At 38.2% G+C, this 144,179-nt stretch overlaps 9 protein-coding genes and 1 pseudogene across 11 annotated transcripts in view; 5 read left to right on the top strand and 5 right to left on the bottom strand.

Annotated features, from left to right (window-relative positions):
- The window catches only part of LOC149844388 (uncharacterized), a 19,638-nt gene extending 17,438 nt beyond the window's left edge, over positions 1–2,200 (bottom strand). The window contains exons 1-2 of the mRNA XM_089997196.1: positions 2,032–2,200; positions 1,767–1,864 (exon numbers count right to left, since the gene is read on the bottom strand). Coding sequence (XP_089853322.1) covers positions 1,767–1,864; positions 2,032–2,088 — 155 coding nt within the window. The 5' untranslated portion in view covers positions 2,089–2,200. The remainder of the gene's footprint in view (positions 1–1,766; positions 1,865–2,031) is intronic.
- Positions 2,201–15,941: 13,741 nt separating this feature from the next.
- LOC149844387 (uncharacterized) lies at positions 15,942–19,537 on the top strand. Its single transcript, XM_089994406.1, has 2 exons — positions 15,942–16,077; positions 16,920–19,537. The coding sequence occupies exon 2, from the start codon at positions 16,920–16,922 to the stop codon at positions 19,203–19,205; it is 2,286 nt and encodes a 761-aa protein (XP_089850532.1). The 5' UTR covers positions 15,942–16,077; the 3' UTR covers positions 19,206–19,537.
- A 21,839-nt stretch (positions 19,538–41,376) lies between these two features.
- On the bottom strand, positions 41,377–42,405 carry LOC149844386 (putative dolichyl-diphosphooligosaccharide--protein glycosyltransferase subunit 3B). The gene has a single exon (XM_089997139.1). The coding sequence runs from the start codon at positions 42,403–42,405 to the stop codon at positions 41,377–41,379; it is 1,029 nt and encodes a 342-aa protein (XP_089853265.1).
- Positions 42,406–52,111: 9,706 nt separating this feature from the next.
- LOC149844385 (putative xyloglucan endotransglucosylase/hydrolase protein 8) lies at positions 52,112–55,843 on the top strand. Its single transcript, XM_089994402.1, has 4 exons — positions 52,112–52,322; positions 52,502–52,602; positions 53,052–53,248; positions 55,168–55,843. Exons 1-4 carry the CDS (start codon positions 52,112–52,114, stop codon positions 55,562–55,564), a joined length of 906 nt encoding a protein of 301 aa, XP_089850528.1. The 3' UTR covers positions 55,565–55,843.
- Positions 55,844–56,699: 856 nt separating this feature from the next.
- LOC149844384 (nuclear transport factor 2A-like) lies at positions 56,700–57,572 on the top strand (annotated as a pseudogene).
- A 5,392-nt stretch (positions 57,573–62,964) lies between these two features.
- LOC149844383 (uncharacterized) lies at positions 62,965–65,612 on the bottom strand. Its single transcript, XM_089997195.1, has 3 exons — positions 65,509–65,612; positions 64,222–65,161; positions 62,965–63,212 (listed from the first exon to the last, which is right to left on the bottom strand). The coding sequence occupies exons 2-3, from the start codon at positions 65,073–65,075 to the stop codon at positions 63,056–63,058; spliced, it is 1,011 nt and encodes a 336-aa protein (XP_089853321.1). The 5' UTR covers positions 65,076–65,161; positions 65,509–65,612; the 3' UTR covers positions 62,965–63,055.
- A 13,247-nt stretch (positions 65,613–78,859) lies between these two features.
- On the top strand, positions 78,860–81,998 carry LOC149844382 (CRIB domain-containing protein RIC6-like). The gene is made up of 4 exons (XM_089997138.1): positions 78,860–78,917; positions 79,017–79,114; positions 79,708–79,795; positions 81,799–81,998. The coding sequence occupies exons 1-4, from the start codon at positions 78,860–78,862 to the stop codon at positions 81,996–81,998; spliced, it is 444 nt and encodes a 147-aa protein (XP_089853264.1).
- Positions 81,999–89,290: 7,292 nt separating this feature from the next.
- LOC149844381 (GPN-loop GTPase QQT2-like) lies at positions 89,291–95,842 on the top strand. The gene is made up of 7 exons (XM_089994370.1): positions 89,291–89,427; positions 93,627–93,692; positions 93,867–94,002; positions 94,140–94,366; positions 94,474–94,764; positions 95,100–95,305; positions 95,391–95,842. The coding sequence occupies exons 2-7, from the start codon at positions 93,663–93,665 to the stop codon at positions 95,653–95,655; spliced, it is 1,155 nt and encodes a 384-aa protein (XP_089850496.1). The 5' UTR covers positions 89,291–89,427; positions 93,627–93,662; the 3' UTR covers positions 95,656–95,842.
- A 1,026-nt stretch (positions 95,843–96,868) lies between these two features.
- Positions 96,869–124,787, bottom strand: LOC149844380 (rab GTPase-activating protein 22-like). 3 transcript variants are annotated; one of them, XM_089994391.1, is made up of 12 exons: positions 124,263–124,398; positions 124,042–124,150; positions 121,276–121,374; positions 120,291–120,394; positions 110,014–110,354; positions 108,688–108,810; positions 108,432–108,520; positions 106,344–106,449; positions 105,721–105,818; positions 97,629–97,880; positions 97,409–97,492; positions 97,151–97,329 (listed from the first exon to the last, which is right to left on the bottom strand). In XM_089994391.1, exons 2-12 carry the CDS (start codon positions 124,108–124,110, stop codon positions 97,300–97,302), a joined length of 1,395 nt encoding a protein of 464 aa, XP_089850517.1. In that variant the 5' UTR covers positions 124,111–124,150; positions 124,263–124,398; the 3' UTR covers positions 97,151–97,299. The 3 variants fall into 3 exon arrangements, with proteins under 3 accessions (XP_089850511.1, XP_089850517.1, XP_089850504.1); XM_089994385.1 differs by lacking the exon at positions 124,042–124,150 and having other exon boundaries at positions 96,869–97,329; positions 124,263–124,787; XM_089994378.1 differs by lacking the exons at positions 124,042–124,150; positions 124,263–124,398 and adding an exon at positions 123,804–124,010.
- Positions 124,788–131,607: 6,820 nt separating this feature from the next.
- Positions 131,608–135,599, bottom strand: LOC149844379 (small ribosomal subunit protein uS15). Its single transcript, XM_089994367.1, has 5 exons — positions 135,457–135,599; positions 135,314–135,386; positions 134,473–134,611; positions 133,893–134,079; positions 131,608–131,895 (listed from the first exon to the last, which is right to left on the bottom strand). Exons 1-5 carry the CDS (start codon positions 135,477–135,479, stop codon positions 131,862–131,864), a joined length of 456 nt encoding a protein of 151 aa, XP_089850493.1. The 5' UTR covers positions 135,480–135,599; the 3' UTR covers positions 131,608–131,861.
- Between the last annotated feature and the right edge of the window lie 8,580 nt (positions 135,600–144,179).

Here is a 144,179-nt window from a genome sequence, read left to right as displayed (position 1 = left end):
AATCCCAAATAGATAAACATTTAGCAATTTATATACTACACTATGAAAGGAGGAAAAAAAAAAAGTTCCACTCATGGTATAAGAGAAAAGCCAAACACCATGAAAGAATCCTATTGAATAGTTGAAATTCAAATAATAACATGGTGGGCAGACAAATTTGGCAAGATATTTAAAAAATAATGTCATGATAAATTAGAATCTCATATCTTTAATTTTCTCAAGCCCAAAATAGCAGTAAGGCGGTAAGACCATAAACAGTTGCTGGCCTAGCAAATGCACCAGAGTCCCTTTTAGTTCAACCAGTTATACCACAGAAAACTGGCATGTTTAAGCATTTGGAGACTCACAACCATCACCACCGGCGCTACTGGCTATGGTGAGACCAAAACTGAGAATGTATTACACAAAAAAACTTGAAACTCCTATGCTGTACACCTATGTGATCAAACTGAGACCAAAACTTAGGATTCTTTTGGCGATGCTTTGTGTTCAGATATTCAATCATGTTGTATGAAACAGGATTAAAGTTCCAACCAAATCAGGAGCTCTCTCCTATGCTGTACACCTATGTACTATTACAACAAGCTAAAATATTGTTAACCCAAAAAAATACTGAACCATGCAAACTTGATATTGCAACTGCATTAAAGATTTGTATATCAAAAATAATCACAACATACTCAAAACATAAAAAATTTCAATATATCATGATTTAGTGAGCGTTAGTGCATTTTTTATAAAACTTATATACTGATATTTTTAGACAAAAAACATCTCAATACATAATGTTAAAATTTTTTATGACAGGTTTTGCAGGAATCTTCCCTCGAAGAAAAGGAGAAACAAAAAGATTACAAGAAAATCTGTATCCGAAAGTTAAAAAAGAAGAGAAAAGCCTAATTTCTATCCAACATTCCTCATTCCTTTTCCGCTTTCATTCATTTCCCTGTTTCTTTCCTTTTAGTCTTAGCATTTAGTTATCATGCATTCATCCCGATAACACCTTCCTCTTTTCTGAAGCCACTGATATATTCCTCATCTTTATATCATCATAATTTCGCCAACATTATCTAGGGCGACCGCAATAGGGCTAGGCCCCACTAAGTTAATTACTTGGAAGGGGAAAATTCTTCACCAATTAAAGTTCAAAACACTAATGGTACTTCTACAGGATGTACCATTTTCTCCTATACAGTTTCTTTAAATAGAACATGCAAAGAAATCAAACAGAATAGGTTGGTCCTACACCGAAAATTCCATGACCACTTTGGGCCCACTCAAAGCGTCCATCATTGCCTGGATCAAGCTACCCCAAAGCAACAACTATAGCTCCAAATTCTGCATACATAAAGTGCCAAAGAATTACAAAAGTACAAAAAACAACCCCATACCCTCGAGCTTCAAAGGCGCGACGATCACGGTCACGATCACAATTCCATCTTAAACTTCGACAATGCACCCATTTATCCAGATAAACAGTCTACATTAGGCCCTATTTCCCAGTTTTCTTCACTTTACTGAGAAAAATGATTGGATTGATGATTCGAGCAGTTGAATGATAGGACTACGAAAAGATTGATCTGCCAAAACTTAGGATTTACCAGTCGAAATTGGGACGCTTCAAATAAAAAACCCTAATCTAAACAAATAAGAAAGAACCAAAGCCCCATTCTAACAAGAAATCAAATTCCATGCAAATTTGAGTTGAAATCGAAAAAGAGAGTCAAAATAAGAGAGAAAAAAAGGGAGGATTTGAACGAACGCACATCTGATCGAGTTGCTTGTTGACCTCCTCCGTCTCTTCGAGATCCGTAAGAAGCTGCCGCACGATCGCTCCGTATGTGAGGGTGAACAACTCCGCGTTCTTCCGCCATCCCGAACCGAAAAAAACGCAAAAAACAAACAAGAAAAAAAGAGAAAGAAAACAACGCAGCGTTCAAGAACTTTTTTGATACATAGATTTCAAAAGAAGCTAAAAATTTTCGTCCGCCAAATCGAAAGAACGAATGAAAACCGGAAAGATTGAATTACCACGCGTTCGACGCTCGCGAACACAGCGTCCCCCGATCGAGAAACGAGCTTGGCCATGGAAGATCACGGTAAATTTTCGCGGGAGCTCCCGATCGGGAGTAACTTGCTTCTGCGAAGCTAGTTCTCGTTCGTGTTCCTGTTTGGTCTCGATCTGGCTCCTTCCTGGACTAGAGAAGAGTAAAAGAAGCGGAGAGGCTGCCAAAGGTTCGGATCTGATCTGGATTCAATTGGGTAAAGAGCTGATCCAGTTGAGGTGCCACTTTCAAGTTCGGGTCTCGGTTTGATGGTAAGGAACCGGACCAAGGTTATCTTACTGATGTTTTTGGGAGCGCAGATCAGGCGATCTGTCAAATCATGTTTGGGAGTCCGTGGGAGGAAGAGTTGGGATTTAACCGGAGACAGTTATATGACTTGACATTGAATATGGGCAATTGGCTCACGTTTTAGGAGAAGAAGTTGGAGGGAGGCAAGATTTTCAGTTGGGAATTAGCCAACTCCAACTCCTCCAAAATACCTATTTAGGAGTTATTTGCAACTCCTTGAATCAAAAGGATTTTGGTGGGTTTCTAAATTTTTGATGGTTCAAAATTTTTACCCATTTATGTCAGAAAATCCTATATTGTTATATTTTACCTCAGATTTATTTCAATAAATTCTATATTTTTATATACATATTATTTACATGTATATACACAATATATATGCCTACATAGTATATGGTAAACATTGGATAGTAACCAAGGTAAGAAACGAATAAGTAGAAATCACTCTTTTCTTCAAATTTTTTTTAAATTTTTTGTAGATCAACGTTACGGATGTGATCTACATGGTTTTAGTAGAAAACTTGTTTTGAAACATGTTATTATGATAAGTAACTAGGTTTTTAAAGGGGGTCCAAAAATCAACAGCCCACAATGTGCCAAAATTAGTTTAATTCAAAAGATCACATGTTTACATCAGAAAAATATGATTTAAGGCTTAATCCTTAGCAAACAAACCATGCTAAACACATCTATGTGGTTAAATTGAGTTAATACAACTTGCACCAATAATTTCTAGCTCATTAGTTTCTTACCTTCATTAGTAGCAAATATTTTATTCATAATATATATGTGTGTGTGTTTATTTATATACATAATATATAAGCCTACGTGGTATATACTTTATAAGCCCTAGCCTGACCCAAATAACATAGTACGGGTTCCCAAACATGGTGAGAAATCAGTAGTAGTTGCAAGCCTGAGTCAACAACTCCTCTCAAATCCATTTATCTTGAATTCCAATAATTCTACTTCCCCTGACTTCTTGCAACTCCTTCCAACACAGGTTCTCAAACAGAGTCTTAAGAAAGTGATTTAACATCTTCAACGTCCATTGCTTCATCCTACAAGGACCTCATGGTCCTTGTGTACATTGTGGATGATTGGATGCCATATCACTTTTTTGTCACTTATTTGCTCTCAGATTTATTTTGGTGGGGATGCAAGGTCGTGGTGAAGTCAAGTCATGCTTCACCTGACACCACACCTCTTTTTTTGAATTATGGGTCCACCTATGGATCAGATCTTACTTAGATTTTATAGTAGAGTCCCCAGATCCATCTATGAACCTGAAAACCTGTGGTACCATACCTAGGGGTGTCAATGGGTCGCGTTTGACCCATACCCAATCCATACGAAACCCTATGGAGTCAGGGCTTGGTGATAAATAAAAGGTTCAAGTAGACCTGAAGGGTCCGATTTATTTATAGAGCCTGGTATGGTTTGTGAATTTTCATACCAGACCTGAGCCCGACCCAAGTTTTGACTAAGATTCACAATTTTTCAATGTAAAAAAGGATACAAAATATAAATTTACCAGCTCTGGATCATGTAATCCTTATAGGATTCAGGTATGGTTTATCTTATAATGGGTTCAATTGGATATGAATCCAGACTCAATACCAGCATCTCAAATCAAGTATGGGCTTGGTTTCACCTGGATCTGAACCAAACCCAACCTGTTGACATCTCTAATCATACCCGTTATCTACCCCACCCAGTCCTTTAGGTACCAGCCAACAAGGTGCAATATCAAAGGAGGTGTGATCTAGTACTTGGGGATGCCTGTTGGATCAAGGCATCTCACACTAAGGGTGTCAATTAGTGGGGTTTGACTCAGACTCATCCGTACCAAACCCCATATGGTTGGGTTTGGTGATAAAGAAAAAGGTCCAACTATAAATTATGTTTGTAAAATCCTAAATTGTTGGATATTATCGCTAAATTTTTTATCATTTTTAAAGAGTTATTTTATTAATTAAATATTATATAATAAGAGTTTGACTTGATTTAGAAGTTGCGGCTTGTGATAAGCCCAACTAGGATTCCATGAGCATTGAAATCCTTCTAAGTAGTCTTGCGCAATTGAGTCAAGAGACAAACTCAAGGGATGCTCCATTCGATTTTTTCCTAAACCAAGGGTAGACACAAAAACTGTAAGCTAAGTTCAATCTTTGGTGGTATCTTGAAGAAAAAGTAAATTGGTTTCGGTCTTGTGCTTCCTTTTTTCCTGTTTTCAAGGTGTGTTGTGAAGCTCAGTCCGATGAAAAGTACTTCTCATTATCTCTACTAAATTTATTTTACACAAGCATGTTAGATGTCAATGTGTCCTTTTGAATCTTGTCAATATAGATAGTCAGATTCAGCATGTTACGTAGAAAACAAAAATAAAAAATAGCCACATACAAAAGAACAAAGATCGATGTGATTCAGCTTATGTCCACAACTGCACTGAGCCTTCATCTTTATTGATTGATATACAAGTACAAGAGTCAGATTGCTACTTTAAATAGAACGAGTCTTTGAGTTTTACAAAGAGTCTCCTAGTGTTGTTGAATAGAATAGAAAGTCTAAGATAAAATTAGAGAACTACCCTAAAAAATCACCTCAAAGACTAATGCCTCCAAACCCTAAAAAATCACCCCAAAGACTAGGAAGCAGATCAGGTCATGCTGAACATGAGCGTTTTTGCTAATGCGGACATCGTGGTTGTGATACGCAGTTTTCTAAGACGAAGTGATAAGTGGTTGTGATATGCAGTTTTCTTAACAATGGTATGAGTTTAGGAAAATTATATAACATCATTTGCCTTATATCAATAATGACATCATACTTATCGAGATAAAAGGAATGCTAAGAGCAAAACGCAACAATGCAACCCTTGCATAAAAACAATAAACCCTAAATTAAATAATCAATACATTCAATATATTGACAGCACAAAACCCTTAAAATTTTCTAAATCTATTATAAGGCCGATGGTATAGCAAGTAGGTGGGTGCCGTGATGCAAATCGACTCTCTTCTTCCCTTTTCCTCAATTGTGACTTGGCGGTACGGTCCCTTCAATGCCCTCAAGTTCTCTTTTATTTTCCCTTTTCTATTAATGATTTTAGATAGAAGAGGAGGAAATCAATAGAGGGCCATTTTATATTAGTATGTTCTTATATTTCAATTGGTAATTCTTATGTAATATGTTACAATGACTGCCACCACCAAACAATGAAACCAGGTATGTAACATATTACAACGACAGTCACCACCAAACAATGATGGTTTCAACTGTACAAGAGACAATTTCCTATGTAATTGGAGATGAGTTTTTTTGTTTATGGGATGAGAAATTGGTGTCTTACAAACCAGTTTTGTACCAGTACCTGGTAGTGGTACGCCTGAAAATGGGAAATGAAAGGCTAGAAAGAGTTTCTAATGCAACTATTTATTATGAGATTCATCTACATTGTGATAAACCTCATTGTCATTCTCATGTACATCATGAATGACATTATTGTCATTTTCATGGACATCATGAATGTCATTATTGTCATCATCATGCACATCATTATCAAGATCATCATCAATACCATACTAATTAGCTTGATAAAAAAGAATACTCATATTTTTTCTTAGACTCAACCTTATCAATTCTATTTTTTAAAAGAAAATAGCATTTCTTAAAACATCCTTTTTAATATCATATCTATATCTTTTTTGGTTTTCGACATATCTCAAAAACACACAAGAAATAGCTTTTGCGAAAAGTTTATCATTTTTATTGGTAAGAAAAAATATTTGCAACCAAAGACTTAAACTTTTGTAATCAAGAGAAACTTTAAACAATCACTACAACAAAAAGGATCTATAGTGGCAGTCAAAATTGCCGCTATAGACTTGCGTAAATGCCACCAAAATCAAGAACGACACTTCAACGCTAGCACTGTAGGTCCTGTTGTTGTTGGTATTGGTGGCAGTTATCCAACCTATAGTGGCAAATATAATTGTTGTTGTAACGACCTAAAGCAGCATTAACTAATTGTTGTTAATCTACAGTGGCACTTCAAAACTGCCACTACAGATCCACCTTTATGGGTTCAATGAAAACTACAGAGGGAATTCCAATTGCTACTAATGCCAATTGTGACACTTTCAACTCCCGTTGTAGTTACGAACAACAACACTTATAAACTGCCATTGTTGTCCACAACAATAGCAGTTGTAAATTGCCACTAATAACCTATTTGAGCCTCACCCGACAAACAATGGCAAGGGAAACTATCACTATTTCCAACCTATACATTTTTCTTAAAATAATGTACTGTAGTAAATATAATGAATGGAAAAAAATGCAAAAACATAACACGAACTACAAACATCACATTGACTTACAAGTTTTAACAGTAACATGCAAAAACATAACATAAACTACAAACATCACATTAACAACTTACAAGTTTTAACAGTAACATTTCCACCTTGACATTTATGATTCTTTATACAAAGTTCATGACAAGACTCCATAACATGAGCTACACCAGCAAAAAATATAGAAATACAACAAAGTATTTCAAGTCACTAGTAGCTGAGTCCAAGCCCACAAGTCAGGTCCTCCTGTTTGTTGCATCTCTCAATCTTACAGTTGTAACCAAAGGAGGGTAAGTCTAAAACTTAGTAAGATTTAATTTACAAATGTAAGACACGATCATTACAACTGTAGTAAGCTCTAAGCTCTTAGTTTGAGTTTAGTTTTTTTAACTAAACACGCATGTTATTTATATATTATATCTCTCTTTATCATTTATCTTTTCACATTCCTAAAATAGGCATTCTCAACGTCGTACTCTACACTAATCGACTATTCTAGAAATAGGCTCCTAGGGCATAGCAACCCATGTAAACAACTCTAAATTTTATAGTGTTGGCCAAACATATAAATCACTCACAATAACATAGTTTAAACTGACTCAAACTATGCACTTCCCATCATTGCAACTTTGCTCATCGGTTGCAAGTCAGAGAGTTCAAAATGCTTGTCGGTAGCTAGCCGAACAGCCCAAGAGGCTATACCTGCTCCCAAGGTGTCTGAGGAGCTATACATACCTCTAAGGTTTGTGGTTTATGCAACTTTCTGCATGTGTCTAATAGGCATTGTTTTTAACCCATAAGGGTTACCTAGGAATTCCTCAAAAAGTTTAGGCACAAATGATGTATTCTTAATTCTAACAAAACCCTAGACCATGTCTTTTCTAGTAAAGTTCTTTATCAATCTATGTGTTGTTACTCTAGGTGCATTATTCATTTTATTTCATGTGTTAGTGTAATATACAATATCAAATGTATCTTCACTAACTAATATTGTTCAACATGTAATCACAAATACACACCTTAGTTATAGGAATAACAATCCATCACAAAAATATATTTTCAATCAAATATATCACGACACTTACAATACCTCTCACAAGGTATAAGCGTGACATTCTCAAAATAACTTATTTTTTGAAAGCCCTGCAAGTCTACTTTCTAGCAGTCTCGTTTACTTTTCACAATATATTACATGTATCCAACAATTTCCTTATTTCTACAACAAGCACAAACATGATACAAGTCATATCATATGTTAACATTTATATGACATGATCAAATATTGAAACTAACATATAATATGTGTCGCAATCCTTATATATCATATTGAAGATACAAAAAATATAGATTCCCAAGCATGCAATTAAATCTCAACCTAAAGAACAACCTTGGTTTTTCTGCAAACCCTGATCTAAAATGAGAAGAAATCCCAATAATTCCTAAGATATCATTAAAGTCTTTGCTTGTGTAAAATTATAAAAATACCCCTAAGCCTCTTTGCCAAACAACCTCTTAAGTTTTTCATCTCGCCCTATACCAATGTATCCCTCTCAAAAAGATAAGTTCAGGAGTCCAAAAATCACCTGAATCTGATATTGGGGTGAAGAGTTGTGCTCGATTTATTAATTGGACATAACAAAGTCACAAAGGTTTTTTTTATCTCTCATACGGGTTTGGATCTAGATGTCAGGATTCATGGGTGATTTCGTTGACCTTTTTTATCTGATTTTCAAATTTTGCATCACACTACAAAAAATATGTGGATTAGGGATGACCTAAATTCATCGCTAATCCGACGCTAATTCGTCGCTAAACTATTTAGCGACGGATTAGCGTCGAATTAGTGATGAAAAACTTTCATCGAGAATTTTTCGACACTAAGTAGTGCCAGAAATTATCCGCCACTAAGTCCGTCGCTAATTTGTGAAGGATTAGCGACAGATATGATCCATCGCGAGTCCTTCGCTATTTTAAATTAGCGATGGATAATATCCGTCGCTAATCTGTCGTTAAATTTTAAAAAAAAATTAAAAAAATTTGCTCGCTGTCGGCACGTTCTCCGACAAGGAGCAATTTTTTTTGCACAAAACTGGTGTGTTCCGGCAGGCTGCGACTCCGCGCGGATCCAGGGGGAGCTCCTCTTCAAGTTCCAGGTCTGCCACAAGAACCAGCCGAAGAGCTTCACGGCGGGTGCGCTAAGCTTCAGCTGCGACTCCGCGCGGATCTTCGCGAGCTGCAGGGGGAGGAGCAACGAGTACAACATCTTTGCGACTTCGGCATGCTCTTCGCGACTCCGGCAGGCTCTTCGCGACTCTGCGCGGATCTTCGCAACTCCGGCAGGCTCCAGTGGCTCCTCAACAGCAGCCTCCTCTTCGTCGCCACTCTCTTCGACTCCGACAGGCTCCAGTGGCTCCCCAACAGTAGCCTCCTCTTCGTTGCCCCCTTGACGTCTCGACTCCGGTGAAGCCACGGCGGCTCCATCTGCGACTTCTCCATAAGTGGGGATCGACTCTTTGTGCGCGTCGTTAGCGGGGCTTATGGCGTCCTGAGAAGCACCTCAAGTGGGGATGGTTTAAATCGAACGGGAGAGGAAAACAAAGGGAGGAAAAATTTCGCGCCTCAGGTGGGACGAAAATTAGCAATGGAATTAGCGAGAATATTTTTACGTCCCTAATTCGTCGCTAAGTAGCGACGGATTAGGGACGGAAAAATTTCCTCGCTAATTCCGTCGCTAATTAGCATTTTTTGTAGTGTTTTTGGCGAAGAAAAAATGTTGTCGCTAATCCCTCGCTAATTAGCGTCGGCTTTAGCAACAGAGATATTTCCGTCGTTAATTTTGCAAATATTTCAAACGTTAGCGACAAAATAGTTTTCGCTCTCTAATCCGTCCCAACTTGGCCATGGAAAAAATCCGTCGCAAATTTCCGTCGCTAAGTAGCATTTTTCTTGTAGTGTGAGATCTGACCAAAATCTGAATCCTATATATCCAACCAAAAACAAGTATATATTTAATTTGTTTGTTCTTTTTTGCCAACTAGACGAGGTTAGCCTACTGGTAAGGAGTAGTTTCTTTCTTTTGAGAGTTTGGTTGTTTAAATCCAAACCCCATCCGCTTATACATTTTTCTTTTTGATGATCCAGGAATTCATTTAGCCTAACTCAAACCCAGTGGGACCTTCTTGGTTCAGTTACTGATTTTCCAACTCAATTCTAGATCCAAATCTACTTTAATGTAGATCCAAACCAGACAGAGATCTAGTCTCTGATTTGCATACTGGATCCAGATCTGATACAACAAATCCAAACCCAATTCATTTTGGGTTTAGTTCAAAGTGGAACCAACACTCGAGTTTGGGTTTGGGTCTGAACTGGACCCAAACTTGATATGATCTAGTTTGGTCCTATTGGATTCAAACTTGATATGGATCTGGGTTTGGTCCAATTGGATCCAAACTTGATCATTTTGGGTTTGGTCAAAATGGAACCAAACCCAGACCCGGTCCAACAATGATTGTCTCGGTTTTCTTTATATATACATATATATCTAAAATAATATATATATATATATTATATATTTTCTTAATAGAATTTTATTTTATTTATTTTCCTAAACCCTTGACTGAATCAGTCTAGGTCACACTCGAACCAAGTCAGTCTGGTCCAGACTGATCGGACTTGATTTGAGTTACATCCAAACCGAGCAGGTTGGTTGACTCGGTCTGGTTCAGCCCCAAACTGAGCTGGTTCCACAAGTTAACTTGTGACTCCCTCTCTCTCGTTGATAGGGTTGCCACCGATAACCATGAGGCATGGCCTTCCTCGTGCCTCCCATTCTTATTAGCGGAGGTGCTGCTGGCAATGACAGTTGTCAACGGTGGAGACAGAGGGATGCCCTCTGTCTCCCACCTCCCTTCTCTTCCTTGTTAAGGGCGGTAAGGACAGATGACCACCCTCTGTCCCCCACCCCTTTCCTTTCCTCTTCACCCTTGCGGTAGGGCAGCCCTACCCCTCTCCACTTTTGGCCGAGCTCAGTCTGGGTTAGCCCAGACCGAGTCGGTCAAATTGTTGTCCCAACGGTTGAGACTCTCTGCCTTGTCGTTTCTGGATCAAAAGAAGAAGAAGAAGTATAAAGAAAAGAAAATAGAAGAAGAAAAGGCAATTTACCCGAAGTCAGCACAAGAGATCTCTCTCTCTCTCACACACACTCTTTCTCTCACGAAAGAATAGACGAGAAGAGAGATGACTCGTGGGGTTTTTATGGAAGCAGATCAGGTCATGCTGAACATGTGCGTTTTTTTCTCATGCTGACATCATGGCCATCTGATTTGCATTTTAAAAAGCTCAAAAGTCAACAAAACCTAGTGGCATTCATCTAAAATGCAAACAGACGGCCACGATGTCGGCATGAGCGAAAACGCTCATGCTCAACATGACCTGATCTGCTTCCGGTTTTTATAGGGACCCATGAGGGTCTCTTCTTCATAATGAGGGGCCTCCCCTCTCTCCCCACTTCTTCATACGTTGGAGAAGAAGAGGGAGGGACTCCCCATTTATCCTCTTAAATGAGGGGACCCTTTCCCTCTTCCCACGTATGAAGACATGAGAATGGGAAGAGACTCTCAAGGTTTTACAATGAAAGAGAGAGATTTCACATGGCCTTCAATGTTATCAACTTGAAAAGGATAAATACACAAAATAAGCATATTATAGTCACTGAAGCAGGAAGAACACACAATTTGCATGCATTGCATGAAACTTAATGATTTATAAACTATGATTTTAAGAGAAAATTTCAAACAAGCAGTCCTGAACAAAGGAAAGGCCACTTATGAGGTTTTGATCAAGGAAAAAATCTTGCTTCTGAGTGAGTCAAATGCACTGAAAACCCTGAATGAACCTGAGAAAAACACATCAGGAAAAAAATAAAAATTGTGTAATTTGCGCAGCAATGGAGGACAACCAGTAGGTTCACTGTACATAAAACATTAATATGAACTTTCACTTGAATTTCTTGCTTGAAATCGCCTCCTATCCCCTCAGGGTTTAATCTGTTAAAAGAAAATAAATTAGAACACAGAGACCATGGCACAAATAGATAAACATAATTTATTGACAGATGAAAAATAAAACCAGGAACCATGTTCAACAAAAATGAGTATACTGGACAAGATAATGATGGTCAGGAGCATGTACTCGAGATGGCTATTGTTATAGATTGACCTTGCGAAATAAAAAAAATATGAAAACTACACTATGGTGATGTAAAAAAACCAATCTTTTCATGTGTGAGAAAACAATAACATATGACAGGTATAAACGGGTGTCTTTAACTGATGAGCTTGGGTATCGATAACCCTACCCAGGGTTTACCTTGGAGAGGGGTGGGGCCCCATTAAGTGACCCAGACGAGGATCCCTTGTCATAAAAAAAAGTTACCTATTCATCATGACCGGATATATGATTATATGTAATATGAGTCAAATTTAGTTGGTTCTAGATTCAGGGGTAACTAAAATATGTTTACCAACCAAATATGTTTACTGGTATGATACAAGATTTTCATAAGTTTTTTTTTTTTTATCTTTTTTTCAAACATTTCACAGTACAGATACGATCTAGGTTTTATAGAAAGAGACTCTTGAATCATCCAATTACGATGTATCAAAAGGATCTTTTAAGGGTTGAAAATCAATGACTTAGAATTTTCATAAATATTGAAGCATAAAAAATCACATTTCTTGATCCGATTACGATGATCCAATGGTCAATTCCTAGCAAATAGACCACGCCGAATGCATCTGCAGGTTAGATTTTCCAAAAAAACTATGAAAATCTAGATTCATACCAGCAAACACATTTGGTTGGTAAACATATTCCAGTTTCTCCTAAATTCAGTTGGAAAATATGAACTGAGTCTGACTAGATTAAGTAATCTACAAATCTTATTAAACAAACTCTGTTCAGTTATATATGCAAGCCAACTTTTGTTGACACGTCGATACAACACACATGCACTCACACGCATCTGCACGCCAGCACACACACGGAGGTACACATGTAACACATGAACCAAGAATATTGGACTGAACAATACAATTCCTAATGATTTGGTTATGACATTTAGGAGGTATATATATATATATATATGCTGATCTTGCTCTTTTATGGAGGTATTGTTTCACATCATCCATGGGGTACATACCACTTGACCCAATAATGTTATTTCAATTATTGACATAATGCTGCTTTGGTGGGGAACTTCGCCATAGAAAAATTATTGGCCAATCGCACCATTCAGACTTGAAAGTCCATTATTTGGCTTCAGTTGGGAAATTGGTATAACTCAATCTTGCCTAATCCGGCTCAAGGGCCTGTTTGGAATCTCGGCGCTGGGATGGGCGTTTACGCATTTGGTGGTCCTGGGGTAAAAATCTTGGTCAAACTACTTGGTTTGGAATCTCAACGCTGGGATGAACGTTTATGCATTTGGGATGGGAAGTGAGGCCCTTTCACCCTTGTATTTACGCGAAATCATGGATTTGGCAGCTGCTGCTTCTTCAAATGCAGAAACTCCATAAACATCTATCTCAGCTAGGGCCCTTAGGGAGCGTTTGCTTGTCACAGAAAATACAAGTTTTCTGTAGAAATCCCTAGAAAAACGTGTATTTTCTGTGCCAACAAGCAAACACAAAAAACGATATCCTCATCCTCACTCACGAGGATCTCGTTTCTGTGAAATGCCCAAAATTCACGGTATCGTTTCCTGTCCACCCCTCATCAGAAAATGATTCTGTGCATACCGTTTCCTTTCACCATTGAGTAGCCCACCCTTGGCGATGCCTCTCTCGCCCAACCCTTCCTCCTTTTTGCACTTCTCTTTCACCTTCCCTCCTTCCTCCCCTCTCCTCTTTCAAAAAGTCTTCTTTCTTTCCCCTCTTGCCCTCCACCCTCCCTCTTTCGTCTTCTCTCGTTGCAAAATTTGGCCCTCTTTTATTTTCTTCTTTACTCCCTGATTTTTCTCTTTGACCTCTCTACTGTCAAAGTGTAACTCCCTTAAAACATCAAATAAGAAAGATTCGATAGAGTGTTCTTCTGCTGCAAGGATTTTAAAAGAAAAAAATGGTGATGTCCCTTTTGAAAATTTGTCAACTATATTGCTTTTATTGCTTTTTAACTCACATTTTAAACCCATTTTGACTTGCTCATCCTCTGTTGAGATGGTTAATAGCTTGATAAAGTTCAGCCAAACAGGAACAGCCACGGTGGTTGAGTGAATTGTTGCATTTATCTTGATGCACGTTACAGATAAATGCTCGAGGAGGCATTCTGAAATGGTTTCTGTTGGTTTTGAAAATATTTTTTTGTGAAGATGGTAGTCAATGCACACCAGTCGATGCATTTTTTGCGGAAAACAGCCATTTTCTGTGACACAGAAACGTGGCTCTTGGAGTACAACTCTGGCTTTCTCTTGGGTTTAAATTTATGTATGTTTGGTTTGCTGGGGCCAAATTTGACTCCAAATTAAATTTGTTTTGGAGTCTTATAAATAAGAATCATAAGCGCCCCCCTTGTGGTTCTCATCCTCTGGTAGATGAGAAAGAGACTCATTAGCAAAGGCAAAGGCCAACTCGAGTTGTTTTCTCACCACTCATTTTCTGATGTTTGGTAGCCAATGCCAATGAAATTCATTCTTCCATTTGCATGACAGTGAATCTCATAAGATGTCACCAAACATGCGAATTTACAAGAAAGTAGGAACTTAACAGCTTCAAAGATTTTAATTAAGTATAATTAGTACTCTTATAAATGATAAGTTGAGCTGCAGGCTTGCTTTTCTCCTTTAGTGTTTGTTTTTTGGATGTAGTATTTACAAGGAATCTCCAAAATTACTTAGACATAATCCCAGCGAATTGGATACGAGGATTCTCTTATTTGTCAACCAAACCCAAACTCATTCTAAAAAAAAGAAATTAGCAATTCTCTTATCTTTGTGAAATAATTAGAAAATAACGATTTGAAGTAAATTGACATGTGAATTCCCTTCTTATTTTTATGATTTTTTTTTGCTAGACCAATCATTTTGAAAAGCAAAGATTTAACAAATTTTTTTGTCAAACAATCCTAAACAAGTTCCAAACCCAGAAGGTCAAAGCTAGGTGCACTCACTGATGAGCAGAGGAAATCTCAAGGGTTTTACCAACAAGAGGTCTGCTACGGCCGGTGATTAGGGGCATTTTTTTCCTTAGCCTTGTAAAAAAAAAAGGAAAATTCCAAAAAAACAAGTGTTTAAAAGAAAATGGTGGATGCAGATTGCATCCTCCTTTCATGATTTCACATTTTCACTCCAATCCAAACAATCAAATTGTAAGAATTATATCAATTCCCCACTTTTTACCCAACAAGAATTCATCTGAATCGCGGCACAAATGGAATCATGTGAAAAGAGTAACAAAGAAAAAAATATTAGGGCTCGGTGAGGGGCCTCGATTTCTCTCTCTTTTATATTTAGTGAGAGGAGAGGGGCCTCAATTTCCCAAGTAAACTGATTGCACCTGTGGAATAAACTAAGGACAACCTAACTATTACATGTTATTCAATTAATCTAATCGGTCCAAAGGGGTTTGGGGTAGTGGGATGGGACCTAGGCGGTCTAGGTTCAAAGCGTGCGGGCATCACTCGAGTAAGCCCACGGAGTTCTAAGCTGCCAGGACAACGGCAACCGTAAGTCCAAGAAACAAAGTCAGCACAACCAGGTCTTTGATTCAAGGGGCGGTTTCTCCGTATAAATATAGAAAAAGAAAAACAATTATTCTAATCAAGGTATTGACATCTATCAATAGATCCTTTGAATTTAGAAATGAGATCATCATCTACGGAATTTTGAAACATTGCCACTTATCTCATCCTGTGCGGTGGGTCCCCATGAAACCCATTAAACACGTCTGTTGGGTCCGTCTGATACCAAGCTTGGGCGCGTTGACCACCCTACCTTCAAGCAAGAAGGGAGAACCCACCTGACCTTCCAAGAAAGAGAGAGGGAGAAGACGTAGCTAGAAGGGAAACGAATCTTCACGAGTCGGTGGTGGGTTACCAAAGTTGATAGTTTTCAGAGACTAAAGCGATTGCGTATGGAGCGCGGATTCTAGGTCATTCAAGACACGTGTCCATTTGTAATTGGGAAAGCTATCGTGGCGGTCCCGTAATTGGTAATGGAAGACGGAAGAGGTTGGGCGACCGCTCCATTATTAATAGCGCCTCTGCCCTCCCTTCCCCTCTCATCCTCTGAACCTTTTCTTCTTTCTGTTCCTCTTTCTCTTTCAAGAAGGCTTTCTGTGCTCTTTCTCATTTTCTCTCTTCTTATCAAGGTAAGAGTCCTCTCTTTCTCTCTCCTTCCTCTTTTTCCATTTTTTCCTCTCTCTCTCTCTCTCTCTCTTTTTGCCTGTTTTTAAGAAAATAAGCGTTGAATATTTTATTTATTTTTCTGATCTTGCCGAGGGGTCAGTCGTTCCTCTGTTGTTCTCATCTGATCTTTCAAGATTGATTTTTTATCATCTGATCTTTCGATTATTTAGCAGATCATTGCCTTTTCGCATTCGATCTGGTTTTTGCTTCGTTTGCGTCGGTTAATATTTTGATATTTGCTGTTTTTCTTTGTTTTCCTATGCTTTCGATCTGATATTTAGTGGTAGATGTGAGATCTGGTTTATCTTGCTTTTCGATTTGGAAGATCTGCTCCTTCTGGACATCGATCTGGCTGATTTGTTGTCTTTTTTTTTTTTTTTACAAATATTTGATGATCTGTTCTTATAACCATTACTTTATTTATCTCTTGGATACTATCGATTAGAGATAGGTAAAGGTTGATCGGATGCCTGTTTTTGTCACATCATCGTTTTTTTTTTAAAACAAAATTTCCCTTTTCCTGGTAAATCGCTGGTTGTTATCTTCTCCCTTTTGATTTGGTTTATGCAGTACTTTGCAAGTTATTTTGTGATTTTCATCATAGTATTTTTTTCCTTTTTTGGATTATATGTATTGTTTTCGTATAAATTACAGTTTTTTATCCGATATGGTAATCCTATTACTTGGTTTTCGATTTTGACCTCTATATTTATTCTCGTTTTTGTTTGATTTTTTTCCCTTTTCCAAGAGTTATGGATCTAGATTGGAGGACTTATATATTTTGCTGCTTTTGTTATGATTGCAGATGCAGATCTTCGTAAAAACACTCACCGGAAAGACCATCACTCTCGAGGTCGAGAGTTCCGACACGATCGACAATGTTAAGGCCAAAATCCAGGATAAGGAGGGAATCCCTCCGGACCAGCAGAGGCTGATCTTCGCTGGGAAGCAGCTGGAGGACGGGCGCACCCTGGCCGACTACAACATCCAGAAAGAGTCGACCCTCCACCTTGTGCTCCGCCTAAGGGGAGGCATGCAGATCTTCGTCAAGACCCTGACGGGGAAGACCATCACTTTGGAGGTTGAGAGCTCCGACACCATCGACAACGTCAAGGCTAAGATTCAGGACAAGGAGGGCATCCCCCCAGACCAGCAACGTCTGATTTTCGCTGGAAAGCAGCTGGAGGATGGCCGGACCTTGGCCGACTACAACATCCAGAAGGAATCGACGCTTCACCTCGTCCTCCGTCTGAGAGGGGGGATGCAGATCTTCGTCAAGACCCTGACGGGGAAGACCATCACTTTGGAGGTTGAGAGCTCCGACACCATCGACAACGTCAAGGCTAAGATTCAGGACAAGGAGGGCATCCCCCCAGACCAGCAACGCCTGATTTTCGCTGGAAAGCAGCTGGAGGATGGCCGGACCTTGGCCGACTACAACATTCAGAAAGAGTCGACGCTTCACCTTGTGCTCCGCCTAAGGGGAGGCATGCAGATCTTCGTCAAGACCCTAACCGGGAAGACGATCACCCTTGAGGTGGAGAGCTCCGACACCATCGACAACGTCAAGGCTAAGATTCAGGACAAGGAGGGCATCCCTCCAGACCAGCAGCGTCTGATTTTCGCCGGAAAGCAGCTGGAGGATGGCCGGACCTTGGCCGACTACAACATTCAGAAGGAATCGACGCTTCACCTCGTCCTCCGTCTGAGAGGGGGGATGCAGATCTTCGTCAAGACCTTAACCGGGAAGACGATCACCCTCGAGGTTGAGAGCTCCGACACCATCGACAACGTCAAGGCTAAGATTCAGGACAAGGAGGGCATCCCGCCAGACCAGCAACGTCTGATTTTCGCTGGAAAGCAGCTGGAGGATGGCCGGACCTTGGCCGACTACAACATTCAGAAGGAATCGACGCTTCACCTCGTCCTCCGTCTGAGAGGGGGGATGCAGATCTTCGTCAAGACCCTAACCGGGAAGACGATCACCCTCGAGGTGGAGAGCTCCGACACCATCGACAACGTCAAGGCTAAGATTCAGGACAAGGAGGGCATCCCCCCAGACCAGCAGCGTCTGATTTTCGCCGGAAAGCAGCTGGAGGATGGCCGGACCTTGGCCGACTACAACATTCAGAAGGAATCGACGCTTCACCTCGTCCTCCGTCTGAGAGGGGGGATGCAGATCTTCGTCAAGACCTTAACCGGGAAGACGATCACCCTCGAGGTGGAGAGCTCCGACACCATTGACAACGTCAAGGCCAAGATCCAGGACAAGGAGGGGATCCCACCGGACCAGCAGAGGCTTATCTTCGCCGGGAAACAGCTTGAGGACGGCCGCACCCTTGCCGATTACAACATTCAAAAGGAGTCGACCCTCCACCTCGTTCTCCGTCTCAGGGGAGGCATGCAGATTTTCGTCAAGACCCTCACTGGCAAGACGATTACTCTGGAGGTGGAGAGCTCTGACACCATCGACAATGTGAAGGCGAAGATTCAGGACAAGGAGGGCATTCCCCCGGACCAGCAGCGTCTGATCTTTGCAGGGAAGCAGCTGGAGGACGGCAGGACATTGGCCGATTACAACATTCAAAAGGAATCGACCCTGCACCTCGTCCTCCGTCTCAGGGGAGGGATGCAAATCTTCGTCAAGACCCTCACAGGGAAGACGATCACCCTAGAGGTGGAGAGCTCGGACACCATTGATAATGTGAAGGCGAAGATTCAGGACAAGGAGGGCATTCCCCCGGACCAGCAGCGTCTGATTTTTGCAGGGAAACAGCTGGAGGACGGGCGTACCCTCGCCGATTACAACATTCAGAAGGAGTCCACACTCCATCTGGTGCTCCGTCTGCGTGGTGGTATGCAGATCTTCGTTAAGACCCTTACCGGGAAAACCATCACCTTGGAGGTTGAGAGCTCGGATACGATTGACAATGTGAAGGCGAAGATCCAAGACAAGGAGGGGATCCCACCGGACCAGCAGCGTCTCATCTTCGCTGGTAAACAGCTCGAGGATGGTCGCACCCTGGCTGACTATAACATCCAGAAGGAATCCACCCTCCACCTTGTCCTTCGTCTCCGCGGTGGTCTGTGAATCGTCTTCACTGGTCCGGTGTCTCTGCGTCGTCATGAAAGCTGTGTTTGCTTTCGGTCTTAGTTTTCTTCTTTAGTGATATGTTCTGGGAATGATGGGCGGTGGTTCATTGTGGCCACCCTTGGGTGGGATGGTTGCAATGGGCATTACGTCTACAAAAACTAAGCTTTTATCTTTATGTATCTTTCCTTTATCATGTGGTGTTTCTTTTCTGTTATTTTGGTGCTGTGCTCCTTTTTATGCCTTATGTGATTGTGTCTTTATCCTTGAATCATTGAATGGAAAAGTGATTCTCAATCTAAATAATTATCCCAAAGAGAGTTCTCATCAAATCACTCATTTTTTTTCTTTCAGAATTCATATTATTTTTTATTTGTTCGTGGAATTGAGGTGAGAGTTCTTGTTCTTTTGTATTAAGGTAAGCCAAAAAAAAAGTTATACTAATTAAAATGTAAACTTAGTTAATTTTTATCTATTTTTTATTAAATTTTACATAATTCAATCTAATTTGATTCCAATTAGTCAAAAGAAAATATATATTATAACAAATACAGATCTGATATATATATATATATATATATGTATATATATATATATGTATAATGTTAATCTAACATTAAGCTAACTGAGTTTAATATTATCAAAATAACTAAAATACTCTTGAAACAATGTTATTTTTTAAAATTCCTGATTATTTTTTTGGGCATTGCAAGTCTTTTGACTTCAAAAAAGTAACTTTAATAAGTTATCAAAGTTATCTTTTTTACTTTAATAAGTGATGTCATTATTTGAGGTGTTTTAGTTATTTTCACATTTAGTTTAAATATGATGTTTTTATAAGGTTTCAAAAATCGAAAGACTATAATTTTCATAAATCTTTGATTCAAACATTTTTCTTATTCAAAATTCATGATAAATGATAAGTGTTGATTTCTCGTAAATCAATCATGCTAAATGCATGTAGTTGAAATGTTGAAATTTGAAAAAAACACTCAACATGTTCTCTTTGTATACACACTCGGGATGCCCGATCATTTGATAAGGTGTTCGTCGCTCTTAGTGTTTTAGCCGTTGCTAAAATGACATTTGACGCAATGAGTCTATCTGATATCATTTTGTAACGCCTCGATCTGGGATCTCGAGAGTTCGAATTTGGTTGGTATTACTTTTCAGAGGAAAAGTGTATAGAGTTCACACATATAAAACATGACTACATTTTTTTTCATTATCTTTTAATAACTCACTTTCTTTATGTAGTTCAGCATTTATAATAAAAAAAGAGTAATAATTACATAAATGTTCAATGGCAAGAAAGTAAAAACTATCAAGTGCTTTGTCAAAGAAGTAGTCGATTAAGTCTTGTACGTACTAATGTGCCTGAAACCTACAATTATAATTAAATAAGAAGGGGTGAGTATACAACCCAGTAAGAAATAATTATAAGTAAATAACATTTAAACTTACAACTGTAGTGGATTCTAAACCCCTAGTTTGAGTTTAGTTTTTGACACACCACATAAGTTTGCATGTTTTAATTATCTCACATTAACTCTCTTAAATACTTTGTCACATTCAACTAATCCTAGGTCGGCTATATCGGTCATAATCGTCTATGGGCATAGCTACCCACGTAGAACACCTCAATTCTATATATTGGCCAGACAATGAACCATACACTCTCAATGATCTCCGGACCACCAGTCACTGCAGTAAAACAAAAAAATGAGATCTTGTCGGTAGCTAGGCGAGAGGTCAGACTTAATCCCAATCTCAATCCCGGTATGGTTCATGCTAATCCTAATCATGATGGTTCTCAACCATCCATGGTTGTCTAGAGTTCTCAAAAACTGTGTTAGTGTAACCCTAAGCCATATGCTAAATTCAACACATAGACCCACATTCACAAACTCGTGTTTCACTCATTCTCTCATGAGTGATATCATGAAATGATCCCGATAGATCTCATTCTTTAATCTCAGGATGATATTAAGACTCACATTTATCTCATAATAAGCACACAACGATGTAGGGTCTTCACATCGTTAAATCACCGGTGGTCAACTCTCCATGGGGACTGCACCAAAGCCGCGAACCAGGTAGCACTTACCACATGTTGTCACTTTTGGGATTTAAGATGTTATGCATATTAATTTCAATACATTCATTCATACAATATGAATAGAATAAATTGAGACTCGAGTCTAAACACAATCTCATCACAATGCATGTCATAAACAGTTTATCACATAAATATGTTATCACAAATAATCTTTCTAACATTCATGACATACAATAAATAATATGTATTCTACAATTAACATGGTTATGCAATCATCTCATAATATCATGCATGATCAATTTATACATATCATCTTTATACTTAAAACTATCATGCTAATCATGTTAATTCACAATAATAATATGCAACATAAAAATATTTATCCACATCTGAAATTACTTATAATATTCTTTAGCTTGAGTGCAAATACTGTGTTCTAGTTGCAATCGAGTCTTAAGATGATTTGACTGTAGGATCTGGACATTACATAAGCATATTCATATTAGCGCACAAAATCTCTTATATTCTAACATAATTACTAAAATACTTCTCTTCAATTGACTCGTGAGACCTCAATTTTTTCTTTGATTTCACTAAATCAGTAGATAGACAAATTTCTCTCTGCGATACGAGTCCAATGCACCAAACCTTACTCGATTCTGAGTTCGGAGTGCGAAGTTATGTCCATTTTATCAAAATAGATCTCAAGTACACTTAAAGGTAATTTGGTCATTTTGGATTTATTCTTAAAATTTAAAAATAATTCTAACCTGATTGAGGTCCAATGCTGATCTGCATCCAAAGCTGTCTGATTGAATCTCGATCCATAACTCATCTAAATCCAGAACTGTTTGACTGAATTCAGGCCCAGTTCTGATATGGATCTAGAACTGATCCAATCAGATCCAATTCTAATATGAATTTAGAACTGATTCGAACTAGATCCAGTTCTATTCGACATCCAGAATAGTTGATCTGGATCTAGACTCAGATATATTTGGATCCGGTTCTAATTGGATCTATCCAGGTTAACTGAATTCAGAATTGGTCTAATCCAGATCAAACTAGATCTGAATTGAGAAATGAAACCCAGTCTGACCGAACCAGTTCGATCTGACCCAGTTTGATCCAAATCGGTTTGGTTCAGACTCGATCTGAACCGACTCAACCAAAGTCGGTTTGGTCTGAACCGGTTCGACCAATATATATATATATATATATATATATATATATATATATATATATATATATATATTTTTTAAGAACCCTGTGGTTCGATCTGGGTGCGACACGGTTCGGTCTGGGTGACACCCCGGCTGAACCGACCCCTTTTTTTTAAAGGTTGGCTCGGTCTGGGCGTGACCCAGACCGATAGGTTCAGTCTATGTCGCGTCCAGACCGACCCGATCCCCTACTAAAAACTTAAAAGCGAAAGGGGCAGAGCCCCTTTCGTTTTTACAAATGCAGAGGGTCGATCGTTGTCGGCCCTCTCCCTCCTTCCTCCCTGTGGTTGAGGGACTGGCCGTCGGCATCGACCACCGCCCCTCCTCTCTCTCTTTCTCTCATAAACCTCTATTTTTTTTTGTTTTTTCGTTTAAGAAAAGTTCGTCGACAGCCATGGTTGTCAGCCCCTCCTTTGCCAAGAATGAAAAGGAGAAAACGAAGACGAAGAAGAAGAAAAAAGAAGAAATGGAGGCTTACCTCGTCGCCGATGCCAGAATCCGGTAAGTGTCCTACAATTTTTTTTCTTCTTCTCTCCCTCATTGTCTGCTGCTTCCTCTCTCTCTCACTCTCGATGCAGGGTGGGGGAAGAGGGCCTGCGTGAGGGTTTTTATAGCCCTCACGCAGGGCGAGGGGGTTGAGGATAAACCTCACTCCCCCCCGCATATTTTGGGGGTGAGGTTTATCTTCAGTCCTTTTCCGTTTATCGAAGGTGGCTCCCTCAAATGGGAAAACGTCTTTCTTTTTTTTTAACGGTCATCCACTCCGATGAAATCATAGGAGGGGGTTTACACTAGTACACTCATCTTTGGATAAAACATGTTTTTATAAGTAAGAAAAAATTGATGCATTTATAGCCATTGCTTTGGATCACTAAAAAAACCTATATACATATAGGATTCTAGCGATCCAAAGGTCAGTTCTCATTAAACAAAACATGTAGATTACATGTGTGGTGTTAGATAGATGTTAGATGTGAGAAAAAACACTAAAACATACAAAGAACTTTAGCAAATTTTAACTCATATATATAGAGAAAACTGAAACATATTAGGCCTTCTTTTATGGTTATGTCCGGTTTGACCCATGGTTTGAAGTGTTTTATGATAGATTTGAACAGTTAGATGTGTTTAACATGCTCGATATCGATTTAGTAAAAATCAACTCTTGGGTCACGTTTTTTGATGAACAAATGTATTTTTATGAGCCAAAAAAAAATTGATGTCTTCATAGCCATTGATTTTGGATCACCTTAAAAACAATATATTCTGGTGATTTAAAAGTCGGTTCCCACTAAACAAAATCTATAGATGACATCTATGCTTACAATTTTCATAAATCTTTGATGAGTCAAACATTTTTTTATCCAAAAATCATGATCCAAGTGTTGATTTTTACTAAATCAATAACGTTAAACACATCTATGTGGTTAGAATTTGAAAAAACACAGAAAATCCAATTACATGTTTCATTTAGCATTGTGCCCATTTGGCATGTTCTCTCTATACACACACCCGACGATTAAGTGTAACAGTGGATGCCCAATAGTCAAACAAGGCATCAGCCTCTCTTAGTGTGTTCAAATTTATGCCAAAATCAAGCAAAAAATTGCATTTACCAGACTGTTGCTAAAACGACATTTGACGCAAAAAAATATTTTTACTCGCTGATCCACGCGGGATCATAGGTAGAGAGAAAGAGAGGTTTATATTTGGTAGAATCATTTGTACCTCTTTCAATGCCAGTTCTTTTGACACAATTATGTGTTCAACATGTTCTATTAATAGGAATTGACTTTTGGATCATGTTTTTTTTGACGGAAATATACATTTTTATAAGAAAAAATTAATGCCTTTATAGCCAGTATTTTTTGGATTGCCGGAAAAACCTATATACATAACACCCAAAAGCCGACTCTCATTAAACAAAACATGCAGATTACATCTGTGGTGTTAGATTGATGTTAGATGTGAAAAAAAACATGAAACAAAGGTGTTCTATCCCATTTGCTAAGTGGTTTGCACATACAAAGGCCTTTAGCAAATGTTAACTTATATATATATATATATATATATATATATATATATATATATATATATATATATATATATATAGAGAGAGAGAGAGAGAGAGAGAACCAAACATATTAGGCCCTATTTTCTCATTTTGCCCCGTTATGCCCTATGGTTTGAAGTGTTTTATGTTAGATCTGAACCGTTAGATATGTTTAACATGCTAGATTTAGTGAGAATAGACTCTTGGATCATGTTTTTCGATGAAAAATGTATTTTTATGAGCTAGGAAAAAATGATGTCTTCATAGCCATTGATTTTTTATCACCGTTGAAACCTGTATACATGTTAGATTTCGGTGATTCAAAAGTTGGTTCTCACTAAACAAAATCTATAGATCACATCTATGATGTTAGATGTGAGAAAAAATACCAAAAACTATGATTTTTGAAGGGGCATGGGCAAAACAAGCACATTACTCATATATATATATATATATATATATATATATATATATATATATATATATATATATATATATATATATATATATATATAAATATAAGAACCAAACTATTAAGCCCCATTTCTCATTCTGCCTCGTTCTACCCCATATATTCTAAGTGTTTTATGATAGATCTGAATTATTAGATGTGTTTAGCATGCTCGTTTTAGTGGGAATCTACTCTTGGATTATGTTTTTTCGACAAAAAACATGTTTTTATGAGCCAGGAAAAACTATTACCTTCGTAGCCATTGATTTTGGATCACCGAAAAAGCTTGTATCTATGCCTGATTTCGGCGATTTAAAAGTCAGTTCCCACTAAAAAAAACATGTATTTACAGTGTTAGATGAGAAAAAATACTTAAAACTATAATTTTTGAAGGAGCCTAACAGGCCTAAAAAAAAAAAAAGGGCCTAAGGAACACTACTGTATATACACAAAAATGTGTAGGTGCATGATCACTTTCGAAAATGACCAGAACGAACTTGTGCGGAGCGTCTATTGCACGTGTGATGAACGCTCCGCACAAGGTTCCGCCAAATATCGCCTTTAACGACGAGGTCTCAGTGCATAAACCTTTCTGCGATGGACGCTCAACAAAAGTTCATTTTGGTCATGTTAGAAAGTTATCATGTACCTATATATATATATATATATATATAATGTGTGTGTGTCACAAAATTTTTTGTGAGCCCCTATGAGGCCATGCGAACCAACTTAAATAGCTTAACGATTCTATGACATGCACATCACCCCATGTGTGATTGATGAAACAATTACAGGAGTGGGCAATGAACCAGGAGGCCCAGTGGCTAAGCCAAACCAACCCACCATAGGCCAGGATTGGGTCAAAGTTTTAGGCCTTGACCCATTAGCTAATGGGCCGAAACCCTTGAGTTTCGATTGGCCCATGGGCTACCGGGCCGACCTGATGGGCATGAACTACTTAATTAATTTGTTATTAGTTGGTTATAAAGTAAATTGATAACTATTACTATTTACATAATTAGTTGCATTAGTTATATGAAAAATAAAAAAGTAATTAGATGGGTTCATTTTCTTTATTTAATTCATTGCTTTTGGTATTACAAGAATTAATTTATTAACTTCATTGGAAAATAACCTACAAATGGGTTTGGGTTGGGTTGGAACCAATAGACTGGGTTATGGGCTAGTCCTCAAACCTGAGTCCATTAAAAGTCGGGACAAAACTCGACTCATTAATAAATGGGTTGAGCCATCTTCAGGTTGGGTTGCACTTAAAACCCGATGGGTCACTCTTAAATGGGCTTTGGGCTGACCCGGTGCCCACCCCTACGTGCAGCTGCTTAGATGAATATTCGGTCCTACACACCACCTCATGTGCAATGACCTAAATCAAACCACGTGTTTGTGCACCAACCCATGAACAACACTTCAATGTTCTTCACAAAAGTGTGAAAGCAGTTATTGTTCGAGTTTTGAAGAGCTAGCGAGATGCTCATGCCCTTTCGAACCAACAATCAAATATAACAACAATGTGGAGGCACCAAGGTTGTAATACGTTCTTTGAGTGATTTGCTTAGGAGGCATGCATGTACTTCACATTCAGTTGATAGCTACATGTCTTAGTGGGCAACGCTACATTGGTGCAAACATTCACTTGCTTGGCCCTGTTTTACCATACATGGTTTTGATCACCTAATGTGATTCTATGAAGAATTAGCCCTAATCCACATTCACCCTCGTGTGCACCAAACGTTATGCGTGTAATGCTCTTATGTCGAGTCGAAAAGTACTTTAACCAAATCTACAAATGCATCATTTGATCTATTGGCCTAACATAACAAAGAACAATACACTACACACCAACGCATTAGCGTCGATACCATTGCCTATCACATGTCATGCTACCACCACATGTAATTAATGGTCCAATGCATACCGCTTGTTACTACTCAATGAGTACTTGCCACATTCTAACCCTTCACATTCTTAACCTATATATATTTGGATCTAGCTTTATGACATACGTTCTAGAGTTGGGTTTGGATCTTGCATGATAGACCCATATCCTAGCCATCTTTACCTCTCAAGAGTAAGTCTGTCAATGGGTTGGACAAACCCTGAGCCTGAGCCCGGAGGGTCAGGACTGGGTACAACTTTATGGTTCCAGTACCAGATCCGTGTCCCACTAAACCTAATATAAAACAAAACTAATTGATATTTCAGAACATACATATATTTCAAACCCAATAAAATATCTATATCTATTATTTTATTAAAATATTTGTGGATCTTAAATGGAAATAAACTCATATTTGGGTTCACATATCTGTGTTACCAATGCAATCTATCCCATTCGTTTTGAACCCAAGCCTGTTTGAATCAGAACCGGCTCGTGATCAAGATTGACCTGACCATGGAGAGAGAGAGAGAGAGAGGTGGCGGTGGAGGAGAACAGAAGAGGTGGAAGTGGAGGAGGTAGAGGAAGATTATAAAGGTGGTGGTAGAGGATGAGACGGTGGAAGAGAGAGAAGAAGTGATGAGGTGAAGGAGGCGGTAGAGGTGGAGAAAGGAGGAGAGAGAGAGAGAGAGAGAGAGAGAGAGAGAGAGAGAGAGAGAGAGACGAACTATAACCAAACATTGCGAAAAACAGGTTCAACCAACATTGAACCTGCCGAAAATACAAAAAAGGCCCAAGGCAAGCCTAGAAGCCCAGAAAAGAAAGCAAGATACAAATACAGATGATCGACGAGTGTCACTCTGGTTCAGGAGGTGTCGATGGGTGCTGATTGTGCTGAAGCTCAGGAATGCTAATGCGCAGAATGGCGTACACGTCTGCCAATATCAGGTTCACTAGTTTATTGAAAACCGCTGGAATATAATGAAAAATGGCATTGTTGCGGGTCATTCAAACTGCCCACCAGGACGAGAGAAGCCAAGTTCACCAAATAATCCACCATTTGTTGCACTGACGTACTGGTTGAGGAGCCCAGAACAAGTCGTTGGCGAAGGATTTCTGATGTACGCTGACCATAGGCTTATTCCAGGTAACCTTAAAGATGTTTTAAAATACAGTGTACTCTCAAAAAAGGTGAAACACAGTTTGTTCGGCCGCCTCACACAACACACATTTACTCAGAAGCTGAAATCTGATGGTTTTGAGGAAGTTGTCAGTCTACACCCGATCGTGAAGGATGAGCCATGCCAAGAAACGAGATTTAGGAGTCTGTTCCTTGCCTCAGATAAGGCTTGTCGAGAACCGGTCTACCCCCAAAGGAAGGAGAGAGAGGTATCATTCTTTTGCGCAGAAAGAGTTGTTAGGAGCAAAGGCGCGTCCTAAGAACTGAGACTGTGAGTCAACAATGCCATTATTTGAAAGAACCGCAGACCAAGCTTGGATCCATGAGCGATGAAGCTTTGACACTGCTTAATGATTCACACAAGTAGCCCCAACTAACGATTCCACACCCCCGTATTTAGCAAGAAGAACGCTTGCGCATGGGGACCCATGTTGGTGCGCAAGCCAGCTCTGCTTCACGACGAGAATCATACTCCTTAATCTGGGGTCCTTGATTCTCAAACCCCCTTTATAAAGAGGAAGCCTTAGGGTTTCCCACCCTATCAGGTGGTGCTTGTTGTTTGGACCACTTTCAGACCACAGGAAGTTCACCAAGACTCGAGATATCATCTTATTAACCCCCACAGACATCAGAAACATTGATATAACAAATTCTGGCATGGCGTTTAGGAAGTGCTTGATAAGAGTCAGTCTACTCGCGATGGAAATGTAGGAAGCTTGCCAGGCCAAAATTTTATTCTGAACCCTTTGAAGAGTCGTGCTCCAGGCTGCTTTTGTGACCCTGCTTAGCTGAAGCGACAGACCTAGATAAGAAAAGGAGTTGTCCGTTACCGTGCATCCAAAAATTTGCTGGCCCATGGATAACATTGATTGAGGGAAATTTACCAAGGACAAACAACACTTATCGTAGTTCATAGATAAACCTGACATCGACAGGAAAAAAAGGACAAGCTTGAATCATAACATTTGTTGGATTGAAGCCCTTCCAAAGATAATCATATTGTTGGCGTAGGTCTGGATATGACACAGGAACTCTGATATACCGAGTGACTCAATTAGACCACACTTCACTGCCCTCTTAACCAAAACCACAAGGCCCTCAGAGACTACGTTGAAGAGTAAAGGAGACAGAAGACAACCTTGCCGAAGACCACAATCAAGTTTGAACTGCTTGCCCCTTACCCCATTGATCAGAATTTGTGACTGGACATTGGTAACCAGCTCCTTCACCCAGCTCGAGAAACATCTGTCGAAGCCCAAATTCGTCAACGTGTTGAAAAGAAATGACCAATGAACTGAGTCGTATGCTTTATGGAAGTCAAGCTTAAGAGTGAAAAAGCCCCCCCCCCCGATCTTGAGTGAATGCAACACTTCTGTGGCCAAAATGAAAGAATGTTGAAGCCTTCTATTAGGGATGAAGGCAAACTGAGTGTCTGAAAAAATTCTAGGAGCGACTGACTGCATTCTATTTGCCAAAACTTTTGCGATAATGTGGTATAAACCTCCTAACACAGAAATAGGGCAAAACTGCGAGATGTTCGATGTGGCAACCTCCTTAGGAATAAGAGACACAATGACAATGTGAGAATGAATCGGCAATCGATCGTTGCGATGAAACTTATTCCTGGATTTTGGCAAACTTGCCCGGTTTTTAACTTGTTTGGATGATTAAAAACTTTCAAGTTATTGGCCATTGAAAATTAAAAACCAAAATTTAATGCTAGCCATTTTTCAGCCAGGGCAAAAAATCGCCAGAATATCAAATACTAAAACAAATGAAATAGAAAATAGGCTAATTTTCGACTGCCCATTGGTGGGTAAATGACTGGGATGGTGTCAACTGCATAGAACAACACAATCACAACCATTTCCCCCTAGTGGGTGCCTAGAAAATGGCCGACATATCTTGATGTAAACTAGCAAAGCTCTTGTACCAATGGATGTAAATCAAAAGGGCTCAATTTTTGAAAAAAAACTATGCTAGGCTACTTTTATGCTACGAAATCTAGAAAAGCAAGAAAATATAAAAAAATCAAGAAAACTGTTGAAAATTGTAGGAAATTGAAATACTAAAAATACTAAATTTGCTCTCAAATAAACTCTGAATTCTACATGAGGCTCTAATCTTTTTATAGATAAAGTCGCACAAATCCCAATCCAAGCAAACTACCTAATTTGATAAACTTCTAAAAAGATAGAAGTTATCTTAATTAATATTTGAATTAGGTACAAGGATCCAATATCCATTATAAAATGAGCTAAATATGAAAAATGATTCAAATGATAAGAATATCCAAAAACATTAAAATGGATTCAAACATATCTTTATAAACTCAGGTCTTCTGCATCGCTCCTATATCATTCTTCCTAGGTTGGAGAAGACTTTCCCTCAAGTCTGGATCCTGCTTGTGCTTTCCTCAATCTTGTTCCACTTTGTAGGTTATGAGCCTATAATATAAAACTGGATATCAATGCAGATCTACAAACTGAGTAGCCTGAACTGTTCTGGTATGCGTATGGAAGTCTAAAATATTCTTTCTGAACCAACCAAAGTCATCCGGATCATGATTCAAATTTGGGTCAAATGGATCTGGTGTAAGCTTGATCCAACGTGAAGAAGTACAAGAGCAAATGAATTGAATTTCTTGCTCTTTCAACCCACACTCCATGCATTGGTTCAAATCCTGAATCTTGACCAAAAAAATCAAAGGAATCAGGTCAATTGAAGAACAAATTGAAGTATTAAGGCCTAAACTAAAGTGTTTGGTTCCTGACCCATCCAGAATATGGTATGAATTGGCTTTAAAATAGTAAATGGAAGCTTAAATTAGGACTAGACTCGTGAGACTAGAGTCTAGAGGCCTAGAACCATCCCACACTGGTGAGACAGATAGAGGGACCGATTTAATCCAGAACTGATTCCTCATCGTATCCTCGTGGAGGGGGTTCCCACCCATGCTAGGGCAAGAGACCCCCACCCCACCCCAAACCCTTGACATCGACTATGCCAGAGCAAGGGAGGGGCTTCCGACGGGCCACCTTGTTAGTTAGAGCGCACCAATGGCAGGTGGCCAATGGTGTTCCTATCGACGGTGGGCTTGCTATGGCCTGGTACAACCCGACAGTGGAGAAGGAAACCTCCACTGCCACCATCTCTATTTTCATGTCAGTGTTACCTCCAACAAGTAAGAGAGGCACTTGTAGGCTGGATCTAGCTAAAGAGATGGTTGCCAGGATCCCATCGACATCAAGTCTGCTACTAGAGTTCCGCTGCCCTTCAATGGTGGGAATGGTAATCCCCTCTACCATCATGTCTTCTATGTTGGCGTCTACGAAGACAAGAAGAAGAGGAGGTGAAGGTCATGGGGCACCCTCCAATGGTGCGAGGTCTGGCTGGTCGGATCCGTTAGTTGGTAGTCTGGCCTGAGTAGCAAGGATAGCAGGAGGCAGTGAGGGACATGGGCAAACCAAGGAAGTGGGAGACACCAGAGCAGGGTTCACTACCAGTGGGGGTTATCCCTGCCGGCTAGTCTTGTCTGATGCAAGGCTACTTGATGCAGGTTAGTCGATGGTACAACATTGATCCACTGAAAAATGACAAGAGAAAGGAGGGAGAGGGGTACAACATGCCCTCTTGCTCTCTCCTCTTGTTGTCGATTTAGGGAGGACCACCATTGACATGCCTTCCATTAGTGGGTAGGTTCCCAACGACAAGGGTCTTCTAGCATGAGATTGTCGAATGAAATCTCATCAGTGGGAGGCTGCTGCTGCACTGGTGATTAAAGATAAAGAGAAGGCGGAGGGGTGTGTCACATGAACTTCGCAAACTGCCATTTCAATCGGCCAATACATTGATTTGTTGGTTCGTGTGGAACTTTTAATTTTTTATTTGTTCACACAAGCATCTTCGTTATTGAATTGATCTATCGAGCTAGGTCATGCATGTCTTTGTTTATTTCATGGAAGGATGCTCTCACAAAATTCATGTTTACTTCTTGAATTCCCTTCGAACTACTTTTTGAACATCACAGTATCGTGGACAAGATCAAAGTCTTGCTTTGATACTATATTTAGAACTTGGGCTCTGATACCAATTAATGTAAATCAAAATGGCTCAATTTACAAGAAAATCTATGCTAGGCTACTCTTAAGCTCAAAAATTTAGAAAAGTAAAAAAATATGAGAAATTCAAGAAAATTGCTAAAAATTATAGAAAATAAATAAAAAATTAAAATACTGAAAATACTAAATTCAATCTCAAATTAACTTTAAATTCTACATAGGGAACTCATCTTTTTATAGATAAGGTCTCCCAAATCCCAATTCAAGCAAACTACCTAATTTGATCAACTCCTAAAAAAATAAAACTTATCTTAATTAAAATATGGATAAGGCATAAGGATCCATTATCCATTACAAAATAACCTAAATACAAAAAATGATCCAAAGGATAAGAATATCTAAAAATATTAAAATATATCCAAATGGATCCTTATGGACCTAAGTCGTCTGCTCTGCTCCTGCATTAGAGCTAAAAATAGAAAACATAAAAGCAAAATCTTTGACTATTTTATGGTCAGCCACCAACTAGAAAATGGTCAGGATGGTGTCGCCCATGCCAGGAGACACCATCCAAGCAATTTCTTGGCCATTGGCTTGCCGAGCAATGGCCGGATTACTATGGTTAAAAAAAAAGACATGTTTTCCAACCATTTTTGGGCGGTCACTAGAATGGTACTGCACCCATCTAGCAGTATCAATCTAGCCATTTTTCCACTAATGCCCGGACAGAAATGATTGGGCTAAACTCTGTTGGTAGTAAGCTCCCAAGGTCACGCCCCTATGTGGGATTGTTAGGGATTGGGATAACCCCTCACCTAATAAACTATGCTTTAAAATTTGGGGGGTGTGGGGTTCACATAGCCATGTTTTTGACAAAAGGCTTTGGCATCACCCAAACAACTCTAAAATCTGGTTTTTAACCCAAAAGTGGGTTTATACTAGGTTTTGGGTGACATTAAAATGGTACCTATCTTTGTAATATTCAATAATTATGTTTGTGATATTTTAAGTATGTTTTATTAGCCCTTGTTGACACCCAATTTTTTTTGGGTTCTCAACCAACATAAATGTTGGCACTGACACGCTAGAGTCATTTCAATGACTCGTCAAAAATTGGATGGTTTGTTCACATTCACAAGACCTTGTATGTGAACTTCAAGTATTTTCATTGCAACAAGTGAAATATTTCATGAAGGAACTATCATGCGAAGGTTAGAGAGCTAATCCGGGCACTATTCTATCCTAACACATTTCCGTTATATTGAAAAGAGAAAACCCCAAGTATTCTCTTAACAAGGGTATTTTTAATGTCCTGTTTGACAAAATGTTTTTTAAAGAAACATTCATAAAGGTTTCGGGGTCTTTTCAATAAAAATCCAATTTTACTGCATTTCTGACCCATTAAATAACATTATCAAATTTTAACTAAAAGTAGAGTTTTTTAGCTTTTCAACGAGCAAAAAATCAGCCCGACCTGACATCCGAGTGAAGAGTTACAACCAAAACAAGATTTTGGGTTTCGAAATAATTAGTTCATAAAGTAACATCTATTTTGAGGGCATTTTTAACATTTTAAATATGAAAAATGTTGGGGTTATACTTTCCCTAAGTTTGGATGTTCAAGAACTATGCATGGGGATGTGATCACCCTTTTGCAATGGTGGTTCAATAGTGGTGTTCGACCTTCGGTGTTCAAAGCAGACTTTTCACCTAGTGATTTGGAAAGTTTGATGTATAAGAAATTTTATTCTTCACAGCTCTAGTGATTATTCTGTTTGAAGGTTTATTAGAGAGATTAGGCAGTGTTGTGAAGAGCATTTACTTGAAGTTGAGCTGGAATGAGGATGAAGAGCAGAGGGTGAAGTCCTGGGTGAAATTTGGAGTTTTTTCCACTGTTAAGGAGTCTCCTTAGTAGGTTGTGCATTAATATACATTATTCCTGTTATGGTGCAGCAGAGTATCAGAATAGCTTATGCTATGCGCGTGCATTTTGGTTTTATCATAGTTTCTGGAGGATATGTTGCTGCCGGAGTTTTGTATTTTGTCTGAGATTCTGTGTACAACATTGCGGTGGTAAATGGTTGCAGGTATCGTCTAATAACGGAGTCTGGTTAGCTAATTGAAATCGGTGTTAGACAGACAAAGGTCTTTACAGTTGAATTTGTGGAGGCTACAAATTTTTGCTGATCAGGTTCAGGATTATCAAACCAGATTTGTTGTCATTTGTTGAATTGATAAACCCCCTGATTGATCTGCTTGTGCAACCATTCAGTAAGGGTGCTGAATACAAGCGAAGGGGATTTAACCCCAGCCTGTTAATCGAAAAAAAAATGGAAAAGTAGAATCACAACAAAGTAATGGCATATAGTAAATATCAACAACATTGCAATTGATGAATATAAGTCGGGAAATCAATAAATTGAACTCTTATTACAACTTGACTTTTTTGTGATAAATTCAAGAAACTTCCAATATTTGTGACGTACAATAGATTTGAGCCCCCCAAGTGTTGGGTCAAATCCTAATGTATAGATTGGCAAGAGCTAACTTTGCACCAATTTAAGTGAAACCCTTTTCTGATCAAGGTGGTGATAAGGGTTAGCTTGGATCATGGGTTGAAGTGGTCATATTAGTATCTGGTTCACTTTGGGAAACTTAAGCTTCCACGTACTGGATCAAATTGGTCTTTATTCAGATCAAGATTCATTGAGCACATGCCTAGATTGGGCTTCAAAACAAGCGAAACAAGTTTGTGTGAAGGTTTGTGATCATGCATAATATTTGCATTTTAATAATCATTATTTATGCATGATCCATGTTAAAATTACTATAAAAACCCATTTTTATCGTTAGTTTTGAGAAACCGCATTTAATTGAATTTTATCAGAAAATCGTATTCTTCAAAGCTTTCCCTGCGTTTTTAGTGTTTTAGTAGTTTAGGAAGTTTCTTTTAGTTATACTTTGATTATATTAGGTTCTAAATAGCTAAGTTAATCAATTTAGCAATATGCATTTTTAGGAAAATTAATTTTTTCAAGCAAAGCCTCTTTTGAAAATTGCTAAACTCTTGGGACTTGTTTTGAAAATTTTATTTTAACCTAATATTGTATTATAAATAGCATAACTCAGCAAAGAGGAGACGTTTTTTCTTTTGGGAGTTGACGCCCCTATTCCTCTCTCTCTCTCTTCTTTCCACCAGTTTTCCATCTTCATCTTCTTCTTCTTCTTCTTCTTCTTCTTCTTCTTCTTCTTCTTCTTGCCTCTCTCTTCACCGGTGTCTTCTCTTTCGTCGAGAGGTGTCACACAAAAGGAAAAGCCATATCTTTTCTCAACCAGTCTGTCGAAAGCACTTGTGAGTGTCCTTCGTCTTATTCCCTTTTCTCTTTACGTGTTAGTGTTTTGTTTTTGCTGAAAAGAAAAATATATATCCTAAGTTCTGCAATTTTTGTTTTAGGGTTAACGTAGGGGTCATAGTTAGATAGTTTGATTCCGGTTCTTTGAATCTAGGCAATAGAATTAGTGTTATTTCTAAAGTTAATTTGTTCTTTTGATCACAACTTGTTCCAGTTTTTTTTTAGCATTTACTAGTGTTCAGTTACATTTGTTTTCGGGTGTTTGTTTCTGCATATAGCGTATTCAGTTGATATGTTTATCACTGTTTTCTAATATTTAGTTTCAGCATAGTATAATATTTAGATTTATGGTCTTCTTTATTTTATTGGGTTGGTTCAGCATCTTTATTAGTTTATTGTTTCAGCAACGTTGTTATTGAAAAAAAAAATATTTTAGAAAGGTAGCATGTTTTGTTCAACACATTTTATTAAGTTTTGTATACCACGTCTGTCAATGTATTTGTTAGTCGTTTTGCATCATGTGTTAGCGTCTTTTGTTTCTTAGTATTAATCATCCTTCATACATTAGCTGCATTGGTTATTTCATTGCATTGACGTTAGTTGTGTTAGCTATGATTTGTTTATTGTTGCATTAGTTATTTATTGCATTCATTATATTAATTCATTAGTGTCACTGATTTCATTTGTTGGGTGGTGTGATAAATTCCCTGTGCAATACATGTTATATGGTAATGTTTTGTAGGTAACGTTATCTAGTTAAATTGTGCTCCTTTGATTACTTGGTAAGGATGTTAATATAGATTAGCAGTGTTCTTGAAGCCAATAAATTAGAGTGTTGCTTTATCTTATAGTGTGGTCTAGATCGTGACATAGCATTTTAGTTAGAGTAGAGTTTTCCCCTTCTTTTAGGTCATCAAATAAATTTAGAATTCACAATTTTTTATCGGTTAGCCATATTGAAGTCATCCGGTCATTGTGTTAGTGGTTAGGTGCATTATTTAGTTATTTGATTTGCATAGTTATTAGTCATATTATTTAATTCATTAGTAATAGATGCTAGTTCTGGAATTGTTATTTGCTGTATTTATTTGGTGTTGCAATAGATCTTAACATTCTTAATTGTTATTTGGTTTGTTCATTAGTCGTGTATTCATAGCTCTTTCATGTTATTTATTTTATGTTTTTGTGATTTTTCATCATATTTACTAGTAGTTTTCTCGTAGATTGCTTGTGTCTGCTGTGTGTTTTGTTTTTGTTTTTGCAGGAAAGTGTTTGGAGACATGCGGTAGAGTCCTTTTTGTGCCCTAAAAGGTCCCCTCAAGGGACCCTCAGACCCTCAGAAAGGTCCTCAAAGAGCCCTCAGAAGAGCAAAAGTTCAAGAAAACATACATTACCTCAAGAAGGGACAAGAAGACTCGAAGCACTGAAGCCTTTTTCTTTCTTTTTAGATTAGGGTTTTATTTTATTTTATTAATTGGGTCTGTAATAAAACCATTTATTTATTTTGTTTAAGCTCTCTGCGTAGGGCTGTACTCTCGTAGTTAGTTAATTATTTAATTAATTCTTTTAATTTGGCAATAAAGAAAAGTGTAGATTGTGTGTTTGAATACGAAGTATTTCTCGTTCTCTGAGATCGACCCGGACTCCACCACTTGTGTGAGCCGGTTTTTATATTTTTGGTGTCTGGCTTTCACTGGATTTTGATTAAAAATATTGTTTTAAAAAGGGTTTTCATAAAACTGACAGTTTGTCATGGTCTGCTTATGGGTTTGGTCTATGTTTGCTTCACACACACACACGGCAGGGATGTAAACGAGTTAGACTTGTTTCGATCTGAGCATTATTAAATCTGACATAATTGGAATTTGTATTGGGAAAAATAAAACGATTTCTGGAACCAACTAAGTTAAATAGCTAACTGGATGCAATACTTGCATGTATTTGGACTCGGATTCAGTTGATGTAATACTCTATTGAATTTAGATCCAGTTTTTGGTACCGAATCTGTCTAAACCAATTCACACATTCCGGTAAATCGCTTTGATTTTAGAATATTGCACTGAATTAGTATTAGGTACGGATATTATTAATATTATTAGTGTTTATGCACCTCAAGTAGGTTTAGATGATTCCATTAAGCATCAATTTTGGGAAGATTTAGATGGAGTAGTACAAGAGACATCTTATGGAGAAAAGCTTTTCATCGGCGGTGACCTTAATGGACATGTAGGCATTAGTAGGGATGGATTTGAGAATATCCATGGAGGCTATGGTATAGGAGAAAGAAATGAAAGTGGAGAAAGGATTTTAGATTTTTGTTTGTCCTATGATATGATCTTAGCAAACACTTGGTTTAGGAAGAGGGAGTCTCACCTAGTAACATTTAAAAGTGGGGTTAATACGAGTCAGATAGATTTTTTCCTACTTAGAAAGAGAGATAGGGGTTGTTGCATCGATTGTAAGGTTATACCGGGAGAAAGTGTAGCTACACAACATAGAGTCTTAATTTTAGATCTTAGAATTAGACAATGCCGCAAAAGGGATAGACATAGGATAGATCCTAGAATTAAGTGGTGGGAACTGAAAGGAGCTAAACAAGGAATGTTTGTAGAGCAGGTAGTTAAGGAAGTTGATTGGTGTCTCGAGGAGGATTCAGAATCAATGTGGAATAAGATAGCGGGTGGTATGAGAAAAGTAGCTAAGGAGGTATTGGGTGAGTCTAAAGGCGGTGCACCACTAGGTAAGGATACATCATGGTGGAACGAGGATGTCAAATTAGCTATTAAGGTTAAAAGAGAGTGTTATAAAAATCTAAGTAAGAGTCGTGATAATGAGAATTTGGAGAAGTATATGATAGCAAAGAAGGAAGCTAAAAAAGTTGTTCGAAACGCGAGGGCTAAGGTATATAAGGAGGTTTATGACAAGTTGGATACCAAAGAAGGCGAGAAGGATATTTATAGGCTTGCGAAGATGAGAGATAGGAAATCGAAGGATTTGGGTATGGTTAGATGTATCAAAGATGAAACACAAAGGGTTTTAGTCAAAGATGAGGAGATTAAGGAGAGATGGAAAGATTATTTTGATAAGCTATTTAATGATAGTCATGCTCAAGATCTTGGAGACTTCTCCATTCCTTTTCATGAGATAAATCGTGACTTCATGCGCAAGATTCAAAAGAAAGAAATTGCAGAGGCTTTGAAGAAAATGAAATCAAGTAGGGCAGTTGGCCCAGATGGTATACCTATCGAGGCTTGGAAATGCTTGGGAGAGAAAGGTTTAGAATGGTTGACAAATCTTTTTAACTTGATTTGGCGAACAAATAAGATGCCTAATGAGTGGAGGAAGAGTACTTTGGTGCCTTTATATAAGAATAAGGGTGATATACAAGATTGCACAAACTATCGTGGTATAAAACTCATGAGTCATACTATGAAACTTTGGGAGAAGGTGATTGAGTCTAGGTTGAGGAAGGTTGTCATGATATCGGAGAATCAATTTGGTTTTATGCCTGAAAGATCAACTATGGAAGCTATACATCTTCTTAGACAACTTATTGAAAGATATAGAGAGAGGAACAAAGATTTGCATATGGTTTTTATTGATTTAGAGAAGGCATACGATAGAGTACCTAGGGACGTTCTCTGGTGGACAATGATGAAGAAAGGTGTTTCTCTCAAGTACATTAGTATAATTAAAGATATGTATGAAGGAGTAGTAACCAATGTCCGCACTTGTGGAGGGGTGACAACCAATTTTCCGATAACGGTTGGGTTACATCAAGGATCTGCTTTAAGCCCTTTCCTATTTGCGATAGTGATGGATGAGCTTACGAGATCAATTCAAGATAATGTACCGTGGTGTATGTTGTTTGCTGATGATATTGTTTTGATTGATGAGTCTAGAGCTGGGGTTAATGCTAAGTTAGAATTATGGAGACAGACATTGGAAGCTAGAGGTTTTAAGTTGAGTAAGAGTAAGACTGAATATATGGAATGTCGGTTTAGTAAGCAACGAAGTAGTGATGGGAGTGTAGTGAAGCTTGGTGAGCAAGATATACCGGTGAATGATTATTTCAAATATTTGGGATCCATCATTCAAAAGTATGGAGAAATTGATGGAGATGTAAATCATAGGATAAAGGTTGGGTGGATGAAATGGAAAAATGCTACTGGAGTGCTGTGCGATCGTAGAATGTCATTGCGGTTGAAGGGAAAGTTTTATAGGACGACTATTAGACCCGCTTTACTATATGGTACGAAATGTTGGGCTGCCAAGAGACATCATATTCAAAAAATGAGTGTAGCTGAGATGCGGATGCTTAGATGGATGTGTGGAAATACAATAAAAGATAAGATTCGGAACGAAGAGATACGTAAGAAGGTAGGTGTTGCACCCATTGAAAATAAGATGCGAGAGAATCGTTTACGGTGGTTTGGACATATTCGGCGAAGGCCTAATGATGCTCCAGTTAGAAGGTTGGAGAAATGGGAAAATATATTAGTTAAAAGAGGTCGGGGTAGGCCTAGGAAGACTTGGATGGAGATGATAGGAAAGGATATGAATGCTTTGAACCTCACCGAGGACATGGCGTTGGATAGAAATGATTGGAGGAAAAGGATTCATGTGGAAGACCCAAAATGAATTTCTTTTTTGGTTCATATCGCTGACCCCAATTGTTTTGGGATGAAGGCGTAGTTGTTGTTGTTGTTGTTGTTGTTGTTTGCACTGAATGCTTTATGGACAAACTGCAAAAATGCGATCTCTATAGATTATTTAGTAGAAAACATGCATTAGTTTAGGATATTTTGTTTTTGATGTTTAGATGAGTTTTTAAAAAATTTATAAAGCAAAGGATTATAATTCACCAAAATTTAACAAAATAAAATCAAATTTTCATCAAAACAAACTTTGTGCGTTTGTATGTATATTAGACGTCTCCAACAAAAGTACAAACCTATTTGGCTATTTTCACGCTCTCAGATGGGCACATAAAATGTGAAAAAAGTGTGTTGGGGTCTGAAAATGGAGCAAGCATGTGAACAAAAAACGACCTTTTCATTTAAATCTTTATGTGTTTGGTTTGAAGTTTCCGACTCTCTTTCTCGTGCCTTGTGGTTGGTGTGATCCGACTGTGCTGAGTACGAAAGCAAATTCTCTGCTACTGCTAGTCTGCAACAACATTGTTAAGTGATCAAAGTTTTTCTCCAATAATTTTTCTTGGTTTGCTTGTTAAGGTACCACTGTGAAAATTAAATACTTTAAGTGTTCTTGCTTTCTGACACGACACAGGTTGAATCCAAATATCAAGTGCCCCATTTGTCATGCTGCCAGTTGTATAATGCTATTACAAGGGCTCTGCACATCTGAGCAGCTAAGTTGTCCATGCATGTCTCTCTCTCTCTCTCTCTCTCTCTCTCTATATATATATATATATATATATATATATATGCGTGCATTTGTCCTTGTATATGTGTTTATGCATGCCTGTGAATGTGCCCATGCATGTATTTGCACATATTTGTCCTTGCACTGTGTGGATGTTTAGTAAGGCATTGGGACAGGCAGCTTGGGTGGTGTTTATTGGTGGATTCCACAAAACTCGTTTCAGGAGGTGGGTGTTGTATTTCCGCATTGTGGACCCTCCCTGTTGCCATTATTTTGGTAAAACATTGCTCCCAAACACAGCTTTCATCATAGATTCTGCAACCCAGCTCCAATGCAAAACTCCCAAACACAACCTAAATATAAAAATTACGACTTTAAGATTGCTAAATCTCACAAAATAGTCTAAAACGTAATCAGTCCATAAGATTGGAAATTTTCCAACTCGGTCGTCATTCTGAATCCTAGTATGAAACAAGAAAATAAAAAATTCAAAGCAAGCAAGACAACCTTCAACGCCTTGGAGAAGGCCAGAAAACATGAACGGCATACTCCGTCTTCCAATTGTCAAAATAAATCACCTTCTTCACAGCCCAGACCGACACCAACATTGCGACAAACATCACCGCCCTCTGCAAATTCACGTTCTTCGCATACACGAGGACGTTAATAACAAGCGCGAACAGCAGGCCAACGATGGTGTAAAGGAAACCGATTACAAACCCTTCGGTCGCGAGCTGCGCTCCAGCGCCCTGGTAGAAGAAGATCAGCTTCGAAGGATCGCTGCGGTCGGGGATGGCAATGGGAACGTTCAGGATCACGTTGTAAAATGTCCCAGAGATGCTGAAGAAGTAGACAAAGATAGCTCCGGCGAGCCATACCTTGGGCTTGCGGAGCAGAGTATCCCCTTCCAGGATCCTCTTCACCATGAAGAGCGCAGAGGCCAGGAGGATGAGGGCCAGGATCACCATCTGGGTCTTGGAGATCATGGGCGGGCGCTCAATGGGGCCGACGAAGAGCTTAGTCTTCGCTTCCACAAAGTTTGATATGCCCTTGGCAAGCCGCATGTAGTAACCCTGATCCATGGGGTAGGAACCCACCGGTTTCTTCACATCGGGAGGGACCAAACGGATGTGGGGGAGGGCATCAATGCCGAAGAGGCTGAAGCTCGCCTCAGACTCCTTGAACTCCATGTCACAGAAGAAGAGTTGGGTCTCGGACTCATGGCCTCGATTGTTCTTGATGAAGGAGGCGGCGACGAGGGAGAACTGCGAGCGAAGCAGCTGGAGATGGAGCTCGGGCTTGTCATGGAGTTGGATGGCATCGAAGAAGATGAGGAGGGAGTAGGGGCGAGGGGTGGGTGGGGAGAGGAGGAACCGGCGGAGGGTGTGGTCGTTGAGATGGATGATGCCTGAAGTTGACTGCTGCTGCAGTGCAAGGAGGTCGGCGACCAGATCGGTGTCGGATTCTGACAATATTTTGGAGGGGAAGATCGACGTTAGGGAGAGGAAGAAGATGATAATGATGATGGGTCGAGCCATAAGAACATAATAGAGATCTGGATAGAGAGAATAGACCTAGAGGTCAGATCAAGTGATCAGGAGCCACTCAAAACACAGAAACTCGCTCCATGTGTAGCGATTTTAAGCTTCGCATCTTACACGGAAAATCGCTGCACGCATTAGAGATTTTGTGTGTTTTGGGTGGCCCGAGTACTTGTTTAAGTACTTGAGCCCGATCGTCTAATGTGGATTATACAGGTGGAGATGCAAACAGGTTGGATGCGAGCTGGGTCATATTTGATCCAAATAAGGATCCAAGATTTGAGTAGTAAATCTGAATTCAAATCCAGTTTCAAGCTAGATCCAATGAAGCAGAATTTGAATGTGTCAGATCGAATACTAAATCTGTTGGTAACAAGGTTTTACGTGTTAAAAGACAAACAAGCCAGATTCAATCTGGTAGGAAATATTGGTCTGAATTTGAATCCAGATCTTAAAAAACTGTGATCAATCCGGCGTCAATAAACATTTGGATCCTACTTTATAGATTCATATCCATAAATATCACGTCGTATTCCAACTCATCCAGCGCAATTGCACCCGTTGATCTAAGGGGCTGCTGAATTATAAGCAGAACTTGGCTGTTGGAGCTTGTTGGATGTGAGCTAAAGCTCATGTCAAAAACTTGCTTTTCACTAGATCCGTCCACCAACTCAGTACCCTAACGAGTCAGTGTCTTGAACAGTGCACGAAGGAGCCTCTTTATTCTGGGGTGCCATATTTGCGTGTTGGTTCCTGCAGGTACCGGATCCATTTTGTGGCTATAGGGTCTCAAGTCCCAACAAAGGAACTCTATAAGCCACTAAAATGAATATGGGCTCATTAAAATGTAGGTTATGTGCTATAACTCCCATGTTAATGTTAGTGTTAATGGCTGCATGTATAACTTATATACATGCTGATGTAAGAGTTATTGAATTAATGGAGGATTATCTCCAAGTTAATGGTGGAATAACTCCAAATTTCCATGGGTGCCCATATATATGTAGCCATGGAGATGGAAAGGGATACTAACCAAGGAATGAGGTTTATGAGTTGATTGTGAAATGAGGTTTAATGAAGAATTTCAAAGGACTATCTGAGGTTAGGCAGTCGTGTAAACTGTACACACTTAGAGTTATAAAAAATCAGCTGCACATCGTTAAAAATGCATGGGGCGCCAATCTGGTTGGCAATCTAACCAATATCACTCCTTAAAATTGGTGGTCAACTTGGCCATGGTGTTGCCAGATCTTGGAGTGTGACAAACAGATTCAAAAACCTTGCAGCCATCCTAGAGAAACTAGCGAGGTGGACCCAGCTAGCTTTAGCCTTTATACTCCTAGGTTGTGATAAGAGATTCATCGATGGACTTATCAAGACTTGCCCTAAAGTGGTCTAGCGTAGTGGGATGGGCTTAGGCAGCTAAGCAGGCAGTGTAGGTTCAAATCCCATGGGCGTCACCTTTTGCGCAAGCCCAAGTGTAGTGACTTCCTGGGGGCAAGGAGTAAGTCCACAGAGTTTTACACTGCCAAGACAGTGATAATAAGTAGGACAGGTAGAGCCAGAGCGACTAGGTTTCTGACCCTGGGTCCGGTTTCTCCATGGAAATATCAAAAAAAAAAAAAACTTGTCATGACTTATATAGGGATTTGATCCGGATGCTGTTTCAGCATCCATGGCTGTTGGTACTTGGGAACATGATCATGCAAATTAGAATGGTAAGGTCCAATGTAAGAATTTCAGTGGACTATCACCTGATCACCATATTCTGCCATACATGCAGATGCAGTCAAGCGAGAGAAAGATTTAGTATTCTTTAGGGTCAGTTATATATTGTGGAAAATGTTGACCAAATTGGGGATTCATGGAAACCGAAATACGTTGCAGAAGTCCCCAACTGAACAAGGGCGTGGTAGGTTTTTCTATTCACCATTATTTTCTTATTTTAATTTTAAGTTTGCAATAAAATAAAATGTTCATTCTTTTGAATAAGTGAATTGCTATTTATTTACAGAAGTCGATTAATGATGCCTAACATTTTTTTTTGTTTCTATTTATTACGCATGTTGATTTAGGCGACCAAGTTCATCATAACTTCTCGAGTTTGATGACTAAACAATGCCAGAAGCTTCATATAAATCCCTCACATAGTTATAAAAGATTACTTGGGATGCTAAAGATCACTAGTTTCATAATCAGTAGAGGTATATCTGATGTTAGAGTTGGAGATTTCACCCACGGATTCTGAAACATATTGTCCGCAATCTTCAGGAGCTCAGGTGATCTATATTACTTTACTTACATATCTACATATGATGTCACAATACATACTGGGAAATTCAAAGCTCTCTCTCTCTCTCTCTCGTTTAATGTTAGATTAACCCATATATAATAATAACACCTAAAGAAAACTTTAATTTTTCAAAAATTTCAAGTTTTTTTGTTGATCAGACCATATAGATATGATCTACATCCCTTTTTTTAGTAGAAAACAAGTTTTGAATCATGTGAATGTGATCTACATGTAGGTTTTCCAAGATATTAAAAAATCAACTGCCCACAATATACCAAACATTCAGAGACTTAAAAAATCTTATTTTTGTGTCCAAAAACATGATCCAAAACATGATTCTTATCAAATAAACAATGTTGAATGCATCTATGCCGTCTGATCAAGAAGATATACATATGGTTTCTCCTAGGTGGGAGTAGATGCCTATTAGAAATCATAGTTGTAGGTTGCATCTTTTAAATCAGACCTTATAGGTGTACTTAACATAGGAATCATGTTTTTTGAACATCAAAATAGTTTTTTTTTTAAGTCATGAAATTTTGGTACCTTGTGAATGGTTGATTTTTGAAGATCTTTAAAAACATGTCAAAATCACATGATCCAAAACTTGTTTTTCACTAAATAATTATTGCAGATCATATTTATAGGGCTTGATCAATGAAAAACAACTCAAAATTTGAAAATTTGAAACTTCTATTAGGTGGGAGTAGGTACTCTGGGAGCACCCTATAATTACTATATATATATATATATATATATATATATATATATATATATATAGAGAGAGAGAGAGAGAGAGAGAGAGAGAGAGAGAGAGCTTAACGTTTTTTTCATTCAACAAAACAAAACACATGGGAGGTCAATAGAACATTAAACCCTCCCCCCGCAAACATCTACTTACAAGTAACAACAACATTAGCAGTCAATGAGGAACAGTTCAAGAATCCGACTCCATATCTTGTGGAACCACCTCCGAAACAAGCAAATCTTTGATGGATATGCCCAAAATTTCGTATACATCACTCAAAACCTTATGCACCAGATTAATAAGTCAGAAAGAGACGCCATCCAAATAAACGACCAAGCTGTAAATAGCTATACTCACCAGATGATTCACCACCTTCTATCGCGCCTGATAACTACAGATCCCATTAAAATAAGGTCCAGAACAAAAGATTCCTCCTTAACATCTACCACAGGACACCTCCAAGTTTTATTGAATAACTCCCCAAACACTGGGCATGACCAGAACTAATGAAATGTTGTTGACAACAAAACACGCAATAACTCGATAATTGTAAACCTATCCTCTTTAAGTTACTCTGTTTTTGGACCTTATCACGTAGAATCATCCATGCTAAAACCCGTGCCCTAGGTGACAGCCCCGTAGCCTATAAAGCATCTTTCGGAATCCAATCGGCCCCCGGTGGTAATAAACACATGTATACCTTTTGAGTTTGGAAGATTTCCTTTAACGAAAGCTCTCACTGCAACCAAGATCCATCATCTACACCCTCTAAATCCCGATCGACAAAGTAAGAAAGCGCCTTGATCCACATCATCCTCAAATGTAATAGTGTCAGCCCCAGAGCTCCCTGGTGGACTAGAATAGTAGTGGGCGTCCAGTATTAATTTTGGCCAATGCACTACCCGACCGATAAGCCATCCAACACTGTTTGATCACCAACGTAATACTTCTATTGTAACGGCAAAGGCAAGTCCACAACCCTGCAATTAAAGATGTTAATTTTCTCCTGTCGCGGCTGTCAATGGATCCACATTGAACATCATTAAAGAACACTTGCTTTCATTAATTGACAAGCCGGATAAAGCTGTGAAAAAATGAAGAATTAATCTAAGTCTATGCATCTATTGGACCGTAGCCCTTCCAAAAACCATCATATCATCAACATATCAAAGAATGTGTCATGAAAAACCTTGAATGCCTAAGGCATCCAAGAAATCCCTCGAGGCGGCACGCTTGAGTAATGCCACCAGGCCTTCTGCGATAACATTAAACAAGAATGAAGATAGCGGGCATCTCTGCCGTAACCCGCACCCCAAACCAAATAACTCCACCGCAGAGAGTTCTCTTCAAATTTTTAATGATTAATGGTTACTTCCACCTCAGAGTATCTCTCGGTGTTGTGCATTGATATGGAGCTCAAGGAGCACACATCTTGGATGATATTGAATCCGACACATTGGGAACTCAAATAGCATCTGTTCAAACATTTGGTGGTTGATCAAAACAAGAACCCACCTAGCATATGCTTGGGAGACTTTGGTAGTGACATATTGATGCACCCATGGATCCGGAGTTGGATTCAAGTAACAACGACAGCAAGAACAATAAAAAGAACAAGAAGAACAAAGGGTGATAGGATTTGGATCCAGGAATCAAATGGATCCTTAATTATTAACATTCAGGATTTTATTTTTTCGGATTCTTTTCGTATTTAGATTTGATCCAAAGAACCGTTGTATGGATTAGGGTTTTGCTATTTATGTATAAATAGTTGCTGTGGGTTTTGCAGATATATAGTTGATTGATGAGACTTTTGTTAATTTCCTTTAATTAATTTATGAGTTAATTTAATTTATATTTTCCGTTGTTTTTCTGCTTTCCTTTAATTTCTTCGTGCATAAGAGTAGGACCATGTTCAACCATATTGTCAAATGAAGATTCAACGTGGTTGTAACTTGCAAAAAATACATATTGTCTTTGCATATTTTATTTTTGAAACGTATTGGGCTCTCCAGACCTATTTTAACCTATTTTATTTTTGGAACGTATTGGAGTCTCCAAATTGGAATGTATTGGAGTCTCCAAAATGGGACTCTTTAGGTACAAACCAAACAGATTGGATCTAATTAGACCCAATAGAGAGCTAAAAGAATATTGGTTCAAACACATTGGATCTAATTAGACCCAACAGACCTAAAAGAATATTGACCAAACATATTGGATCTAGGCAAAGGTACTGGACTTAATTTGTTTCAGTCAACCCAATTCAACCAGATTGGTTTCAGTTAACCCATTTATATAGCCCAATCCTTGGACTCTCCAAATTGAAATGAATAATCCTTAAAATGGAACCCTTTAGGTACAATCCAAATAGATTTGAATCTAAATGGTCCCAGTATGGCCAAATGGACCTAGATAAATAAGATTAATTACATGTAGGCAAATGTATTGGACTTAGTGAACCCTGTTCAACCACATTAATTCCAGTTATCACACCCAGTCAAACATATTGGACTTAGAGCCAAATGAACCAATTTCTGCTATTCCGGGTTCTTATTGAGCTATGCAAAATTCAAGGTGGTTTGTGTGTATTGGAGGACCTAATGAACCTAAACGGGCCTTGTTCAACCAGATTACTTCCAGTTAAACAATTTGTGCAGAGTCAAACATATTGGACTTAGTGAACCTAGATGGACCCAGTTCGATCAGATTGGTTTCAACTAACACATTTATGCTTGGTCTCTCCAAATTGGAATGGATCGTCCTCAAAATGGAACTCTTTAGGTACAATACATAAAGATTGGATCTACTTGGACCCATGGGCCATGTCAAATTAAACCATATTAGTTTCAGTTAAACAATTTGCACCCAGCCAAACATATTTCATACTAAGTCTATGTTGGAGGAGTGTGGAGCATGTTTCTTGCTTGAATATGAATCTTTTACTTTTGCAGAATTTTTTAGCATAATTTTATCTAAACTTTTTGTAGGATCAGATTACAAAAGTCACCGAGACTCTTTGAATCAGATTATAAGTCTTGCATGGTCCTTGTAATCTTCGAATTACGCTTGCAGAGTCTTTAATTTGTAATTTTTTTTTTGACTTTTTCTATTTAACGAGGGTCATCCGCCCATTGTAAGTGTCGAATAACAGGGTTTTAGTGCGACCGTGAACCTTGGCAATTTTTGTCAAACCAAGTAAATCTTTGTTCTTTGTGTGGTTTGATTTTTTCTTTTGCTTCTTCTCGTTTATTTGTTTGTTGATTCGTTGATTATATGCCTAAATATTCCCAACAATCTAAAATTAACCATATTAAGTAATTGTGCTAACATTTTTCCTTTTTATATAATTTATCTATATTTGTTGGGGTACCTGGTTATAAAATGGTTTACCATCAGGTAGGGCACAAGAAATTTAGTGCATACAAACAAATAAAGTTTGTAGGACCAGTGTTGTCACTATCGGTGCACATCGGCCAACATGTATAGTATCTTGAATCAAGTATTTTTTAATAGATATAAAAAATAACTTAAAATTATTTTTTAATATTATTTTAATAGCTTTAACATGCGTCACGTTCTAGTTGACACAATAATTTTTAATTATTTTTGACCGATTTAGAACGATTCACTTGAGAATAGGGGTGGACAACGAGCTGGGCGGCTTGATTGGCCAAGCTGACCCGTTCAGGTTTGGGTCAAGGTTTTAGGCTTTGGCCCCTTAGCTATCGGGCCGAAACTCGGCCCATTATATACGTGAGTCCAGTCTTGGTCAGTCCAAGGGCTACCAGCCCAGCCCGACGGGCCTGAGTTATTTTTTAATTTTAATAATATTAAATTTTTGAAAATTAATAGTTGTATAATAACTTGGTAACTATTATTATTTACCTAATTAGTTGCATTAATTTTATAAAAACTAAAAAAATTAAATAATTAATTATATAAAAACAAAAAAATAATTAATTAGGTACATAAAAAATTAATTAGTTGCATTAATTTTATAATAACTTGGTAACCCGGCTTACTTCACATTGGCTTATTAGGCTAATGGGTCAGGTCATGGGCTACCCTTTAAGAACTGGGTCAAAGCCCGACCCGTTAGTAAATTGGCTGAGCTAATTTGGGGGCTGTGGTGCACTTGAAGCCTTGCGGGCGGAGCAAACGAGCTGACAACATTATGTGGTGCTATTTTAATATTTATGGCCAAAGACACGTGATGTGCCTCTCACTCTCCATTTCGTGTGGACGATGACAAGGACACACTGACCCACATATCTTAGCTGGTTCACCATCTTCCTGTCAATTAAATTAAACAGGTCAAAAGTTGGGTGGGCTTTTGCATTTTTTTCTAAAAAAAATGATATATACTGACTATTTTAGTAAATAAACACAGAGTTAAAAGTTAAAACCACACTTCTTCACCGAGATTCATAGATTCATGTATAAGAAAAAGAAAGGTCGATAAGGTTTACCTTGAATTTTAACAAGTGCGCTTTTATGATACTAGCAATTGAAAAGAATCTCAATTTTTTTTTGTTTTTCGATAATTCAAGGGAAAAATCCCATCATTGGCTCGCCTCCCGTTGCTAAAAACCCATAGAGGTGGTTTGATTGCTTGTTCAGGTTTAGACGAAATGATAAGAAATTTTTTTTTTGGGGGCAGAACATGGTTCTGTTCATTCTGTAAAGACTGTACCAAATTCAATGTTTGTTTGGACCCTACTCGGATGCTTTGTTTCAATTGTCCCTTGTTTGTTGATGATAACTTGGGCAGACATATATAGATAATGAGTCGAATTACTTAGTTTTGGATTCTATAACCCAATCCACCAATTATTTTACATATTTTAACAAGTTTATTAATTATGAATTTTTTGCTCTGATATGGATCCAAATACCAAAACATAAAAAAAAAGGATGCATGCAACATCTTCAGCCATGTCAATTCCTTAGAATCCACATGACTATATAGAGTTTGGAATAAGCAGAAATTAATGTTACATATGGGTTCTTCACCCAACATCTAACCTCAAGTAAGGATTAAACAAATATCAACAACTTAAGTTTCTAAAATTTTAGCATCTGAATTATCATTAAAGATAGTCAAATTACAAGCAAACCCTAAGCACTACATCCGGATACAATAAGTTTACATAATACCCAACCCCTAATTCATTGTGACTCACCAGAGTGGCCCAGTGGCAGTGGGCCTGAGGAGAAGGTGCTGACCCCTTCATCCCACCCAGCTTCGACTTCCTCAGGTGCGGTGATTCCATCTGGTTTTACCCCGCAGGTAGGGGGTTCCATTTAGTGACTTGTTTTTTCGTCGTACAAAAAAAAAAGGTGGTTGCAGGGGAGGCTCCTCGTGTCTGGCAGGAGCAGTTAGTGCTCGTCACCTTATGTTGGAACGTTGCAAGTTCGAATCCCAATGATATAGTTGTGTAACTGGTAGGGGTCTGCCTAACCCCAGCTTTCTGTGTAAAAAAAAAAGAAAAGTGGTTGCTTTCAAACACAGTAACCAGAAACGAGGTCAAAAGACCAAAATGATCATGCCTCAAACTAAATGATAGGTTCAACAATTTACTGTTTAATCAAAGGTAAAAAAATGCCAGTTATAATGGATCATAATTTAATTATACAGAATTATTTTAGAGCCAATCATTCCACTACTTCATGCAGCAAAGTTGTGGTCCCCAAACAAGTAATAATGCCAACTAAACGTAGCTGGATTTTTCTTATGACCATATTTTTTTTTTAGCAAATGAGTCAATTGTAACAATAAGTGAAAGAGACAAGCCAAAAATACCCAGACTTTTCCTGCAAATCTCAAATCAACAAATGCAAGCCCCAAAGGGGGTTGGCGTAGTGGGGTGAGGCTTTGGTTGTTAGACGGGCAGTCAAGGTTCTGTTCTCACGAGGGTCTCTCCTTTGTACAAGCCAATGCTTAGCATAGGCCATGGGGCAGGAGTCAAGGTTCTGTTCTTCGAGTGTGGTTTCTTCAGGTTATAAATTTAAAAAAAAATAAAAAAAATCAGCAGATGCAATAAACTTGTTTTAGACCTTGTGAAGCCACCTACTTGTCATAAGTGACTTTGCACCTGTTATAAGATAAGACTTGGGTCTGATCCAAATCGAAGCTACAGGCTATGGATCCAATAATGGGATCCTGTTAGAAACTGAGTCAGGTTTGGAACCAACAAATCATGCATATGAAGCTTCACTTAATTGTATGGTCATTTGAAAATTTTGGTTTAAGGCATTTGTTTGTGGCATAGAATCGGATCTCCATCCATTGGTTTAGATCCATATTAGCATAGCTATTCAAACACAAGATCAGCTTTGTTTCCTAGCTGGTTCCTGTTTCTTGTTTTACATCTGCCTGAAAAAACTAGTTTCTCGACTTCGTTCCTGTTTTCTTTTCTAGCAATCTTGTTTTGGGTAAGCTATATTTTTGCAAACAATTAAGAGGGCACTCCTATCATATAAGCATTATGTAGGGGTAGCTTGATAAGTGTGACAACAAAGACTAATTACATAGGAAAAAAAAAGGCAAGCAAATAAGTTTTTTTTTTTTTTATATTTTCTTAATTAAAATATTGGAAGCTTGTCTGGAAACTCCTGCTGGCTTTAAAGCTCATCGGCCACTATGCTGCTACCAGTGAATGTGTCTCTCCTTCCAGTTTTTTCCTTCCCCGTCAGAGATGAAGACGTACAGGGTTCTCTTCCTGGTTTGCCTTGTAGATCTTGTAAGGCTAATGGCTGCCAGCAGCTCCTTTTCTTTCAAGGACAGCTTTGATATAATGTGGGAACCGGAGCACTTCAGCACATCTGAAGATGGCCAGACATGGTACCTCACTCTTGATAAGAAAACAGGTAAGATTAGAACCATCTTTTTCTTTGATGTGTGGCATGAAGATTTTGGTCCTACTTTTGTATTTCAGAGATCTATTGTATTGGGGTTGTTATACTCATGTCAGATTTATGGGCATTTTTGCTGTTTTAGTAATTCCCATTTCCGATTTAGATGTTCTTTTTTCTTTTTGGTTGAATAGGGTGTGGATTCCAAACAAAGAATAGGTACCGATTTGGGTGGTTCAGTATGAAGCTGAAGTTGGTGGGAGGCGATTCCGCTGGCGTTGTCACTGCTTATTATGTGAGTCTTTGGTCTTGAGATAGGATCTCATCATCATCATTCCTCTGGAATCATTTGGATTTAAAAAAAAAAAATTTGACAATCTTCTTGCTATTATACACAGCTCTCGAAAAAAAAGAAAAAAGAAAATGACAGAGTAGTTTGGTCATTGCTAATTTATTGCATACTTTTTTTCTTAGATTTTCTTCTTCCAAAGGTCATAGAGTTAAGCTATAAGCGTCGAACGGTTGAATGAAAATTTGGTACTCTGAAATAAGATGGAGCAATTTGACTAACTTTTTGATTCTTTGATTGTTTTCCTGAAATAATCCAATAATATGAAAATCCCATTCCCCATTGGCTAATGGTGGGGTGTTTTGTAACTTAAAATATGAAGTGTTATCCATCATTCAAACATGTTACTTTTACATTTACGGATACATATGAAGGATGGATTATCAATTGTGCAGATGATCTCAGACACAGGGCCAGAAAGGGATGAGTTGGATTTTGAGTTCTTAGGCAACAGGTCAGGGCAGCCCTATACACTCCAGACCAATATATACAAAGGCGGTATTGGAAGCAGGGAGATGAGGCATTCGCTGTGGTTCGATCCCACCAAAGACTTCCATACCTACTCCTTCCTATGGAACAACCACCAGATTGTGTAAGTATTGCTGCTCTTTTTTATATTCTGGTCACACTGCTATTTGCAGGTAGGGACCATGATCCAGCCCCATCAAGAGAAGTTGAGGCCCTAGGCATATTTCATTGGATGCCCATATTTCTCCATATTTTTTTATTTATTGAGGCCCTCAGCACGAGACCCTCAGCATGTGCCATGTTTCATTGGAGGCCCTCAGCATGTGAAATATAAGCGTTATTTTTTATTTTTTCATTTGAGGCCCTAGGCGGTGGCCTCAAATCTCAAAGAGGCCAGTCGGCCCTGCATGCAGAAAATGACGCTAAGGCTGACTGAAACCATGTAGGCATTAGTCAGAATGAGCTCATCTGCACTTGGCAAATTTGGGTTCAGGATAGGGTAATAATAGCAAATTTGGATGTGGTGGGAAGAACTCTGGAGTCCCTACAGTTTTTCCTGTTTAGGGTTCATTCCTCAAGAATTCAGCTTCTGCCGTTTTTCCTCGACTTCCTCAAACAAAGAATGAAAATGGGCTCCTACTATTGTAACTCAAATTACCATCTACAAAACTGGTAATTTGTATTCTTGAAACATGTGGAACCCATGCGCTTTCACTTTTTTGGCACATGAATCACAGCTCATCCCATAATGAATTCACATTCAGTCAACTGTAAATCCAAAGACACGCAACTTTTGTACCTAGCAACATACAATTCTCATGAATTTATTTTTCAAAAGTGGTGTCAAGGACTCAGTTTTCTTATTATGTTTCTTGTGGTGTACCGCACAAAGTCATTTGGTGGGGTCTTGTGTACCACGTGCATCTCAAGGGAAAGTAAAATGGGGTTAACATAGTTCTTGGTCTGGGTTTGGAAAGAAAAATGGGGTACCTTGGTAGCATATTTCTCAATTTAAAACTGAGCTCAACCTTCTCTTTGCGCAGCCCCTATTAATAAACTATGACATGCCACTCTATGTCCGAGTGCTCCTTCACTCCAGCACCCGCGATGTGAAACTTTTGACTGGTTGTTTTGTGGGGAGAGTGTTGCTTGTTTCAAGGGACTTGTCTGATTCTGTGCCCGGAACCATGTTTAAAGGCTTTCATTCTTTATGCAGCTTTGACATCGAAAAGCCATTTTGAGATGCACATAGCAACATGGACAGAATTTTTTTCTGAGCCATTGTATATGTATCCATCTCAAGATTGACGGTTCATTGTAGATGCACAATAGTCTGCTTTTAAAAGAAAAAAGAGGGGGGGGGGGAGGAAGGAAAAAAAAGCAGATGCCTTCTTGAGCATCTAAACATAGCTGCTGTGCTATTGGATCTTGATGAGTAAGAAGAAATTGTTACACTTATTGAACCTTCATGCTTACAGCATGTATGATGTGAAACCAAATTAGATCACCAAGCTTACTTGCTCAATTTGTTTGATGGCTTTTTTGTAAAAGATGCTTTAGGTATATTTTAACAAACGGTAAAACTTTTGAGAATTTCTAATTGGAAAGACAGTCAAATGGTACATGGTAACCAATTCACAAAACACAATGAATTCTAGTTTATTTATTTCCTGTTTAATAGTTGTCTTCTATTTTTATTGGAAGATGGTTCACATGTCCCCAGTACAGAATTCAGGAAAAGACAAGGATTACACTCAATAAGCACTACAAGATTGGGCCCCCATGTGTTGGACTGCCCATATAGTCCCATGTGGATCATAATTCACATTGATTTAGGGAGTCGCTTTTGTTTGCCGCTGCGGGTACCTTGTTGATTCACACAAAACAACACAAGCAAAAATACTGAAAGTCCATGATCTGGATTTTTGGCATCATGGAAATGAATAATTTGCACCAATTTATTTACGTGATGTCGCCTGACAAAACATTGCAGTGGCATTATTCATGGAATATTCAAACGACTGGTTTTATTTCCTATACCAGGTTCTTTGTGGATAGAGTTCCCATTAGAATCTACAGAAACACAGATGCATCTGCAGATGTTTTCCCAAATGAGAAGCCAATGTACATGTTTTCGAGCATCTGGAATGCGGATGATTGGGCGACGAGAGGTGGACTAGAGAAAACTGATTGGAAGAATGCGCCATTTGTCTCTGCTTACAAGGATTTCCATGTAGAAGCCTGCCAATGGGAGGATCCTTATCCAGCTTGCGTTTCAACTACAACTAAGAATTGGTGGGATCAGTACGATGCTTGGATACTCTCAGACGCCCAGAAGGTGGATTCTAGCTGGGTAGGAAGAAACTTGGTTATATATGATTACTGCACAGACACGACCAGGTTTCCCAAACTGCCTGCAGAGTGCAGCATATCTACATAGGAGTAAATCTAGGTACTAGAATATAGAGTGATAAATGAAGGTGTGTATTTGTATTCTATTTATTTGTTATATTATCTGTTTTCATAAGATGTGGTTGGTGTTTTGTCTACCAGTGAACAAGAGGGCTGAAATGGTAAGTAGGATTGGGGCTGTAGGTTCATTGTTGTATTACATTTTTGAGCAAGTAAAGGTTTACTTGAGCAGCCACTGGTAAAAAAGCATGTTTTATCGTTTCTATTATGATAAATTACAATATTAGCTTGAGCTGCTAATTAGGCTACTTATCTGTTCACTGGGCCTCGATCCAAAGCTTTATATGTTACTGTACATGTGGTTGTTACACGTTACTAATCTGATCTCACTAACATGACATCCTTGTTTCTCTCATTTTCTCTTTTCCTTTATTTTTCTTTTTTTGTCTTGAAGGTATGATATACTCCTGGGAGGTATTTGGACCAGTGTGGCAAATCTCGTTCTCTGGTTTTTCTCAGTAAGGAAAAAACTTATGAGATTTAAAAGAGTTTTTGTTTTCTAGAAAAAGGGAAAATGTTATTATACATGAGAAAACTAAAAATAGATTTTAACGTGGTGATGAAGCATATTTTAGATTGAACGTGGTGGGCCTGGGCTCATATACCACCAATATTGAGCATCACTCGCAAGCAAGATCTACGTAACATGCAAGTGTGCTCATAAAGTAGTGTGCTCATAAAATAAGCACCTACTTTCCACACTATATTGCAAAGTAGGGAAAAAAATAATGAGATAAGATGGAAAGTCCAATGTTCAACACTTAGATCGACCAAAAGAACCTTCAAATTCGGTAGAGAAATTTTTAGTAGTTCTTTCATAATTCGCATTATATTCTGCAAAATTGAAAAGGGTACGTGGGTTACTTGAAAATGAGGGCGATCATACCATCAGTACCCTAAAAGTAAAGCCACCATATTCGGTTATCCTTTATCCCTTTCTTGTATTTGACATTTTTTTTCTGAAGATTCGTTGCCTACAATTACAGCAAAAAGCTATGTTCTTTTAAGATGCTTATATATCTGCTTTTGATCTTATATAAGAAGGCACATTTAGAGAGAGAGAGAGAGAGAGAGAGAGAGAGAGAATGGAAGGTGAAAATGAAATGGAGCAACAAATAGAGATGGTGGCCAAGGCATTTGTTGATCATTATTATTACCTCTTTGATAGTAATCGATCTTCACTAATAACACTCTACCAACCATCTTACATTGTTGACATTTGAAGGCCAGAAGTTCCAGGGAGCTGCTGACAGATATCGCAGCGGCTCTGCCAGATGCCGTTCGATCAATGCAAGCATTCCATCTCCACCATCGATTCGCAGTCCTCGTCTATTGCAGGTGGAATCTTTGTGTTTGTGAGTGGCAACCTACATTTGCCCGGTGAAGAACACCAGCTGCGATTTAGTCAGATATTCCTCTCCCAAAGCTCCACCAACCAAACAGAAACTAGCTTTTGATACCTTTCTAAGTTAAATTGTTATCAACATATTTCATCATACTATGAAGTTCATGAATTTGGTTCCCTTTTGCTAGAAAAGATTTGTGACTTTAAGTATCAAGGGATGACCCTTGTTTGGGAAAAGTCACCTGAAACCTTGCCAACTTCATGAACTTAAGAAACGTTTTTTTACTTTGAGTTCGAGAACTCGTTCATGTTTCACTTGTTGGTTAAACAAATCTTAACTCGAATAAAACGTTGATTAAGCACCCCGTGTGACATTTATGTAAATATTTGGGGAAAATATGTGACCTTGTCACCACTAATTAAGCTGTAAAATACTCTTCAAAGGTAGTGAAGCACTACGCGCATGGGTGATTCACTTTTTTATAGTGTTGTAATTGCTAGGAATTGAAATCAAGAAAGAGCTCTTAGTCCTACCGAAATGGCGTAATTTGTGCAGATGTTTCACTTGGTCTCAACGATGCAGGGAAGCTTCCTTGTGCAAAATGACATATTTCGCCTCAACTATGGTTGAGACAGCGACAGTCGTCGATCAAGCCATAGTTAATCTGATGGATGGGCGGTCCGATGTTGCCTGATTTTGATGGCATTTGTAACTTCACTTTCCTTCTGGTACTTAAATCAATGGATGTCATTTGGTGCATCCGCAAATGCACAACTTCTAGTGTATTTTTTTTTTTTAATTTATAACCCGAAGAGACCGCACCCGACACTAAGACCTGGCCGTGGTGGCTCAGCCTGTCATACATATGGTCATCGTGCCGGCAGCATAAAACTCAGAGGCTAAGACCCCTGCTCCGTGGGCCTATGCTACGCATTGGCTTGCACAGAGGGGCAACACCCAAGAGAATTAAACCTTGATTGCCGGTCAAGCAGCCAAGACCCCACCCCCACTAAGGCAACCCTCATTGGGGCAACTTCTAGTGTCTTTCTGGATCTAAAGTCCATGGATGATCCAGCTCCATATATGATCCATTTCATTGGCCTAATGGGCCAATGTTCAACGTGTCAGTCCAGCCCAACCCAAACCCATTTGTAGGTTATTTACGAGTGACGTTCATAAATTGATTCTTATAATACCAAAAACAATGAATTAAAATGAAAGATTAATGCACCTATCTAATTATCTTTCTATTTCTTATACAATAATACAACCAATTAAGTAAATAGTAATAATTACCAAGTTACTATGCAACCAGCTACTAAGAAATTAATTAGGTAGCTCAGCCCGATAGCCATGGCCAATCTGGGCCACACCCATGTATACAACAAGTTAGGTTTCAGCCCAGTAGATAACGGATTAGGGCTTAAAACCTTGACCCAAACCCGACCCATGGTGGGCCACCTGACCCATTACCATTAATCCCCTTTTTACAAGATACAACCGGTTTTATCTACCTTGGTCTTGGACATTGATCAACAATTAGGGTCGATCAGGTTTTCTTTTTTCTTTTTTGTTTTCCCTGGGTTGAGAGGGGGGAACTGGAGGAGAGTCAAGAGGGGCGGGGGGTGTTCAAGAACAAGAAGGAAACCAATCAGGGGGCCTATCCATTCATTTCCGATCAATGCGTAAGACACCCATCTGAAATAAAGATCTAGGAATAAAACTACATGCTTTTGGAATCCATATGCAGATAAATCTATCACATAAGCAGAAGAGCTCTACGGTAACATTGTCGAGCCTCAGATCTTGAGGCCAGTTCTCCATAGTTGTGGAAGTACTGTGACTCATGTCTTCTCTTGAGGACTCCATAATTACCCTTTAAAGATTGTGTGGAGTAACCAAAACCATTCATGGATTTTTTCATCTGCAGGAGTAGCAAATCATCATATATGTAGGAACCAATCTGCAAACAATAGGTCAGATGTAACAACTCAATCTTAGATCTTTACAGTTTGCACATAAAAAACATGGCTATTTTTTTTAATAGACTCAAATTCTTTAACAAGGTTCATCATTCATAACATACAAAAATAAAGATTAAATGAATGTTCAATGACAAAAAATAAAACTAATAAATAACTCTATAGAAGAGTCGAAATAGTTAATCACATCCTGTCTGCGCTAGTGTACCTAGAACCTACAATTGTAATTATTTAGAGAGTGAGTCTACAACTCAATAAAGAATATTGATAAGAAATAAATAACTTTAACTTACAACTATAATAGGTTCTAAGCCCCTAATATGAGTTTAGTTTTTGACACACTACATAAGTTGTATATTTTAAATTTCTTCATTAACTCTCGCAATTTAATACTCACTCACAATAGACTATAACACTAGGACAACTATGTCATTCATAGTCATTTATGAGCGTAGTAACTCATGTAGAACACCTCAATTCTATATTGTTGGTTAGACTATGAACCATACACTTCTAATGATCCCCGGATTACCAGGCACTGCAGTGAAACAACAAAGGAGACCCCACTGGTAGCTAGCTAGAAGATCAACCTCAAACTCATCATGATTCATGATACATCCTAACCATAAATGATTTTTAACCATCCATGGTTGTCTAGAGTCATAAATATTGTTTGAATATAAAACCCTAAGTCATATCTTAAGTTCATTACCTTGAACCTTATTCTTAAGCTCGTGTTTCACTCGTGATTCCATGAGTGCCATCGTAAAATAATCACGACAAGTCTCATTCTTAATATCAAATTGTACTAGGGTTCACACTTTGTATCATACTATGCATGCAAAGAGGTAGAATCTCTATATCATTAAATCAATGATGACTCACTCTCCATGGTGGTTGCACTCTGTTCACGAACCAGGCAACAGTTTACACAGATCATCACTCTCAAAATTTAAGAGGTTAAATATGTTAATTTCAATTTAAATTCAAACAACTTGGCTAAACTCAAGGGACTCAAAGCTAATCACAATTCTCATTACAATGCATGTCATTCAGAGTGTATAACATAGATATGTTGTCAAAAGACAATCTTTACTTCTAGTATGCATGACATATCACGATTAACATGTGTACACATTCATCTTATTACAATTAACTCATGCATGATTATTCTATACATGTCATGTTCACACTTAAGAGGTACATTTCTAAACATGCTAATATACAACAAACAATATTGCTAACATACAACACAACATGATTTATTCACAACTAATGTTATTTATAATATTCCTTACTTCGAATGTGAATGTTGCACTCTAGTCGTAATCGAGTCTCAAGTGACTCTAATAATATAATATGATCATCACACAAGCATGTTTATATTAATATACATACAATATTTATATTTTAACAAAATTACCAAAATACCTCTCTCAAGGTAATCTATCAGACCTCGATTGTTGTGCCCATGCTTTGGTCAGAACCATATGACAGGAATATTCTTCTCTATGATATGAATCTAATACACCAAACCTTACTTAATTCTGAGTTTGGAGTACGAAGTTATGTTTGTTTTACTTAATTGGATATTGGGTATACACAAGGGTAATTTGGTTATTTCAATTTTGTGATTTAATTTAACTCATCCTAGGCCAAAACATGTTTGGTTTGAGTTTAGAATACTAGGTTTATTGAACCTAGTCCAGATCCAACTGGGTTTGGGTTCAAAATCAATTGAATTATAAAAAAAATCATAATGGATTCGCTTACTAATAGGTATGGATCTATATCCAGTTTGGTGTAACTGGATTGGACCCAACTGTTCCAACTAGGTTTAGTTCAGTTTTGTTTCAGTGAGGAACAGACTAAACTGAATTCAGTTCGTTTCAAACTATATCTATACTAAATTATAAACTGGATCCAAATTCAATTCTGATATAGATCCAACAATGTCAAACTGGATCCAGACCCAGTTCTGATCTAGATCCAGAATTGATCAATCTAGCTATGGATTGGATCCAAATCCAGTTATATGTTGGATTCAGAACTGATCCAAATAATCACGAATTGGATCTAGATCCAATTTTGATATGAATCTAGGACTGATCGATCTAGCTCCATACTAGATCCAGACCTAAGTCTGTATAAAACCTAGTTTTGTATAGATCTGGTTCAACTAGGATCGATCTAGGTCAACTAATCGAACTGGACCCAGACCCAGTCCGCTCCAATTTAATCCAAACCCCAAAAGAGAACCGAGATCCTGTTAGACTTGACTTGGTCTGGTTTGGTCAGAAGTTGTTCGATCGACCGAGTCGAGTTCAAGACTCATTGACTACACTCGGTCTGGACTGACTCAGTCTTAGCCAAACCCAACCTGGTCTGGGTTCACACCCAGACCGATTCGGTCTGGTTCGGTCGGCCGAGACTTTTTTTCTGGTTTGGTCTGGGTTGCACCTAGACTGAGTCAGTTCTGCCAACTCTTGGGTTGGGGTTAAGGCGGAAGAGGTACAACTCCTTCCTGACCTCCATCCCTCAACATAGAGGTTGTCGTAACCTCTGGTTGCAAGCTCTCTCTCTCTCTCTCTCTCTCTCTCTCTCTCTCTCTCTCTCTTTGGAACAACCCCGATAGCCATGGCTACCAATTTTCTCTCTACAATATGCTAGTGGCCATGGTTGCCAACCTTCTAAAAAAACAAAATTAAGGAAAGAAGAACAGGGAGAGGGTGTACCCGTCAGTGGTGGCTCCTTCGGGCGGTGTGGTTCGATGACTCACCTCATGCTCTCTCTGTCACTCTCGAACTCTCTCTCGATTCCTGCTTTTGGTGGCAGAGAAGTTCACCTCACTGCGGGTGAGGATAAGCCTCACCCTCCCACCTGATGATGGGGGGGGGCGAGATTTATCATCACCCCCTTCCCGCAAGTGAGGAAGACGGTTGGGGAATCGTCTTCCCCATTCGTTCGGGACTCTCTCTCTCTCTCTTTTTAATTGACATCATCGAATGGGTTTTACATCAAGATTTGAGTTTGATAAAATGGGTGGAATTTTTTCTTGGTCCTCTCCTAACAGAGCATTCTGTTGCTCATTCTTCATTTTTGTTTTGGGAAAACTTGTACCAAATCTCATCATTGTGCATGAATGGTTTCAACATATTTAGGGCATCTATCTACAGGCTCTTATTATATTGCAATTTGTAACCATCTCAATAAGCACTCTATGGCTTGTTGCACATTCTTCATGTTTGCTTTAGGAAAACTTGAACCAAAGCTCATCTCTTAAGCCTAGGGTGCATGAAATAGTGTCAACATATATGTAGGGCATGAGCCTACAACCTAATTTCTAAGAGTGAAAAATGTCGTCGATATGTTGTCAGTTACAAATGCTAAAAAGAAAAAACAGCCCCTCATCTTTTCTGTTTCTAAGGGTGTTTATTTTCTTAGGGCTCATTTGTTTCATGCAATTTTCATGGGAGATTGCTGAGCTGGCATCCCTTTCTCTTTTCCACCATGAATGAAACAAACATCAAATAATCATAGTTAGAAAGTGTCATGGCACAAGTGGGCTCCAATTTTTCACACCACCTACCAATTTTCATGTTCAAATCATTCCATACCTCCCCCCCATATGAAAACATTCGCATGAGGATTTTTTTTTAAATCCGTACCTTTTCTCATAAAAGCTTCCCTTTCATGAGAATGAAACAAGCAGGCCCTCAAGAAGAAAATATTTCACCTCCCTACTTGTTGGATAAGTAACGAGAGAGAGAGAGAGAGAGGGAGAGAGTAGTGTTTACATAAAAACAAAGGCTTTTTGACTTGCAATTGCAATACTCATTAAATTCAAAACAAAGGCTTTTTGACTTGCAGTTGCAATACTCATTAAATTCTCAAGAATCTGCAACAAGAATAGTAAGGGAACATCGCGCTCTCCTTTCTCCATTTTGGAAATGCCAAATCAGCACACCAAGTCTCACCAAACACCACAACATGAGCCTCTGAGAAGCATGAATAAGCATGAGGACCCATACAGGTGTCAATTTTTCCTATCAAGAACTTGTATATGAATGTGAATCACAGATTAAGTAAATGAGCCTATCAGAAACTCCATGGAAGCATACGGTGAGAATGTCAGCAACAGCGTGGGCGGCAGTACACACAAGAAAACCAACCGGTTTGTTGGTCTGCAGCAGCAGGAGGCTGTTCTGTGGGCTCTTTCTCCACCTTGATTGAGCCACTCTTTTCTTTATCCAACTTGATTGAAGCACTTTTTTCTTCTGTTGTTAATCTGTACATTCCGATAAAAGAAGTATGAGCTGGATTAGTCAAGTTAACCTTTGCCTACTTTTTCAATGAGCACCAAATCTTATATTTAGGCAAGCTCAATGTCCTAGCCTGGGATGATAAATTCACTCAAACAATCACAATTGGGAGTCCTGGGGAATACAAGGAAATAATCTTTGATAAATACACAGGAGAGTATTGACCAGGGAAACCGATCAAATCACCCTAGTCTGATACTTGGACATATTCAAATTTCAAGGCTTCAACCAATGGATTGCTGGGTAACCGAAGATGACTTGGGTATATTTCCTTGGCCCCCAATGTGAATTGGAATCTCACAATTGTGAGATTATGACACGAGACAATTTGCCCACCAGCTTGAAAACTTGCGTAAATTTTGCAGTGTGGAAATTATTCACAAGGTAATATAGACACCGATTTGTAAACGTGTGTAAATTGGTTGTTTGTAAATGACTCAAATTTGATTCATTTACACACATCTTGTGTGCCTTCATTTCACATGGGAAATCCTGTGAATTGGAATCACATTCTCATTTGCACATTCTGATTCATTCACACAAGAAAAGTGCAAGCAAATGTGCCCTTGAATGCATAGAGAATCTGACAATTTAATTAGCGACTTGGGGTTCAACTTTGGCCTTACATGAATGACTTGACCTCCATAATCAAAAGCGCTTGAAAACTCTGCTCCATTCATACAGTTTTATGAAACAAATATCTGACTAGCTTTCGGCATGGGAAACTACTCATGATTCTATCCGTTCAACTAGGAACTTGGGACTCCAATTCTCTTCCAACCAACGAGTTGGAAATCAATTATGAAGATGAACCCAAATTGAGACTTCAAAGTTCAAACTCAGAAGGGTCAATCTGGGACTCGGAACAATCCATTCTTCAGCAACACTTGAGACATGAAACTCTTAAACCACCGCATTGAGATGGAGATAAACAGCCAACACTGAGAGAGAGAGAGAGAGAGAGAGAGAGCATACATTGGAAAGGCGAATGACTTTGTGCTAGCATTGCTACTATCAGAAGGGCGAGGACTCACGGCTTTTGGAGAAAATGAAGAGCATTGTGCCTTCCCTTCCTCGCCACCGTCGGCATTCTGATGCTGCTGCTGTCTTGGCATAATCACCTCCTTACGTGATTTTTCCACACTGCTCGAAGCATCACCTCTATCACCATGAACTCCTAGTCCTTGATCCTCTAATTCTAAGCTCCCTGCATAATCTAAACCACCCATTTCCGGGATAAGATTTCCGTTCTCCGGAAATGCACCCAATTCTCCAGACTTGAGAACATGGTCTCTTGAGAAACTTGAATTCCCTCCCATGTGAATACTGAACAGGGACTCATTGGACGCCACACTCCATTCCATGGGAGCCTGAGATTTGGTCCTTGCGAAAACAGAGGATGGGATTCGATAATTGTCGATGTCCGTCTCGGTCATCATCTGAACCGGCGGCGATTGCTTCGGCAAGTCACCGGAATTCTCCGCCGATTTGTTCTCTGAATCATACATGAGTACTGGTGATGCCCCCAGTTCCAGTTCCAAATCACTCTGTTTCTCTTCTCTGAACCCGGATGGTGATCTCAAGATTTCTCCCAAGTCGTCGTCTTTTGGAGGCAAAAGAGGAGATCGTCTGTCTCCAGACGCCTCGCCCAGTTGGCTTGGCTCTAGTTGGAAGAAATCGTCGCTTTCAGACGAACTTCTTGAAGAGGAAGAAGAAGGAGACTCATCCTTCGGCCTGGAACTCTCGGCCTTCCTCTTTGGTTTCTTGTCTAAGCTCAAAAGGACCTGTTCCTCGTTTGCACCAGAGTTCTTTAACACTTTCACCACCATTAACGTCTTCCATCAATGGCGATGCCCCAATTTGAAAGTTCCCCTTCCAACCAAAGTTTCAAGCATCGTGAAGAATGAGGTATCCTCTGTTCAAAACATACGTGACAAAAAGATCAACTTTCAGTCCCTTTGGAAGAAAGAAGAATTCTCAAACATATTAATCAGAAAAACCAAAAACTTGAGAATTACAACTTGTTACCTACTCATTTATCAAATGAGAGAGAAATCTGTATGGAAGATTTTCATATTCACATCACAGACATCAGAAAAAAGGGAGAAATTTTCCATATTTGTTAAGGAAGATGTCCGCAAAGAGGAAAGAAAATACCAACCAGAAAAGCATTCTACAAAGAATAAAACTGATCGGACAAATGGGGCATGGGTTGGTGGGGACTCTTCAAGATTAGAATTTGGTAGAGGTTTTACACCTTACCCTTCTTCTCGGCCCTTTCCTACGGTTATGGCTAACCACGTTATCTCCGTTTCTCTCTCCGCAATATCACACCTTCAACGAGACCCCCCCTTCCCGCGGCTTTCTTACACCCGTTCGCTGGCATTGCTTTGTTACTTATTATAGGATTTTTTTTTATCCCGGTTTTCCATGACAAGGAAAAGCTTTGTTTGTTTTGTTACCTATCAGACTTAAACCTCCTCCTCTCCACAAAGAATGAGAACATGGACACCACACCCATCTCAAGAAATGTCAAGATGGATGGCTGCCGCATACCCACCATGCAGATACGTGCATATGATGTGAACTCAATAGAAATTGGCATGGAAGCTTTGTGGTAGTTAGAAAGAAGAGGAAAATAAAAAGAAAATGAACTTTGGGTAATAACCAAACTGGCATCTATGTTTTTCTCAATTTTAAAAGCACACCTAAATTTTCTTAGTTAACTATAACTCTTAAGCCTTAAACTAGGGATGCAGATGAGTCGAGCTCGAGCTGAGCTTGGCATGTTCAAGCTCAAGCTCAAGCTCAAGCTCAGCTCACCCAAGTAAACTGGTGTAAAAGCTCAGCTGGAAGCTGAACCACTGGGGGGTTCAGGTGTGATTCAGGCTCAGCAGAGAGAGAAAAAGAAAAAGATTGAATGTTTTACCTCTCGATTTTCTTGGAGATGAGATGAAAGAGCTCGTGCAGCACCTTGACCATCCATTTCTCCCCCAAATCACTCTTGGGGTGCAAATGGGAAGCGTCCCTAAATATAGGGCAGTTTCTGCCATTCGTCCACCCACCTCTTGACCTTCTTCTCCATATTATAACCCTTAGACAAGTGCATAGGGAACGCCAGCACCATCACTTTTCCTGTATCCTTCTTCCCCATTAGCTTTCTTGGCATTCTTCTCCATCACGGAGACAGCCAGCTCCTTGTTCCAGCACACCAGGTCGAGCCTCGGGTGGTGACCCATGTTGACGACCTCGAAGTAGTCAGGATAATAGAATACCAATTTGCGACCCTAGTCGTCCGGCAGTCCCAGATCCCACCTCAACTCATCGATCACTAAAAGGGGGAGCATCTTCTCCCTTGTCATCATCAGCAGCTTCAGCAATCGATCTGCCGAACCGGGCTGATTGCCCTCGAATAGCTTAAGCTCCTCCTCGTCTAGTTTCAGCACCTCCTATGCCAATTGGACAAAGGGGCATTTGGAGGAGGAACCAGAGTACTCATTGAAGATGGATGGGCAGCTCCTGATGAACTTGATTACTCTAGTGGGCAACCCCAGCATCGGAGAGAGAGAGAGAGAGATGGGTAATTTTTTTATTTAAATGATTCTATCGGCTTTTTCTCATACTCAAAAATTTATTTGTTTCTCAACCACCATCACCATCACTGTTTTTTTGCATGAATTTTTGTGACATTGCCATATCTACGGTAACTATTCTTTGGGCATACATGGTTAGCCCAACCTAAATGTTTGACGAGAAACTGAGGGGGTCAAGCTTGCTCTAGACACTCCTCTCTTTCCTCAAAGTATGGGAAGCTTTGAGAAAATCACTTTTAAAATATGAGAAATACGATTCCTTTTAGTGGAAAGTTTGCTTCCTCTTCCTTTCATAGTCTTATCCTGGTTCATGCTACTTTTTAACACTCGCTCTCTCGATTCTGCTTTACGCATTGCTTCTCATATCCATTTTACGCATAGATGTAAACTGTTTGGATTCAGGTCGGATCTAGGCATTATTAAGTACGACTTAATCCGGTTTGGCTTAATAGGATTCAAATTTGGATTCCGATGAAAAAAGATAAAACCAAACTCGAATCCAACTGGCTTAAAACCTGGTATTTACACGTAATCAGGTTTGATTTTTAGTCAAATTCGGGTTTGAGTTTGAATGCAAATCTTAATACCAAACAAGGATACTATTGTTAATCCAATCCAGATTTGGCAAACAACATCACCTAATAGACCTAGATTCGGATCAGGTATCGAGTTGCACCCAAACCGTTCACATCTTTAATTACACATCCACAGGGGCCTGAACGGACCCCCTTTGCAGACTTATGGATGCAAGTTGATTTGATCAATTCGGACCTCATAGATGAATCAGCATGTTCAATTTATTAACAAGAAACGACCTTTGATTTGGTTAACTTCAAAAACTGATTTTGCAAAGGTTAATGAAAAGACAGGGATCTATTTGCAAAACGGCATAAGGGAGGAACTATTTTGTAAATCGGCTATAAGACTGGGATCAATTTGCAAAAAAATCTTATCTTGTATTATACTGTATAATGTAAAATATTCCTAAAATATATTTATTACTACATAACCAATGCCTGCTGTTTGGGTTCAGCTCGACGAGTGGGAGCAGGCTATTTACAAACCCGAACCGTGCCACGTCTCGTTTTCCACCTGGATCCTATTGCAATGTTTTTTTTTTTTAAAGGCAAGCTGAGGTTAGGCATAACCCCTATCAGTTATATTATTCAACGTACCACTAAGGTTTGAACCTGCAACGTCCCACCACAAGGAAACGCTCACTGATAGCTCCTACCAGCCACGCGGATCCTATTGCAATGTTGACAACAATGATCAGGAGTTCAACATATAACTATTATTTAATTAAGCATTGCAGTTTTGGGCATATATAACTGCCCTGTCATATGCCTCACCCGCCCAGATCTCACCCAATTGGTAGCGGGCTTGAGGAGAAAGTTATGATCCTTTGGTGACAGGTTGGACTCTCATTGAAGGGCTTGGGTGCTGGTGACCCCACCTGAAGATTACCTGCACAAACAAACTGCCCTGTCATATGCCATTTCATGTGTTCAATGAAGAAATGTCCAAATGTGAGACCCGTGAACACCACATTTTTGGGGGATTGGTCTTTACTGGCTCTATCATGATAAGAGTTGAACACCTGGGTGGGAAGGTTAACATTTTCAAAACATAAACTTGGATCCAGTTCTGCAGACCTCTGGATGTGATATGTGGTTACCAGATCTAGATAAGCATAAGAACTTTGAATCCAAGAGTTCTGAGATTTTTTTTAATTAGGTTGGGTTTGGAAAATCCTTGCTGGTGTCAGCCAGTTTCTAGTTAGTGTAACGCCTCAAAATTCAAGACTTGTAACTTTTTATAAAAAGTTTGAAAGCTTTGTAATTATTCGTTTATCAGAATTTGAAATAAAGGTTTAGCGGAAAATCATGTTTGAAATAGCAAGTCCTTAGACTTTGAGCACATTACAGCGCAAACTTTCTCACAAACAAATTTACAACTCAATATATTTATTAAAATAAGAAGAAACAGAATTTTGGTAATACAGTTTTAATAATTAATAGTTTAATAAAAAAAATATTTTCAAAGTAACTTTATATCAAATTTTACCAAAATGTCTTTAGAAGTGAAATGTCAGGAAAAGAGTCACATCTTGATTTCATCACGTCATTGTGTCATCACAAATCCGAAACACCACATGCCCATAAAATGAATCAGTTTCGTGAAAAATCAGTACGGATGCAAAAGACAAGAATAAACAAAAATTATAATAAGTAAGATAATTACTGAACTAAACAGGAGAATAACAAAGCTAACCATACATATTGTTGAGTATTGCAAGCAAAACTCAAATAAAACAAGTAGCTAAATCCAAGAGTAATAACGAACAAAGTGCTAAACAGGCAAAATAAGCAACTATAGCAGTCCAACTGATTCTACAGGTAGAGAGTAACTAACTCCACTAAGCAATCAAACATAGTAAACAGAGTAACTGAATAAGATAAGCATTCATAACAGAGCTCACAATACATACAATTACCATTGAATTCTTTAGTCCATCGACAAATAACTACATAAATCATAAGGTGCAAATCATTACACAGTAAGCAGTTTATAAGTTATACGCGATATACAATCACACGACAACAGTTATATCATAAGATGTAAGCAACTTATAAGATAAGTAGCTACATTAGTACTAATTATAAATTGTTCATAGATTATGAGCTATAAGCAGTCAGATCAATCATAAGATGTTTATATCAACAAGTGCTACATTACAACAAGCACGAATAGTTCAACGAATAATATACTGAACTATCGAGCAAAAAAGCAAGTCATGTCACAGCACGCACATCTCATAATAATGTAAGTAGATTATATTTTGTTCTGATTATTAGCTGGTCATTGTGAGTACGCACAAGGCATGAAACGTAGAAACAACCGAGATCGATCAGGGGTTTATTATGCTATGTATTTTATAATACCTTGAATGACTTACTAAGTCTGCTCCTAAGGGGACGGTCAGTGATCAAGAGAGTAAATTCTCAAAGGCCACTTGTTCACATGATGCATCCAACACTTGCAGAAGTGTTACCTAACTTTTGTAGCCCTTTTTCGCTAACTCCGATTACTGAGGAAACCACGTCTTTTGCCCGTAATAGCTATGAATGACCTATTCATCAGAGTTTTTGTATCATCTATCATCTCTCTTGATGAACTATTTCGAACGAACACGACGGGGGTTTCTTAACCACCATCTCATTCTCCATGCTCTGATCCATTAGACTCACTCAAGCATCTTGCTTCTGAAGGCGCGTAGTCATCATTTAGTGAATTTCAATAGTTGTGTCATATCGCATGTATTGAGGTTCCATCGACCTCACCAACATTTAATCGTAGTGCAACGTAACATCCCGCCTGAGGATGAAACTATGATAGTATAAGCCAAAAATCCATGCTTGCAGGCTCGAGAAATCTGAAGTTCACATAGAAAAACACTTTCTCGAGATCAAGGCGTTGATACCTAATTTTTTATTTTATCGAAAAGTGTGAACCTTAGTACGTGTTCACTCATACATTGCAAAGTTTTGCCCTGAAAGCAATCACAAGAGGCAAAACTTTGCATCTTGTACGATAAAACCTAAAAGCAGTCAACACAAGGGTGTAATAGCAATACATAACAAAAGCAAGTAGTAAAACGGTATATAAATGCAGGAGCATAAATATAAGCAAGAAAGACAGAAAATAAAGCCTAGGCGCATAAAGCGTGGCGACAACATGAAAGTAAAGTGTAGAGAAGTAAAACAAGAAAGAAGAGGCCTAAGCACATAAAGCGTGGGGCAACGAAAAGTACATAAAATAAAAGACAGAAAGTAAAAAGTCATGGCGCATAAAGCGCGGGGTAACAGAAAGAAAAATACAGAAAGGTAAAAAGATAGAAAGTACAAGCCTAGGCACATAAAGCACGATAACAACAGAAAAAAAAGTACCAAAATAAAAAACAAAAAGTAGAATCCTAGGCACATATAGCGCGGAGACAACAACAAAGTAAAGTGCAAGAAAAGTAAAAAGGACAAGGATCGCGAAACCGCGTCCTTGAGTTAAAAGATATACATATATATTTTTATACGTATACATATATAATTGTCTCTTTCTTTCTATTTTTAATTATCTTTTCTTATTTTAGCATTTATCCATTCATTATCCTTTTATACAACATTCTCCTACCTTGAGGGGTTACAGGTTCTCGTACGCCTACGGGCGTAGGTGCGGATGGGCTCAAGCCACGGAGAGCGAGTCGGCTCCGTCATGCAACCTGTGAGCGTAAAAGTGTTAGCATAAACATAACTTGAAAAATGAAGAAGATCGATAAAACCCGCAGTGACCGGGCCCCAGATCAGTTACTGCGAAGGCAGGCAGGGGGTTCTGCTCCCTTCCTGCAGGCTGTAGAGGCAGAGGCCATCATTCCAACAAACAAGCAGCATAGGCAAGGGCTTCCCCTGCTAGACAAGAAACGACAGAGGCAGAGAGCAGGGCCCTCTGCCTGCCAGAACAATCGAGGCAGGTAGCCCCTGCCTGACATAAAGTGGCAGAAACCATCAATCAAACTATAACAAATTTAACGAGTCATTCACAGCTACACAGTCTGAATAAGTTCATATTTATAAATGCATAGCTTAATCTTGAGACAAGCATATGACTATCGGCATGATCAACCAGGTAGCATCCCTCACAACATCGCAGCACTGGCCTGAAGGCCGCGCAACTACGAAGTGTCAACCATCGATTTTGACATTGAAAATGTCAGTGCAGGAAGGAGAGTTGTTTTGACTCTCCACCTGAGCCAACACATATCGAACATCCGAAAGCCCACATAGCGACAAGGGAACCAACAATCTGCACTGTGGTCTGACAAACCTCATGACCAAGCCCTCTATCAAGATACACAATGAACCTTGCAGTTGGGCTGGTAGCAATGAGTAGGGACCCGATTCTGCTGTGGCAAAGAGAAAGCGAACATAGAGACCCGAAAAGCACCAGTCGTGCACAAAGACATGTGCATGATGGATATGTTGAGAAGTCAGGCACTCAAAGCACCTCGTGGCAAACTAGCACACCTCACAGCCACGACGACGCCGGGCATAAAAGCCAACGCCACTCATACGTCAATTCTTGCATAGCATGCTTGAGGCCCCACACGCAAGCCGACACAACGGTCGAACGAGTTAGCAAGCAAGCCAGGGGCAACAGACACGTTGAATGCGAGAGAGGGAGAGCAGAGAGGGGCTCGACCTCTCACCTGGAGCTACGAAACACTGGGAGGGGCTCGACCTCTCCCCTGTGTTTAGAGGAGAGACAGAGAGGTGCTCGGCCCCTCCCCTGCAACCAGGTGATGCAATGAGGGGGCTCAACCCCTCCCTTGCAAACAGAGGGACCAAGGAGGGGCTCGGCCCCTCCCCTGTGAAATCGGGACAACAGGGATAGGGGTGAGGGTTTACCTGAGGGGAGTCACCGGCGTGCAGCTCCAGCGAGCTGAGGAAGAGCACAGACGTCGGGTGCAGACGTTAGGTGGCCGAAACATGAGGGCTTGGGCAAGAAGCAAAGAGCGGGAGAGGTAGGAAGGGAGAGAGTGGCGATGGAGGGTCACTGACAGGAGGTCACCGATGATCGATGGTCGCCAATGAAAATGGGAGCGAGAGACGGAGAAGAGAGAGAAAGAGGCGGGGGGTTTATCCCTCGCCAGCACAACCTGCGTCTTTTAAAGATGCAGGCTCTCGATCTTTCGAGAAGCTGGTTCTGGGTCCGGGTCGGGCTCAGATCTGGGTCCAACACGGCGGACCAACATCGGCACGTGTCCAACACAATTTTTTTTAAGTGGGCTTTAGAGTTAGGGTTATTAATATATCGAGTTTGTTTGGATACCCGACATGACCTGAACTCAAAAGCTCAGGTTTGGGCATGAAATCTCTTGACCCGAAAATTATTTGGATTGAACAAACCTGAACTGAGAAACGTGTTGGTCGAGTTTGGGATGTAATTTTGCTTGGATATCCGACTCTACCCGACAGACCAAAGTATTTTATGGTTTAAATATACATTTTAAACAACAAATTATATGGGTCAGGTTTGGGATTCTTTTTTCGTGACCTGACATAATCTGAATTAGGTTGCCCAAGTGGTAGCAGACTTGGGGAGAAGGTGCTGACCCCATCGTCCCAGGTTAGACTCTCACCAAGTGTGCAGGTATCTTTCATTGGTGGGCTTGGGTGACGGTGACCCCGCCCAGCCTAAAAAAGACATAATCTGAGTCGGCTACCTGCACCCTACCAGTTGCAACAAATATATATATATATATATATATATATATATATATATATATATATATATATATATATATATATATATATATATATATATATATGAGAAAAAGTGGAGATGTCTCTTCTGATAACAGTAATACCCAAATCTGAATCCGATTAGTCAGATTCAGTAGCCAAATCTGGATCCGATTAAAAATTGGATTCAGGTTCGTTATTGAGTTTTTCATTGAAACCCTATCCGAATCTGATTAAAATCTGAATCCAACTAAAACCCAAACTTGATTAAGTGTAAATATCAGGTTTTATGCTATTCGGATCCGGATTCGGTTTTAACTTGTTTCATCGGATTCTGAATCCGAATTCAAATCTGATTAGGTCAGATCTGATTCAGTTTTATCTTTTTACATCCAAATCCGACCCCTTGACATCCCGATAAGCATCGGTTAGACTAAAGCATATCATGAACCTAAACCTTTTAAAGCCCACTAGCAATCATCATTGACTCATTGTTGCCAGGTTCTGTAAGTAGGGTGCAAATCAGTCGGAGTTCCAAGTCTTCCTACTCAGCTAATATATATAGGATTGGCTTGTTTCATTTTCACAAAAAGTAGCCCCTACCAGATTACCGAAGCCCTTGTGAGAAAGGCACTCTACATTTTAACTACAACTAAGCTGTCTAACATAACCTCTCATATATCACCTCCATATATATATATATATATATATATATAGAGAGAGAGAGAGAGAGAGAGAGAGAGAGTAATCAACTTTCTTTTTTGTTTTTATGATCAAGTTGGCGGACTTTCCAGTAGACAAGCCTTACAGGTGGCTATACGATCGACCACGCTAGTGGGGTGGGGGCCTTGACTACTAGATGGACAATCAAAGTTAGATTCTTCTATGCGCAAGCAAACACGTAGCATAAGCCCCAGGAGCAGGGTCCTAGCCTTCGGGTTTTAAGCCAGTACGACCTATTGATGCATAAACAAGATTGATAAAAATATAGAGAGAGAAGAGAGGAAAATCTGTAAGGTCAACAGGTTTTCCTCAAAGGAGCATCATGTATGTAAAAAAGACAGGCATTAGCGGCAGTTTTTGAGCACCGCCCTAGGCGGAAAAAAGAACTTTCAGTGGTGAGAGCGACCACTGCTAAAAGGCCTTTTCAATATTGATGCACGCGATCAACGACACGTGCACGTCCGACGTATGCGTTTGATGATATATACGGGTTTACTTTCTCTCTCTCACTATGTATATATATAAACTGATCGTTTTTTCACGAGAAAAGACAGAGTAAATGTAAAGCGCTTTACCAACGGGAGCTGCGCTTGTCTGGTAGGAGCAGCTAGTGCACGTCACTTTGTGTTGGGATGTTGAGGGCAACTCAATTGAGGCATACACTACTGGAACATGAGTCAGATTGCAGGGTACGACAGGCCATCGAAACTATGGATACCACAAGATAAACAAACTAGGAAAAGCAAGTTGAATATAAAAATATACTATTATGATTCCAAATTTCATTTAGCAATTTTAAATAACATTATATTAATCATTAGTGCCTGGATTTTGAGACCACGTGAAGCGTAAGGTTTGGAACTTAAATGAGCTTGCTTCACTTGATAAAAACTTGAGACTGCTACTCTTATTATTATACAAGAATATCCAAAAGCTTTTTTACATTTTTTTGTACAGCTATTATGGTCATTTGGATGTCTGAAATCTGGTGTGAAGACATTATATATTTGAGGATAACTTAGAAGACCAAATACCTCTAAAAAACCAAAAAATGTGAAACAAATGCCATGTGGAAGGTAGGGCTGAGAAACAAGCCAATCCCGCCAGTGGCTTGGCTTACATTCAAGCTCGTAAAATACGTTCAAACCTTTACTGCCTGTCTGGCGGCCAAGACCCTACCCCCACTACGCCAACCCCCCTTGGGGCTATTGTTTCTAGCTAGCTTTGAAACAATTTGTTTTGTTGCAATCATATTAGTTCGAGATCTGAAACAATGCTTTTTTTTTTCTGTAAAAAAGTTCAAAACCCAATGTTACAGTTGTATAACTGGTGGGGTCTACCTAATTACCCCAACTTGGCTATTAAAAAAACATTATATATTTAACTGATCTCTTTTATATAGAATGTCACAATAGCAACCACTTCAAACAAGCTGCTATTTTCAAGCAGCCAATGATAATTTTTTTAATATTTATTTTTCTTTTCTGAGTTCTCCATACAAGAGCAGTTACCGCAACCTCTCTCTCTCTCTCTCTCTCTAAACTGTTCCCCCCAACTAGGGACGTGATCCTCTCTCTCTCTCTCTAAACTGTTTCTCCTAACTTGGGGTATGATCCTCTCTCTCTCTCTCTCTCTCTTTGCGTGTCGGGGGCTTATTACAAAATTTCATGAGAATTTCAAAATAACATTGGAACCCAACAAAACCTATATGTAAATTTTAAAAAGTTTCTAAAGCATATTATTTTGGCACACGAATGCCCCTCTTCCATCTTTAAGAAGTAATAAGAAACCTATTACCTCTCTCTTCTCATAGCCTATACGGGAAACCTTTTCACTGGTTGAATCTCAGAGTATTGCTTTTGGCTGTTTACAGTCACGGTTTGAGGTGATGCTCAAATTGGGATTTGGCATTTTTCTTTTTATATGGTATTTAGTGCATGTATGATGGAGCGAATCAGTTTTTCGTTTATGTCCTGTTAAGGGTGATTAATTCTTTTATAATGCTAAAAATAGTTTATATTTTTTGGATCATCTTTTGTTAATTAGTTTTTAGATTTTAGTGCATTGCATTTTGTTGTTTAACTGCATGGCACATGGTATGATTCATTGATTCCCGTGGGATCAGTGGGAGTATATCCTTTTTATACTTATTATTTCTTTAAGTATGAAACTTGGTGTTACAAGTATCAACTCGGGTTTTTGATCTTTTTGTTATCTGAACTGCATATGAGAAAAATAAGGTTGGGATTTATGAATTTAACGGTTAACTGTCATTTTTGTTTCAATATATCTTTTGATGCTATAGTTGTATTTGCAGACTGATTCTACTTGGTGCACACATCCACGAAATATATGTATTTCTTGTTCGGCACTTTGATGGCATAGATTTTTCTGTGTAAACGTTTCTTTTTTCTATTTTTCTTGCTTTTTGAGCCTTTGTTATGACCGCAACATGCAAAAAAAGATCAAACATTAGCTTAGCTTTAATGTGTTTTCACTTTATTTTCACATTCAGTAGTGAAATTTTGATTGTGATTTTTTTTTCTGATTTCTTTGGTCCCTGTATTGCATGATGATACTATTACAAAGTTCTACAATATATGAGACCACTGCTAATACCTTTTCTTCTATCTTATATGATTTACCGGGTGTTTCTCCTTAATTACTTCTCTTGTTTGATCATTTATTGGGTGTTCTCCTTAATTGCAGTTGTCTGTGCATATGTTGGCATGAATGGTTTCTATACTTAAAGTTTATCACTTTTTTCTAAAAAAGTTTGCCTAAAAATCTCTTCTTAATCACAAATATCAGGCAGTTTTTTGAAAAATCTCACTATTTTATGATGAAAATTTTGAAACCAAAATAATCTAAAAAACATAGGTTCAAAATATCATCTACTTTGAAAATACTTCATTTTTTATCATGATATTGTGAGAATGTTAATGAACTATTTATCTTTTTTTAGAGATTTTTATATTTTTAATGTTGTATACTTTTATGTATTTTTAAAATTTAAATAACACATACTTTACAAGATTTTATTGAGAAAAGCAAATTTGTTAATATATTGTGAGATTTTGCTTTGCCAGGAAAATCTAGATAACTAGATGTGTGACTTCGTTTTTAATCTACGCTTTTACTGAGCATAACATATACTAATTTATTTTTAATTTCCTTAAATTTTACACGTATTAAATTTAGTTTTGGATGTCATTCTTAATATATTTTTAGTGTTTTTCTTTAAGCGCAAAGACCTAACATAACTGGCTCAACCTGCCATACTTATGGTCGCTGTCTTGTCAGTGTAAAACTCTAAGGGCTTACCCCTTGACCCCAAGAAGTAGCCAAGCTTCTGCTTACGCAGAGGGGTGACCGCCCATGGGATTTGAACCTAGGCTGCCCATCAAACGGCCTAGGCCCCATCCCACTAAGCCAAACCTTTGGATTAGTATGGCCCATGGGATTTGAACCTGGGCTGCCCATCAAACGGCCTAGGCCCCATCTCGTGTTTGGGGTTTTGGTAGAAAATCAGATTAACCAAAAATTATCGTACTGTCCTTGCAAAAAATTGCATGTTTTTTTTGAAATACCTAACAATTCTACAAAATCTCCTTCATATCTAAAATTTTGATTTTTGAATTTTTAAAATATTTTACCTCTCCGTAAATACAATAGGACCAAGGCTTCTTTGTTGAGCCCCGTTGCAGAATCAAGAACTCCAAGTAAGCCATTTTTGGTAATGTGAGATAAACGGGAAGCCGGGTAACAGATCCCACAAAGGGTGTTGGCGGGATTTAAGATTAGATTGGATTGGCAATTATTTAGAGGCCCTCGAACTTATCTTGCCATTGATGCAATTTTCGGCAGGATCACAACCCGTTTAGCAAGTGCTCTGGTTAAAATATTAATTGCCTTATGTAAAATGCACAATGCCTTACCGATTTCCAAAAAACAGCCTGGAGGTCTTAAAATATTAATTTAAAGACCCATTTTCGTCTGCTAATCATATTTTGCCAAAAACTTAGTTCATCATGTTAGATGGTAGGGGATGATAAGACTGCAAATCCCCTTATTTGGTTTGTTCGCTTATTGCTTATCCCCCCCCCCCCCCCCCCCCCTTGACTGTAATGAACGCATCCAAATACAAGGTAATGGAATTAAAAACATATACCCTCAAGGATGAAAACAGCCTGGAGGCCTTGACAAAGAAATCATCAAACCAATGGCATCAAAGAAAAGGCTGAAAAGATTTGCTGGCTCAATAGATGACAGCACGACACAACGACCCCGTCTCTCTCTCTCTCTCTCTCTATAGATTTTGGTGATCTGTGTCGCTTGTTTCTTAACAATGAAATGGAAGCTTATCTAATTTAGAAGTTGCTATTTCAAACATTTCAGCCCCGTTTTTTTCCATGCCCTGAGAGCCCCTACCAGAAATAGAGCATCTAGAGAGAGAAAGAGGAGAGAGAAACCAGAGACAGAGCGTTTTGGTCGCTCCCCTGATGATTGCTCGTGGTGGTTATAGCAGAACTCAGTCAAAACCCCATGTGAACGTTGATTTTTCTCATACCAATCCGTTTCAGATACTCTGTTTGATCCTCTCTGCGTGCTCCCTTCCCTCCCTCCATCTCTCTTTTCTGTGACAGAATGATCACCATCTCTGTTTCTTCATAGCATTTCTTTCTTTGGGTGATTTTTGTTTTATCATTCTCTTTATTCTAATCTTCTTCTTTGATTCATAAACATAAGATTCTACTATGTGCAACCATCATCTTTTGAAGATGATTGACAATGGGAGCTTGTTGGAGTAAGTTTGCTTCTTGGGTAGCTTTCAAAGAAGGTATTGCTTGCTTTTTCTTTTTCTTTTTCTTTTTCTTGAATTTTTCATCTGGCATCTTTTTTGTTTGCTTTTTAGAGAAAATGAAGGAATCTTAATGCATGTGTTAATTTTTTCTTTTCCCCTCATGGCCAGCGTTTAGTTGGTTGAAAAGACCTTTAATCATGGGGACCAAGATGAAGGGGTTCTTCAAGGGGTTCAAATACATATCACAAATTTTTGGTATTGTATTTCATTGCCAAGATTGATTCATTGATGGATGTAGTGATGTTAAAGACCTATTGATGGTTTTATGGTTTTACATTGATTTTTTGCCTGCAGATTACAAAGAGCATGAAATGGAAATAGGGTATCCCACAGATGTGAAGCATGTGGCACATATAGGTTTGGATGTCTCATCCATGAATGCTCCTAGTTGGGTATGCAAAAGAAAGAGTTTCATTTTCTTTTACTTTTTTTCTTTAAGGGGATGCTAACAAGAAGGTTTACTAAAAAGATTTATTGACATGTTACCCCATCTTGTATCTGCATAATTAAAGCCTGAAAGGAGTTCAATGGGTTTTGGGTGACCCAGAACTTTGGGGATCGTAATGAGGCCCCTACATTGGCGAAAAAATTATATCTTTGACACACTCCAAATGAGGGCAGTAAAAAGTAAAAACAGATGCTGCAAAAGAATATGTACGTTTCAGATTTCACTGGACATGTTACTAGACATATAGAGCTCCATTCTATTACTATGAACAAGGAACACATGCAAACAATAGAATTGATGTTCTAATTATATTTTTCTGTCAAGTGAAATTGACCAAGTTCATGGAACTCCAGTTAAAGGACTTAGCCATGTCCTTTGCATTATTAGCTTTTAGTTGATGTCCTGACAAATCAACAAAACCCTACAATATGTTCAATAACTGATCAGGGTTCCGTGTAGACATTACCATTGCTGTATCCTCTACATATATTTCTTATAGTTTATTTTGTACTTAATGATTCTTTTTAAACTATGAAGATGAACGGGTTTAAGACGGCCCCTGAATTCTCATCAACATCATTGGCCAACTTTGGACAAAGGGATGTGTCATCTTGGACATCTGATGGTAAGTGAATTGTGTTTTTCTTCCTTAATTACTTTGAGTTGACCTTTGAGTTAAGTTGAAATGTTATATTCACCCAGTAGGCTATAAATTAAAAAATAACATAATGAAAGTTGAGATAAGTAGTCTATCGTTAAAACATATCAGCTGTCACATAGGTGCGGGTGCAGGTGCAGAGGGCGCGACACGATAATTTCAAAAAACTTGAACAGAAATGGACCTCAGTGTGGTTGACTTCAACTGACACAAAGGAACCCATGTCCAAGTGTCACACCCGCATTGGTGTGGTTGTGACACAGGTGCATTAACTTGTTAGAAGAGTCAGTGTTACATAGCATATCAGCTGGGTTGTTTTGCTTGCACAGTAGGCTCTTGCTCGATTTCCAAATTCATGAAGATTTCACTCTTTCTATGGTTAGTGTCAACTGGTAGGAAACATATTCCCAAGGAATGGATGTAATCCTATGTCTCCAAACTCTTGGTAACAAAGACACAATTATGCCTATTACTTGTGGAGTTTAGGTGACTCGAAACTCTGGACAGTGAATAAAGTCAATAAAGTAGATGTGCTCTAGCCTTTCAACCCCAATGTTGTTGAGGAAGAAAAGTCCTTTATTATAGACATGGTCTTTATGACATTTATAATTTACTTTTCATTGGAGGGTACTTGTTGATTAATAGGCTATGTTACCGCGACACAGCACTTAGGGTGTCGTGCCTGTGTCGACACGGGTACTGGTACCTGGACATGGCATTTGTCGTGTCCTATATTATCCTATATTATATTATATTATATATTATATTTTCAATATATAATATATATTTTAAATATGTAATATATATTTTAAATATGTAATATATATTTTAAATATATATTTAGCCCTGTCCCCATACTCACATTTTTTGGAATTGCCATTTCGTACCCTCCGTACCCGTACCCGCACACGTACAGGTGACATAGTTAATAGGATGGTTGCAGTTTAGTTGTGTTTACTATGGATGTAGGAGAAATTGGCGAAGAAACACTTCCAACACCGTAAAAAAGATCAACGTACCACTATACTCTTACTTTCTTTGCAGCACCTACAAAAGGTATTCAATGGTAAACCGTGAGCTGATATACCTCTCTATCCTTCACAACACGTTCTTGAAATGAAAATTTTCTCTATCCTTTGTGCTCCAAAAAAGCTTTTGTCTTGCCATACTACACGTTGAAAAGTCGACAAAGTAGATTCCTTGTAATTGTTATGATCCATTCCATACTCTATGCTTTCGATCAATCAATGTACATGTCAATCTAGCTTTTTAGATAATGAAACTGATTGATGGTGTAGATTAGACATAACTTCAAAAATATAGATTTAGCATCTGAATCATGTATCATCTGAACTGAAGCATATCAAATTCTGAACAGAAGTTACAATCTCGAAACTAGAGTCTAATTTGCCTGTTGTTTATGGACAATCTGCATTGCCTTCTACCACTTAGTAAAACTTGTCCCTCCCCATCCCGAATAACCCCCTCTTTGGTTTTTACGGTTAACCCGCAGATCTTTGTTGCTTTACCTATTCAATTTATATACCCTTTTAAAAAAAGATAAGAAATCATCAATAGATGCAAACACTAAAACGAGTACCGAGTAACATAGTAAATTCAGTTACAACTTTACCTTTTCCACTCAGTTCTACTGATGGAAAGGTACTTTGTGGTGTTATTTGGAATGAATGATGGAAACTGGGAAACAGTAGGTGGAGTTTGGCAATATGGTATTCTTCAAACCTTGGGTATGTAAGGAACTAGGCCAAAGCGTTTGGGGGAATCTAAATTTTCTTTATTTAGTACATATTGTATCATGTGCTTGGCGTGGACTAGGCCAAACAGCAAGTACTATTGTACATAAGAAAGTAGCTGTAGGTTTAAATGAATTTGTTTCTTTTGATTTAAGGAACGCCAAAGATATTATTGTGAGCTAATACTATTGCTAATTTATGGTTGGAAATATGCAGAGTTTCAGCAACCCGCTGAGCTACTTCAACAGGGCCCTGACATGCTTGTTTGCTCCTCTTCATGTGAAATCCCACCAAAGACATCCAGACGCAAGAAGCACAAGGGTTCCTCTGCAACAAGATCTTCTAAACCTCCCAAGCATAAAACCTCAAACGCAGATAAGCCGTTTCAGATGCATGCAGAGCACGATGAAAGCTGAACTGAGTCTACAACCCTCATTACTTGGTGCAAGTTTGTCATGACCAAAACACTCTGTATGCAAAGTGAACGCATTGTTGGACAATCACTGAAGTGCCTTTAGGAATGGTTGAGCACCACCTTTTATGAGAAAGATAAGCATGACTTGGTGTCAATTAAGCAGTGGTGGTGGTTGTTCTTGGATCCCTCACGTGAAGGACAAAAATGGAGGAATTTGAACAGACTACCATATGTAAATTAAATTTATTTTATATCTTTTTGTGAGATGGTGGGGTTTAACTTTAATGCTTTAGGCTTGCCATGTGGTTTTTAGTTTCATTTCAAACATTCTTTATTCCATTTAATCTTCACATTGTGAAAATTTCTACAAATTATTTGAAGGCGTTTGTCTTGATTTACTAAAACTGAATGAAAAATGTGGTGATTGATTATCCTCTTTTCCATATGCTATAAATTGTCTCTACCAGCATCACGGCATGCAATAAGAAGAAAGCACTTCATACACGCCCCTAGCTTCTTAATGGGAAGTTGGGACGGACAGAAGGGATGGCTGTCCTACTTCAAGGCTTGCCAAGTATGCAGTGAGCTTATTACTAGATCTGCATAAGCTTTAGACAGGAATCATACATAAGACATAACTTATAACAATGTTCCAGAAACCAACAATGTTTGGAAAATATCATGACTTAAGTTGGAGCGGTTCCACTCATCATCTCCTATGTCATCCCCCATCTTCATACGCCCCTCTTAAATCTTGCAATGCAAATTGGTTTTTATCAAATTAGGCCTTATAAATGAATTCAGCATGGTCAATTTAATAAGAACTCACCCTTGGGTCATGTTTTCTTTAAAAAAAATATGAATTTTTAAAATACAAAGCTTTATGCTTTGTCAACTGTTGATTTTTGAATCACCAAAAAAACCTGCACACAAGTCAGATTTTAGCGATTTAATTGGTGATCCTTACTAAATAAATGGCGTAGATATGAAGTTTGATTTGATTAAAACAACTTGCATCAATGAAATTCCAAGGAGGGGTATGAAGATAGAGGTGACATGGGGGATGAGTGGAAGCGATTTGCCAAGGAGAGGATGGTGTAAACCTGATGCAACCTCCCACCGAGGTTGCAGGGATCAACTGCGTTATCAACTACTGCTATTATGCTACGCTAGACTACTATGGATGTCTAATAAAACAAATTTCAGTAATTGATAAAAGTATCAATTTTCCATCAACCACCCTTCGATGCATCTACAATGAGCATTTGAAACACACACACACACACACACAAACCTAATCCTATTACGGATGCAAGATAGATCCGATAACTAACTATAATAAAAAATCCAATTGAATGCTAAATATCCAATTAAATCTAATTTTAAAAAGAACAAAAAAGTTCAAATGAATCCAAACAGATCCTAGACCCAAACATATCTCACTCATGTCCTACATCAAAACTTAAGACACATAGAACACGTTTGGAAGCAGAAAAAAGTCCCAGTGGGGAAGAAAATTTCGCCTATAAGAATGTTCTTTTATGAAAATTTCTCTCTTGTTTGTGTATTATGAGAAAACTGAGTTGAAAAAATGCTAGTGTTTTAACGAGAAAGTTGGAAAATGTCGGTGTTTTGATCAGGGTGGGAGCTGCCCTCCAATTATGGGAAAAATTATGGAGAAAAACTTTTTTGTCAAAATCTACACAAAATAGAAATTTTTTCCTTTCAAAAAACTTTTTATTGTTTAGCATGAATGAAAAGTCGTCACTTGTCTTTTCCAACTTGCTGACTGTTTTGCGTATCGGCCTGTATCGGCAGAATTTCGATACATTGCAGGCCTGAATCAGTTATTTTTTTAATAAATATAAAAAATACCAAAAAATATTTTTAATGTTATTTTAATATAATACATGTTACGTTGTGATTGATACATAATGATTTTTTATTATTTGTGGGCCGATACAGAACGATACAGCTGAATCGGTGGCCCAACGATTCCGATACTGACAACATTGATTTTCCGGCTTCCAGACGTGCCATAGTGTGGCAAGCAGGAAGAAGAGCGTCACCCTTTGTTGACACCATTGTTCAATGTCCATCAGTGGGCAGGGACAGATGGATCCCCGGAAGTTTTGGAGGGAGGACCAGGTGCAATGTGATTGCACACTTTCAGTGTGCCGCTGCACCTGATAGCCCTCCATCAGTTTTTTGGCCTCACAACTGACAGGCTTTATCCCCCAAGATGGAGGGTGATCAAGTGCAGCAGCACAATAAAAGTGTGCAATCACATTGCACCTGATCTTTTTTTGAAGTTTTGGTACAGATGTTAGTGTTAGACCCAGATCTGGTATAAATTTCACAAACCATACCAAGCTCCATATACTAACTGATTTTTTTGGGTTCGACCTGGATTCTAAACAGGGCTCTTTCTTTCTTTCACAAAACACTGATCCTATCAAGTTCGATATGGGTCAGATCCTGGTAACCTAACCCATTCGCAATGAAATTAATGAGTGCATTCTCGTTCTCTTTCATTTTGTCATTTTCTTGTCAATAGAGGTAGCATTTTTCTCTTTATAGTTCACACTTTTTTTTTTTTTGATTTATTACGCGAAGAAACTGCTCTTAAGATGGGAGACTTAGTCCTGTGGGCTCGCTTACCCCTCGCCCTCAAGGAGTTGCCTTGCTTCGGCTGGTGCAAGAGAGTGACGCCCATAATATTTGAACTTAAACCGCCCGCCCGGCAGCCTAGGCCCCATCGGGTTAGACGAGGCCCCTTGGGGCTAATTTATTTGTTTATGTGGTATTAGTTGTTATTATTTCTTGTTTTATGGTTAAATGGTCATCATTTAATTATTAAATTATAGTCATTGCTTGTAATTATTTTTAATTTTTTATTTAATATTTAATTGTTTATACTCCGCCTGTGTAGTTATACACGGCCGGTCCCAAGCCCGGATAAAGAAGGAGGGTTGCGGTAGGCCTGTGACAGCCAACATAAAAACTTTGTCATATCCTATAAAAATGAACCAATATGAGAATTTCGTTGGGGCGTTCCCTACTGAGCGACGCGCTGTACTCTCTAGGCCCGGAGGCAGTGATAAATGTGCAAGGGTTGCTAGGTCGTCGCCCAGAAGCGACGCGTCACACCGGCGCCCGGGTGTGGTGTCAAATAGGCAAGGGTTCCCTCACTTTGTTGGACGGGTGGGGGTAAAGAAGTTAGTCCAAGACCATAAAATTAGGTTAGCCACTTGGAACATAGGGTCTTTAACTGGTAAATTGGTAGAGTTAGTAGATGTTATGTGTAGGAGAAAGATTGATATTTTATGTCTTCAAGAGACCAAATGGGTAGGTGAGAAAGCTAAAGTGATAGAACCTTGGGGATATAAGATTTGGTATACAGGAATAAATAGGAATAGGAATGGAGTAGGGATTGTTATGAGTCGTCAGTTTATAGATAATGTAGTTGAGGTCCGTAGGAAGGGTGATAGAATTTTACTTATTAAATTAGTATTAGGTACGGATATTATTAATATTATTAGTGTTTATGCACCTCAAGTAGGTTTAGATGATTCCATTAAGCATCAATTTTGGGAAGATTTAGATGGAGTAGTACAAGAGACATCTTATGGAGAAAAGCTTTTCATCGGCGGTGACCTTAATGGACATGTAGGCATTAGTAGGGATGGATTTGAGAATATCCATGGAGGCTATGGTATAGGAGAAAGAAATGAAAGTGGAGAAAGGATTTTAGAATTTTGTTTGTCCTATGATATGATCTTAGCAAACACTTGGTTTAGGAAGAGGGAGTCTCACCTAGTAACATTTAAAAGTGGGGTTAATACGAGTCAGATAGATTTTTTCCTACTTAGAAAGAGAGATAGGGGTTGTTGCATCGATTGTAAGGTTATACCAGGAGAAAGTGTAGCTACACAACATAGAGTCTTAATTTTAGATCTTAGAATTAGACAATGCCGCAAAAGGGATAGACATAGGATAGATCCTAGAATTAAGTGGTGGGCACTGAAAGGAGCTAAACAAGGAATGTTTGTAGAGCAGGTAGTTAAGGAAGTTGATTGGTGTCTCGAGGAGGATTCAGAATCAATGTGGAATAAGATAGCGGGTGGTATGAGAAAAGTAGCTAAGGAGGTATTGGGTGAGTCTAAAGGCGGTGCACCACTAGGTAAGGATACATCATGGTGGAACGAGGATGTCAAATTAGCTATTAAGGTTAAAAGAGAGTGTTATAGAAATCTAAGTAAGAGTCGTGATAATGAGAATTTGGAGAAGTATATGATAGCAAAGAAGGAAGCTAAAAAAGTTGTTCGAAACGCGAGGGCTAAGGTATATAAGGAGGTTTATGACAAGTTGGATACCAAAGAAGGCGAGAAGGATATTTATAGGCTTGCAAAGATGAGAGATAGGAAATCGAAGGATTTGGGTATGGTTAGATGTATCAAAGATGAAACGCAAAGGGTTTTAGTCAAAGATGAGGAGATTAAGGAGAGATGGAAAGATTATTTTGATAAGCTATTTAATGATAGTCATGCTCAAGATCTTGGAGACTTCTCCATTCCTTTTCATGAGATAAATCGTGACTTCATGCGCAAGATTCAAAAGAAAGAAATTGCAGAGGCTTTGAAGAAAATGAAATCAAGAAGGGCAATTGGCCCAGATGGTATACCTATCGAGGCTTGAAAATGCTTGGGAGAGAAAGGTTTAGAATGGTTGACAAATCTTTTTAACTTGATTTGGCGAACAAATAAGATGCCTAATGAGTGGATGAAGAGTACTTTGGTGCCTTTATATAAGAATAAGGGTGATATACAAGATTGCACAAACTATCGTGGTATAAAACTCATGAGTCATACTATGAAACTTTGGGAAAGGGTGATTGAGTCTAGGTTGAGGAAGGTTGTCATGATATCGGAGAATCAATTTGGTTTTATGCCTGAAAGATCAACTATGGAAGCTATACATCTTCTTAGACAACTTATTGAAAGATATAGAGAGAGGAACAAAGATTTGCATATGGTTTTTATTGATTTAGAGAAGGCATACGATAGAGTACCTAGGGACGTTCTCTGGTGGACAATGATGAAGAAAGGTGTTTCTCTCAAGTACATTAGTATAATTAAAGATATGTATGAAGGAGTAGTAACCAATGTCCGCACTTGTGGAGGGGTGACAACCAATTTCCCGATAACGGTTGGGTTACATCAAGGATCTGCTTTAAGCCCTTTCCTATTTGCAATAGTGATGGATGAGCTTACGAGATCAATTCAAGAAAATGTACCGTGGTGTATGTTGTTTGCTGATGATATTGTTTTGATTGATGAGTCTAGAGCTGGGGTTAATGCTAAGTTAGAATTATGGAGACAAACATTGGAAGCTAGAGGTTTTAAGTTGAGTAAGAGTAAGACTGAATATATGGAATGTCGGTTTAGTAAGCAACGAAGTAGTGATGGGAGTGTAGTGAAGCTTGGTGAGCAAGATATACCGGTGAATGATTATTTCAAATATTTGGGATCCATCATTCAAAAGTATGGAGAAATTGATGGAGATGTAAATCATAGGATAAAGGTTGGGTGGATGAAATGGAAAAGTGCTACTGGAGTGTTGTGTGATCATAGAATGCCATTGCGGTTGAAGGGAAAGTTTTATAGGACGACTATTAGACCCACTTTACTATATGGTACGGAATGTTGGGCTGCCAAGAGACATCATATTCAAAAAATGAGTGTAGCTGATATGCGGATGCTTAGATGGATGTGTGGAAATACAATAAAAGATAAGATTCGGAACGAAGAGATACGTAAGAAGGTAGGTGTTGCACCCATTGAAAATAAGATGCGAGAGAATCGTTTACGGTGGTTTGGACATATTCGGCGAAGGCCTAATGATGCTCCAGTTAGAAGGTTGGAGAAATGGGAAAATATATTAGTTAAAAGAGGTCGGGGTAGGCCTAGGAAGACTTGGATGGAGATGATAGGAAAGGATATGAATGCTTTGAACCTCACCGAGGACATGGCGTTGGATAGAAATGATTGGAGGAAAAGGATTCATGTGGAAGACCCAAAATGAATTTCTTTTTTGGTTCATATCGCTGACCCCAATTGTTTTGGGATGAAGGCGTAGTTGTTGTTGTTGTTGTTGTTGTATTTAATTGTTTATTATTGATTCTTAAGTAAGGCATTGTTTATTGTTATCTTTTATTTGGCAAAAGTTTTTATTTTTTGTGAAGCTTACTCTTTTAGATCTCACTAAACATTGTTCCTTAGATACCGTTTGAATGACACCAAAAACCAGGGTTCTTGGTGTAAGCCCATTTTTAGGCTCAAAACCAGGTTTTGGTGTTATTTGGGTGACACCTAAACCTGATTTTGAAATCAAGTTTTTGTAAAAAAAACTAGGAAAATATTTCTTTTTTTTATTTTTATTTCATTGTCATTTGACCATTTTCCGACAACCCACCAGTTGGAAAATGGCTGGGATGGTGTCATTCAAGGTGGGCGACACCATTCTAGTCAATTCCAACCGATGGTTTGTGAGATTTTTAATTTTTTTCTTTTTCTAGATTTTTGACATCCCTGCATCAGTCGAGAAATGACTGAGATGCGGCCGCCCTTGCCGGGCGATGCCATCCTGGCCGAAAAATGGCTAGTCTTTTTTTTTTATTATTATTATTTTTAGGTTTTTGGTCACCCAAACTGACAAGTTAAAAAACCTGGTTTTTGGCAAACTCAAACCCTGGTTTTCTAGTAACCATGTCAACCAAATGACCCCTTGGTCTTGAAAGGATGTCATTTTTTGTGTAAAAAAATGCACACTAGACCCACTCATTTGGTAGGCGCAACTTGTGTATGTCACCAAAGTTGACAGAAAGTCACAAGTTCAAAACCAACGGGTGGCATCTTTTGCCGCAAGGTCTAAGCTGGGCAAGGGGACCTCAAGGGTTTTATCAACCAAAGGCCAACCGATGTGAGGTCGGTCATTTGAGGGGTGTTTTTCCCTTGGACTGTCCATGGAAAAAAAGCGCAGTAGGTCAGATTTTTGCATATGACCTAGACTGGGCTCTAACTTCTAAGTTAGTGTGACAAATATCGCCAGAAATCCAGGAAACGATAAAAACTTCATTATTTTTGCGAGATCGCGAAGTTATCTTTTGTGACTATTTATCTCCAAAATATCGCAGTATTTTTAATTTATCTCGAAATTAACTTTTGCTTTTTACTTTGTTTCATTTGTTTGGGGTTTTTTTTAACAAGACACCCAGCCCCCCCCCCCCCCCCCCCCTGCCCGACTGTACCTATTCCCTTCTCCTTTCCGTGCCTCTTAACGACGTAACCCTAGCTGCTGGCGGTGAGGTTTTCCGGTGTAGCGTGGCTGCGTGAGGCGTCGGAGGGTGGCAGCGGTGCGGTAGCTGACCGGTAAGTCCCAACTCTCTTCTCTCTATCTCTCTGTTATTACTGCCATTGTTTCGGTGAAGAACCACCAGAAACAAAGCCTTATCTCATTTAAGTTGTTGGTTACTACGAGAGTGATGGGGCCTTCGTCCTTTATGGATTTTCAGTTCATGACTAGTTTTAGTTTTGCCTAGAAGGATATGATAGGAACGAAAACATTGGTGATTTTCTTACTATTGTTAGGGGATGTTTTCTTTTCCAGAAAAAATGGGATGATTTGGGTGATAGTATTATGCAGAAAAACGATTTTTTGATGCACCTACTTGTCTACAAAAACAAGATGAGTTGTGAAAATTTGCATAACATGAAGAAGAGTTATGACAGGTTTTGGGTAAATATATGTGGCTCTTTCCATGCCAGTTTCAACCGTGGTTTGCAATTTGAAAAGACTCAACCACTTCAAAAGTTTTGTGGAAGACTTGCATGAATGGGACAGGATGTTAATCACTCTCTCTCCCTCTAGCGTAAGTGGGGCTTTCAAAATTGTGAATGGTTGCTTCCTATTTTGCTTCTAATTTGTGTGGGTTTTGGTCTAAGATTTTGGTCATTTCTTTTCATCGTTTTTCCTTTTTTTCTTGTTGAAATGATACTTCTTCATGCCATGATGTACTGCTTGTTGATCGGATTATCACCTATCTGTAATTACATTGAAACTCCTACGAAGAAGCATCTTTACCCAATGTCATTTTGTTGGCATGCTGCAAGTATACTCGCATCTTTGCCCCCTATCATTTTGATGGTTGATGGTTAATACTGGATACTTCTTAGATATGATATTGGAATTGAAAATATATTTTATTTTTTCTTTACATGTAAAATTTAATTGTGTAATCAATTTGTTTTCATTTTATTTTTTATTTTTTATTTTTTATTTTTGTTTTTTTAGAAGTTATTTATTTTCCCGAGATTTTGCTGATAAAAACTCAAATGTTTTTCCTGAAAATCTCACAAGAAATTCATAGTCGAGAAATTGCTGTTTTAAACTTTTGTCACTGTGGTTCTAACCACCAAGCGGGTCTACGTAGTAACCGTGTGGGGCCTGGTGGATCCAAAGTCCTTCGGCACCAAGACCTATCAACCAGTGAACGATCTGGGTCAAACCCATTTTGCATGAGCCATTTTGTATTCAAACTACAAGTTCTAGTGGGATCGAAAAATATGTATGGATCTGGTCTCGGATCGAACATTTAATTTGAAGTTTTAGAGGGATACGGGTAGGGGCCGGTTCATAAACCTGAATTTTGGGTCCTACCTATACCCGATGAAATATTAAATGGTAATTTCCCTAAAATTGGAGCTGAGGCAGCAACTTGGTTTACTTATAATAATTTTCGGGCTCCCCCAAAGCCCTAGCCTCAAACACCACTGCTCCTGCGCTCCCACTGTCTCCGGCGATTCCATAAGACTTCTCCCCTCATTTTAGGATGGTGTTTACTTTTTCTCATGCTGAGAGAGAGAGTTTATTCTCACCATCTACAACTCTTCCTCTTGATTTCAAGAGTAGCATTGTGCGTTGATAGTGGTTAACCTTGAGAGCTAGGCTCTTCTAGTAGATTTTGTTGGAATTTGAATTACATGACTCAATGACAATGTAGATGACACTCTACTTGCCACATTTTTAATCACTTAAACAAGTTATCTAACAATCTTTCCTTCTTCCCAAGAGAGGTCATCTCATATGTCTTGACCCTTAAAGTGTATGGTAGACAAGATGGTTGTTTGTTGTCTGAAATCATTGGCACTAGTATTTTTCATGTGAAACCTATGTAGTCAAAAGCCTCGACTAGGCACCGACTAGTCTGCCTAGTCGGTCTAGGCTCAAGTAAAATGCTTAGGTTTTGCAATTCCTAGGTGGGTACCTTAAAATGTACTAATTTTGCCGACTAGGCACCAGTTTAGTCATTTATTATTCTTATTTATATTTTGTTATTTTTTGTATACTATAATTATATATATGTCCGTGTGTTTATGTGATTTGTTATGTGAAATCATGAAAACATGCTTAGTTATTATTATTTATTTATATATGTGTGTGTACTACTTTGCTTTTGGGATTTTTTCTGTGAAACATTGAAAGCATGCACAATTAATTTTAATTGATTATGTTTATATATATATATATATATATATATATATGTGTGTGTGTGTGTGTGTGTGTGTGTGTGTGTGTGTGTGTGTTTGTGTGTGTGTTACTTTGTTTCTGATGATTTTTTCTATAAAAGCCTGAAAGCATGTTTAGTATTATGAATTATGTAATATGTTATTTATATATGTATGTGTTATTGTGCTTCTGTGAAAGGTTGAAAGCATATTTTGTTGATTATACTGAATATGGTATGAATAATTGAAATATATATATATATATATGTTTGTGTATGTATACAATTATATATATGTATATTAATATATTTTGTGAAAGCATGTGTAATTTTGTACTTGTGTAATGAAAACATCTTATTAGTAAAGAATTAAACATGTTTTTATTATATATTTTTCGTACTATTTTATATTTTAATTGGGGTACCGACTAGTCTCACCTAGTCCTCGACTAGTCTTTTTAGGGGTCTACCGACTAGGCACCGCCTAGCGCTTTTGACTGCTAGAGTGAAACAAGTACTAAAATAGTGTTCATTGGTGATGTGTGTTATAAGTTTGCCTACTTGGTCTGACCATCGTGAATACTGAGAAATAACCCAAATAATTTTGTACTAATTTCATAAAGGAATATGTTTGTAAAGTGAAATTTTGTTAGAAAACATATTTCATAAAGTCAAATATGTTTGACATAATTATTGATCATGCAACTGTAACTAAGGTTACCGATTGATTTCCTTGTTTAGTTTAGTGGTTCATAGGTTGCATCTTTACAATCATTTTTACTTCCATGCAAATGGTTTGACGAACATATGTGGTTTACATCCCTAAAGTGTGTGTTTTATGCATTATGATTGTGTATTAGGTTGATCCAGAGTTACTGAAAGCTTCTTAGATAGGTGGAAAGCCCGCTTCCCTGAAACTTGTTTTGGAAGTGCGATACTCCTCCCTTTCGAAACTTGATGAGAATCTCAATTCTCCCACATTTCTTTTATGCTTTTCACACGCTTTATCTATTCTTCTTATATGTTCTCTCACTCTATTTTTCATGTTTTTATGTGTTTCTTCTTATGCTTTTCACTCACTTCTATGTGCAGAGTCATCATTTTTAAAGTTTGTTAAAAATTTAATTCTTACACTAAAGATCATAAAACTGTTTTTATTTGTGTTCCATTTCGATTTTCATTCAATTCTTATATTGTTTTTTTATTCCTCGCTTCCCACTTCCTATACATTTTAAAATGCATCGCTTCTGGCTTCCCTTATCGTTTTCCACTTTCCGTTTCCGCTTCCTAGTTTGACAACCTTTGACCTTGTACTTATGGAAGCCGTTATACATTTGTGCAAGTCTTTTTTGTTTTTGGATAATTTTGTACAAGTCTTAATAACTGAAAATATGTTGTGTTATCTTCTCTTCTTTCATTTGATTTATTATATTAGGGCATGTCTGTTACACACCACTCCAGACAGCGGAAAAGTTGTGTCACAAAAATACCCGTACCATCATTTCACCGGTCCACTTTCACTCGTTTTGGGCTGAAACAAATATTCCCTTAAGGCATTTTCAAACACAATTTAGCTTGGAACTACATTTTCTCATTATTTTAGGCATAGTCTCAAATATCGGTCTCGGCTATATCTCGGCAAGGCAATTTCTCACGTTATTGTAGGTTTAGTTGATAAATCTTGGGAAAATTGCAGGAAAAACTTGCTGCTTAAATTTTAAAAACTATAGAAATAGTATAAATTAAGTAAGAAAAATAACATTAGATAATAAAGTACACATATAATAAAAGAAATAAGTAAAAAATGTAATGCAAGAAGAAAATTGTAGTTAAAATATAGAAAATAAGTAAAAAAGTAAAATGTAACTCATAATATCGTGATAATATTGCAATAATATTATGATATATATACATTTCTGATATTTTGCCTTTAATATTTTTTTATGAATTTACAGCTATGTTATTGCTATATTTTCAAAATGTCACCTATATCTATGACTATGATTTTAGGATAGCTTCTTCACTTGATTTTGCATATCAACATTATTTTACTTCCATTTACAGGAATAACCGGAGGTGCCAAATATTTAGAAGGATCAAATGGAGATGGAAAATCCACCAAATGATGGGGTAGAAGCCTAAAACACTTCATCTTTTGATTTGTATAGAGTCTAGTAGAAGCCTAAAACACTTCATCTTTTGATTTGTATAGAGTCTATAGACCATCATTTTTGTTTTACATCTTCCTTACATGATATGTATATGGAAGTCTGATTTTTGTTGGCTTTTTATTGTTATCTGAAGGCCAAACCTGCTGATGAGGACATTGCACACTCAATAGGAAAGTTGCATATTGGGGAGACATCATCTGCCGGAGCTGGAACTTCATCAATTAACTTCAAGAGAAAACCCGTTATTATTATAGTTATTGGGATGGCAGGTATAGTTCCTGACAGAATGTGTTCCATGATTTTTTCTTGCTTAATTGTTTTTCGTGAATATGAAGTTTTGGCAGAGATATCAATTAGCTTTCCAGATGATGGTAATACAGGCAATACTGTCTCTGTACTCATTCAGGAAGTGGAAAAACCACTCTGTTGCATCGCTTGGTTGGACATACCCATGCATCAAATATCCGGGGATATGTCTTAAATCTTGATCCAGCAGTCATGTCCCTTCCATTTGGTGCTAATATTGATATACGAGACACCGTTAAATATAAAGAAGTAATGAAGGAGTTCAATCTTGGGCCAAATGGTGGTATTCTTACCTCACTAAATCTGTTTTCCACAAAGTTTGATGAGGTATCAACTTAAATGACCTATATTTTGCTGGTTACCTGTTGTTTTCTCAGCCATGTTTATTTACATCTTTCAGATGCATATTTATGCTTTATTGGATTATGTAATAGGTGATATCAGTTATTGAGAAGCGAGCGGATCAATTGGATTATGTTCTTGTTGACACTCCTGGTCAGATTGAAATATTCACTTGGTCAGCTTCAGGGGCCATAATTACTGAAGCTTTTGCATCAACGTTTCCTACGGTGATTGCATATGTCATTGACACTCCTCGCTCAACAAATCCTGTGACTTTCATGAGCAACATGCTCTATGCTTGCAGCATTGTCTACAAAACACGTTTGCCGTTTGTGTTAACATTTAACAAAATCGATGTGGCTCGACATGAGTTTGCTTTGGAGGTACTTGTACTTCTAGTTTGGTGGCTTTTAAGATGTGCTAGGGATGCAAACAGGTCGGGTTTCGGATCCCAAAATACATTGGGGAGTCGGGTCTGTTCGGATGTGGGACAGCCAAATTTTGCAAATTCTTCTTCCTGGATCCAACCCATTTGCAACCCTAGGATGTATCATGATCTTATGTGTCCCTGTGTAGAAATTTCCTAGTTTTATTCTTCAAAGAATGCTGCAGTTTTTTGCACTTGGTAGCTTCTGGTTTTTTGAAATGGCATAACCGTGTAACGAGAGTGCTAACTTTTTTTCTTTCTTCTGACATTGTCAATGTTGTCACCATTCAGTGGATGCAAGATTTTGACGTATTTCATGCTGCACTAGAGTCCGATTCGTCTTATACATCAACTTTGAGTAGAAGCCTTTCTCTGGTGCTCGATGAGTTCTACAGAAACCTCAAGTCTGTGGGAGTGTCAGCACGAGATGGTGAAGGAGTTGACAAATTCTTCAAGGCCATAGAAGCTAGTGCAGAGGAGTACATGGAGAGCTACAAGTACAAATCTGTGATGTTTCTTCTGTCAAATTAGTGTGCCTGCATTTAGGATATCCTCTGATTGGCAAGTGATTTTCTTTTGCAGGGTTGATCTTGATAAGAGACGAGCTGAGAAGCAGCGGTTGGAGGAAGAGCGTCAACGTGCAAACATGGAGAGGTTGAGGAAGGACATGGAGAAGACAGGAGGTGAGACTGTGGTCTTAAGCACTGGTTTGAAGAAGAAAGAAGAGGAAGAGGAAGAGGAAGTTGAAGAGGAAGATGGGGAGGAAGAGGAAGATTTTGAGATTATCTCCGACATGGAAGAGGAAGATGATGGCGAAGATGAGGAGGTTGCAAGATTCTCGTTTTGAACCCCTCTCCCTTTTGTGGATAATTTTGCTTTTGACTTTCATTGATCATGTATTCTGTAGAGTGGAACTTCATAGAGTAGGAAACATGGGAAGAGAAATTAGAGAAAAACATGGATCAATATACTGTTCAAATTTGTAATCAACTTGTTTTGTCAAGTTTTCTGAAAGGTAGTGGCATGGTGACAGTGAACCCATCATTTATTGATTGTTTTTAAATGCTCAAGTAGATAGGATGCCTTTGGAGTTTGAAATATAGGCGATGACAATTCCCATAGAAGCAGTGAAAATTCAGGGGTGTTTTTACCCCATATGTTTTGAAAAATAGACTCGTGTTTTTCAGTAACTTCTTGGGACCATTTTGTTGAAATATATCTTGGGCGTTAGCTATTGTTTGATTGTGTTACCACTAATGTACAATGATGAAAACATCTTTTTCATGACAAAGGCAAAGTCAAAGTCAAAGTCATGAGGTTTTCTGTGAAAACAAGTCTATAACTGTTTATGATTCCTACATACCCACCTTTAGAAAATTTGCTTGAACTATCAAGTTTACTCTCTGACTAGTCGGATTCGGTTGCCAAATCGAAAAAGTAAAAATGCTAAAATAGCATCAACCAGTCTGATGAAAAACTCTTCTTTTTTTTATTGGCAGGCTGGTGTTAGTCTGATCCCGACCAGATTGCATGATCATTAATGTTACATATCGCTGGTGTTTGTAAACCATTCGGGATGTCTTTCCAAATTCTGTTTCCTTTCAAGAAATTTTACAATAGGTAACCCAGAAAGCGGGCTGCTAGCTAAAATGTAATTGGTCCAACACGTTATGCAGCAATAGGGTGGTCTCCACAGGCTCACCTGATGCACTTTCGCAGTGTTCAGATAGAGCTATTTCAACCAATATGCACATTTTAGAGAAGTCAAAAAATGTCCCCCAAAGGGGTTTGGCGTAGTGAGATGGGACCTAGGCCACTAGGCAGCTGGTCTAGGTTCAAATCCGGTGGGCGTCATCCCTTGCGCAAGTCGAAACGTGGCGACTCCCTGGGGTCAAGGGGTAAAGCTCACGGAGTTTTATGCTGCCAGGTCAGCGACCGTAAGTACAGCAGGCAGAGCCGGTGCAGCTAGGGCTCTGATCCTGGGGGTGGTTTCTCCGCATAAATATGTAAAATAAAAGGGTCAAAAAATGTAAATGCAGAAGATAGTGTTTTTCTCAAGCTTCATGTCAAATTGATGATACTTTTATTAATATACAACAAGCTGCCAAAATGTTGGCAATCGTACATGTATAACAACACAAGACATACATAGACAATCCTGAGAACACCGATTTTAGAAAATCAAATGCCCCAGCAATAAATACACATGGATCCATTTCATCCGTCTTGTTGAATGCAAAGGAAAATACAGGGAAAGGACCAATTCAATGCAGGCTTGATCATCACAATAAACAAATCATGAAATCCAACCCATATAAATTACGTTGCCACCTTGGCTGCTGTGTTTTTTTTTTGGAATTTTCCTGGTTATGAGGTGTGCTACATTCAAGGGCCTCTCCACGTCAAGATTGGTGTCAAACAATTTCTCTTTCTGGCTAAGCCACACAGATCACCCTTCTGCTGATGTCCAGTCAATCAAAAGAATCCATACCTAGACGGTATTGAGGGTATTATTCTTGGCCTGAAAAGGAAACAAAACTTTAAGCTAAAGCTCCACAATTGGTAAAAGAAAAGGGGAAAATGTCGCTGGGTTCACTGACCTTTTTTAGGTATGACTTGTGAAGCTTAATAGCAGTGCTGCATGCTTTTCTTGCATCTAGATTTCCGGTAAGATCATTCAAAATCTAACTCCCATATAAAGACGAACACGTGAGAGAGAGGAAGTCATCAATAAACGAAAGCAAGATAGAACACTTTTTGAAGTTCAAATTATCAATAACCTCAACAACATACAGCGGATGGCTTCACATGAATATGTACCTTTACAACATCATCCAGACCTCGCGCTTCCTGCAGAAGCTTTGCGCTATGGTCCTTTAGAATACTCGCAACAAGAAAGACTGATATAGGGGTGGGTTCCAGGTTCTTTGATCCATTTTTCATATTCTCTCGTTCAAACTTTCCAAATTGTTTTCTTGGTTTTCCTTTGGACCCCTCGGCTTTTTCATCGCCCAACCCAGGCTCTTCGTACATACTGAACAAGTTAGGATCGTACTCCAAAGCCCACATCATCTACAACAATGTTGACAGATAAGTCATAGAAGGTTCCCAGAGGAGAAACTGAAACTGAACATAGTAATCGACTCTTGACATATATAGATGCAACCATGAATCTATAGAGCCTTAGATATGAAGTTTTAACATATACATCCAAAGATGGAAACATACAACATAAATTACCCAAGCTGTATGAAACAAACATGGAGCTCACACACATAAACACGCACTAGTCCATGGACATGTACACAAATGCAACCATAAAGAGGCTCTTTATGTAGAGGCTTGCAGATGATAAATTCAGCATACATGTCCAAACATTCAAGCATACAACATAAATTATCCAACCTGTACGATATTCACATCCACACACACATAGGCATGTACTTATGTCACAGGTATGGATCCAGGAATGGTGTACGAGTCACAAAAGGTATTCTAAGAAAATTTCTAAAAGAATGGTATATGGGGATATGACTACACACACACACACACGAAAACACATAGAAAGTGCACAATTATGCTACGATTTACGAAATGCCCTACATATAAAGCTGTAAACTGTCACCACCGCGGGGTCACCCGCGTGGCCAGCAGGGTGGTTGTGAGGGTGCTGAGATGAAGGCACCGGATCAAACCCCACTGGTGCAAAGATGTGTCCTTAGCTTTGGAGGAGGGCCACGTAAGGCAGGGTGGTTGTGGAGCCCCACCCATGGTTTTCCTCGCCTTGGCAAGGGTTCTTCGTCATAAAAAAAAAATAAGAAAAAATTTACAAAAACTTTTGAACTATTTACAAAAGCATGCTTAACTTTTAAAAATTTACAAATACCTGCCTGAGTTAAGAAACTAATTCTCAAGGCATGCTCCCCTAACTGAGCTGGCTTGGCCATGGTTTGTCATAATAAAATTATTTAATTGCCCTTCTAATGTATCTCTTATTATTTTTCCCTAAACTTGAGTCAAAACCACTCTCTCTCTCAACACCTCATCTTGTGCCCTCAATCAATACACCTGAACATGGGAAGAATTGTTAAAATATGTATATATATATACATATACTTATATATATATATATACATACGTATACATATATGTATATATATACATTTTTCCTTTTCTTGAAATACCCGATAGGGGTATTTCTGTAAAACCACATGTAACCTTTTTCTTTTTATATTTTTTCTTTTCTCCTTTTTTTCTTTTTTCTTTTTCCCTTTTTCTTTTCTCTTTTTTGTAAGACCACAAGGGCCCGTTGGGGCCCCAACGGTCAGATTTATGACCGTTGGGGCTCCCAACGACTACATGGGAGCCCCTTGTAGTCCCTTCCTTTTCACTCCCTCCTCTATAAATAGAGGAGGTTTCTCCTCTTGTAAGCATGGGTTTTTCACCCTTCTCTTTCTTTCTTCAATAATATTCAACTTATGACTTTAAGTCATTTTCTACTTTTGTGAGTTTTGTGTGTACACCTTTAGTGTTTGTGTTCTTGGCTTTTGGTGTCATTCTTAAAGAGTGTTTTTGCTCTATTGGTGCTTCCGCCTCTTTTCATTACATGGTATCAGAGCTCAGTTGGTGATTGGGCTTCTCTTTGTTATCTTGGGACGTGTGCCTCTCAAGCTTTTGAAGAAAGGAAGAATATTTGGTGCCGATGGAACGTGATTCTAAAGTTGAGCTTTCTTTTAAACTCAATGGGTCCAATTATCTTATGTGGGCCTCCGTTATGGAAAATCATCTAAGAGGTAAGAAACTTTGGGGTTTTGTTATGGGAACTACTCCCGAACCCTCTCTTGTTCTCACTAAAATAAAAAATGAGGTTGAAAAAACTTTAGATGGCGATGAACGCATCAAAGCTATCAATGACCATCAATCCAAAGTTGAGGATTGAGAAAGTAACCATGCCAAAATTTTGGCATGGTTTATGAACAATGTTGACCTTAAAAATTGTGCTAATATTGCCAAATTTAGAAGGGCCAATGAGACATGGTTTTTCCTTAAGGGTATGTATACCCAAAAGGATCTTGCTCGACAATTTTTTTGTCAAGAAAAAATCCGTTCCACCAAACAAATGGATATGAGTGTCCGGGACTACTTTAGCTCTCTAACCCCTCTTTGGGATGAACTTGCTCTTCTTGAGCCTAAATGTGTGGCCCCGAAAGATATTGAGTTAAAAAGGGAACAAATTGAAAAAGAGCACTTTTTCCAATTTCTTCATGGTCTTCGACCGGATTTTGAACAAGTTAGGGCATCCCTTCTCCATAGAAGCAAAGCCTTACCCATTGAAGACGCCCTTGCCGAAATATGCCAAGAAGAAACTCGACTTGGCCTAAGCGTTAAGAGTGATGAAGTTTTGGCCGTTACTAGGCCCGAATCAAATGTAAAAGCATATAGACCTCCTCACTTTAACAAAAATAATGGGCCTAGAAAGGGAGTGATATGTCATTATTGTAATGAATCGAGATACATTAGACCGGTTTGTCCTAAACTTAAGGGAAAAGTAGCCGCGGTTGGAGAAAATTCTCCAAAGAAGGAAGAAGAAAGTGCCAAAGAGGGAGATATCAAAGAAACTCTTAATCATATCTCTGAAGTTCTCCAACATCTTCTAAAGACATCTTCTTCAATATCCGGAGCCGCCATCACCTATTCTTCATCACCTCCAGGTATGTGGATACTAGACTCCGGTGCTTCTTTTCATATGACATCTCATAAAAACTCTTTTTCAAATGTTTTTTCCGAACTCATATCCTCTTATGTCTCAACGGCCGATAGAAAATCTTTGAAAATTGAAAGTATTGGAACACTTGATTTTAAAAATTCTCAAAAGTTTTTCGTTCCTAAAGTAAGAATCGTTCCAAAAATTAATCTAAATCTTTTTTTCGTTTCCCAAATCACCGATCATGGATGCCAAGTCTCTTTCTCACCTAAAGATTGCACCGTGCAGGATCTCCAGTTAGAGAAGCTGATTGGGCAAGGCCATAGAAGGGGTGATCTCTATTTTATGGATTTTTTGACTCTTCCATCTAAGTCATCTTGCAATCTTGTAAAAGACAAAAGTATTGGAATTTGGCATGAGAGACTTGGTCATCCAAATTTTGTAAAAATGTCTCTTTTTCCTTTTTTGAATAATACTTGTAAAGACAATCACATGACTTGTAACGATTGCATTTTTGGGAAATCTAAAGCTACTCTATTTCCTCAAAGAAGTTACTTCACCACTCGGCCTTTTGAACTTGTTCATTCCGATGTATGAGGACCTTCCCCTATTTTGTCTAAAGGAGGATTTTCGTACTATGTGGTCTTTATTGATGACTTCACTCGATTTACATGGATTTACTTCCTAAGTCGCAAATCCGAAGTTTTCTCCTTCTTTAAAGAATTTCATGCAATGCTTAAAAATCAATTCTTGGGAAACTTATCTATTCTTAGGTCTGACTCGGGAGGCGAATGCATGTCCAATGATTTTCAAAGCTATTTAAAAGAAAATGAAATTTGTCATCAACGTTCTTGTCCCAACACTCCGCAACAAAATGGTCTTGCGGAAAGAAAGCATAGGCACATAATAGAAACCACAAGAACGTTATTAATTTCAAAAAATATTCCAAAATCCTTTTGGGCCGAAGCGGTTCTAACCTCAACATACCTTATCAATAAAACCCCTTCATCTTCTTTGAAAAATCTTTCTCCATTTGAAAAACTTTACAATATGTCTCCCGATTATAAAAGACTAAGAATTTTTGGATGTAAATGCTTTGTTCTAACTCACAAAAATGATAAACTTTCTCCTAGGGCTATTGAATGTATTTTCTTAGGATATGGCGAAAAACAAAATGGTTATCGATGTTTTGACATACTAAAAAACAAACTTTATATCTCAAAGGATGTCACATTCCTAGAAGAAGAAAATGGTTTTTCGCACCAACCGAATGAAAACATTGATTATTCATTTTTATTTGACTTGTTGCCTCAAGAAAACATCATAGATGATCATATTGATCCTAGTGAACCTCTCATTGAAGATCATTTTGAACATCCAAATGATGATCAAAATTTAGAAGAAAATATGTCAAGACAAATACAAGTCTACTCTAGAAGGAATGAAAGAAATCCACCTTGTGCCCTTGAAAAATTCTCTCAAAGTGAGTCGATCGAAGAAACCTCTCAAAGAAGATCAAATCGTATTTCCAAAGTACCAAATAGATTTGTTTCTTATGATTCTTTTTCTCCAAACTTTCGAGCATGTCTACTTGATCTTCACTCCTTTCATGAACCATCTCATTACAATGATGCTAAACAATATGCTCATTGGAATGAAGCTATGGAACTAGAACTTAATGCTCTTAAAAAGACACAAACTTGAGAAATCATTGATCCTCCCAATGGCAAGAAACCCATTGGATGTAGATGGGTTTTTAAAGTAAAAACTAAGTGTGATGGTTCATTGGAAAGATATAAGGCTAGGTTAGTGGCCAAGGGATATGCCCAAGAGTATGGGATAGATTATGATGAAACCTTTGCCCCTGCTGCTCGAATGACTAGTGTTCGAGCCCTTATTGCAATAGCCTATGCTAAAAAATGGCAAAATTTTCAATTAGATGTCAAAAATGCCTTTTTAAATGGAAATTTAAATGAAGAAGTTTACATGGAACCACCTCCGGGTATGAATTTAAATGGTAGAATTTTGAAATTGAAAAAGGCCTTATATGGACTTAAGCAAGCTCCTAAAGCTTGGTATGATAAGTTTAGTAGTGTATTAATCAATTTAGGATTTACTTTTTGCTATACTGACACTGCTCTTTTTGTTAAGAAAACAGGTAATCTCATCGTTATTCTTCTATTATATGTTGATGATATGATCATCACTGGGGATGACAAAAAGGGGGTAAAAGATGTGAAGTCTATGTTAAAATAAACTTTTGATATGTCTGACCATGGATTCTTGAGATATTTCTTAGGAATTGAAGTGGCATACTCCCCGCGAGGATACATTTTATCTCAGATGAAATTGACAGCAGACATTTGTACCAAATCTGGAATGTCTGATGAAAAGAAAGTTGAGACTCCCGAAGTTATCAATGCAAAACTGAGACTTGAGGATGGTGTTCTTCTTGAGGATCCAACTCCCTATCGTCAATTAATTGGATCTCTCACTTACTTATCCATCACCTGTCCAAACATAGCTCATGCAGTTCATGCTGCAAGCCAGTTTCAGCACGCACCTACTACAGTTCATATGGCGGCTGTAATGAGAATTGTGCGATACATCAAAAATACCATCTCCAAGGGACTCTTCTTATCCTCTTCCTCATCTCTTGAATTAACTGCTTTTACTGATGCTGACTGGGGAAGAAATCCCAATGATCGTATCTCAACTACTGGTCTTTGCATTTTTTTAGGTGAATCTCTCATCTCGTGGAGATGTAAAAAGCAGCAAAAGGTCTCACTATCATCCACTGAAGCTGAATATCGGGCTATGACAATGACAACAATGGAAATCGTGTGGCTCAGAAGACTCCTTGGTGACATGGGTGTTCTCATTTCCTCACCCACCAAGCTCTGCTGTGATAACAAAAGTGTGATCTACATTGCAAGCAATCATACGTTTCACGAACGGACCAAGCATATCAAGATGGATTGCCACTACGTTCGAGATGAATTCCTCAGAGGAACTATCACATTACCATACGTCACTTCAGAATATCAACTGCCTGACTTCTTCACCAAAGCGCTCCCAACTCCACGATTTATGTTTCTTCTTGGCAAACTTTCGGTCTTCTCCCCGTAAAGTTTGAAGGGGCGTGTTAAAATATGTATATATATATATATACATATACTTATATATATATACATACGTATATATATCAGTATATATATATACATATATGTATATATATACATTTTTCCTTTTCTTGAAATACCCGATAGGGGTATTTCTGTAAAACCACATGTAATCTTTTTCTTTTTATATTTTTTCTTTTCTCCTTTTTTTCTTTTTTCCTTTTTATTTTCTCTTTTTTGTAAGACCACAAGGGCCCCACACATGTAGTCGTTGGGGCCCCAACGGTCAGATTTATGACCGTTGGGGCTCCCAACGACTACATGGGAGCCTCTTGTGGTCCCTTCCTTTTCACTCCCTCCTCTATAAATAGAGGAGGTTTCTCCTCTTTAAGCATGGGTTTTTCACCCTTCTCTTTCTTTCTTCAATAATATTCAACTTATGACTTTAAGTCATTTTCTACTTTTGTGAGTTTTGTGTGTACACCTTTAGTGTTTGTGTTCTTGGCTCTTGGTGTCACTCTTAAAGAGTGCTTTTGCTCTATTGGTGCTTCCGCCTCTTTTCATTACAAGAATCACACCCAGATGGGGTCGAGGGTGCAGATCAGAGACGAAGGGGCTGGGACGGAGCTAGAGTTTTGAAAATGAGTGGGTGCCCATGGAGATTAGTCAAGCAATGGAGGGAGGAGACGAGAAGAAAAGAGATGGTGATGATGATGGGAGATGGATGATGGGCGATGATAATGATGTATCGCTCTGTCAATCAGGAAGTCTAAGATATCTTTCCCCATACAAAAAGAAAAATGGGTCAAAAGTCAGGTGTTTAAATGGTGTTAATGGCAGCTCTCTCAAACTCATTTGGCTTTGGCGAACACAATTCCGTTGTTTTTGCTCCATTCACACATTAGACATGTATGCCACACAAACTTTGGATGGCAGTGGATTCGTTCTGTTTTTGAGTGTTGAAAGGTGATGAAGTTCAAAACCTTCCTGATCGGCTGTTCCTCTTTCATGTTAGTTTACTGTTGGAGAGCTCTCACTATTTTTCCCATTCATGTTGGAATAAGGGTTTTCCCCAACAGTTTTCTTGTAATGATTTTCATTTTATTGCCTAACATTGTAGACCTTGTAGATCATTGCTAGAATGTTGATCTCTTCTTGTTTGAAAGAGAGAGAGAGTTTAATGATTGAGGGCCTTCAACTAAATGCATAATGAAAACTGGATTTTTTTAGTATATTTGCTGTTGCCATAAATGACAGCCATGGAACGTCAGAAGGTTCAACTTCAAACACCAATGTTGAGAAAAAGACAGAGGGCAGTAAAATAATTTTGCCATGCCAAAACATAGCTCAACCATAGTAAAACTATTTGAGTTAGGGGAGGCATGTCTTTGAGATTTAGTCTGTTAACTCAGGTAGGTATTTGTAATTTTTCAAAAGTTAGGCGTGATTTTGTAAATAGGTCAAAAGTCATGCGTGTTTTTGTAATTTTTTTAAAAAATAAGTTGTAGACTGTCAATTACGAGATAGATGTGTAAAGTACGTTAAGATATAAAGCTTACTAATAATTAGTAATCAACAAACATAAAGTAATGTTGACATTTTGATCCTGAGAGTTAACAGTTTGACTGGATTATAAGATGGACACAGATCAAGTCCAAACTCATTATCCTATACCTAGGAGTACCTAGTATCAATACCCATGTTGACATGGGTATGGAGCTGAGTAGAAGTACCCATGTTATATAGGTGTCATGTACTTGTGTAAAACTGCTCGTTGAAATGGGTTGTGCTCCCACAATAAACTGTGCCATTCACAGTGCAAGGGCTAGATGGGCTGATGATTATTATATAACCCATATGGCTTCTAGAACTAGCATAAAATAGATGAAGCGCACCAAAATCACCGTAATCAAATTCAACAGTTACTAGAAGCCTCAAAAAATACAATGATCATGTGAAGCAATGCAATTTTCCATACAAGGTATCTCACAAACAGATGCAGGTGAGAAGAACATATAGGAACAACATGCTTCCAGGATCAGTTTTAGGAGTCCCACTCTCAAAATTCTGCTAAATAACTGCATACCTCCCAAAGAAACAACGAGTCTCCAAATGAAAACTCTCTACGAAATAGCACCATCAGCATGCGGAATGCAAATAGGTAGTCTCCTCCACCAAGTGTTTCTGCAGTCAACGAATCATCTTCCATCATATGATGCAACTCATTATCAAACTTTTAACATACGTTGCATTTTTTTATTTTTTGAAATGCAATTATCAAAGTGCCAAAATAATGAGTTAATTCTATCTTATTCAGTTTTTCCAAAATAAACTTAATTCTCACACACTTGAAATATACCTTGCAAGGTGCACGTGAAGCTGTTCTCCTACACATGACCAAAACAAAATGAAACCACAAAGGTTGCAGATCACAATGATCATGCAAAGATATGACAGATTTTTATTCAGGAAAAAATTCATTTCACAAAAATCGAGGACCTAGAATCCGATAGATTTATCACTATTAATATGGCATCATATATGACTTCCAAAAGGATTGTAAAAATATGCATGTACAATTATGGAAATGATTTCACTGGTTCGATCATGCAATGCTTTAATTCAAAGCTAACAGTAACCAATTTGAATAGTTAAAGGTGAACCAACAACAAAAACAAACCCAGAAAGGACGAAAAAGAGTTAATTTACCTAAGTGCTGATGAAGCTTTGGATCAAGAACTTGAGTTATTGATGCTAGATTATGAAGCTGTTGCTCCACCCCCACTGAGCTCTCTGTGCATCTAAAGTTTCGTCGCTTTAAATTTCACACAAAGGAAATATGCACTGTAAGTAACTATCTCAGGGAAAAAGTACCACAAACAGGAGAGAGAGAGAGAGAGAGAGAGAGAGAGAGAGAGAGCAATTCAAATAGCACAGGAATAACATTCACCCATTGAATGAACAGTATTAAATATCACAAGCAATATCATAATGTGATAAAGGCAGCAAGTGGTTGTGGAGTTGTACTAATTAAACAGTATAGGCATTGTATTCCATGGTTGTAACAAAAATGTTCACATCAGATGGATACTAAAGGATCACTGATCACCAATAAGAAATTATACAAACTTGAGACTTGATACTAAAACTAAATACAAGCATGCAATCAATGAAAAAAAAACAAGTAATATAGAATACATCATCTATAGGATTATGGAGATCATGTGGCTAATACCATTGAGGACTAAAAAATCACACAAATGCATGTTCAAAACATAGTCACAAAAATCCTTCCAGGATATTTTTGTAATACATATTTTTCCAGGATACTTTTGTCCAGGTAATATCGGGGGATATTTTAAGAAAATCTATTCTTCTAAAAGAATCTCAGTAAATAAAAATAATGTGCAACACATCAGTACTCTAGAGAAATGTCATCAGTATCATTGTGAATTGGCCGATTCGTATCATATCAGCTAAAATTCAATATGAAACCAACCTGATTTGGCTTTTTTTTCTAATATTTTGTAAAAATGGCTTAAATTAATTTTTTAATATTTTTTGTGATGTCATTTTCTGGTTAAAAGTTGGCTGATTCAGTTTGATTCAGCTCCAAATTGGAATCGGTTGATTCCCTGAGACAATTCTTACAACATTGCTATACAGATAACTACATATGTATGATATAATATATTACTCCACACATACTAATATAGTATACATAGAATATAGCCATAATTCATAATTCATCATAGACTAATATTGTCTTATGGGATAAGGATCTGTGCTAAATATGAGACGGTGCTAAATGAAACAATTTATTGGATTTTCGGTGTTTTTTCAAAATTCTGACCGTACAGATGTGTCCAGCATGATTGATTTACCAGAAATTGACACTTGGATCATGCATTTTGGATGAAAAAATGGTATTTGGAGCATTGAAAATTTATGAAAATTGTAGGCCGTTGATTTTTTGAAACCTTATAAAAACCATCCATGCATCAGAATCAAAAGCTCCAAGAACTGATTCCTATAAAAACAAGCATATAGATCACATCTGTACGGTCAGAATTTTGAAAAAACACCAGAAATCCAATAAAATGTTTCATTTAACACCATGCCATATTTAGCACGGATCCTGTATCCTTGGAATAAGAAAATTAAATAACTATGAAGCAATATACATGCTTACTGCTTTTCAGTCCTGTATCAATGAGGAATACTCCAACCATTATAAAAAGTTTTCCCATACCTTTGACTCCCCATTATCCAAGTGTACCTTCCACATGGAATTCAGAGTAGAATGATGACTTTTGAAGTTCTGTTTTTACTTTATATTGCAAAATCTGTGGTAAGGTCCTTCTGATTGCATATGATGGCAGAAATGCACTCCATGAGTTCTGGTGAAAGTGTTACTTCTAGAGACTTCTCTTATCTACCAGCTTATGATGCTGGGGAGAAAAGGTTTAACACCCAAAATTCCCTAAAATTTGCTTGTATTTTATAAATCATGATTGTAACATGATTTTTTTCACAAAATCACAATAACCAGAGAATATAATAAATTCAACTTATCACTTTTTTCAATTTATTTAAGGGTTTCTTAATTTATTACAAAAATCACAGTAAATTGTAATTATTGGCAATACTTGTGACTATGTTTGGAGGCCCTCAAGGACCATGTGTTGCTTATCAGCAATGCAGCACACAAATGCTTGCAAAATTTCAGTGGACCAATAAACATTTCTGTGCAACAAATATATCTCAAGGATAAGTTGCAGAAGTTGTATAGTGTACCAGCCTGCACATTAGGCGCTCAAAGCACCAGAATGCATCAGCTTCATCCCCAAGGAGAACGATCATCGGAGAACAGAGATCACTCATCCCTGCATGCAATTGCACACAAAATTCTATGAACATAAATTACAATCAATATCCAATTCCAGCTAAACTTTTTAAGAGCAGTAAACTAAATAAAAACATAAAATGTGTCATCTAACAAGGGGCAATTATGTTCCTTAATTTAATGAGCAACAGGAAAGTACGGACATACCTTGGCAGTAACCGACATCCTTATCTATCCATGCATAAACAGCCAAAATATCCCACAGCTTTGACAAATTTTCTTGCTTCTCATAGAAAACTAATGTTCTATCAGTACGAACAACATCCAAACCTAGCAAAGAGATCAATCATGAGAATTTCAGCAAAAATCATAAAATATATGATATGAAGTTATGGAAAATATATTTTCATCATACTAAATCCCTCATTAACCAACCAGGCAACCACCATAGAGCCAAAAAAATATGAATAGTATATACTATTTCCGATTCCAAGTGCTATAGGGAAGCTCCAAATGACCACAAGCTTCCCATAAACGCACTGACAGGAATAAACTATAATAGAGAATATTATGGACTGGGTTAGAAAAGATTCAACATCTCTTCCCGATCACTTGTCATCTCATACAATAAAAGATTTCATTCAAGACATTCTCAATTGATAGAACAATACATGGCAAAAAGTAGAAAAAGAAGCAAAATATAACACAAAAAGAGAAATAATGAGACACACAAACAAGCATATTAAATTAAGAATATGTTACTAACTATTGTAGAGGCCATTGTAACAATGAACTAACAGTATTGAGAAGATATGTAAAAAACAGATTAAAAGAGAGCAGCAATGTCCAATGTGCTGATTGAACCACCAATATATCAGTTGGACTTAAAAGGTCAAAGAAAAGGAAGTTGAAGGAGACAAAATAACCTGAATGGTGGAAAAATAAACCATACAGTTATATGAAGAATATTTCCTTTGATGAAAGGACAATTTCAACAACCATGTTCACCATAGCGGCAAAGGATATGATATTCAAAAACATACCTTTTGGAGTTCTCAGAAATCAAAAGGATCAATTAAAGCTGTACGGCTTTTATTTCTTTCTATTGTTTAAGCAACAACAGAAGGAGAGTTTGATAATGATTATAGTAGCACAATGTAATAGCAAAAGATATAAAAAGGTCTGTGTTAGTGAAATGCTTTGATTGCAACACAACATTTAAGTTGCAAATTGAAGTATGGCAAATGCCAAACAAGATGATGGTTATTAATCATGTGAAAGGGATTAAAGGTCTCTCATAAACAAATGACCTATATCTGCTTGTTGAGATATCCTTACAAGTAAAAATGATATAAAGGCATACAATAATGAACAAATGGCAAAATACAGCCTTAAAGGTCAAAGAATTTAAATGCAGTATTATCTATATATGCTGCTATATGCAATCATATAATCAGATAAGCAGAATTATTACCACACAAGCCGCAGAAACATGATACAGACTAGAAAAAGAAAAAGAAAACAAACATCTACCTATCTGGTGCAAATTAAGCTTCCACTGAATTTCTTTCTTGTCTAATGGAGCCCTTTCAGTAGACTCCATTTTATCAAACCCAGAAGCATCAGCATTCAAACTCGATTCATCACTTACTCTACTTTCTTGTTCTTTTCCATTAGTATCATTCTCACTTTCATCACCATCACTATCATGCTTGATTGAGGATAAATCTCTGTCTGGGTTAGCTTCCAAAAGTACTATAGGATCCTGAATAGGAACACCATCTTCAGTGATTATTGGCGCGGTTATAATCCTTCCACTACCAATGACAGCATTCATCTTTTGACATTCTTCTTTCCACACAGCATATTGCTCCCTACAATCAAAGATGAAAAACTCATAAAAGTAAGCAAACATATGAATTTCCTATAGAAAAAAATCCACATAGTAAATTCACAAAAAAAAGAGCTTCAAAATTGAAAAGGAGAATTGTGGAAATAAGCTAAACGCAAGCTTTTATTCTCATAAAATCTGGCACTAGTATCCAAACTGACTAAGCTTTCTGATGAAGAGAAAAAAATGGATATCACAGGAAAGTCATCTATATAGCAGAATAGCAAGAACATAATGAAGTCCCCCAGAAGAACTATATACTTTTACAAGTTTAGAAACATCTAAATGATCTTTTCATAAAAGGTGGATCTAAAAGATATAAATATGAAAGAAACTATAAAATATTCAATAAATCACAGCTAATATATCATGAACTCATAAAATTTATGTTTGTGATAAGAACAAAAAAGCACTACGAAAGAGTCCTTTATCAATCATTTGACCACTTTACATTAACAAAAAAATAACTATGGAGGATCCCATAATTGATGATGTTACCAAATGATGAAGCTATTGAAAAGAACTGACGGAAAGAAAAAGGATAAAAGTATAAAGATGAAATAAACCCAAGAAATGTCAAGGGTAACCTAATTTCATAGAGAAATAAAAAGTGTTCTCATTAGACTATCATTACAATCATCTCATCTTGTAGGTACTTTGGAAGAGCAAAAGATGATTAAATAACACCCTATGCAAAAAAAATATAAAAAAATAAAGTCGAAGTATGAGGAGAGATAGAAATAGCACCAGCATTTGTACATACTAGTAGTATAAGATAAAGATAGAGAATCTTAAACCACTGGAGCAAACCTTCCAACAAGAACTTACTATGGATCCGATGCTTCAGTTAGACCTAAAGCTACCAAGGTAAATCAATGATGACATTCTTGAAGAGGAAAGGAAGTAGCAAGCAACCATCTTTAGCCCACAAGAGTGTCAAAGATAGTAATACAGTTTTATGTCTACATTTTCTGTATTGTGCAGATATGGTTTTGTCCTTTACCCATATTGTACAGATTAGTAGTTTTTGTCTATAAGAGTAGCTCTGTCCATGAGAAAATATATAATATAATAAGTGTATGGCATTGAGATATTGAATGATCGATGTCACAAAAGAATCGTATGACCCAACATGTGACACAAGTTCATAAAAATTTTTAAGGATAAGATACAATGGCACAAATTTTTAAAATGTTTAAACAATAAAATTTTATTTTGATATTTTAATACATAAAATATATCTTTTTATTGGACTAATATTAAAAACAATACAAATTTTATTAAAAATACTAAAATAACACAGCCATATGTGTCATTGTCTGTGTGGTCGTGTCACCAGGGACACAGCCAAAATGGCAAGTTCCTGTGACAGTGAATGATAGACATTTTTTTTCTCTTTCTCTTTCTCTCTCTCACTCGACCTTCATTCACTTCCTCTCCTATCTCTCCTACTTCCATAGGACCAATCCACACTTCGTTACACCCACTCCATTTACACCAACAGCACATTTCACCACTATCAAAATATGTGGTAGTGCATGGCTCAAGAGGACCATCTTAACCATATGTTTTGTAGCATTTCAATACCAAACTGCTAACCTAGCCAAACAAAATGAAGTCTCAAAACGTGCGTACATAGGTCCATGTTGACATACCTTATGCAAGCATTTCAATATGAAATGAGTATGTTCCCTATGCAAGCCAAACAAGCCATGAACATGATTCACACCTGCAGAAAACTAGTCCTGTAGGATGACTCAAACAAAGGGAAAATAGCAGGTATGCAAGCTAAGCACCAACAAATCAAGAGGACACCTAGCGGAATGAGATGAATGGCCTATTCTAACCCTTGAGCTTTTGTTAGGACAAACTGCACAAGTGGCTAAATCAGCATAAACACCTTGATTTGGTGATGGTTATGATACCCATGACCCAAGAAAGTCTACAGTTTGCTTTATTCTCCACTGATTCATAGTATATGGCTCAGAAGGTAGGACTTCCTTAACTAGCACAATGCAGTGTGCAACTGTTAAAATATATGTATTTCATATATATATATATACATGTTTATATATATATATATGTATTGTCTAAAATACCCAATAGGGGTATTTTAGTCATTTCACAAGTACCCGATAGGGGTACTTGTTATTTTTCATTTATTTTTGTAATTCTTTTCTTTTTATTTTTTGTTTTTATTTTTTGTTTTTTGCTCACATAAAAGGGGCCCCACCATGGAGTCGATGGGGCCCCCAACGGTCACATTTGTGACCGTTGGGGGCTCCCAACGACTCCATGGGGAGCCCCTAGGTGGCTCTTCTTTTAAGGCCATAAGGCCATCCCCCCTTTCCTTCTTTTGTGTATATATAGGGGTGAACCCCTCTTGTATTTTTCACTCTTGAGAGCTCTCTCTCTTTTTCAATAAGAGACATTTATATTTTTATGTTGTGTTGTCTCTTGTGGGTTTGGGTGTTACCTCTTTTGTTTGTTCATTAGTGGGTATTGTAAGTGCTTATCACACTCTTTGTTTTTCCGCATATTTCATTACATGGTATCAGAGCCTTGTGTATGCTCTTCTTCTTAATATAGCTAGTTGAGTAGTTATATTATTGTTTTTTGTATCTCTCTTCGTTTGTCCTCTTGTGAGTGATTAAATGGAAGGGGAACAAAAGATTGATCTCTCCTTCAAGCTCAATGGCTCCAACTACATGATGTGGGTCGCCGTCATAGAGAACAACCTCAAAGGTAAAAAACTTTGGGGATACGTTATGGGCACCATTCCGGAACCACAACTCCAACTCACTAAGATGGATGGTGATCAAGAGAAAGCTCTTGAAGGAAATGCACGCATGAAGGCCATTGAAGATCACCAATCTAAAGTAGAAGATTGAGAAAATAAGCATGCGAAGATTCTTGCTTGGTTCATGAACAATGTGGAGCTCAAGATTTGCACCAACATTGTTAAGTTTCGGATGGCTAATGAAGCATGGTTCTTTATGAAAGGTATGTTTACTCAAAAAGACCTTGCTCGTCAATTCTTTTTTCAAGAAAAAATCTGGACTATCAAGCAAGGTGAAATGAGTGTAAGAGATTACTATAGCACTCTTGGACCCTTATGGGATGAGCTATCTTTGCTAGAACCAAAGTGGGTTTCTAGTGTGGATGTGGAACTAAGAAGAGAACAAATGGAAAAAGAACACTTTTTCCAATTTTTACATGAGCTTAGGCCCGAATATGAACAAGTTAGATTTTCCCTTCTTCGTAGATCTAAGCCTCTTCCCTTGGAAGATGCCATAGCCGAAATATGCCAAGAAGAAACTCGTCTTGGCATGATTAAAGGAGGAGATGATGTTTTGGTCGTATCTAAACCCGGCAACCATGTAAAAGCCTATAAGCCTCCACACTTTGGAAGGCAAAATAATTATAATGGCAACTATAGAAAAGTCATTTGCCATCATTGCCAAGAACCAGGTCACATAAGACCTAATTGCCCTAAGTTGAATGAAGCACCTAAAAACAAGGTTGCCTCCATTGAAGAAGCTACTCAAAAGAAGGAGGAAACTATCAAAGGGAATGAGTCTTTTTCTCTTGCTCAACTATCAGAAGCACTACAAACTCTACTCAAGATTCCATCAACCTCGGGTGCCGCCATAGCTTCTTCCTCTCCTCCAGGTATGTCTTCTTGGATCCTTGATTATGGAGCTTCCTTTCATATGACCCCTCTTGAAAATGAGCTTTCCGATTTGTGTAATAACTCTAAAAACTCCTATGTTTCAACTACCGATGGTACATCTTTACAAGTAAAAAGTTTTGGAACCTTAAATTTTTCTAAAGATTTCTTTGTGCCAAACGTGAGAGTGATACCTCAACTTAATTTAAATCTCTTCTCTGTTGCTCAAATATGTGATCATGGATGTGAAATCTCCTTCTCAACTACGGATTGCTCTATACAGGATCTCTGATCCGGAAAGCAGATTGGGCAAGGCCATAGGAGGGGAGATCTCTATTACATGAGCAACTTGAAACTTCCCACTAACTCTTTTTGTAACCATGTCCAAGATAAAAATATTGAAATTTGGCATCAAAGACTTGGACATCCAAGTTTCTCGAAAATGTACTCCTTTCCATTTGGAAAGAAATTTTGTAATGAGAAACATTTTGTTTGCAAGAGTTGTATTTTTGGCAAAATGAAATCCACCCCTTTTCCAAATCGAACTTTTGTGTCCAAAAGACCTTTTGAGTTAGTCCATTCGGACGTTTGGGGTCCTTCCCCGGTCATGTCTAAAGGAGGATACTCCTATTACGTTACTTTCATTGATGACTACAATAGATATGTGTGGATCTACTTTCTCAATTTAAAATCCGAAGTCTTTGACTTCTTCAAGAAATTTCATATGATAGTCAAAAATCATTTTTCAAGTAATATCTCTACTCTTAGATCCGATTCAGGTGGAGAATATCTATCAAATGAATTTCAAAATTATTTAGAAATAAATGAAATTTTTCATCAAAGATCGTGTCCTAGGATTCCTCAACAAAATGGTTTAGCCGAAAGAAATCATAGACACATCATGGAAACCACTAGGACACTCCTTATTTCCAAAGAAATTCCAAAGAATTTTTGGGCCAAAGCGGCCTTAACCTCAACTTACTTGATAAATAGAATGATATCTTCATCCTTACAAAATGCATCTTCATATGAAAAACTATTTGAAAGAACACCCGATTTCAATAGATTAAGAATTTTTGGGTGTAAATGTTTTGTCCTGACACATAAAAGAGACAAATTATCTCCTAAAGCTATTGAATGTGTTTTCTTAGGATATGGAGAAAATCAAAAGGGTTTTAGATGTTTTGACTTGAAAAATTACAAACTCTATGTATCCAAAGATGTAACCTTTTTGGAAAATGAAAATGGTTTTATGAAAACTAAAGATATTGACGAAAGTGAATATGCTTTCTTATTTGATCTTCTCTCCCAAGAAGATGAGACTCCTCAAAAAGAGGAAATCTCTAATGAGCCATTGAATGACCTAGAGGATATTCCTCTTGACAATGTTAAAGATGAAAGTGATAGACCAATCCAAACCTATGTTAGGCGTGGTCAATAAGCTCAAATGAGCGCCTTAGAAAAATACTCTCAAGGGTCCAACATAGAAGAAACTTCTTTAAGGAGATCCAGCCGAATCTCCAATCCTCCTAATAGGTTTGTTTCCTATGAGTCTCTAACTCCAAGGTATAGAGCGTGTCTTATTGCATTACACTCATTTCATGAACCTTCACATTATAATGAGGCCAAAAACACTCCCCAATGGGTTGAAGCCATGAACTTAGAACTTAGTGCCCTTGAAAAGGCAAAAACTTGAGAAATAACTTCATTACCCACTGGAAAGAGGTCGATTGGATGTAGATGGGTCTTCAAAATTAAAACTAAAAGTGATGGTTCATTAGAACGCTATAAAGCCCGATTAGTAGCAAAAAGATATGCTCAAGAATACGGTATAGATTATGAAGAAACTTTTGCACCTGTAGCTAGGATGACCAGTGTTAGGACTCTTATCGCTGTGGCGTCAGTCAAAAAATGACCTATCTATCAACTAGATGTTAAGAATGCATTCCTAAATGGTGAATTAAATAAAAAAGTTTACATGGATCCTCCACTAGGAGTATGTATTGGTAAAGATAAAATTCTCAAACTTAAAAAGGCATTATATGGTTTGAAACAAGCCCCAAAGGCTTGGCATGATAGATTAGTAATGTAATGATAAGTTTGAATTTTTGTTCATGTTATACTGACACTGCTTTGTTTGTGAAAAGTGCAGGGTCTTCAGTAGTTATTTTACTACTTTATGTTGATGATAGGATCATCACTGGAAGTGATGAGCAAGGAATTAATGATATTAAGAAAGTTTTAAAAGAAAATTTTGACATGTCTGACCTTGGTTTCTTAAGATATTTTTTAGGGATTGAAGTAGCGTACTCTCCTCGAGGGTACATTCTCTCTCAGATGAAACTTGCTGCTGACATTTGTTCCAAATCTAGTATCTCCGATGATAAGAAGACAGAAACCCCTGAAGTCATCAATGCAAAATTAAGGTTGGAAGATGGAACACCTCTCGAGGATCCTACTCCCTACCGGCAACTTGTTGGGTCTCTAACTTACTTATCCATCACTCGGCCAGGCATAGCTCATGCCGTCCACTCTATCAGTCAGTTTCAACATGCACCTACAACCGTGCACATGAGTGTAGTCTTAAGGATCGTCAGATATATCAAAAACACCATAACTAAGGGAGTTTTTCTTTCCTCCTCCTTATCACTTGATTTAATTGCTTATACCAGTGTTGTGAAAAGCGTTGAGGCGTAGCGAGACGCTCCACCAAAATCTGAGGCGAGGCGTAAGCCTTGAGGCGTAAAGCGTAAGCCTTGAGGCGTAAAGCGTAAGCCTCAAAGTTTTTTTTTTAAACTTAAAAAATATATAAAAATTATCTAAAATTATAAATAAATAAAAAAATCTTTATTGATGAAGCAACAACCAACAGGAAATAAAAAATCTCAAAAAATAGTGAGTTCATCAAAAATAATAGTGAGTGAGTTCATCAAAAATAAAACTTTAAGCCTTAGGATTTTTCTTCATAAGCTTGAAAATACAACACACATATCTCCAATATTTAAGCCCAAACAAGAATAGTGAGTTCATCAAAAATAAAACTTTAAGCCTTAGGATTTTTCTTCATAAGCTTGAAAATACAACACACATATCTCCAATATTTTCAAACTATCACAATGTTTTAGCAGTATTTTCATGAAACATTATTAAAGTATTTTGTCATCATTTTTTCAAAATAATGAAAATTTGAAGCATGCAATGATATTATCATGAAACATTGTGATATTTCCCCTTCCTAGATTTCTGATTTAACATCTTTTTCTCAATTTCATATTATTTCTATCTATTATCTTTTTTCTATTTTCCATAGTTTGGCATGAAAGACAGCCTATTTCTATTCTATTTCCTGACTTTTCCATTTTTTCTCTCTATCCACAATTGCTAAGCTTTTCTCATGGAAAATAGGTGTGCTTGAGTTATCTCATCTAATCGACTCACTGAACATTGATAGTGATATCATGACTAGCTCAAAAATTATATCTTAGTCAGTAGGTTATGTATCCCCTTAACTTAAATGTTAAAGTTTAGCATAAACATGCTACAAGATCAACAATAGCACCTCAACCAAGGTGACTGCAGTCAATCATGTCAAAAGGCTCATCAGAAGCAGAAGAGCTGTGGCACTCCACAATCATCATCATGACTGATTGGTGACTATGCCCTTAAGTAGCAAAGGCTCTAAAATGAACAAAGTCCTTCACACTGTTAAAAGCTGATAATCCAAAAGCCATTGAAGGAAGGCAAAATGTCAGCCAGCCCTTTCTTTTTAATTTTCCTTTTTCTTATGATATGCAGGTTGGGGTTAGCCTCTCAGGTCTTGAACATGAGACTCTTTGTTGTGATCGTGCTACTTTACAATCCAGCTATCTCATTCTTTTAGGTCTGTCAACATGTCACCTAGCCCATGTCGACAGACCTAAACAGTAATTCCACAGGTTCCCATGTTGATCATCTATGTCACATAGGTGTGGGTGCGTGGTTGCGGCACTTTAAAAAAATTGGGGTGCATGGTTGCGTGAGGGTATAAATTTGCGCGATGCAGCACCTTTACTAAGGGGCGTATGGTTTTCCACATTAACTGAAAACAAAAAGAATAAATTAGAATAGTTGAATGCATTTTCTGTGCATGAACTACAGCAAAAAGAGACGTGTACGCCTCAGTCCGAGGCGCGCCTCGCCTCAAGGCGTGCGCCTCAAGGCCTATGAGGCGCACGCCTCATGGGTATTGCGCTTTATACCAGCGCTTCAAGGCACAAAGGCCCTCGCCTTGAGGCGAGGCGCGCTTTTTGCGCCTTGAGGCGCGTTTTTAATAACACTGGCTTATACTGATGCTGATTGGGGAGAAAATCTCAATGACCGAGTCTCAACTACGGGATTTTGTGTTTTCTTAGGTGACTCTATGATTTCTTGGAGGTGCAAGAAGCAACACAAAGTATCCTTGTCCTCAACGGAAGCGGAATATCGTGCTATGACCACTACAACCATGGAACTTGTATGGCTAAGAAGTCTCTTCAGTGATATGGGCATTGTCATCTCTACTCCTTTGAAGATGTGTTGTGACAACAAAAGCACAATTTATATTGCAAGCAATCACACCTTCCATGAGCGTACTAAGCATATTGAAATAGACTGTCATTACGTACGTGATGAATACCTAAGAGAAACCATAGCACTACCTTACGTCACATCTGAGTACCAGTTGACAGACTTCTTCACTAAAACCCTTGTTGCTCCTCGTTTTTTGTTTTTCCTTAACAAGCTTTCGGTTATATCCCCGTAAAGCTTGAGGGAGGGTGTTAAAATATATGTATTTCATATATATATATATACATGTTTATATATATATATATATTGTCTAAAATACCCAATAGAGGTATTTTAGTCATTTCACAAGTACCCGATAGGGGTACTTGTTATTTTTCATTTATTTTGTAATTCTTTTCTTTTTATTTTTTGTTTTTATTTTTTGTTTTTTGCTCACATAAAAGAGGCCCCACCATGGAGTCGATGGGCCCCCAACGGTCACATTTGTGACCGTTGGGGGCTCCCAACGACTCCACGGGGAGCCCCTAGGTGGCTCTTCTTTTAAAACCATAAGGCCATCCCCCCTCTCCTTCTTTTGTGTATATATAGGGGTGAACCCCTCTTGTATTTTTCACTCTTGAGAGCTCTCTCTCTTTTTCAATAAGAGACATTTATATTTTTATGTTGTGTTGTCTCTTGTGGGTTTGGGTGTTACCTCTTTTGTTTGTTCATTAGTGGGTATTGTAAGTGCTTATCGCACTCTTTGTTTTTCCGCATATTTCATTACAGCAACTAGGTAGAAGACCAAACATGAAAAATTAGTTACTTGGTTCAGCTTCATAACACTGTAATAGTTTCATAACCAATAAAAGTTGAGAGAGAAATCAACCTTTTGACAGCATGAGTTATGCCATCTAGGTTATACATACATTGTATAATAAGACTTAGATAAAATATGCAGAAATTGGACAGAAAATTCCCCAAACCACCCACATTTATCCAACCTGTGTGAAACAATCGATGAACTAGTTGATATCTTTTGAGTTTAGTCAAGTATCTCAACAACAAAGCTCCACACATGACCCCAAATTATTGCATCTAAAAGAACTCAAATCAATCTAAACACCATTAGTCAAAATCTTGAAATCCAAAGCTACCGAAGTCCAGATTATTTTAATCAAACATGGTTTATGTCTAACTAGGATACATGTGATGAAGTAGCAAATGGTTCCAAATTCAGTTCATGTTGTTGACCATGGCCTGATTTTGAGAGGGCCCAAAGGAGGGGATAACAGGAACAAGGAGTTACCCAACTGGATCGGTCAAGGACTAACATATGCACACACATGCACGTGTGTATGCACACATGCACACACATACACACACACACACACACACACACACACTCTCTCTCTCATAGGATCACACGAAAAGTCTGTGTGTGCTTGTGAGTGTTGTGTGTATGTATCAGAACAAGAAAATCTCACACCAAGAAAACATTCCCATGACCAAGGATTCTACTCCATTTGAAATGTTCTTAATGTTATTCACTTAAAATTTACTGAAGAAGAAAAAGAAAAGAGAAAATTTTAGCCAAGGATGCATGCTGATATTTCTAGGCAACTCAATCTTTATATTGGAGTCAAGAAAGTAGAATTCTACAACCTTGAAAGGATTATTATGGATACCAAGAAACTTAGGGAAGCATTTAGGAAATTTGGATACCTTCTACGTTGTCTTATTTGGGTCCTCTCTTCGTAAGTGCTATCGGGATCAAAACAACCAAGAAGAAACTCCCAAACTTCTCCTCTGATGGATGGGTGGATTCCCTAATCAGAAAAATGAGAAAGGGCATAAATCCATCAATCATGCATTGAACATGGAAAGCAAAATTAAAACTCATTAACATGAAAACCCTTCAAATATTACATTAAGAACAAGATGTAGCATGAGCAAAAGGTAAAGGTATCCATTGACCACTGAACTATATTTACTATAATCGTTTTTTGAGAAGTACATGGGTAATTGAAGGGAATAAAATATCAACTGAGGTAAGACAATTTAATCCTACCAAATAAGACTTAATTAATACAAGTGAAGCAGAAAAACACATGCATGAGATTATGAAAAATGAACAGGGAGTATTAGATATCAGGGCTGATTAAATCAGAGTCTAGTTTTTCATCCCAGACTCAATTTCTTTTAAACTAGAACTTTCTTGAGGAATAAATGCAGCTGCTAGGGAACTTTCTTCGGCCAAAGCATCCTGTCAGGTAAACAAAAATTGTGTAGATTCCCTATACATATTTTATGTCTTTTTTGTTTGATTTATGCAATTAGTATGTTAGCTGGTAATGGGTATAGAGATGGAAAATGCAACATGTTGCATGCATCTACACATATTGAGAAGTTTAGAAACTAGTCCAGTCCACCTTGTTTTAGTAGCTGTAATAAAAATAAGACTCATGTGACATATGTACAGCAGATTTAGTTATATTACCAAAAATAGTGAACATTTTCACAACATTCATCTCTAAGACATCATAAACATTGAGTCCAAAACACACTATCACTTTAGACTAGGGCATGAAAACTAACTCATGATGCCTCAGTAGTGCATTTGTTCTTTCTAAGCATGACTGACTGCAAGCTTATGCATTTGTTCTTTCTAAGCATGACTGACTGTAAGTAGGCACTACTTGATTCTTACCCATCGATGAATTCGGCCAAGTGTATCACCAATTTGGACACGGCCATCTTCTGTAAAAGCAGCACGCCATGCTCGTTCACTGAGTGTTCTTTTTCTGTTCTGCATAGAGAGAATAGTTCATTCCATCAATCATTAGTCAATGGCCATCCTTTTTTATATGCTTGCATGTGAGTGCATGCCTGTGTATTGTGTGCATTTTGAACCCTTCGTATAAAATTGAAAATAAGATAGACTGGAGCAATTTTATGAAAAAATTCAGATCTAAACAAGCTTCCACCATTTGAGAGAGACATATTCAGGCTTTCCATTTGATAATATGAAGGTTAGCAACCCTAAGTCTTTTTGCATATGAAAGGAAATAAGGCATGGAACTGGAAATGTTTGGAAAGAAAGCTTTCTTGACACACTTGTGAGTGAAGTTCTCATGATACATTTCCTTGTGAGTGCTAGGTGAAAGCACCAACCAGACTTCAATAAAAGATATAGTTGAGGGCATGTCAATCATCATAATCTATTCTTGGAGAATATAGTTCAAACTGTAGAATGTGTTGTAATCAAATCTTAATCCCTATGGCAACAACCTTGTTTCTTTCGAAAAAGGTCAAACTTAGCAAAACTGCAGGATCCAGATCTTCAGATAGAAACCTTGTTTCTCCAGTGTCTATGCACCTATCTCTTCCTCACAGTATATAAGTCATATTCAAATATAAGAAGGTAGAAGCTCGTGTCATCAAAACATATCTGGATGAATGAATGACTTTTACGGAATAGACCAGCCTGAAGATCTGAGCCTTGTTCCTTTAAGTACTATGTCATCTGGGTATGCGTGCGGGTGCGGGTACAGAGGGTACGACACAACAATTCCAAAAAATGTGGGTATGGGGACATGGCTATATACATATATCACATAAATACAAAATAAACTGAATATAATCTAAATATATATGCTATATCCAAAAAATATATTATATACTGAAAATATAAAGTTATAAACTAAAAATATAATTATAAATTATAAATTATAAATTTAATACAAACTTGTATGTACGGAGTGTAAAATGTGTGTCCAGGTGTGGACGTGTGTTGACACGGGGACACGTGTGTTGACACGGGTGCAGAAGGCAAAATGGAGTGTCCATGTGACATAGTTTAAGTGAAGTCTGTTTATAACTTGACATGCTCTGGATAAGTCAACTTTGATGTTCAAATAGGTTTTTGGTGAAAAACACAAAATCAATGACCCAAATGACAGCAATATAGCATGGTCAGACATCGTGCTGATTTCACTTGATTTGAAGCATGCTTTGTATTAAATAGACCATGCCATGCAACATGTGGGATCCAGTCAAATTTAATATCATGTGGATCTATCCTGCACAAAGATTGATGTTCCAGGAGATTCATGGTTGCATAGCATAAGCTTTCTTATTCACAGAGAAAACTGATATTGTCTTATATTCCAAATTCTAAGATACATGTTATTCATTAAAGAAAAAGGGAAATCACTCCAACAACTTGATCCAACCTGAAAAAGTTGCAAAATTCCACAATATCTTAAGACTCAGGGGCTCTCAAGTTTAATGAGAATATTCAAAGTACTGCAATACAACTAGCTAACAGCAAAGCAATACAACAACAACAACAACTACGCCTTCATCCCAAAACAATTGGGGTCGGCGATATGAACCAAAAAAGAAAATCATTCTGGGTCTTCCACATGAATCCTTCTCCTCCAATCATTTCTATCCAATGCCATGTCCTCGGTGAGGTTCAAAGCATTCATATCCTTTCCTATCACCTCCATCCATGTCTTCCTAGGCCTACCCTGACCTCTTTTAACTAATATATTTTCCCATTTCTCCATCCTTCTAACTGGAGCATCATTAGGCCTTCGCCGAATATGTCCAAACCACCGTAAACGATTCTCTCTCATCTTATTTTCAATGGGTGCAACGCCTACCTTCTTACGTATCTCAATTTTATATGCTTATTGCTAACAGCAAAGCAATAAGCATATGAAATTCCAGTTAACAACCACGCTCAAGTAGGAGAACAAATCCTGAAGTGGCAGACTCCCAAAAACAATTCCTCAATTTTGAGATTATAAATTGATATTAAGAGAGATCTATCAATACCTAAGGAAATTAAACATTCAAGTCATATATCAGCTGTGTGGGAGGTTGAAAGTCCACTGGAAGTGTAAAACACAAGTTTACCAAAAAGATGGTGATGCCTACTGCAAAATAATAGACGATATTGGCAATGGTGGTTGCAATATTATAACATGAATTGCTAGCTCACAACACACAAGAATGAAAGCCCAACATTCAAGCATTCACCAATCATACTAGTCATCACCCACCAATAGAAATCATTGACAATTACAGTAACAAGCAACTTTCTAACATATCTGAAATCTCAAATGCACGCAGCACTCAGATCATGAAGAATGGAATTCAGTTTGAGAGCAATCACCAAACCAATGCAGGAAAATATCAATTTATAGCAACAACAAGGATAGCTATTACATTCAACATAATCCTACTGAAGGGAGGAGTCTTGATATCCTGTTCAAGGGTTCCTGATAACACCAAAAGGGCAGCAAAATGATGCATGGTAGATGACACTCAACGTTTAATTGCCTTTATTTGGCCTTTGTTCAACGATTGTTTGTTCACATTTCGACTTTGAACTTTGCCTCACATTCGCCCCTACTTTACTGTCTAGATTCACCTGCATTTCCAGCCACTTAAACAAATTTTTTACTTCTCGATGCTCGCAAGAATCATGCCAACAATAATGAACGTAATCCGCCATCTCCTTTCTATTTTCCATTTTATCCTTCTATTGATTGACCCAGTAGCAATCTTCCTAGCTAATCCCAGCAATAGCAACGAAAATCAGAACTTGGGGAAAAAATAAATAAATTCGATTCATCAGGATCGAACCAAAACACTATAAAAATAGAATTTTTTTTCTTTTTATACCTTTATCCTGAATTGAGTCTTGGGTACTTCGCATCCCGGCCGAATCTCATAGTACGAATCGGCGTCCTCGCTACTCTTCCACATTCCGACGACTCGAAATAACGAAAATTGCAACAATTACAAGAAAAAATCGACCGAAAATATCCAAAAAATGAGGAGAGTAATACAAAATCGATCCAATGAACGAAATTCGACCTCAAAAAATCGAGGAAAATGGGAAAAATAGCAAAAAATGAAGAATTCGTTTGATTCTTCGCTAGCAATCACGAGCTGGATCCCCAGAGAGATGGACGGAAGAGAAGGCGATCGGAGGGATCCAGGTCGATCGCTAGCGAGGGGAGATAAGGGACGAGTAGGAGGGAGGAGATCAGGGTTTGGGAGATCTCTATTAGGAGATAATGATGGGTTTGGGAAGGAGAAGCTCCCTTCGATTAGAAAGAGTTAATCGATGGATTATTGAGTTTAATTAAGTGATTAAGAAGGGCCCTCCGCTAAATCCTCTCGCTCTCTTACAACCAGGCAGCCGTTATGGCGTTAACAAAAGCGTTTATATACCTCTCCTCCCACCCGCCCGCGTAGCTCCCTTCGTACTCCGGACACGTTTACCCAGAAAATTACGAAATATGCCACTCCTCCGAAGCTTGGTCTTTCCCCTCCTTGTTTCCCTAGTATGGTTCTGTTGGGTTCGGTTTGGTTTGGTTTTAATGTTTGGCATTACCGAATCCAATGTAATGGGATTTAGTCTATTGGGACTCGAGCTTGGATTCCAATGCAGGTGAGAAAAACTATTATCGAGTTTGGATCCTATTGGCTTAAAAATTTGAATATGAATATTAATTGGATGTGGTTTCTATCGCGAAATCTGACTATATGGATTTTTGATGTCCAACTCGAACCTGAATTGGATGATGTCCTTATTTGTGTCAGAGAGGTTTATAACATGCACCTGGATTTGGTTGACTCGATCTGGCTTAGTCAAGGTTGGCCCAACAATGCTAAATAACTTTATTCTCCTTTTGGGAGCTTTGAATCGGAGGTGCATTGCAGTTTCTCTAATGTTTTCTGCTGTTTGAGAGCAGTGGTGTCGAGGGAAGGCTGAATTGAGAATGGAGTTGGCAGTTCCCATGCTGCATTTCAACATCATTCAATAGGTGATGTTTTTGACAACTCTATTATCCTTAACACTATGTTTTGACAAAACCATGTTTTGGAAATACATGGAAATGGTATTTCCAGCTCAATGTAACGCCTTCTTGTTGTATGCAACATGTACTTCAATCGTATGGGTTTAGGGTTGAGCAATCATGCAAAAGGATAGTTTTGTAGTTTCTTGACATTGTAGGGGTTTTGCATCGCAAGGAAGGAACCAGCCAACAAACGCGCACACGTGCGGCTTGGTAGAGGGGAGAAATTTGCCGCGACTTCTCCTCCAGCGTGGTGGACCCCAAAATCGCATGACTGTAAGAACTTTGTCTTCGGAACATCTTTCGCCCTTCATGTTATCAGAAATAACAACATTGTCACCAGTGCGAGGCAAATGGTTACCGGTTCGGCTTGTGCATTTTCAGATTGACTTGACCAAGTCCCTTTGGAAGACTCACACCTACACCGGACCGAGTCACAATGAGCCCTATCGATCCTCTCTGTCCACTTCGTGGTCCTCACCAATAACAAACCAACATTTACTAGAATAGGAATACAGTGAATATGATGCGCTGTCATAGGGTGCGAACGGGTAAGACAAGGTTTGTATTATGATAGATCCCAGTCTGAATCTGAATTTTATGCATTAAGTCAGTGTCTAAGTTAGGCCCGATGCAGTGGGATCAGATCCTCATTCGAGTTTCATCGTGTCTCCTCGATGCAGTAAGTTTTAAACGTAAATATTGCAAATGGATCGGATTATAACTAGGATTTGATAACACAAAATATTGATCCGAGTTTGAATATTGAAGTGTGTTCACGTAAGTTCAAATGTAGCCTAAAGATCTTAATTTAACCTGATGTACGTGTTACAACCGTAAGATTTCGACCATGCAAGTGACGTGGGGGTGCCCCGGGTGACTAGGTCCAACTTTAGATGAGGTTTTATGGCCATGAAAGTTGATGCTTGCATCCACTCAAAACTATTACAAGGGCACGCCCAATGTTATAGGAGCTGGTTTTTTAGGTTTTTGATAATGGATATCACATTCAGTTACATTTGCCAAAAACACACATTTAAAAATGACAGGACCTTACAACAGTTGTACTTACTCTCTTCTTGCACTTGGGCGCGCACACACACACACACATATATATATATATATATATATATATATATATATATATATATATATATATATATATATATATATATAGAGAGAGAGAGAGAGAGAGAGAGAGAGAGTTCAACCAAAAAATGTTCAAAATCTACAACCATAACGATCAGATAGCTCCCCTTCTCCAATGTTTAAGCATTTCATCTTTGTGATCATATATGTTTGTTCTTTGTAAAAATCCAATATGTAAAGTCCAATGGATAAAAAAAACTTAATCATTAAAAAAGAAAAGCATTGATGTAGATTTTAGACCTTCATTTGGTTGGACGATCTCTTTTCCCTATATATAAGAAAATCCGTATCTTCAAACAGGTTTTTCTGTTTTCCTTTGAACACGTTCGAACATTTTTTTTAAAGGACATTTGGCAATGGTTTTGAACTGCCGCTAAATGTCAATTTTTTGCCCAGAAATTTAGCAACAATAAGACTGCCACTAAATCTTTGAAGCACAAAAAAAAATGACAAATCATCACTGTTTGATCGCACACAATCAATGGCGACTGTTCATCCAACTTATGCGTTTGAAGATATGGCTTATATATATATGGGTACTTCTATAATGGTATTGTACCTTAGGGTGATACAAGCTTGATTTAAGCTCCAAAAGGAAAATCTAACCACTAGATCATGCTTAGCATATTCTAATTATTATTTTCATAACCTTTTAATATAATAAATCAATCATGTTAAGCATATGTATGGTTAGGTTTAGTGGCTAGATCTATGCAAACAAGATTGTACCACCGTAAGGTAAGGTATCATGATAATAAACCACCATATATATATATATATATATATACACTGTCGGTCCCAAGCCCGGATAAAGGAGGAGGGTTGCGGTAGGCCTGTGACAGCCAGCATAAAAACTTTGTCATACCCTATGAAAATGAACCAATATGAGAATTTCGTTGGGGCGTTCCTTACTGAGCGACGCGCTGTACTCTCTAGGCCCGGAGGCAGTGATAAATGGGCAAGGGTTGCTAGGTCGTCGCCCAGAAGCGACGCGTCACATCGGCGTCCGGGTGTGGTGTCAAATAGGCAAGGGTTCCCTCACTTTGTTGGACGGGTGGGGGTAAAGAAGTTAGTCCAAGACCATAAAATTAGGTTAGCCACTTGGAACATAGGGTCTTTAACTGGTAAGTTGGTAGAATTAGTAGATGTTATGTGTAGGAGAAAGATTGATATTTTATGTCTTCAAGAGACCAAATGGGTAGGTGAGAAAGCAAAAGTGATAGAACCTTGGGGATATAAGATTTGGTATACAGGAATAAATAGGAATAGGAATGGAGTAGGGATTGTTATGAGTCGTCAGTTTATAGATTATGTAGTTGAGGTCCGTAGGATGGGTGATAGAATTTTACTTATTAAATTAGTATTAGGTACGTATATTATTAATATTATTAGTGTTTATGCACCTCAAGTAGGTTTAGATGATTCCATTAAGCATCAATTTTGGGAAGATTAAGATGAAGTAGTACAAGGGATATCTTATGGAGAAAAGCTTTTCATCGGCGGTGACCTTAATGGACATGTAGGCATTAGTAGGGATGGATTTGAGAGTATCCATGGAGGCTATGGTATAGGAGAAAGAAATGAAAGTGGAGAAAGGATTTTAGATTTTTGTTTGTCCTATGATATGATCTTAGCTAACACTTGGTTTAGGAAGAGAGAGTCTCACCTAGTAACATTTAAAAGTGGGGTTAATACGAGTCAGATAGATTTTTTCCTACTTAGAAAGAGAGATAGGGGTTGTTGCATCGATTGTAAGGTTATACCAGGAGAAAGTGTAGCTACACAACATAGAGTCTTAATTTTAGATCTTAGAATTAGACAATGCCGCAAAAGGGATAGACATAGGATAAATCCTAGAATTAAGTGGTGGGCACTGAAAGGAGCTAAAAAAGGAATGTTTGTAGAGCAGGTAGTTAAGGAAGCTGATTGGTGTCTCGAGGAGGATTCAGAATCAATGTGGAATAAGATAGCGGTGTGGCTAAGGAGGTATTGGGTGAGTCTAAAGGCGGTGCACCACTAGGTAAGGATACATCATGGTGGAACGAGGATGTCAAATTAGCTATTAAGGTTAAAAGAGAGTGTTATAGAAATCTAAGTAAGAGTCGTGATAATGAGAATTTGGAGAAGTATATGTTAGCAAAGAAGGAAGCTAAAAAAGTTGTTCGAAACGCGAGGGCTAAGGTATATAAGGAGGTTTATGACAAGTTGGATACCAAAGAAGGCGAGAAGGATATTTATAGGCTTGCAAAGATGGGAGATAGGAAATCGAAGGATTTGGGTATGGTTAGATGTATCAAAGATGAAGCACAAAGAGTTTTAGTCAAATATGAGGAGATTAAAGAGAGATGGAAAGATTATTTTGATAAGCTATTTAATGATAGTCATGCTCAAGATCTTGGAGACTTCTCTATTCCTTTTCATGAGATAAATCGTGACTTCATGCGCAAGATTCAAAAGAAAGAAATTGCAGAGGCTTTGAAGAAAATGAAATCAAGAAGGGCAGTTGGCCCAGATGGTATACCTATCGAGGCTTGGAAATGCTTGGGAGAGAAAGGTTTAGAATGGTTGACAAATCTTTTTAACTTGATTTGGCGAACAAATAAGATGCCTAATGAGTGGAGGAAGAGTACTTTGGTGCCTTTATATAAGAATAAGGGTGATATACAAGATTGCACAAACTATCGTGGTATAAAACTCATGAGTCATACTATGAAACTGTGGGAGAGGGTGATTGAGTCTAGATTGAGGAAGGTTGTCATGATATCGGAGAATCAATTTGGTTTTATGCCTGGAAGATCAACTATGGAAGCTATACATCTTCTTAGACAACTTATTGAAAGATATAGAGAGAGGAACAAAAATTTGCATATGGTTTGTATTGATTTAGAGAAGGCATACGATAGAGTACCTAGGGACGTTCTCTGGTGGACAATGATGAAGAAAGATGTTTCTCTCAAGTACATTAGTATAATTAAATATATGTATGAAGGAGTAGTAACCAATGTCCGCACTTGTGGAGGAGTGACAACCAATTTTCCGATAACGGTTGGGTTACATCAAGGATCTGCTCTAAGCCCTTTCCTATTTGCGATAGTGATGGATGAGCTTACGAGATCAATTCAAGAAAATGTACCGTGGTGTATGTTGTTTGCTGATGATATTGTTTTGATTGATGAGTCTAGAGCTGGGGTTAATGCTAAGTTAGAATTATGGAGACAGACATTGGAAGCTAGAGGTTTTAAGTTGAGTAAGATTAAGACTGAATATATGGAATGTCGGTTTAGTAAGCAACGAAGTAGTGATGGGAGTGTAGTGAAGCTTGGTGAGCAAGAAATACCGGTGAATGATTATTTCAAATATTTGGGATCCATCATTCATAAGTATGGAGAAATTGATGGTGATGTAAATCATAGGATAAAGGTTAGGTGGATGAAATGAAAAAGTGCAACTGAAGTGTTGTGTGATCGTAGAATGCCATTGCGGTTGAAGGGAAAGTTTTATAGGACGACTATTAGACCCGCTTTACTATATGGTACGGAATGTTGGGCTGCCAAGAGACATCATATTCAAAAAATGAGTGTAGCTGAGATGCGGATGCTTAGATGGATGTGTGGAAATACAATAAAAGATAAGATTCGGAACGAGGAGATACGTAAGAAGGTAGGTGTTGCACCCATTGAAAATAAGATGCGAGAGAATCGTTTACGGTGGTTTGGACATATTCGGCGAAGGCCTAATGATGCTCCAGTTAGAAGGTTGGAGAAATGGGAAAATATATTAGTTAAAAGAGGTCGGGGTAGGCCTAGAAAGACTTGGATGGAGATGATAGGAAAGGATATGAATGCTTTGAACCTCACCGAGGACATGGCATTGGATAGAAATGATTGGAGGAAAAGGATTCATGTGGAAGACCCAAAATGAATTTCTTTTTTGGTTCATATCGCTGACCCCAATTGTTTTGGGATGAAGGCGTAGTTGTTGTTGTTGTTGTATTGCAGGATTTCAAAAGCCTAATATTTTCAAAATGAAATTACAATATTTAACACAACATGAACATATGTCTTTTATATTGTTTACACTAATATTCTTGTATGCTTTTGAAATTCATGCCAATATTTTCTTCAAATATCCTCAAAAAGAGTTTCTCACACCAAGAAAATCACAATAACACAATTTTGTGACATCGGGGTAGCATTAACATCAAAGAGAAAAGGAAAACAACGAGGCAACTTACTGAAAACCACACAATTTATTACGACCTGGCCACCAAATCAGGCAATCATTTACCCAGTTTTTTTTGTTTACATGGCTATAAGCTCAAGGATAACCCATGGTGATTCGAGCATAAAGACCTGTCTCCTGTCGGTTAAAAGAGAGTGATCCTTAATTGGTTAACCCTTTATGGGAACGAGTTTATACGGAGGATGCTAGATCACGGATCACCAATAAAAACAAAGAACCAAAACCTTTGGCCGAGCACTAAAATAGCTTCTAAGAGGTGTCCATTTTCTGAATCATGCAACAAGTAGCAAGTCAAATATCCTTCAAAAAAGAAAAGAAAACAAGTAGCAAGGGCAGATTAACCATTCGGAAAGAGATTGAGCTTGATGGCCCTTGAAAATAGATTCATCGAATCAAGATCAGGTGTGCTGCTGCACCTGATCACCCACCATCTGATGTTGGGCCCCACAGCTGAAAGGCAGTATCTGAAAGATGGTAGGCAATTAGGTGCATCAGCATACAAAAAGTGTGCAACCACATTGCACCTGATCCTCCCTCAGATCCACCGGAGTTGACGTGGGCTGGGCTCAAGTTGGACCTTCAAAGAGCTCGCCGGGCCTGGGGTGAAGCCCAAGCCCCTTCCAGGCTCAGTTCTGAGCCCACTTATTATTGGATCCCCAAAATCTGGTATAATTTGACCAATTACATACCCAGCTGGGAACATAGATAGCCTCTGTGTGTGTGTGTGTGTGAGAGAGAGAGAGAGAGAGAGAGAGAGAGAGAGACTGTCCTTATGTCCTACACTCAACGAGCAAAATCTAAATATTCAGGCCCTCCATCAAAAGAGCATAATACACTGATCCACGAAGATAAAGTACTAGTGTTATGGAAAGCAAAAATCTGAAGTAAAAAAACAATAAACAAGACAATAAGAGAGCGGGAGTCAATCGTTCAGCAGATGCATCCATGATGGTAAAATCACAAGACATAAACCTCGTCCTGCTTAAGTGTTTGAAGATTGCTTTCACCTGGAAGCAGACCCCTTCTAAGACACCAGAGTGTTGGCGGTGGCAGCTTCACTGTAAAACCAGAAAGATTGCATGTCTCATTCTAAGCAAGTCCGGTAGAAAAAGAATCGCTTCTAATATGTAAAAGCAACACAGGCAGGACAAAACTGAAACAAAGCAGCACATAACATCCATCAAGTCCTCCAAACAGAGGTTGCTAATGAAGAGAAAAAACTATGCAGAAATGAAATCTAAGTTTGTATATAACAGACGTTGCTACATAAAATCAAATTACAAACTCGTAAACAAAATAAATTTCACAGTTAACATCCTTATTAGTACCAGCATATTCAACAACCAGAAGGTAAGAGATGCATGTTATGACGATCCACAGACATTCGACTTGTACTGTTTGAGACAGGAAAATAAATAGCAAGAACATAGTTTTTCAAGCTTGAATGAAGAAAAAAAAATCTCACATACAGTTAGCAATTATGGGGTCTAGAAGCCAGCTGATAATAATACCAAGTATAGCAGGCATACACTCATAAACACTAAGCTAGACATGATCGAAGTCAAGTATTTTTCCATTGGTTTCTTTGATTAACTTCACCACATTCACCAAGTTATGTCAAGAAATATTATGTTCTCAAAAATTTCAACACCCATGTCCAATAACAAAAGAAGCTTCTACATTAGGATAATAAATATCCATTGACAGGCAGGAGATGTGTACTGAATCAGGTAATGTTACAGAACCTTCCTAGAGGCACTTCCAAGGAAGATCCCAACACCGTGGGTAATAATGAATCTTAAAGGAGACATCAATAGTAGAAAATTGCACAATTTTCAAGTGAAAGCAAGTTGACCCATATGCAAGGATTTGGATAGAATCCACCAGTAATGAATATTTGCAGGATGGTAGAAAGACAAGTTGAAATGGCAATTATAGACACATCAAACTAGGTGCGCTTTCAAGAAAGAACAATTAACCAACATTATATTCCAAAAACGAGAGAGAGTTACCCGGTTTAAATCAATAACTTTCATTTAGCATCTCTCAAAAAATATTGACTTTAGAACGAACTCATACAGCTCATAAAGAAGATGGTATCAAATTCTTTTTCAGGAGTTTAAATAAATGGGTGCAAGGAAACCATTGTCTGTAGAATTTTAGAGGAATGAATTTTAAACAGGAACAGCATATACATCACTTCAGTGATGGGGCCAAAAAACATAATAAACTTTTATCACATGAGCTAATTGCAAGCATACAACGTAAAAAGTCCTGAAAACTATTTCAAGGGCAGAACATAAACTTATTGATCATGGTGTGATGCCTGTTTCATACCACTATAATAGCATCAATTACTAAAGACAAACTTCACATTCAATGTTTGCGACCGGACACGGTATCCCAAAAGAAGTTCTTATTACATTTGAACTTGGAAAAGAAATTAATTCTTAATGAAGGTGGCCACACAAACAAACAACAACAACGCCTTCATCCCAAACAATTGGGGTCAGCGATATGAACCAAAAAGAAAATCATTTTGGCCACAGATTTTCTTATTCAATTCTTTCAGGATAGTTGCTCAATGCTCATCATGTAAAGAGATCGGACGATGAAAGTGATCAAACTTCTTATCTGCGCCTCTGTTTATTAAATGAATGACATATAAGTTACAGCAAAGTAGTCAAATTCTCCCAGTACATATGAAACATACTGTTAGTGTTAAAATCTAGAAATGTCTGTACTGCAATTGCTTATACAAACATTCAGTGGACAACTGCATATGGTACAAGAACACAGATAAACATATATAGTTAACTAGCTGTGCTTTTAAAACTGATTAACTCAAGCATGGAAGCTTCGAAAATCTGAATGTACCCCTCCTACTTTATAATGAAAGCATAGCCAATAAAGTGTAAGTTCACATTTATTTAGGAAACCCTGATAATTGAAGTAGTCAGCCAACAGAGCATGACGCCACAGTTATCTTGAAAACACAAGCATATGAAACAATACACACTTCATGAACTAACTAGCTGAAAAATCAGTTACTCACTATTTCCAGATGGGGGCAAGTTTCTTCGTCCTCTTGTAGTATCGAGCCAAACGATGAATCCGGCTCTCAACCAAGATCAATCTGAATTTTGAATCCTTATCCTTGCGGTTTCTCTCAAGGTGTTTCCTAACAGCAACGGCCTTCTTGATAAGATGGTACAAATCCTCAGGGATTTCAGGTGCAAGGGCTGCATCATAATGTATGCCAAGAAATATTTTAAAAATCCTCAAAATAAGATCCCCAAACACAATATACACTAGGGAGGTAAAAGTTCATTGGATGTGGCCAATACCATATTCAACTAATAGGATGTTGGCTAAACTGATTCGAACTTGAATTTGGATTCGGATGGTTAAAAGTTCATATCAAATCTGCTTTTTTAAATGTAAACGGATTTGTATATCCATCAAATTCGGATATTTGTTGGATTTAGTAGCAAAAAATCAAAACCATATTCGTGTCCGATTATAATCGGACATGGTTTTGGCTTACCAAATGAAAATAAACAGAATGAACAGTGGGATAAAATCTGATTCATTGGCATCCCTAATATACATTCAAGAGAATAGCAATAACATACCATGAGCTTTAAGAATCCGAAGGATCTTACTCCCAGTCACACTCTTGACCTGTGCGATACCATGGGAATCACGAAGAATGACACCAATCTGGGATGGAGTTAAACCCTTCTTAGCGAACTTACATATATTCTCCTCAACCTGCATAGCAAACGAACAACCCAAAGAATGTCAGACAAAGAATAAATTCAGATGTTGTTCTTTGTCAAAACAATGCCGAGCAATGATAGCCAAAAAGGGAAAACCCATACAATATATGAAAACTGAAACCATTAAGGAGATTTTTTTTCACTATTATGCATATGTTTTGTGATTACCATATAGACATCCTTAGAACAAGAAATAAAGCAGACCCTTTTAATTAAAGAAAAAAACAATGTAAGCAGAACAGCGTCATCTTAGCAGAGCTAATATTGCAATAAAATTGGGATCGTGAATGCAAACAATAACCATGACCAAACTGAATACCAAATAAAATAACTTCTATTGATCTAGCGCCGACAAGGGGGTGTTTGGATGTCCCCACTTATTCAGAAAAGTGAGATAAGCTGGGAAATTAGCATTGTCGTTTAAAAATCAAAATTTCCAACTTATCCAACCTTTCAAGATAAATGGATGCATCAAAACACCCCATAAACAAAATAAGATAACAAAATGCAGCCACTTTTGCAACACGCGCTAAAATGCTCAAGGACGTGAAAGGAGAAAAAGAGAAACTGTACGCCCACTTCATATCATTGGAAACGCTCGTTTCGAAGAATTCAGAAGAGGACGATGAATCTATCGCTCAAGGCATTAAGATTAAAAAAAACATTTTGATCTAAAGGCAAAAGACCATCTTACATCCTGAGAGGAGATCTTGAGCCAGCTGGGAGGCGTCCTCTTGTAGGGCAAAGCAGAGGAAGAGATACCCTTTCTGTTGCAGACAAGAAGAGACAGAATAAGAACCACAATCAAGAGAGAGAGAGAGAGAGAGATGGGCTTACCCGCGACTGTGCATACGACCCATGGTGGCAGAGAATTGCTGGGAATCGAACCAGAGTAGATTGCTCTAGTGCGCAGCAGCAACCGCCCCTCTCTCTCTCTCTATGTCTCTCTCGGCTACGCGAAAGCTAAAAACCCTAGCGACGAGCGCCTCATGGAGTCATGGGCATTATAGGTAAATTACTTTCTCCCCCTTTCACTCATTTCGGGTCTGGATTGGATTTGGAGGAGTTCAAACCAGATCTCTTCTCAAATCCAATTGTTAGCATGCAGCCAATGTGTCGGGTACCAAATAACAAAGTGTCGAATCAGATCTCTCTCTCTCGTCGGGTCGTTCTCCTCCCCGTGGAGCGCAGACCCATGCATGACGCTGGTGTTCATCCTACTGATTGATTGATGATTCTCACTCCCATGGGGAGTCTTCCAGTTCTTGGGCTCACGTACGGAGCCATGGGGCTCACTTGGTGTTGGAAACTGATGAAGGAGTTACTATTGAGGAGCGCTTGTCCCTGGTTATTTCGGACATTGTCTATTGTTCCATGATGTCTATGTTGGGAGGGCTATCTGGTGAACTTCAATCTAAACGGCTGGAATACAGTTTCAACGTTGAATCCCTTTGGCCGTCTATGAAGGGGTTGAAGTTTTCTATGGCCCCTGATGGGTTGTTCATGATCAGGGTTACCTATGCATATTGTCCTGCAACCTGGTGCGTGGCGTGTTGCTGGTAGCACCTTGGCGGCCTGGCATGCCGTTTAAACTCGAAGCCTCCAATTTGGTCCCTCTCTGTCTCTGGATTAGGCTTTCTGTCCGCTGAGCTATGGAATATGAAGTTTTTCAAGGGAGCCGCTAAATACTTAAAAGGGTTATCTTCGTGCAGTGGATCAGTGCGCTCATCATTAGGATCGTCTTCAGTTTGCCTGCATCTGCCTTGACGTTCCTCGTCCAAGCATCGACGTCACTATTGTGAAACGCCGGCCAATTGAATATGAAGCCAAGCCAGTGTCAAATATTGTCCACGCTGTGGATCCGTCAATCACTCTCAGAACCATTGTCTGTTATGAACTCCTTCAACGTTGGAGTCTACTCATGTCGTGGATTTCAAAGAGGGGTGCTCGCAAGGCTCAGAAAATACATTCTCGATCGAATTCCAATAGATTCTCAGCATTGAAGAGGATAGTGTTGAGCCTGATGCAGAGACTGTCTCAAATCCTGCTCCTGTAGCTATGGACGTGCAACCTTTGACTCCTATTAATCTTGATTCTGATCAGATCACCTGCCGACCCTACCAGAATTAGTCAATCGGCAGTTATGAGTTTAGTTACGTAGGGATAGTAGGATCGGGGTGGATTGAAGGACTCGAGGAGAAGGAAGATTTAGAAAAGAGATTAACGGCCTGCATCGGGGGGGGGGGGATTATTGAACCTTTTTGAGATAGTTTTGCAGAGGCAGGGAGCGGGAGAATTTAACCTTCCTTGGGTAGCCGTTATTCAGCCTAACTGTCTCATTGGATTCTCAAATATGTTGAGAATCCAATGTAGACTGGGCCCCACCATTATCCTGGTGGTGTATATCTCAATGACCCATCAGGTGGTCATTGGATTATATGTGAGACTCATTTGGTCACACTGGATCTATATCAGGATCCAACATCTCTCACTTGACCATATGGGGCGAACACCCATATTTATCATAACCAGTGCATTATGTATTGCACTCATAACATTATAAGGTTTACATACGCTAGTTGATTTTTTTTTTCATGATATATCCCTATCATGAGGTTATTTACAAACTAGGTTATTTTTTCATCATGTCATAACTTTCAAGTATTCACAATTCATTGCATATTAAGTTATGCAGTTCACGAATATATCATAATGTGGGTCTCACATAGTCATGGGGTTCTTTTGCTCTTCCATGACCTTACCATAGACTTGCACTCTAGTGGAGTACTATGAAAAAATCATAAATTCATGATTTGCCAAATATAGCAAATACTCCTACTTTCTATGTGTATTAATACATATGTTAATCACTACCTGATTATTTTAGATCAGTATATCCGGATCCAAATAGTCATAAGAGTAACTCACCAATACCATTTAACATTTTATGCATGAAAAATAAAATATCCCTTCATGCATTTATTCAAACATAATATAGGGAGCATTATGATTATTTATCATTATTACAGATAAATATCCTCACATGCATGTGCAAAATTATAATTTCACTCCGACTTTTTCATGCATTGCATTTTAAGCAATATTTGCATTAAGTCATGACATCATGTGGTTTTTCATACACTAGTTGGATTTTTCCTTCATGATATATCCCTATCATGAGGTTATTCACAAACTAGGTTATTTTTCATCATGAAGTAAATCATAAATCTCATACCCAAATCCAATTTGGATATGCACCAGATTCATCTCCAATGAGAGTTATCTCATTATCATTTGGATATGTCATAATATGATAAGTCAATTATCCAGTTTTAATCAAACCATAAGTTTGAACATTTAAGTTCAATACCATTACCGAATATATATATATATATATATATATATTCAATTTTATTAGATTTGTAGGATTCCATATCCAAATCCGACTTGAGATGTTATCTATCAAGTCCAACACGATTCATATTAAAATGGATTTCCATACGAGTTTAACTAAAACCATGGATCTTACAGGATTTGACTATAATCCAAATCCATATATTTCTAATGCCAATGGACCCATATTACACATCTAGTATTCTACTTATCTGGATTTAACCATGTAAATCCTGGATCCATACAAAAATATATCATAATTAGATCCAAATATCTGGCCTTATACTATCCAGATCCAATATAAAACTTGGATTAAATCTAGATCCATACAAAATATCTGACATAATATATATATATATATATATATATATATATATATACACTCAACCAGATCTAATTTAGATCAAACTAGATCTATATCCTGCATTCGGGTATCCGAACCCAACACTAGATCCGCTCAAGTTCAACAAAAACCAATAACAATGCCTGGATCTAAAACTAAATCATCTAGATCTATACCCAATAAATTTAAACTATCTAGATCCATCCAATATTGCTATATTGGATCCAACTACATCTATATCACCTTACTGGATCCAAATATCTGATCTAATACTGATCAGATCCAATCTTGACCCAAACAATTATATTTAATAGATCCTTCAAGTAAACTTGATCTAAAAAATTGGATCAATCTTATTGGATTCAGATATTAACATGAAAAGAATATCAATGCATATAATAAAACAATATGCAAATACAATATTTCTGGATCCAAAAATATCAGAGTAGAGATATAAACCAAATAATAACTGGGTCTAGAAAGTTTTACCATATCCAACCAAGGTCTGTAAGAAGCTACCTGAACAGCTTGACCCAATCCAGATTTAAACCTGTTTGAGGTATTTCGCTAACCAGAATTACTTTTCTACAAAATCAGAAAAGTCAGAAACATTTCTGGGTAAAATCAACAATCCAGAACACCAAAACATAATTTTCTGAGTTAAACAAAAAATTATAGCTGCTTTTCTATAATTTCAAAAAACTTTGGGGTTGTTTTGAACAGACCAGAAAAAAAGACCCTGCCTCGGATATAAACCAGAGGACAGGCATGTTTATGAAAAATTTCAGAAACAGAGCCTCTGTTTTGAAAAATAGAAACCTCGAGTGATTTTCTATAATATCAGAAAATATGTTCTTATCTTGGGTATTAACGAGAAGACATGTATTTTTTGGAATTTTCAAAAATTGGAGCTTCTATTCTAAAATAATAGAGCTACCAAAAAGTAATATCATAAAAAAATGGATTGAATATGAAAAATAATAAAAAGAATGAAATAAAGGGTTCTCAAGATTTCGAGAAACCCTAACCCTTGTATTCCATTTTTTTCTGTAGGTTACTCTGTGGTTGACACAGCAGCCGAGATTTCTGATGAGAGCCCGAAGGAGATAACATGGCTGGAAGATCCGGCAACCGCCGACCATGGTAGCCGACAGTCGTCTAGCTATCAGGCACTCTGTAACCACCACTCGGTGGTTTTAGCATAACTGCCCGACAGAGGATCTCCACCACCCTTCAACAGCCTGCTGCCAGAGACCAACAGGGATCACAACCACCACCGTCACCGCTGCTTTCGCCGAAAGATCCGGCATCACTACCTCTTACACCGGCAACAAGGAGGCGTCTGGCTCCAGAACAACCACTACCATGGATTTCGGCAACCATCGGTCTTTGGTACTGGGGGTATTTCACACCCTTTGGCAGCGTCGCCGCCCTTCGGATGTTGTCGACCAACGGAGGAATTTCATCATGCTGAAGTCATATTGCTCGATCATCATCTACAACCTCATCACACGAAAGATCAGGACTTCAACATCCTTTCTGGCGGGATGGATGAGATTGTCATCTCGCCCCCCTTTTGAGCTCGATCGAAGATGTGTACAAAAACGCCTGGGTCCTAACCCTCATCACGGAGGTGGCGCACTGCAGGTTCATTGATTGCCTCAGCTTTTCACATTTTCCTTTTTTTTTATTGGGTTACTCTATTTGTAAAAGGGGAAACTCTTAGGGTTTCCCCTTTTTACGAAAGGGAAAACACGACAGATGAGGGCGACAGTCGTTGCCCTCGCCAGAAGATCTGACAACCTTCTGGTCTCCTGGGGGATATCCTCCACCCTACGGCAGTGTCGTCGTTGTTGTTGTTCACACGCCTCTTCTTCGAGAGGCCAACGGAGCTCAGCCCCTCATTGCTTTCCTTCACGATCGTCTCGGTGTTGCCGTTGTACGACTCAGACAGAGACGTTGGAACTCCAGCCATTCTCTCATCCAACGGCCGGTTGGCGATCGGATCTGGCGCCCTGGCTTCGGCATCGTTGGCTCTCTCTGGCTTTTGAGTCCTCGTGTTCTCCTCGATCGAGTTTGACTCAATGAAGGATCAGTTCTCATGATCTGATTCCTTAATTTTCCTATCTGTTTGGTCTCCGGGTTGGTTCCTTTTTTTTCGTTAAACTCAGTCGACCGAAGGGGGACTCCTCTAGTATTGACATCGTCACTGCTACAAGGTTTTTTTTTGCTTTGCCCCATTTTTTCTTTATCCTCTGCAAACCCTTTGCCGCTAGTAGTAGGGCCATTAGGCTTAGATGAGTGTCAGGACTCATCCTGCGAGGCGATCTATGAGACGATCTGTCCACGAGGACTCGATCCACCCTAAGTTGCTGCTCAGTTGGATCAGATCCCATCGCTATCTCTCACTGGAGGCACAAGGCTCTGTCGCTCTACTGGATTGACTCTCTGCATTTGCTTAGAGATGAGCCCCTCCTTCTGTGCACACCGACAACCGAGCTCTGCTATCACTGTAGGGATAGTAGGATCGGGGTGTGCATTGAAGGACTCGAGGAGAAGGAGGATTTAGAGAAGAGATTAACAGCCTGCATCAGGGGGGATTATTGAACCTTTTGGGGATAGTTCTGCAGAGGCAGGGGGCTGGAGAATTTAACCTCCCCTGGGTAGCCGTTATTCGGCCTAACTGTCTCATTGGATTCTCAAATATGCTGGAAATCCAATATAGACTGGGTCCCACTATTATCCTGGTGGTGTATATCTCAATGACCCATCAGGTGGTCATTGGATTCTATGTGAGACCCATTTGGTCACACAAGATCCATATCAAGATCCAACAAGTTACCGGTGATCGAGGTGCCCCCATGCAACCTAATCAATCCTCCCCCCGGATTCCACAATGTTGAAATATAGATTGGATCCTTATGTGACCCGATTTGACATGAGCACATCATGTGACTCGATTTACAATGCAGTTATTGCACACGCAGACCACCCACTAAAGCTTCACACTACCAAACTCTCTCAAAAGTCTATAAGACAAGGCTTGATTGTTTGATGACAACAACTAAGGGGTGTCCTCTTTCTCTCAATTGGGTTTAGGGTCCTGCTCACCTTCAACATGATGGCCCATTGTGGGCGTCAATAAGTTGAGGAGAACGTTGAGTATCCACGCACGTTGGTTTCATCCATTGCATCTACCGGTATGTATTTTGGCTTTTACATTCCGGTTTTATTTTGAAGAACACCAACAATGGGTTATGGGCTCACTACGCTTTACATTTTCTTTCGTCGACCCTGATGGGGAGGACTCGCCAGCGGCATACTCTCATGTGGGGTGGCTTTCGCTGGTAAAACCATCGGTGTCGGTGGCTGCCTGAAGTTCGGCGTGTCATGGGGCATCTAAGCCTTTCAGTTTCTGCGGTTTCTCAAAAACCGAAAGGCATTCAAACCCGACCCGACGAGTGGCCTTATCCAAACCCGATCAGAACCCAGAATTATTATAGACCAGGTGGATCGGGTCTAGATCTGGTGTATGGTTAGACCCTTACTTGGAGAATCGCATCCAACCCGAACCTATTTGTGGTTCTAGGTCTGGGTTTGATTCAAACCCAGATCCATTTGGGGTTTCAGGTCTGGGTCAGACCCGTACAGACCAGAGTCAGGATCTGAATATGACCCAGATCCATTACGGATCATGTTTGAATCTGGATCGGGTTGAGGACCAGACCCGACCCGGATACTGTTTGGATCAGTTTGAGGATCTGAATCCAACCCGGACCATTTGTGGTTTCGGGTCTGATCTGGACAGACCGGACCTAGCATTTGGATATGACCTGATTCTTTATGGATCTGGATCAAGTTTGGATCGTTGGATCCAACTCGAGACTCAAACATTATGGGTCTAGATCTAAACCAGAGGGATCTGACCCGGGATCCATTAGAATTAAATCTAGATCCGAATTAAATCGAATCAAATCCGAAATAAGGTTCATGCATTATTTACACCTGAACTGGTTTTGTGGCCGATACAGAGCATTTTGGGACTGGTTCAGAGCCCTTTTTGACTGGTTCCTATCAGTTTTTCATTGGTTTTTGAATGTAGATATCCTATTTTCATGAATCAGTGAAGAAACACATATTTTTTTCATTCAATTTTAAGGGTTTATAGGCTTTGTATATATTTTAAACTGCTTCAATAGTTTCAAGACCGGTTCAGGCCCTTAGTTGATCAGTTTGGGGCTGTTTCAGACTGGTTTAAAGCATTTTTAGACTTGTTCCAGCATGAGGACCTTGGGTTTTACCCAAAATATCATATTTTTATTACCTTTTCATGCTTTATAAGTATTTATTATTATGAAAGCATGACTTTTTACATGCACTTGATGATTATTTAAAGTTATACATGATATTTAAGCATGAATTATGACTAAATTCATGACATTTGTATGTGTTTTCATCAAAATTTATTTATGCATATAAGTTGAAGCATGAACCTGTATTTTTTATGATATAATACATATTTTGTCATGAATATACATATATTATCATGTGTGCATGGGTATGCTCCATAATACAAATATGTTTGTGGTAAAAGATCTCGATCAATTGACTCATGTAATTACCAAAGTGATCTGAGTTGTGTTAATTAAGAATTCTTTAGACCATGTTAAGATTCAGTATTATGATTGTATGTGACTTTATGAAACAATGATTCTACTCAAAGCTAGGTCATTGTGTTTCAAATTCATACAAGGCGTAATAGTAGATGTGTATATCAGCCCATGAAGCATGTTTGTACCCAAAGGTATAGTGTTGAATTATTTCTGGTTACATGATCTGTTAGTTTCACTAATTGAAGTTAATTCTTTGTTAATTGAGGAGACGTGAGTATTATCATTTTCACCAAAGTGGAACGATAATGACTCAATTATATTTGTCTTAGAAAAGGTAAATAATAAGGAGTCTCATATTTACCTTTTCAATATGAGACTTGTATAGAGCGATTAATCTCTCACTCATACAGAGAATAGAATAGCCGCTCTGAAGGTTGTCTATGAGAAATGAGAGCGCTTAGAAAAATGTCTATGAGAAGAGGGAGTGCTTAAATAATCTTAGCTTATTGCTTTTGCAATTGCGAATGACTAAGAATATTCGAGGTGTCATCTCTCACTATAGGACACTGAAGAAATTTCTCAAAGCCATTAGGACAAAAATTATTGATCTATACAAGAATTTATCTTAGATCATATGGATTAGAATCTTCATTATGGATCTTGGTATAATAGACTCTATTGGAATACCACTAAAGATCTTATGTGATAATGAAGTTGTCGTATCTTTCATGAATAACAACAAGAGCTCAACCTTGTATCGACATATGGAGTTAAAGTACTTTATTGTTAAAGAAATGGATGAGATCATTAAGTATGTATTGATATAATTGGTGTGAAGGAAATTATTGTGGTTTCCTTTACTAACTGACTAGCAGAGGGATTATATTTTCAATATGTAAAGGAGATGAGTTTATTTAATTCCTTCTGATGTATGACAATACATTATGGTTATATCTGATCACATTTATGAAACTAAATTGATTATCTATGGCTTTATGTATTATTGATTTTGCATAAAGGATCTCCCATTTGGTTAGAGAGAATAACATAATAACAATATTAAAAGACCAATAGAATGGGTTAGAGATCAACCTATTAATAAATGTAATCTTAATATGCTAAAACACTGAAAATGAACTATATTATATTGCATGAAAATATGGCATTTCATAAAGAAGTATCCATCTTCATGATTCGTAACATTTATTCTT

Source organism: Nuphar pumila, chromosome 2 (assembly GCF_984573655.1).
Source record: "Nuphar pumila chromosome 2, dmNupPumi1.hap1.1, whole genome shotgun sequence".
Classification (NCBI taxonomy): Eukaryota; Viridiplantae; Streptophyta; class Magnoliopsida; order Nymphaeales; family Nymphaeaceae; genus Nuphar; species Nuphar pumila.
The sequence above is the reverse complement of the archived record's forward strand: the minus strand, read 5'-3'. Positions and strand labels throughout refer to the sequence as shown.

Bases quoted from the DNA above. Each gene is read 5' to 3' on its own strand.
- LOC149844383 (XM_089997195.1), bottom strand. From the start codon at position 65,075: ATGGTGGTGAAAGTGTTAAAGAACTCTGGTGCAAACGAGGAACAGGTC. The intron at 63,213-64,221 runs GTATGCTCTCTC...CGGAATGTACAG, and splicing joins AAGTCATTCGCCTTTCCAAT to ATTAACAACAGAAGAAAAAA.
- LOC149844385 (XM_089994402.1), top strand. From the start codon at position 52,112: ATGTGTCTCTCCTTCCAGTTTTTTCCTTCCCCGTCAGAGATGAAGACG. The intron at 52,603-53,051 runs GTGAGTCTTTGG...TCAATTGTGCAG, and splicing joins GCGTTGTCACTGCTTATTAT to ATGATCTCAGACACAGGGCC. The intron at 53,249-55,167 runs GTAAGTATTGCT...TTCCTATACCAG, and splicing joins TGGAACAACCACCAGATTGT to GTTCTTTGTGGATAGAGTTC.
- LOC149844381 (XM_089994370.1), top strand. From the start codon at position 93,663: ATGGAGATGGAAAATCCACCAAATGATGGG. The intron at 93,693-93,866 runs GTAGAAGCCTAA...TGTTATCTGAAG, and splicing joins AAAATCCACCAAATGATGGG to GCCAAACCTGCTGATGAGGA. The intron at 94,003-94,139 runs GTATAGTTCCTG...GTACTCATTCAG, and splicing joins TATAGTTATTGGGATGGCAG to GAAGTGGAAAAACCACTCTG.
- LOC149844382 (XM_089997138.1), top strand. From the start codon at position 78,860: ATGGGGACCAAGATGAAGGGGTTCTTCAAGGGGTTCAAATACATATCA. The intron at 78,918-79,016 runs GTATTGTATTTC...TTTTGCCTGCAG, and splicing joins ATACATATCACAAATTTTTG to ATTACAAAGAGCATGAAATG. The intron at 79,115-79,707 runs GTATGCAAAAGA...TAAACTATGAAG, and splicing joins CCATGAATGCTCCTAGTTGG to ATGAACGGGTTTAAGACGGC.
- LOC149844387 (XM_089994406.1), top strand. From the start codon at position 16,920: ATGCAGATCTTCGTAAAAACACTCACCGGAAAGACCATCACTCTCGAG.
- LOC149844379 (XM_089994367.1), bottom strand. From the start codon at position 135,479: ATGGGTCGTATGCACAGTCGCGG. The intron at 134,080-134,472 runs GTATGTTATTGC...ATTATGATGCAG, and splicing joins TCGGATTCTTAAAGCTCATG to CCCTTGCACCTGAAATCCCT. The intron at 131,896-133,892 runs GTGAGTAACTGA...CTGGTTTTACAG, and splicing joins CTTGCCCCCATCTGGAAATA to TGAAGCTGCCACCGCCAACA.
- LOC149844386 (XM_089997139.1), bottom strand. From the start codon at position 42,405: ATGGCTCGACCCATCATCATTATCATCTTCTTCCTCTCCCTAACGTCG.
- LOC149844380 (XM_089994378.1), bottom strand. From the start codon at position 123,890: ATGCATCATTTTGCTGCCCTTTTGGTGTTATCAGGAACCCTTGAACAG. The intron at 108,811-110,013 runs GTAGATGTTTGT...TCTCTTTGCTAG, and splicing joins GCTTAATTTGCACCAGATAG to GTTTGGATGTTGTTCGTACT. The intron at 97,330-97,408 runs GTCAGTGAACCC...TTTCCTTTTCAG, and splicing joins ACAAGTCATACCTAAAAAAG to GCCAAGAATAATACCCTCAA.